This window comes from Phalacrocorax carbo, chromosome 3, assembly GCF_963921805.1.
Source record: "Phalacrocorax carbo chromosome 3, bPhaCar2.1, whole genome shotgun sequence".
NCBI classification, from domain to species: domain Eukaryota; kingdom Metazoa; phylum Chordata; class Aves; order Suliformes; family Phalacrocoracidae; genus Phalacrocorax; species Phalacrocorax carbo.
Genome location: NC_087515.1, coordinates 70,003,979 through 70,148,157, shown reverse-complemented (window position 1 = coordinate 70,148,157; position 144,179 = coordinate 70,003,979). Strand labels below are relative to the sequence as shown.

Here is a 144,179-nt window from a genome sequence, read left to right as displayed (position 1 = left end):
CTTGCTTTCCCAAGAGCTTTTCTGTTTTGAATAGTTGTGTCTGCTGAAGTTTGTGAAACCAAGTCAATATTTAAGGAACACCTTAACAGCCTATACATTCAATTTAAAAACTGAGTAAGGAAATCTGACTTATATATCCCATTCAAACTGGTATTTAAACATTTTTTCTGAATGTTGCCAGTCCTTTCAGGTCTAAACTAGGTACAGGGAGGCTTTGTACTAACAGTTTCTTCAAAATTGTTCTGTTACTCCCACCAAGGACTTTCTGGAGGTACTAATGGTGAATGAAGAGACATAAGAACCTAAGAATGGTCATATTAAGTCAAGGCCAAAGGTTAATCCAAACCAGCATCCTGTCACCAAGACTGGTGGTGGAATATAATACACCAAGGCTTTAGAAATACTTCCGCAGGGTATTCTTATGCAATTTGTATATGTAATACGTAATATTCTTTTTTTGTTGCTTAGGTACTTCCCGAGCCAGAAGTGATGTTTTTGCTTTTCATGACACTGCGTCATTGTGGAATTTCTCTTCCATAGGTTTGTCCCTGGCTCCAGGTAAACTGTTACCACTCATAATATCCCGCAGCAAGGAATGCTCACCTGTGCCTCCTGGGAAGGAGCACCCCTTACCATTTTTTTCAAACCTGCCAGCTGGGACCACTTGCACAGAAAAGTCATGAGCAAGAAGCATAAAACAGCACAGTGTGGTGGCTTAAAATGCCATTGGCAGTTATTGGGCTGTCATAAGTTGCTTCTCCAGAGTAGCTGGGAGTTAGTTCTTTAAGTCACTTGTTGTAATTGCATCTGCCTGCACATTCAGCCTCTGGAGACTGTAGCAAGACATCAGTGTACAGACTGTAAATTTATATTCCTCCTGTGAATCACAATTACCTTGAGAACAATGTTTTATCATAAATAGCATTTTATTTCCGAATCTTCAGAGCTCAGAAAATAAAGAAAAGTCAACATTTCCATCTTGTTTCTTGTTCCTAACAGACTTTTTGATGATCTCATGTGAATCCAACTGTAAGGGAAGATCAGGTTCATGACCGCCTGAGGAACCTGGATATACATAAGTCTATGGGATCTGACGAGATGCATCCCAGAGTCCTGAGGGAATTGTCTGATGTAGCTGCCAAGCCACTCTCCATGATATTTGAAAAGTCATGGCAGTCAAATGAAGTTCCTGGGGACTGGAAGAAGGGAAAGATTGTGCCCATCTTTTAAAAGCATAGAAAGGAGGTCCTGGGGAACTACCATCCTGTCAGCCTCACCTCTGTACCTGGGAAGACCATGGAACAGGTCCTCCTACCTAGAGGCTATGCTAAAGCACATGGAGGACAAGGAGGTGATTCAAGGCAGCCAGCGTGGCTTCACCAAGGGCAAGTCCTGCCTGACCAACCTAGTGGCCTTCTATGATGGAGTGACAGCATCAGTGGACAAGGGAAGAGCTATAGATGTCATCTGTCTGGACTTCTGTAAGGCCTTTGACAGGGTCACAACAGCATCCTTCTCTCTAAACTGGAGAGATATGGATTTGACGGGTGGACTGTTTGGTGGATAAGGAATTGGTTGGACAGTCACATCCAGAGGGTAGTGGTCAATGGCTCTATGTCTAGATGGAGACTGGTGATGAGTGATGTCCCTCAGGGGTCTGTACTGGGACCAGTATTATTTAATATTGTCATCAATGACATAGACAGTGGCATCAAGTGCACTCTCAGCAAGTCTGCAGATGACACCAAGCTGAGTGGCGTAGTTGACATGCCAGAAGGACAGGATGTCATCCAATGAGACCTGGACAAGCTGGAGAGCTGGGCCTGTGAGAACCTCATGAAGTTCAACAAGGCCAAGTGCAAGGTCCTGCACCTGAGTTGGGGCAACCTCTGATATCAATACAGGCTCAGGGGTCAAAGGATTGAGAGCAGCCCTGCAGAGAAGGACTTGGGGTGCTGGTGGAAAAAAAGCTGGACATGAGCCAACAACGTGCACTTGCAGCCCAGAAGACCAATCATATCCTGGGCTGCATCAAAAGAAGCATGGCCAGCAGGTCAAGGGAGGTGATTCTGCTCCTCTATGCTCTGGTGAGACCCCACCTGGAGTGCTGCATCCTGATCTTTAGCCCTCAGCGCAGGAAGGACGTGAAAGTGTTGGAGTGACTGCAGAGGAGGCCACAAAACTGATCACAGGGATGGAGCACCTCTCTTATGAGGAAAGGCTGAGAGAGTTGGAGTTGTTCAGCCTCAAGAAGAGAAGGCTCCAGGGAGACCTTATTGCAGCCTTCCAGTACTTAAAGTGGGACTATAGGAAGGATGGGGGCAATCCCTTTAGCAAGGCCTATTGTGACAGGACAAGGGGTAATTGTTTTAAACTAAAGGAGGGTAGATTTATACTGGATATAAGGAAAACATTTTTTACAATGAGGGGGGTGAAACACTGGCACAGGTTGCCCAGAGAGGTTGTGGATGCCCCATCCCTAGAAACATTCAAGGTCAGGTTAGACGGGGCTCTGAGCAACCTGATCTAGTTGAAGATGTCCCTGCTCACTGCAGGGGGGTTGGACTAGATGACCTCTAAATGTCCCTTCCAACCTAAAACATTCTATGATTCTAGAAGGCAGAAAACACATTTTAACAAGAGCCTTGGCCACCTCAGATCTGAATATTTTTTTGCCAGACATAGTTAATAGACTCAGTTTTTACATATATCCTGATTTGAAAAGAGAAATCTCAATTAAATATAATATTAGTTAAAAAAAAAATTAAAATACCAGGGAACAGAACTTCCTCAACCCAGCCTAACATTCCCACTCGCTCTGATACTTGTGAATCACAAGGGAAGTGTCTACACTTATGGGCTGCCCAAGAAAGCAAAGGCAATTGACTGTCATCTCAAAGAAGTAGCCTGAAAGATTATAGGACATTGCCCAGTGCTGAAAGCTGAGGGCACTAAGTGCAGCTAAGAAAGGACTTGTTTCCTTCAATGACAAGGCTTATCTGTTGTTTACACCATGACAATATCTTCTACGGTATGGTAATGCCTCTACATTTTTTACTATTACTATATTTCAATGCCAAAAAATTGTAACATGCAATAGAAAAGAGGAAAATCTGTCTTGTAAAGACATTTAAGACAAAAGGTTTTATTTTATAGGAAAAAAACACCACCTATAGGTGTATACAAATCTCTCTGCAGTCAAAGGGAGTTGTGTAGACATACGTGAAGACAAAAGAAGACCAATACTGTTTATTTAAGATGTTGCCAAGAGCTGCAGGGCTAAAGGTTGAGATCAACTGGCAAGTTTACCACTTCTAAAATGACAGAACAGCAAATCGAGAAAACAGTCATTTTCAAAATGTTTGTTTCAAAAACATTCATTTTTAAAAGTAATATTCACTGGATTAATTTTCAAATGGGATGGCCTAGAGATGTGCAAAGCTTGAAAGGCAGCTATCTGCCTTAATGGTTGATAATGGCAATTAGGCTTTCAATCCTTTACAAATTTTATTAATTCAAAATATGCACATACTTTTTTTAAAGAAAATTAAAACAGCCAGCAGCTTTCCCTGAAATTAGAGCAACTAAGTGCTACCATAAGAATCACTATATGGACAAGATCTCATTGTTTGTTATCACATACACTTGATAACAAGTCTTTTTTACTATTATTATTATTTGATGCTGACTTTGAAGATTAAATTAATTAATTGATGTTGTCTGCTATTCATTAGAGCATACTTAGGTTTTGGCCTTCACCATCTGATAGAAAGACAACAGATACTTGTATATGCTTCCTATTGTATGTCATATAGCACTGAATACTCCAGATCCAGCATTTTAGTAGCTATTAACACCTACAGGTTCACTCTTTCCATAAAGCTGTGAACCTTAGGGACAATTATCTATGGCTTTTTCAGATCCTGAAAGTTTGCATTGTGGAAGAAAAGCTGAGGTGAGTTCTTGTCCTTGAAGAGTAGGTGATCAGATGATCATTGTTGCAAAGCACTGTCCCAAAGGATGTCTCTGTCAGACAACACTGTCTGTGTTCATTCCAGTTCCATTTTCTGAAATAATTTGTCTTGGGTAACCAAGTGAGCTTTCCTGAAGAGTCACACACAATTACATTTCATACTTCTCAAGTATTTGCACTATTTTCCCACACATACAGCTGGGACAGCCTGGCCTTGTCTTCTTGTACCCCACTCAGTATTTACTTATGCCCGTCAACACTTACTTAGGTCACAAGCAATTGGTGGTCTGGAGTGCTGCAACACCCACGTGCCAGGGCTAAAACATTTCAGTGTACTCTGGATTTTTCAGGGCTAGATCTGAAGCATTTGAAAAATAACCTTTGACAGCCCTAGCTCTTCCAGCACAAGAGGTTAAAGTAGCAAGGGCAACCATTGCTGCAGGGAGGTTATTGTGCTGGAAGGGTGTTTGGGCCTCTAGCTATCTGTTTCATGGGACTGCTGCATGTGGAAGGGGTGACTGGGAGAGAGAGACCCAGGCAAAAATGCTCTGCCTTTTGACCAAAAACATCTCCATCCCACCCCCACCCCAATGTGCCAGAGCAAAGGCTGCCAGGTGGTCTCACTCTAGTCTCCCCAAACAGTAGTTCATACAGTGTAAATAAAAAAAAATGCAAGTGTAATTTACCACAAAATGCCACCTCTGCTCAGGCATGGCCCAGGCCTGATCCAATATGGAGACTGAATTACCTCCCAGCTCTCCAGAGGAAAAGCCCTTCCATCGCTGGCAGCTAGTGGGAGATAGCTTGGCATGCAGCTGCCTGTGCCTTACCCAGTCCAGGCACAGAGAGGCACCCCAAATTCCACTGCTGCCCCTTCCCAGCCCATATGTTAAAAAAAAAGACTTGTTACAATTCCTTGCAGACAATATAAGTGTTTCAAAAGAACCGCGTTCCTTAACCCAACATACTTGTTACTGACTTCATAAGCACCTTGCAACACCAGGAAAGCATGCAATCTCTGAGTAGCTTGAGGCACGGTGAGCTTCCCAGGCAATGGTGCTTGCAGCACTCACAAAGTAAGTGGTGAGTTTGCAAGTGCTTTCCCTCTGTAATTTAAACACATTTTATTTTAAAGATGAATGAACTTAAATAAAAGTTTAGCTAAAGCTAGGAATGTACACATACATATATATGGATAGTCTAAATTATGTACTTTCTACTGTTCTTTTTTTTCCTCACCTTTTTTCCCCAAGTTGTTCCTTGGGGAAATGGACTGAATTGTGCTTACATCTATATATGGAGATCAATACATTTAAGTAAACTAAAATTTCACAATGAGATTGACTTTCCCTGCTTAGACTCAAAGGCAGTTTAGAAATCTGGCATGTTACACATTGCTGTGCCCTAGCCCTGCTTAGCATCAAGCCCAGGGAAAGCCACATTGACTTTGTCTAGGGTTATTCCTCTGTTTAAAACTAAGCAGGGCCTGTGAAGCAAGCTCTGAATCTTTGTGGTTTACTTTCTTTTATAAGGTGAAATAACCATGTAATTATATCATAATTACATGGCAGTAAGCAGAAATTAGAGAAAAAATATTGCTGAATAACTGGATGCAATTATGCAACTTTACACAGCTACTAGAATTTGCTAAGATCATGTGTCAATCTAGGCAATTGCTCCTCCCTGGTAACCGTATAATTTCACTAAACTGAACTCCCAGCTTGGAGGACAGACCAATCATATTTATGTTGTAATGATATAGTAATAATTACCACATCCAGCCACTGTGTGGAAGGTACTGTGCAATCAGTTCTGAAGACTTACCAGACATGATAATTTGAAGATTGCTCACATCATACTGCTGTTCTGTAACTTAAACTTTCTCACAACTTCTAATATCTACTGCATGTTTGGAAAAAGGAAGAACTGGTTCCTTCTACATAAGAACATAACCTTGCTTTGTATTCTGGGTCAGAAAAAGGCTCTATCTTCCAGATTTCATTACAAAATTTCACTGCTTCAGTTGTGTTTTTGTTCAAGATATCTGAAAGGATGGATATAATGGACAGGATTCCCAAGGTTTATGTGTCTTCATACAGATCTGCAGAAGAGTATTACTGGGCCCATCATGACAGGGCACAGTAAATTTCTAATTTAAAAAAAATAAGAATAAGAAATTAAGAATAGAAACCACAGGATGATGACATGATACCCACCTCTTACTTGAGCAGCTGCTCCTCCTCGGTCCTGTATTCCTGGACTCTGTCTCTTCCCTCACCCCTTCTCACTTCCTTTCCATCGTGGTCAGTGCTACTTCTTAGCCCTGTGTGTGAAGCCTGTTTTTCTGGATGGCAGTAGCAGCAGAGGTGGTGCCAGAAGGCTGGTCCCGCTGGAGCTCCCCTTCACAGACCAGCCTGATGGATGCTGCTTTCACCCAGCTTTTCCTGTGGATCTACTTAGATGCCCCCATAACACAAGCCTCTCTGTGCAACAGGAGCATTTTGATGTCTTCCAAAGCATTTAGCTTCATCATGTTTGGCATCTTGCCGTGCGTGCTAGAAATACAGCCAGAATGCATTTCTTCTATGACTCCTGTTCCTTAATTTGGCATAAAATCCCATTTAGCCTCCTCACTTACACAGCCAGCCTGAAATGATAAAGCCTACCTCTGTGACTTGTAAGAAGATAAAGCTACAACAGGACTATAACTTCTCAGTTTGGGCACCACTTCCACCAAAATGGGGACATTGCTGACTTCCAACCAGAGAGGAAATACTTCCAGCCATTCTCAAAGCCTGAGCCATTCTCTGTGTATGTAGGAATTGTATCTAGTCAAACCCTCACCTTCAAGGCTATCATATAGTTTTAAAAATCATGTTTAAAATCTTTCCCTGTTCTCTTCCTCTGTATTACAAAATTGTTACTGGAATTGTTATCACCAACAGAGGAAACCCTACCAGAAACCCCTGCATTTGCAAGGAAGAACATTTCCACAGAAACTTTACATATCAAACACATAAAAGCTAAATTACAGTTTTAGATTATTGTGAATCGTCTCGTATAGGGAGAAAAAAAATAATCTTTGCCCTCCATAAACTATTACTTGTCCCAGAATTTGTTGGGAGTGTGAAAGATCTATGAATTGCAAAACCAGATCAGGTTATTTCAAGGAAAGAGAAGACATCTTATAGTAAGAACAAGAAATGTTAAAGCACTGAGGAGAGATGTAATCTGGAGAACAGGAGGAAAGACACATCAATTTTAGAGAGAAGAGGAGGCTCTGGAAGTTGAATTTAGATGTGGGAAGGAGGTAAAAGACTGTGTGGGGGAAAGGATCTGAAAGATTTTAGGCATGGGTTTTCCTGGCACACAAGTTTCCAAATCATTCAATTTCTTTCTTTTCCTCTGGACCTGCCAAATCCAAAGCAAGACAACCGTAACCGTGTCCTTTCCTGCCATTTTGGCACTGCAGGAGAGGCAGTCCTAGCTACAGGTTGTGAACTGGGAAATCTGGGCTTTCGATGACCTGGGAGGAAAACTAACCTGAATACCCAAACTGAAATATGGATGCAGAGGAAATATATTTTGTGACTGCTTGGTCATTATAGCTCAGGATAATAGCACTTCCACATTCTTCATTTGGGTTCCTGAGTTAGTGCTCTCTGCACAGAACTGAAACCCTCCAAGTTTTACTCCCAGCTGTGATTTTTTTTTCCATTTCATGCCATTAATTTTACTTCTATTTCTCCATACATTAAACTTTACTTAGATTAATTCCCTACCTCCCAATTATGTTTCACTGACAGTTTTCACATTAACATCTCCTGTCAGAAATATTTTCCTTTAACTGCATGAGGATATTTTTGTAAATAACTGACCCCACACTAATTTTCTATTCATTTTTTCTTTAACACATGACAACATATACTACCCAAAATTTAGGCCTGCATTGTTTTAAGTAGTTACCAAAATATATTTTGTTACTGAGTTTTCAATAAGTAAATGAAACTTTCTAATGGAACATTATACAAAAAAAAAAAAACACCCCACCCAACCCATTTCAACTCTTATAACACGGGAACTCCAACATTTGTAGCACATTTTGAAATGTTTCTTCTGCAAACACTATTAACCAGGGTGCAGAGAGATTATACATCTCTAAATATTTTAAAAGTGAAAAAGAATTTTTAGAAGTTGAAACATAGCAGCTACCCATGACTTTTACCATAAATGTCTACCTTTACTTCATGTATAATCATATAAAATAACTTGCAATTGTGTTAACGTGCTGGCATTCCTTTCTTTTAGCAGGACAAATTAGTATGCATTTATTTAACCTGTCATTACATCATACTGTACATCAGTCACTATGCAATTACAAAGGTAATGGTTACCATGTAATACTGACAAAGCCACCGTTTGGCTCTTATAATTGGTAGTCAGTAAAATGCATTTTCCACATGATGAATGAAGTAGCCAGCAAAGCAGTCAATGCTGCATGAGATTTGCCAGAACAAAGATTAGTTTTAGAGTCCTGTATGAGCTTGAACATACAATAGTGTGTCTGTTTCTTGTTTTTTCAGTGCTGTTACAAAACTCTATAGAGTGAGTTCAGCAGGGGAGAGCAATGAAGGGAAAAGGAGCATATTTTGGGGCAGGCAGGGGAGTAAAGAAACTCAAAGGATAAAATTTGCCATGTGTAAAGGTCAGTCCAAGACCCACATCAGTCTTAAATCATGTTATTTTAATTTAAACCCCTTCTCTTTCTGCAGCAACTCTGTTATTGGCTGTGGTTCCTTGACAGAGCCAGAGGTGCTAGGACCAAAGTGAGCCATTTAGTAGCTGGGGCTGATGCAACAGGATATCTTCCTGCAGGTACATTTATCTCTCTTCCAGACAGATGAGGACAGGTTACCTTTAACTAACAGTTAAACTTGGCTGTCCTCCTCCCGTCACCTTGTATGTATTTGCACTTGCAAACAGACAAACCCTCTTGGAATCAGTTCCTTTAAGCATTTGTGAGGGCCATATTCACACCGTTCACACACAGAGGTTGATTCATTGGGGAAATATTGTCATGCTGTAAAATCTGTTGAAGAATAAACTGCAGGGAGGGATTTGTGCTTTTGTCTTGAATTACGTTAACTTAATGAGTAAAAGTTATTGAAGATGCAGTGACTTCCATGTTTTGAACAGTAACCTGTGTCAAAGTTTAGAAGTATTTAGGAATCTGATTCCTAGTACAAAGAATGCGTTGCAAGCCTACATACCTGGATGTCTGGTTTTTTTGATTTTCACTTAAAATCCATGGGAGTGAGGCGCTTTGCAAAATACCTTTTGCTGCTCTGTGACCCACTGAGCCCAGCACCTGTATCACCTGGTGTGCTGCACCTAGAGAGGTGCCTGGAGACCTGTGGCATTCCCCTCAGCTGCCCAACAAAGCAGCTTCACCAAGCAATCAGGATGTTGAAGGCTATAAAATAGGTGCATGCTGGAAGCGTGGAAGCTGGCAAATTAACATGAGTGCTCTCTGTTCCTGTGCTGCAGTGCTGTAAAAGGCTTCACACTCACCCCAAAGAGAAAAAAGCTGGGAAATATATTACAGAGTTACCTGACAGCATCAGTCACTTCTCACAGAGACACACCATAAGCCACAGGGGCTACTTTTTAAATCCTCAGACTTTCTACAGTAACTTTCTACAGTATAAAACAGATGACCAGTTCTAGTCCTAAAAGGTCCAAACAGACAGCTCAGCTTCCCCCTTGCAGTAGGTTAAGCCTCCAGAGGCCAAACTGCAACCTGAGCTCTGTCTTTCAGGGCCCGGCCACACATAGCATCAGCCCAATTAGGACAAAACTAAGCAGCTAGGAAAAGAGAAACACCTCTCGTATCTCCCTCCTTCACAGGGCCTGTGGAAGTGCATTTCTTCCAGACAACCTGTGAGTACCCCTGGAATCTCAAGGCCAGCTGAGGTTAATACACAATACCACAAATTTGTTCATGAAGACCTGACATTGTTGTGACTAGAATTTTACCTGGTGCATTGTTCTTAGACATATAAACTAGATTTTTATATATAGCTTTTATAGCTAAGAGATAGTCTACCATGTGTTCTCTGTGTTCCCTAAATCTATCAGTGTACAACTAATTTAATTACTGCATGAAAACCAGCAACACTTCTAGCCTCATTTAGTTGAGTATTGCATCTGTGACATACATCAAAACTCACTGGTGAGAGACAACTTATAAGGAACAACTGCTTATAGAAAAAAACTTTTCTCTCAGCTATTCTGATAATCAATGACTTGGGGAACCGCAGCCATCTGCAGTCACCTCCTGCTTGACATCCAAGGATAACGTACAGAATTCTGGATTTCTAGGAAAAAATAAATCTCAGGGAAATGACTTGTCTATGCAGCAGCTATAAGTTGTATATTTAGCTTTTTGAAATATCTGAAGGCAACTGTGGTACAAAGAAGTATAAAGTAAGAGCAAAAAAGGTATTTTCTAATAAACTGTGTGACAGCTTCCCAAGGTAAAAGGCACATATTTAATTTCATGGGAAGTCTTAGAAGAAGAGCAGTATAAACACTGAAAATGTGCTATGGAGTAATATTGCATTATCAAGGGCATAGCCTGCATGTGCTATTTTGGCTTTTCTGACTAATTTATCAGACTCTACAAATCCTTTTTAACTGGCCTTTGCTTTCATCTCTCACACTTTGCAGAAAAGCATGAACAGATTTGGGGAAAGAGGGAGCTTGGAAGATTAAACTCAGTATTTGGATTTTGTCTAGAACTAGTCCATAAGGACAGGTTTTCTGAATACATATTCAGTGGCGTTTCAGTATTACACATTAAGCATCCATACTTAAATATGCACAGTTTTCTGTGTATTTTAACAACACCAAACCTAAATTGTAAGCTATTGGCAGTACCTCTTCTGAGCTATTTGCCTGAATTATTTCTGCAGTAAATCTCCAGAAATGTCCACTTAAACAGTAAGGGTCATAAATATCTCATGGAAGCCATAAAATACAACAGAATTTTGGAAGTCATAATTTTAATGGATAAAACTGTGCTATAAAAGAAGGGCCTCTGGGACCAAGGCTAAAGTAAAATTTATCTAAGCGAGCTGCGATGCTAATCCATCTGCAAGCGATAAATTATCTTATGTCCCAGGTGTGATGTATTATCCAAAGGGTGCCTAGTGATTAAGGACACAAAGGTATAGATGTGGCTGAGGTCCAAGAAAGCCCCAAGCAATTAGTGGTGACTGGAAATTGTCAACAATTGCTCTGAATGTTTGATAGTTTCCTCTGCACTCAGGTTTGCCAAGGCACACACTCCCAAGTGCCTGTGGTCGGTTTCCAAAGCGTGCACAGGGTGCAGTGGCAGGGCCCGCCTGGGGACCCATGCAGCTCCAGGCAGGATGCTTACATTCTTTTCAGCAAGGTACCAACGCACCCCTACCTGGCTCCTGCTGAAGTCAGAGGGTCAGGCCAACAATTAGGAGAAAAAAAAAAAAAAAAGAAGAAACTGGGAATGCTTTTTTAAAATACATAAATAGAAATACTTTTGTTTGGTCAGAAAGAGAAAAAAAACTTTAAAAAAAAGTCCTTTCTACTCTAAAGAAAACAAAAGTAATTCTTGGAAATGCTGAATTGCATTGTGGTATCATTATGAACTGCTGTGATTCTGAAAGGTCTTTCGAAGAGGCCAGCACAGTCCCCATAAATTAACGTCAATAAAATGTTTAGCCAGCAGGCAGGGTGTGTTGGACTGGAAACCCAAATCCATCCATATCGTTATACAAAGTGATTATGTTTCAAACTGTAAAAATGGCAAGATGTTAACGGCAGCAAGCATGTTTACATAACTTGGTGTCACTGGTAAAATCAGAGACAAACTCCTCAGAATCCCTTATTTCCAGGGAAGATGAATGGTTCCCACAGAAAAACCCTGAGCCCATGTGCTGGAGGAGCCACGCTGCTCCCAAAGCAGGCTGCCACTCTGCCAGAAGGCCTGGGTGAAAGCTTTGTTTGGCTGATAAAACACTCATTTCTGGAAGAGGTCGACTGGATTACCAGCATTATTCAGGGGCTGCAGTGGGAAAGGGACAGCAGAGACATTTGGTGTTGCACTCACCTGCCAAGAGCATCTGGTATGAAGAAGGATGACATGCACTCAGTTGATTAGATGAAGCCTTCAGTTTTGAAACCTGTGCTCTGCTTCACACCCAAACCCATGCTGCCACACATAACCAGGTCACACAACAGCCCTTTGAAACCCTCCTTGTGTGCAAAGTCCAACGTGAGCCTGCTCAGCCGTGGAGAGGGCTGGTGTGGTGCCTGGTGGAAGCAGTGCCTTGGTGCTCATCCCTATTTTCCCCTGGTGCAATCTCCTGGTTCTCCTGCTAACCTGTAGCACACGGGCATGGCAGCTGCAGCACTGCATTGGCCCTTGCAGAGCATATTGCAGAGGGGACTGTCAAAAATTGGTCCTCACCACTTATATTCCAAAATCTCCATCTAACCAGGATCCTTAAGATCTACCGTCTGATTCCAGAACCCATGACAAAAGCAAGCTTCAAAAGCAGCTCACAAGCAAGACATAACATATGATATTATGACCAGATACATATGATATTATGACCAGATAACACTGCTTCACTGTATGACTAGGTTGGGCTAGATGGAGAGCTGGCTCCCAAACAGAACTGAAAGTGCTAGATTCAGCCCCCATGACAAGGTATCTTCCACCCTTTCTGGAGGACTCAGGATACCCAGCAGACCCACGATAACACAGTCACACTGAAAGTCACATTTGACACTCGGGAGTTGTCCTTGAACTGCCCATGAGCCTGTCGTAGCTCACAGTCTGGCCTCTCCTCACCTAAATCCCTGGGTCTCTTCAGACCCTGCCTTAGCCTTGTACAGGCGTGCTGGCAGCTTAGCCAATGCCTTAACTACCAACAACCTGGCTGCTGTTATTCATCATATGCTTCTTTACCTTTTCGCTTTTTACCTGAAATGAGTTGGTCCCTGTTCACAAAGCAGTATGCTATATGTCTGATTGGAAGGGTTTGGGGCTGTTTATCTTACTGCCTTACTGCCTTACTGCAGCTTCCCAAACCCCTGCTAACACCAGGCTTCTCATTTCCATACAATCACACACAAGAGCTGTGCTCCTTCCCCAAGGAAAATGCTACCTATTGCATTGTTCTGCTCTTATACAAACAAAAGGACCATCAGTCTAAAGACCTTCTGGTAATTCTCACAAAATGGACTTAACTGACTGTGCTCTGTCCTCCTGGGCTTTGACATCCTTGTTGCTTCTGATTTCCAGTAACTTAATGTGGATTAGTTCACCCTTAGAAAAATTACCAGCATTTGAATAGATGCCCTCATTAAACACTAATCAATATGAGGCTGTTTCTGGAGTCATTTTCCATTGAACTCCTTTTTTCCCCAATTAGTCTTGTTTGCTCCTTGCCACAAATTCAGAATTTTGATTAAAGGCTTCATTATCTTCTGACCTGTCACAGAGACAAAACCACACCAGAAACTTCTTCCCTATCCACCAAGAGTAATCTAGCAGAGGTCGAGCTCCCTCCTGAGAGCCAGGAGCCTGCTGTATGCCCCAAGGAGCTTAGGCACATGGAGAATGCCAGATATCGTGCAGCCACATGAAGAAGCTGAGGAGGATCTGCCTCAGGGGAGAGCAGGGGTCCATGGCTACAACCTTGCTCTGCATCGCAGAGTAATTCACTCTGTTTTAGTCAGACTGCTTTTGACACTTTGCTGAGCATGGGTGCCTTCTCTCAACTTTAGGTATCAGGGTAAAGAGGAGTCTGCTTGGATTACTTCTGATGCCTATTTTAAATGATGCTTTTTATAAGCCTTTAGAAAATCAGCTTCAATGAAAATTAAAAGGTCAAGACCTAGTAATTTCACCCTCTGGTCACCTTACTAGAATGATTTTTAGAAGTGAGACAGGCTGTAGTGGGAAGGAGAAGGACACAGGGAGGAGAGGAGGGGGCACTCTGTGTGCTGTCAGAGTACACTGGATTGCCACTTACATCCTGCTAGGGTTCAGTTTATGAAATGCAAAGGGATCCTTCAGAGGGCTCCTTCTGAACCCAGTTAATCAGTATCCTTCCCATGTCAAGTTGATGTAACCTAATGAAAACAGGTAGGGATCAGGCTACTGCAGAGGGCTAAGCAATCCTCTGGTGCTGCCAACAACCTGCAGCAGCATCCACTGAGCAGGCGACAGGCAAGGCAAGCAGCTGAAGCCCCCATGTGAGAGCTACACGCAGCCATCGTTGCTAATCAGTGCCTTCGACCAGATAGGGAGACCCTTCTCACTTTGCCTCCGTTTGGTGTAGCTGTGGATGTTGCTTGTTCATGCTCCGATATGGAGCTACAGGGTTGCCAAAAGAAAACTTATCAGGCTGGGAATCAGAACCTCACTGAGAGGAGCAGGGAAGACGGGCTGTAAGATTGTTAGGGAGGTGTCTTTGGGGTCCCTGCGTAGCGACTGGGTTGTACTGGCTATTTCGACTTGCATATACCACACAGTTAAAAAAATTAAACATAATGTTTCATTTAATTTATTACACTCCAGAAACTGGAGGGTTATGTGTAGGCCTGAGTGAACTCATTTTTGGCAAATATAAAATACAAATGTGAAATATATCTGCTTGGTAATGCAACTATGAACTTAAAGACTTGCTTCAGTCAAAAAGATGAGGGGAAGATGTAGCCATTTCTAACATCTAAATGTTTGTTTCAGTGGCAAAAGACAAGAGAGTTTAATTTGTTATTTCAGAATACCAACTTTATTTTGACATTGGGCTACATTTTTAAGCAAAACAGATAGGACTTCAGTTGCCTGAAGGCAAAGTGTTTTATTCTGGATTCCCACAAAATAATTTCTTTGAGTTATTTAGGTTCTCATTGGTTTTGGCTAGTAAAACCTTGCTGTGACTCAAGATCCGGGAAACTGGAATTGCCTTTCCCAGATCCTGGTTCTCCCAGTGACCTGCACAGGGACTTTTCCTGTGTTTCTCCTCCATTTTCTGCTTGCCTGGCTGGTCTGAGAGCCCCCTGGGGACAGGCACTGTTGTCAGACACCTACTTGTGCACCTACTCTGTTTACATAGGTGCTGCTGCAGTGAAAGCACTTTAATAAACGTCTCCCCTCTCATATAAATGTTATTATAACTGCTGAGCATTGTAGAAAGTCCCACACCTGTCCTCTCCCAAGATGTTGAGAAAGAGAGGGGAACACAAACCAGCTGCAACTGGAAACCACAAAAGGTTTGATCAGAGTTCATCTCTGAGGTAGCAATACCAACTGTGCTATTATAACCAACATTTGAACCTACATTCGTAAACAGAGCTGACATTTGTTCCCAGGAGAAGCTGCTGATATGTCATGCACACATGAGCCATATGGGTGTTTCTTCTGATTCTCACATGCTGGTTACAAAAGGCAAGTAGCAAATGCAGACTGATACCACCTCCCTGCTTCTGTCATGTAGATGTAGCAGGTGGCTGGTGTGGTTGGGTACGTAACGCTTAGATGTCTTCAGTCCTCCAGAATTAGCCATGAGGCTTCACTGAAAGACTCCCTGAACTGTAATATAAAAATAAAATGTCAAACATATGCTATACAAAAAAGGAAACAAAAGAAAGGCTGTACTTATAAATGTAATATGATCTTATCGAGGTCCGGGCTGCCACAGACGTCACTGCTCTAAGTTTTAATGTGGTTTGAAATAGAAACCATTAGCATCTAATGTATAACAATTCTAAATATACAGTAATTTAAAATCTTACCCCAGAGTCGATTGCATAAATCATTAATGTATTTTACTACTTTTTGTAGGCAGTGGAAGAAGGAATGTGATGCTCCTGCTCTCTGACACAGTTCCCATCGCTGGCAACCATGACCACCATGAACGCCACGTGGCAGAAAGGGGGATAAATGGGGCAGAGGAATCCAGTCTAAGCAGCTTTCACTTTTTAGGGTTTTTTTATTTTCACAGCCTGTGGCCCTTCTGCTCCTCCCAGAGCACAAGCATTGGCACTGTGGTCACTAAGCAGGGTGCAAGCAGTTGAGAGGGCCCTTTCTCCTTGAGACCTCTGCAACTGCCTTTAGAATGTCAGCAAGCTGGAAAGTATGCAGTCGCAGGGTCTGTGTTTCAGTGCAGACACAGGAGATTGGATCACTGTGGTCCCCTCTGCTAGTTTCGACACAAGAGAGGAACAGAACAATCTGTCAAGCAGATTCAAAAATGTCCCAGGTCTGGTCCAAACCCAGAAACTCACAACTAAGGGTCAGTCTTTAAGTCTGGTCCAGAACTGTGGACTGTGAAAAATGTGGTGTGAAGGGTGGGAGGAATGTCTGTGCAAACCCTGGTAGGAGTCTCCTGAAACTGCAAATCCCACTCAAATCCCGCCTAGATGATAAGGTCTCCAGACCATGGAACATGTCTTTTATTTGACTGCAAGACCCCAGGAAAACTTGCTAAAAAGCATGGAAAAAAATAATCAGCTGTGGGCTCTGCCATACCTATTTATTGAAGCTTGAAATTGGAACCTTTGTGAGGGAAAGCCAGGCTGATGTGTAATATTATATATCCTACCTGCTGAAGAATAGTGAAATGAGGAAACTTCAGTGGCTTAGCAAGGGACAGCTGTCCCGAGAAAGAGGAGAGATACTGTTCTTCCTTGTTTTTCCTGTGCCAGACCTAAGCAACCTTCCTCACAGGGTGGCACAAGACAATGAATTCCTTCTGCAAAAACTCACTGAGTTTTCAGATTCAGCTTTTTCCAGAAACTTTTTCCATTTACTACTTGTAAGATCCTCAACGATTAGTCCACCACTGCCATCACCCTTCCACATGGCTCATCACCATGCTACCATCAGGTAGTCCTCCACCAAATCTCCTTCCCTCTCCCCAGCACAATTACAGACCCCATTTCACGGGCTCCTTTGTCGCCTCCTCCAAACACAGCTGCCAATTCCGTTCTCTTCTGCCCTGTCTGCCCCTCACACCTGCCCTTCTGGTGCTTTGCCTCTCCTGCTCTGCTCTGAATTTGGATTCCTCCCTTCTGCTGCTGTCTGCAATTCCTACGCCCTCTCCATAAAGACTTCAGAGAACCAGGATTACTTTACGCCGCCTTCTGCCTAGATTACGACCTTTGGATACCTGTATCCCTGTCTCTGCCTGTCTGTATCCCTTTCCCCACCTCTCATCAGAACAGCCATAGTGGGCATGTTCTCTCCTATGTGGGATGTGTGCCTGTGCTTTATCCTACACACAACATTGCCTTGGGCTCCTCCCTGGCTGCAGCTTCCCTCCACCTGCCATTCTTCCAGGTACCCACTTCCCTCCTGCCTTCTGGCTTCTGGTTCTCTTCCCTCCTCTCCAGCCATCCCATTAAAGACCCAAACAGGATCCTAGAGGGTCATTTCTTTCTTTATTTTCCTATAGCCCTCTGATGCTGGTTCAAGTTCCTCACTCACCAACAGTGGCTGACCTACAAATTCTGCTGTCTTATGAACCAGGACACAAGTTTGGGTGCCTTCTGAATAGTGCTAGAGTGCTACACTGATGATTTCAAATAGAAATCACTGTTCAGTTCTAAAATTCAGTGCTGTTTGTTTTGGTATGTGATAGCTAAAAACTATTTGGTACTAGTCCATTACAGCTGATTTTTATTTTGTTTTATGAGGATGCAAACAGTATATTCATATAATCACACAGAGAGAAACAGGATGGCACACAGTGAATTTAACATTCACGCAGGTAAGTAGTGGGGCAGGCTGCAATACATTGCATTAACTGTGCTTGCCTGACAACTCTGATTGAGGCGTAAGTCAAAATATACTCTGACTCTTCCTAGATAAATTATTTCTGTAATTCGTTAAAATGCATGTGCATGTAAGTCTGGAGAACCAAAAATTTCTGAATTTAAAGACTTAAAGAGAAGACTGCAAGGCAAAAAAGTAAAGTTGTCACATGTAATGAAGATAAAGTACCTTTGCAATAAATTTAATTATGCAATAAATTGCCAGTGTGGTGTTCAAGGAATTTGCTCAAGGTTCCCAAGGTAGGCTTTCATTCATTTTATCTTGTATTCTTGAACACTAGCAGTCAAACTTCCGAGAGAATATATTAAAGTGTGTATATTACCTCCCTTCATTATTTGTCTTTTAAATATATCAGAGACAACGTGTACAAGTTGGTTAACACAAACTCTTCAGTTTAAGAATTCAGAAGCCAATAAGAATTCATGTAAAGGTAATTATTTATTTACTTGGCTTCTGAACAGCATATTCAAACATAACATCTCAGTTTCTTTGAATAAAAGTATCAGTGGTTTCTGTCACTGTTCACGCACTTTTCCACAGACACATTGCCCCACCACGAGTGAAGTAATACATATGTTAACCTCAGAAATACTTGATCTGCATGACAATTATGATTGTAAACTCAGTGATAATTATTTTGTTTCTTGTGTATTCAGTCAGCTGCTATGAATACAGGACTTGGGGAACGGCCATGCAGCTTTTACAGAAACAAGATCATAACTGAAATGGATGTGATTTTCCCTATTTGTGTAATTTATAACCACAAAGCAACGATAGGCTTTTATACATTTTTTGGTACAATGACCCACATTTTATGCTGATATACCCTGGCAGAGCCTCACTGACTTGAGTAGAGCTCAAATTAATTTGAGATCCCAGGAAATTCAGTCCACTTTTCCCTAGGAGCATTTCTAAATATTCCCCTGAGAAGACAAAAGTAGTCTCAGCATTTCCCTTGAACACAGTCCCATGTGCAGCAGCCTGTCATGCTGGTCATTCCAGAAGGTAATCAGGTGGTATATGGGCATCCCACATTTTGTTCTGTGTTTGGCCTGTGAACTGGTGGTGTTCTGCTGTACAATCTTGTGGCTTGCTATATACGGATTTGGGCTTGGCTTGCACACACTGTGGTCTAAAGTCATGTAGGAAGGATTAGAACCAGAAGCTCAAGTAAGAAGATGGTTTAGAGCCCTATGGAGGTTTTCTCATGGAAGGGGAAAAAACCCTCCCACACAATCATCTCTAACGAAGGGATTACCTGTTTTCATTTACCACTGAAACAAACCCAAGCATCTCTGAGATGTTTTTGTGGCTAATGCACAGCTGGTGTTGTGAGAAATACTGTAAGTTGTGGCTGAATCCTCTTCTCAGTGATGCCCATGTAAGACTGAAATGACTACTTTCTGCTGAAGGAGTAATCCAGTTTTACACTGTCATAACCGAGAGCAGAATTTACCCCAATGGTTGAATGCCTTTGTCCCAGTCAAGAGAATAAACATAGTCAAATCAAAGCAGCGAATGAGTACTCCTCATTTGTACTCCAGTCCATTGTTCTGGAAAGCATTTGGGTGTGTCCTTATCCTACACCAGGTGAAGGCAGTAACGCAGGTAAAACACATGCTGAATTTCAAGCTGATGCCCCAGAGATTGTAATGCTGGTAGTGAAGATTTTTGAAGAGCTTCTACCTGTGCTGCAGAGCAACAGAAATTAGGTAAATGTGTTTGGTCACGGCCTGCCCTCCACTACTGCAAAGCAATCTCTGGACTGAGTACCAGGGTCTAAAGGGACCGCATGCCAGTGGGAGCCAGCCAAGTCTGCAAGCATGGCAGGATCAGCAGAGGCTCTGGGCAGGGTGATTGCATGGGCAAGTTCTGCCCCACATCTGTAACTGGGAGTGATTTGGTTGGGTTCACTGTACGTTCAGCATGTCATTACTCTGCCCCCTTAGATGCTCTGTAGTGTCTTTCTAAGACCCCATTTTTGGGCACCTGGGAAAGTGGTTGCTGCAAAAATGTGGCAAAAGCCATGTCTTTTTGGTTTTCATATAGGACATGGTATTTGGCTGTGTAACATGGAAAACTCTGTTTCACACAGGATATTTGGCAGCTCTTGCTCTGGTGCGTGGGAGTTGGGAGCTGTTTTAAACTGAATGTCCAGGTTCCATGGGGCCATGTTTTTACACACAGCTGGGACAGGATTCTCCTGAGCCCATATGAAAAGGAGCTATTCCTCTACAATTTTAGTTTGGTTGCATGTAGTAAATATCCTTCCCTTGAGGCATCCTGCTGAGTGGGCTCAGAAAGGAGCTGCATCTAGAACTAGCATCAGAGTAGGATTTGGGCAATGTTATATTCCCTGCAGAGCATAACTCACAGCATGAGGATCATTCAGCTTTCAGTATCTAGACTCTGAGGCTCATTGACAAAGATCTGTGAACCATGGATGTCTATATAGTTCGGGAGATGTGGCTTTTTGTAGAGCCATAGCCTGAACTCTTGGAAGGCTCTGTATCAACAGCTGAAAAAGAGTCTGCAATGAATAATTTCATGGTTTCTGTGTTCCCCCACCAGTAAAAACTCTTAGTGGAAGATACAACCCAGGAGTTATATCTTACATGTGGAAGATAACCCAGGTACTATGGAGGGAGGCTAGAGATTGGAGTGGGTGGGTTATACAGCTTTGAAAAGTCCATAAAAATAACTAAAGGCTTACCTATACTTTATATCGGAAAAATAAAACATAATAAAGGTCTCCGTTCCTCTGAGTTAAGTGTTTCCTGTTCCAGATCTCGTATCTCTCTCTCTCTTCGGCTGACAACATAGAGATATATTGAAACAAATTTAATAGTCTTTTCGCATCCCTGCCTCTTTCCCAAAGGTGGACTTGACCCTTGTGTAGATGAGGAGCACAGCACTATACTGCTGTGCAGACATGCTTCATGTGTAAGCAACACATTTACTTGAGACCATGCATGCTTTAAGTTTCATAACAGGACTGCTAGGGCCAGAGATAAACCTTCCACACCATGCTGTTTGCAAAACATCTCAGGGTGACTAGAAATGTCCTGGAATGGACATATTATGCCCTACAGAGCCACAAAGTTTTGCTTCTAGGAAGTTAGTCCTGCTTGGAACAATAACTTACAGTGACCATTGTATAGTAAATTACATGGTTTTTTCCAGCGTCAACCTCATACTTTGGCTTTCCTTTGACACCTCTGATATTTTCACAGGCAATGACCTGTTTGTGTATCTCATGTAGAGGACTAGTTTTATTACAGATGTTAAAATGCCATCATACTGACTAGGAAGTTTAGACACATGCTCTGAAATCAGCCTTTGTAACATATCACCATTCCTTCTTTTTTTGGCACGCATATCACAGAAGCATATGGCCATTCATACCAGGCACACTCCTGGGACAGCACAGCACAACACACAGTGACCAACCCAAGACAGTCCGTGAAAGGGTACGGTGGCTATGTTGAAACCTACCACTTTGCTAGAGCATCCTTTCAAAAACCCTCACAGCCTGACACCAAGTACGCTGGGAATATTTTCAGGGTTTTGCATCAAGACACCTTGGTCTGATTGTGAATTAAATGTGTTTAGGTGAACATGCAATATGGGACCTTTGAGAAAAGTCAAGGTACCACAAAAGAACACCCGTATCTATTAGGCAGTAGGCAGGATCAGTGAACTAACTGAAATTTGAGGAGTTACAATACAGCATGGTTATTTTCACATGCATGTTTCAAGGTAAGAAACTGGCTCTGTGTTTCCATATTAGGTTCAAAGAGGAAAAAATATCATATATGAATCCAGACATTTATAAATCAGAGGTATTTCTTTTCAAAATTCTCTATCAGAAAATTGGCAAAATTCTGCCTGTATGGATTTTTGTATATAGCAAAGTGCAATAAGATGAAATGTTGTCTTAGTAACAGAGACACAGGTTCCATGAAATGTCTGTGCAGAAATACATATATTTGCTTAGAAATCCATGGAATAGATCACTTTGGAGCTTTTCGTTTTTCTTTTTTGTCCTGGTTGGCTTTAGCACATACTCCCAGGAGCTCAGAGAGTGTTACCGTATTGCTTTTGCACTAGGTTGCATAATGAAAAAAGAAAAGGTAGTGTTGATGAATCCAGAACAAATTTTGTGCAAAAAATTCCTCTCCTTCCCCTTCATGGTGAGGGAGCATGTTGAATTTTGAGGGTGTTTGAATGGCTTTAATGGAGCCAGTGTGAAAGCAGTAGAGTTTATATATAGCAACTTAGAGCAGGGAGGGAAAGCAGCACGTGTGCCCTGGAGGAACAAGGACAGAGCTATCCAGAAACATCGTAAATTAACATAGTGTGATGACATATTAGAAAAAGGGACCTTGTTAACGAACCAAATTGTTATTGCAATGAATGTTTATTTTTAGAGTTACAGGAGGTATGTTTTAGAGGCTATTAGTCAAAAAAAAAAAAAAAAAGAAGCAGGGAGGGATTTCGTTCAGCATCTAACCACATGCTTCTGCCTTGCAATGCAGAGAAACAAGGAGAGCATTGGATTTCACAGATAGCACCACAGACAGCTATTAAAGCCTAATCCAGTGTCACATTTCTGCCCAGTGCTGGCTAACTACCAGCCCAATTTGCTGGCTTCTCTCTCCCTGTGTTTCTTCATTGTTTCAAGCCATGCAGCGACTTATCCTAATAATGGGTCAACCCTCAGCCAAATGTGTTCAATTGAAGGCCACCATGGGAGAATGGCAGGATATTGTCTTTCCAACAGCAAGTGAATTTCAGGCAGCTTAAGGCGGTATCCATTTCACTATAATGCTGGTTTATGTTACAGCCCTTTTCAAACTTCTAATTGCCCTGTACTGCTGACATTTATAGACATCCCCGACTTTAAATGAAAACACAACACTGAGGTCAGGAGGAGGTTCTGGGACAGCAGAGATCCCAGGTGAGGCCGAGGGAGGAAATTACTACAAAACTTCCAAATGCCAAACATGTTGGAGTGGGGGGAGGAGAAGAGAGAGAAGAATAAACCCCAGAGGTGAGGGAGACCCTATTCACAGCCTCAGAGGTATGGATGCTTAACAGTGACTCTTATTTATCCATGCCTTCGAAACCTGGAGCACAGCTAGTCCTCTCTTTCCTAGGTTTCTCCCCCTTAGGTATAAGCATTTAAAAATATTTATTCATCTGGATGGGTAACTCTATTTTGGCCCAGCTCTTCAGCTGTGTTACACTGGTGGAACCCCAGCGAAGTCAGTGACTTTATGCCATCCAGGAACCTGGTCTCATTGGAGTGAAAAAGTGCTCTGCATATTGCCGAGGACAAAATTCCTGGATTTTCTTTCTTCTGTCCAGGCACCCTCATCTGACGGAAACTGATTTAGCTGCTGCTGATGGTAGGAGATATCATGATGTAGGCTGGCCCTTGCTTTCCAACACACTGCACAACCCGTCAGCCACAATGTGAAGTGAAATCTGAGTTAAAGGGTCAAAGTGAAGAAACAAGACAAGTCTCATTCACTCAGGGATCTGTTAGAGTGGTAGACTTTGTCTGCTCACTTCACCTTACTGCTGTGCTATAAATGGCTCCATTATTCCAGGGGAAAAATATCTTGCAAAGACAAAGGTGAAGGGGTGCTACCATGGTTTTGTGGAGTGATATTTGTTCCTTTGTATCTACTGTTCTTACACAATTCCAGAGGGACTGAATCCTGGCCTGTGCCCCCGAACTGTCTGGCACCTCTGGGGCTGAGCCAGGCAGGGCAGGGCAGGGCAGCAGAAAGAGGGGGCTGTACAGAGGAATGCACTTTCTTTATTCAGCCTGTTCAAAAGATGTTTATACCTTCAATGCAGCATACCACCCTATGCAAGGGAAACTTGCATCAATGAGAAATGGTGGGGAGGAAACTCTGCAGAGCCATAGCCTCAGTACCCTGTGAGAAAGGCAGCTCCTCCATGGGGCACAGAAGCAGTGCATGATACCAGGAAAGCTCACAGATCTGTGGAGCACATGCAAGGGGAGAAGACATGGCAGCTGGAGGGACCCCTTGGCTCTCTGTCATGAGTGCCACAGCTTCTCAAGCAGTCTTAAGAGGTCATCATTTTGTTCCTGCTGAAGGATTTCCCACTGCATCAACAGGGGATGATCTCTTCCTGCCACTGAATGGAGAGAAATTCCAGGGGGAAAGGGAGAGGGAAGATCCTGCAGAGATGATGGCCTCACTAACACTACTAAGTGATGGTACCCTGGGAATTTATTCTTCCTCTGTCTTTAACAAACACAGACAGGCAAGGAATAAGACTGCAACCCACAGTTAAGACTCAGAGGGAAGATCATGCCAGGTTGGATGGGGCTTTGAGCAATCTGATCTAGTGGAAAGTCTTCCCACCCATGGCAAGGTGGTTGGAACCAGATGGTCTTTAAGGTCCCCTCCAACCCAAACCATCCTATGATTCTATGATTCTAAGACTGAGATGTGAAAAATTCCTATGCTGTTTGATCTGCTGCTTGGTGCTGTGCTCTATTTTTTTCCTTGTGTCACTATCACATTTTGAAAGACAGGAATATCAACTATGAGACTGTAATGGAGGATAGATGATATTGGACTAGAACTTGGACAATAAACCCAGATTACTATTCTAGAACTAGACAAAATTAAGATAATTGTGTATCGATAATGTGCATATTTGCTAAACAGCAATTCAGACAGATAAAAAATGGACAAAATATGCCTTGTTTCAAATACACTGTTAAAAATATGTACAAAACTTTCAAGTACATAATATTTTTACTTGAAATAGTCAAGTATATTTATAATTCTATATTTCTGATTACAGCTTGATATTACTAATGAATATTTATAATGCTTTTACATAGCAATAAAAAAAATCTTCTAAACATAGTCAACTGTGCGCTGATTTTAAAGTCCTGTGTTTTATCCTGCCCATAGATACACTTCTACACCTCTCCTGGTGTCTTGCAAACTATCTAGTAGACATGTACCAGCTATTATGCAAGGTATTTAGTAGCTGCAGAGTGAAAGGTTAAGTACTTCAGGCCAGTGATTTAGGTTGCTAACGATGACACTGATTCAAATGCACCTCCAGTGACTTTCAGTTGGAGACAAGTGACAAAATATTTTTTAAAATCCTGTGACAAATGTCTTAATGGGTTGAGACATTGAGTTGTCGTGGGTGGGGGGGATACTCTTCCATGTTTAGGAGAACTGAACCCTGGGTGTCTGACAATGCTTACAGATCTGACCTCTCCTGGTCATAGCAAGTTTAAATTCGAAGTTCTCAACCCCAAAGGCAACTTCTGATAAAGAAATGAGGCTTTCATTGTGCAGCAAGAGGTTCACTTACTTTTCTTCCTTGTGGAAAAGAAGCGTGGGTACCACATAACCAGCCAGTAAAATTCAGAGGAGATTCACTCACTTTAGTGGGGAGATGTTAATCTGCCACAGTTAAGGAAATGGCCTGGCAAGATTCCTCTTCCTGTGATTTTTGCAATTATATAGAATCATAGAATGGAATATCACTCGACCTATCACAGGGATAGACAATGAGGAAAAACTTGCATTCCTTTGACTTGGTGTTTGCCTCAATTTTAAAAATACAGTTCAAGTTTTAAATAACATCCTATTAATACAGTGAAGTTTAAGACCTCCCTGAAGTTTAGGACCCTTTAAATCAAACCTGGACCTAAAGTAGCTGTTTCTCCCTATGTCTTTTTTGTATCTGTTCCTGTCTCCAGGCATCAGCAGAAGATATTGAAGATATTGAAGTCCCATGGGACGGGTGTAGTGCTTTGCAAGCTGGGACATAGGTGTGAAAGTGACTACTGAGCAGAAGGCACCGGACAATCCTCCATCTCCTTCACTCCTGCAACTGCTCGTCATGCTTCTCCTCCTCACTTACAGAATCAAGACTTAAAAACCTTGTCTTCCTTTCAGCATCCCACTGTTGTGTCAGGGTTGTTCGAGTAACGTTTGCGCCGTGTTAAGGTTCCAGTGGCTTTTCTGCTGATACCTTGGAAGGCCACAGCAATCTTGTTTAGCTTCATCTGCCTGATTCGTCCTCGTCCCACATTGTGCAGGAGGCTCCAGAGCTGGAGAGAAGGAAAGGAGAGGGAGGTCTCTTGCAAGTGCATTCATGCAATATCCCATCTTTGGCTTTTCTTTCCAAAGTGGTGACAGCCTGAGTCTGCGTTATTAATAGATCCAGTGACTGCAGACAAACTCACCTGTTATTTTATTTTATTTTTGTGAGAGCCAATATTTCCGTTGAAAATTCCCCAACTCAAATTTATTGCTGGAATATAAATTACATTTTCTATTTCCTCTCTCTCCTCTTAATTTCTGCCAAATGACAATAATGTCTCAGGAGAAAAAATGTCATTCTCCTAATGAGATATGTCAGTTCCCTTAAGCGCTGGTAGATTTTTATTTGGTGCTTTTGTTCCTTTCTGATTCTAGCTGTTCATTAAAAAAAGGTCTATTCAAAGCAATGTTTAACATAAAGATATTTATGAATGGGAAACCCATTTCTAATGCAGCTACTTGTTCTTACACTATCATTTCTGAGCAGAAACTCTGACTTATGTTTCCACTGTTTTCAGATTTCAGTTTGTTAAAGGGAGTATTTGGTATGCAACACAACCTTCAGCCAACATTTCATTACATTTTGGGATCCGATTACTCATGCAGAGGGGGTTTTTTTTGTAACTTGGTGTAGGTTTCCTTTTCCTGGGGAGGTTTTATTTTAATTCCCTTCAGTCTGCAATCTCCTACAAGTATTTAGTAATATTTTTTAAATCATGGCAGAGCTACAAAATAAGTATCTTTTTTTTCTTCTTCTTTTTTTTTAACAAATCTGGAAAAGAACCAAATCCAGATGAAATGCATCTCCAAGGTTTTTGAGTGAAAGCAACATTAAAGGATATCTAATTAGACCTACAGTAATAACATCACCATCCTTGTTATGGGACATATATATATCTAAAAGCTTGTGATCTGCTGAGTTAGGAAGTTAGCAAGCTGGAGGGTCTACCACAATTTCTGAGTGCCCAATCAGCTACACCACATATTACACACAGCATGGAAATTATAACCTACTATATAGCTTTTGTGTAATCAATTTGGAATGACCAGATTTACTCTCAAAACAAGACTTCCAGGATGCAAAAACCACGGATCTGAACAAAACCACAACTCCCTATATGCAAACTATCACATTTTTATATAGTACGGTGAATCTAAAGAATTTAGAACAAGATACAGAAAATCTGAAATGCCAGCAAAGTAGTTGTGCTGTTTGCCTATGACCACAGAAAATTACTCTGGATGTTCTATACATCCTGTAACTTTTTAAAGAACATTTAATGAGTACATAGGAATTGCCATCTATGAATCCAGGCATATAGCCTCAACAAATCCTAATATAGCATCTCTTCTGCTTGCAGTTGCTTGGCTCCTGAATTCCAACACAATCTTTAAATAATAAACTTCCTTACTCTCTGAAATGTTGGTCTGTGCTTGTGATTTTTAAGTAACATCTGTTCTTAAGAATTTCAATTACTTTGCTCAGCATTGATGTAAATTGTTGGGTTTTTTTTTTTCAGTTTTCCCCCTCTATGGCATCTATATGCCATTTTATGCAACATTGAGTTTTGATTCTCTTATTAATCTTGTCAAAAGCCAGGAAAATTCATATCATAAATAAGTAAGTCTGGTCAATTTGGAATAGCCCATGACTGCCATGCACTGAAGGCGGCATTATAGACCAGTTCTGTTCAAACAAAGGTACAAGGCAGCATCTCACCTTGGAAAAGCCCCAACTATTTTGCCACATTTCTGTCGCCTTATCCCATATGTCATGAATATGGTGAAGTTAGTGAAGTGAAAAAGAACACTAGGGGATAAACTTATCTCAGGCATTGCAGAGTCTCAGTTCAACCTATATTCCAGACTAAATTTTTTTCTGTTTAATACTTTTTCTTTGCTGAGGTTTTAATAGGGAACATTACCTGTTTTTACATCCAGCAAAGCATTTTTACTCATTAATTACTCCAGAAAACATCTTTCTTTTCCTTTATTTTTGCTTGAGGGATATAGATTTGAAGCCACCAACCTAAAGCTCAAAAGACCTGGACCTAACTCCCAGACTCTTAAATAGCCCACTTGTATAGCCTGGGAAAACATTGTGGTTCTATACTACAAGAATAAGGACCATAATAATTTCTGAAAAGGTACATTTCTTCAGAGCTGCTGAGCCCCACATTTTTGAGGCCAAATTTTCAGTATTGTAAATTCAACCAATTCACATCATACTCTCATTTTCAGGCCATTTTATGCTGTCATAAATGTTAGAAGTTCCTTAAGGTCATGAAACTCTAGTCATTTGACTATAAATATCTACATAGTAGATATCAATCACTGAGCTGCCTATTCTTGCTTCCCTTTATAGTCATTTGGGACAAAAAATTATGTCTACAAAGGAATATTTTTATTACACATTTTAAAATTGCTCAAATCCCTTCTGTAAGGAGGGATAAAAGAATGTACAGAAACTAGTTGGCAGTTGTCTTTATTATTTGAATCTTACCCACAGAGGCAGCTTGGGTGAGGCTTTTGGAGGGGTAATGCTTGTAAGACGGAGGTAGCTGAAGTGCTGATTTGAATGGAGGGGCTGCACAGCCATGTGGTCACAACTGCCTCACATAGTACAGAAGCACATATTGCCCTGGCTGATGGCTCAGGGAACAAAGCTCTCTCCTCTCACCTCTGTGATAAATCCATGCTTGAAAGTAATGGCTGGTTTAGATCAGAGAGAGAAAAAAAAAAAAAGATAGGGAGAAAAAATTGTCTGGTTACAGAAATAGCCAAGTAACCTTAATCAACTTGCAACACAGAGGTGTCTATTTTGACACATAATAGCACAGTATAAATCTTTTCTGGGTTCCAGGAAAATGTTCTGCTTTCTGTTGTGCTCAGTGAAATAGAACTGGATGCTCTATACCCCCCAGTTATCACTGAAGTGTTTAAACACCTAACCCCTTATCTCCATCATGCTATGAATCAAAAAGACTGAGTGAATATTCTGGAACTTTAAGCCGTTAGTCTGGAGGTATTCCAAAACGTATTTGCAGATAGAGCTAACAAGGAAACAGATTTACCACTTTTTAGGAAAATATGATAGGGGGAAGGGAGCAAGATTTCCTTTAGTGTTTGGTCCATACTGCACCAAATAATGGTTAAGCCCAAATCACCTCTTCGTCCATCCTGCAGGCCTTCAGAGAAATCAGCTCTTTTCCTGAGCACTAACAGGAGGTTCTGATGGTTTACTGTTCTCAGACAAAACCAGTTGCCCAAGGCTGGGGACCCAGTGGTCCTGTCCTTGGGGCAGAGCTGTCAAGAATTAAGAGAATTTGCAGAACACTTCTTTGTTTTGCTGAAAGTGTCTCACTGTGTTTTTCAAGAAAACAAGTGCACACATTACATAGAGAGTGGTTCTGCCATCAGGAAAATAATGACCGGATGTGTTCACAGTAAAGAACACAGCCATAAAGATAAACAAGACCCTGACAAAGAAGAGTATTTAAACATTTTAAGTATGCGTTCAGAGTTAAACATAAGTGCATCCAAAATACAAAACTAACCTACTTATTTTTCTAGAAGTGTAGCTGGACAATGTGGTCCCAGTTTTCTTGCATGTCCTGTTGTATCAACCACATAGCCCAAGAGAGTACAAAACCTCTGTCAGATAAGAACAGTTGCATTTAACATGCAGATTCAACCTGCAGAAATATGTCAAGCCCAGCAAACAGTTTTTGCATACATATATATACAAACTCATCTACAAATATACAGTCTAAATGTGTTTGCATTACTTCCTAAACTGTTGCAAGGCATAAGAACACAACAGAGTCAAGAAACCTACCAAAGGACACCCCCCTATCAATCAGAATGTGACATAAGTAAAAACTGCAGTGTAGCTTCACACAGCTTAAGCAAATACATTATTTAAAAGGTCCTAAAATTCTTCTTGCACCAACACCCTGAGTGGTGTTTCCCAGGGTAGCAGCCATGCTACTGAACAATTTACTTGCTTCCTGCATAGCTGCACCCAGCACTGTCATGTCTCTTCTCTATGTCCAGACACTTCTTTTTACCATGTTGTAATGTATGAAGAACACACTAGTGTGATGTTCAGCCTACAAAGGCAAATACTTTAAGGAGATGGTCCTTGTGTAACCCAGAAACTCTGAAGTTTTCCTACCACAAATACTATCTGCTCATTGTGGGCGGGGGGGGAGTCTGAATCACAGCAGCCACAACTCAGTTACACCTTAAGTAAGCTACCCTTCTATAGGAATATATGTGGAAAGATGTGAAGGTAATATGTGGCATCTTCCTTACATTCAAAACAGGTGTGCTTTCATTCATCCTCCCTAACTTTAGACATTTGCTTCTAGCAATGTTCCTCTCTCTCCACTGACAGGAAAAGAAATTTAATAAGCCTCTGCCTATAACTTAAGCATTATTGTCAAGGACCTGAAATTACGTGGAGTGATTCCAGGTTTCTGTGATGAACTGCCATGGTCCACCTCCGCTTAAATACCTCGGTGCAGCTTCAGTAGTGAGACGTTTTAATCATTGAAACTGTCCTTGCCCTGCCCAAGATTGCACACAGCTACATACCTATTTGTTCATGATGGTCAACGCCACAAATGAGCCTAGCAGGTACTCTTGCATGGCACTTCATGGTCGTGTACCTAGGGCACGTATCCTAGGACTTTTTCCTAGCTTTCGCACTGACACAGTAGCTAATTATAAAAGCAAACTGTAAGCCTATCTGTTTGCCCTTGCCTGTTGCCAAGTAATGTTTGGTTTGACGTGTGACAATAGTATCAAGATGCTTGAACCAAGGTTGATATATAATAAGAGAATGATGTTAAGAGGAAACAATTGCAATAAGTAACTTTCCTCATAAGGAAAAGAATCAGAAAACTATACACAGTCTTAATATTTTAAATGCTCTTTCACTTTAGCAATAGCTTGTATGTTAGGGGATAAATGTAACTTTGTGTATTAAAATTACTACTATCATTTCACTTTCTTTGATATTTATAACAATGAAATATGTAGATCTCTTTATAGACTCAGAAAAAATGAATAATTTCTTTAGGGCTAGACATCCAGCCCTGAAAGATCAGGTGAACCTTTTTTTTTTTTTAATATAAAAGAGAAGAAAAAGGAAATAATATAAACTATCCAAGTAAAGTTTTGGATCCATGACTCCCAAACTGTCTGCTTGCTTCATCTGTGACTTTGACCCAGCCTATGTCTACAGCTATGCATAATTTTATATGCTCTGACCTTCATGCAGCCAATGACAAAGATATAGCTAATGCATAACCAATTGCAGAATCACATCCTAATTAGTATCTCAGCACAGATCATGCTTTTCACTTTTGTACATCTTTTCAAGTTGTGATAACCTGACTAAAATTAACATACTTTCTAAGGCATCAGAAAGCCTTGCTCAGAATATATATTAACTTTTTGTCTTCAGGATTTCTGGAGAAAAGTTGAATCCATCAATTCCAAAATTCCTGAAACCTTTTCCTAGTTTAGCCATTTATTTTTATACGTGTTATAAACAGTTTTATATCCTAAATGCACAAGTTTTTAAACTGAGCAACTTAGAAGCATACGGGAGAGTTGAGCTGGCATTCCTATTAATGCTACTCCAGTACTGACAAGTTCCTAACATGCAATCTTTTGGTTTTTAAATTCTCCTTGATTGTCAAACCCAGGCAGAGATTGGAATAGTCCGTCCATACATAAATGCCCTAAATTCCCATTCAGTTGATAACACCATAATCTTTTGGAAGTCTTAAGAATTGAGAATAATTATTCTTTTCCTTGCTTAGCAGTCAAAGGAAATCCCTGTAGCTTCTACTTAAGTCACTGAAACACAGAGGAGAAAAAGAAGTGCCACTGTCCTATATTCATGTACCTTTAATGTTAGGTGATACACATGGATCTGGTTTGATGAAAGAGTGATACCAATATGAAGATGCTGAGTGCCTATTAATTTCTAACAGGGATGCACTGTGGCTTCAAAAAAAAAAACAACAGGAAAGCAGATCTCTCCTTCATTCTCTCCAATTCGTAACTGTTCCAGCTATTTATGGCATGCTTTTTCCACGCAACCTTCTGGAGACACTTTTGTTGCTCATAACCCTTCAGCATTTTCTCTAGACGTCACCATCTGTAAAGAAAGGTAGGATTGGCTTCTGATTTATCAGCAAAGTCCCTGATGAGAATGTAAATACTTTTCCTGTTGTGGGTGGAAAAGGAGTGCTTGCAATGGCTTGTCCTGCCCTGACAGCTCTCTGCATTTTGTAATTTGTCCAAAACATTTGTTTTGAGATTTCAGCCATTTATCTCAATCAGTGTTGACACTTTTAATAGGAGACTACTGGAAAACAACTTTCTGTTAGAACTGTTGTGTCTTTACATGACAAGCAACAAGATACTTAACATTCATATGGAAAAATCTGAAGCAGAATGGATGATACATTTTAATATTTTACTGACATTATATATTATTGGGCCTTGTTTAATGACGCTTCTCATTTAAATGAAAATTGGGGCCCTCAGTGCACCCAGAAGAAGAAATACTTTCACCTTCACCATGTTGTGTATGAAGACACAATAGCAGGTTCAAGAGACAGTACAGTCTATTTCTGGATGGCAGATGCTCTGCAGTGTAATCATTATTCATTGGCTGCAGGATTTTCAGGCAGGCTGCCAAACAGCCCATGTGCCTGTGCTTATTGCCACATTACTTGAAGGCAGGCTTTTTAATTGGAAAACGAAGAGATCATGTGTGATTTGCTATGCAGTTCTTGACAAGTAATTTTTAAAATTTAATATGAAGCTATTTTTTTACATGTAGGATGCTTTGGAGGATGTGATAAATCTCTCTAACAATCATACATTAAACTATAAAGGTCATAGAAAACAACTGTTGGTAAGAAGAGAGAACTGGGAAATTATTTACTCTGGGCTACATTTTAGGCCCTTAGATAAGTGCATGCAAAATGTAATGCACGTATCCACCATAAAGAGAAAGCCGTATATTCACTAATGCATTCCTTCTCCTGTGCAAGGTGCTCTTACCAGGTACTCTTCATCTACCTAGACCTGTATCTACATCTATACTTTAACCATTATATCCCTCCCATATAGCAGCGGACGAAACACAGATCTACAGATGAGCCTAATTCCAGGATTTGATGGGCATGGCAAATATATGGTTTGCATCTTCTAGACCCTATCTAAGATTTTACAGCTGTCCAGATCACCAGGTCCTTCGGTCTTGATCTGCAGGTATAGGATGTAGCCCTATAGGGATAAAACCACAGGATTTTGTCTTAGAGGAACTAGAATATGGTGAAAAGTTGAATAGATTTCTCCACTGCAAACCTGAAAGGCCCAATTTTCACATTTGAACGACTAGAACCCATAAATCCATTTCTAGCTTTTAGCTTATTTCAGGTTTGTAAGACTGATTTCAGCACCTCCAAATGAAAATGTCATCCAGATATATACATGTCTTAATAGGTTCTAGTTGAGCTTCCTCTTACTTTGTGTGTGTTAGCAGTATAAATGTGTACATCTGAGCTGGTCATCTAAGCTCTTCTTTTAGACAGAGGAAAAGGCTCCTGTAAGGCACTGCCCATCTCTTCCTGAAGTAGATTTCTAAAGTAAATCTGTTAACCACACCCTAAAAGTGCCCTTTTTTTTTTTAACATTGACAATAAAGACAAGCGAGGGAACTAGCCCCCATGTAGACATCTGCATTGTAGACATTGCACACACCTTGCATGCTAACCCACAGGGCTGACGAAACACAGCAAAGCTCAAAAACTGGAAACAAAAGGGACTACCTGTGAGGAAAGACTAGAAGTGCTAACACATTAACACAGCCTGGGTAAACTGTGACACAGGCCCTCCTTCATGTTATTCAGCATCATGGGTACCGAGAAAGAAAAAGAAATTTTTCTGATGTGCTGTGGTTGCCAGCTTTGTCTACACCAGCTGACTGGCAATAAGACTGAGCTTGCCAGCAGACTATCTCTGAATGTGGGAGGAAGGAGACCAGAAGGTACCAGCATCCCACCTGCACTGTAATGCAGCCATGGGGCCCTGTAGGAGCCACTGCCACCTCCTGTGCTTGCACTCACTCCTGGAAGCGCTCTTTCACCATCCCTCCTGCACCTATCTTGTGTTTCAGCACCTTATGAAGATTTTGTGACACATCATCAGGGGTCAAGAAGACTGTGCTAAGACATATAGCTAGAAATAATGAAATTGAAATAAGAACAAACAGAATAAGGAAAAAAAAAAAAGCTTCCTAACAGTGAACACTCAATAGGCATAAAAAAGAAGCTCATTACTTACAGACATTTTCTTCAGTGCCTTCAAGCCTGACCATCAAAGATGTTATGCGGCAGACAGACACACAGTGCACCCACAGATTACCAGACCTGGCCGTGATCAAAAGGTGGGAAGTCCTCTGACATTTCTGAAAATATCCCCGCAGGTAATCTGCTGCTTTAGCTACTTTAATAATTTTAGATATCTGGCACTTTGCTGCACCTTTTTTAACCATATTTGTGCACCTGCTCAACTCTCTTCACAAGATCTCGTGTGAAGTTCCATTAGATTACTGCTTTCCACAAAGTTACCAAGATACAAACAAAGATGTCCTGACTCTCATGCTTACTCCCTCTCTGGCTTTTAGGAAAGTCCTCTTCCCCTTTTAGGAAAGATGCCTGACTGAAGCTATTGGTTTAAATTATGTACACCAAATCTGCTAAGCTTTCAAACAATATCTTATGAGTAAGTAAGTGTTGTCTTCCTCCCACTTGGAGAACACCACCTTGGTTTTCCCTTTGCTTTTGCACCCTGATTGTTAAGATTAGGGTATGCCTCAACAGAGATGTTTTTTAAACCATGTAAAACAATAAGTGTATAAAGCCTACAAAGGATAGAGAAGCTCCATTGTAGGGTATGATGCTGAACTGGCACGGGGTAGACTAAGGTCATAGTGACCAAAGCTGGGCTTCTGGGGGCTGCTGTGAGTTATCTGTTGGCAGGGATTTTTATGTGTACATTATGGCAGGAAAGCATCCAACAGGCGAAATGGTGGGACAAAAGCTCTTTCCCATCTTTCTGGGAGCACAAGGGAGTAATGAGACTGGCAAGGTATGGAAGGGAGAAGGGGGATGGACCCCATCATTCAGGAACATCAGGAGTGCCAAGCTACTGGCTCTGCTCCTCAGCTCCACAGCTAAATAAGGGGTCTGAGATGTTTAGGAAGGAAGGAAAGGAACATCTCAGAACAAAAGCCTGTGAAATGTTCTCAGATGCCAAATAAGTCCTTATGGAAAAAAAAAAAAAAAAAAAGGGGGGGGTGTTGGGTCTGGTCTGAATGATTAAGCAGCTTTTTCCATCTCTAATTTCTATGACTTCATACTTGTGTGTTGAAATCCAGACTCCACTGAAACTGATGATGAAACTCCCACTGAATTCCAGGAGCCAGGCTTTTATCTGCAGTGTCTAAGGATAACTTCTGCTAATTCTAAATGTCCTAAGTGCTATTTGAAGAATTTCCAGCTGCCATAAAAGCTATTGTTGTCTTTCTAGTAGTGCAAGCACTATTCCATTTGAAAAGAAATCTACACAAATATAAATATTTGTGTAACTATAAGGCTCCCTTTCTGTTTCTCATTGTCTTTAACAGGAGATGTTTCCACTGATCAGGCTGAGAGTTAAAAACTAGTTATCTTACAGATGGGTAACTAAGCCTTAATGAGATAAAAGATTGGTTCTCCAAGTCTGTTTGGTCTGTATGCTGCCTATCAGCTTTTTTTATGTTGACAGCCTGAAGTGAGGCTCCCAGTCTCCCCCAGTCTACAGCCACAAAGGGAATAAGGGAGATCTGCAGGGAATTTGGATAAGCCAGTTCCACACAGATGTGCCCATTGCAACTACTATGAAATGTGGAAAGCAAGAGAAAACTTTAAATGCTCCATCTCTGTCCATGCTAGACTCTCTCCTCAGCACCACTGCAGCACAGATGTCCTTCTGGGTTTGGTTTCTTTCCCTAGATGAAAAAAGGTCACACCACATCTTCCATGTTCCTTCAATTCTTCCATTTTTGGGAACTAATGAGGGGAATACAACATATCATTTCCCTTTAGCTGCAGCAGTTTAACTTTTCATTTTAGGAATGAAATATTCATGAACATGGTAAGAAGGAACCAGTGTGAGTGCATCTGTGCGGTTTAGTGCCTCTCCCTTGATGATGCAAAGGAGGGTGAGAACATTCTCTGGGGCAGGAGTGTATCCAGTAATGGTCTCACTTCTTGAAAGCTGTCAGTCACAGCATGTTCTCTGAAAAGGCTGAGGACTGTTATCTCTTCCAGTTGTCATGAGGGGGAATGGCTAATGACACTGCCTTCCACAGACGTGGTTTGTGCAGGTATTTTCTCACCTTTGGGTGAGGAAGGTAAAGCAATGTCCAGCCTGTGGATCCCAGCATCACTCAGGGCATTAGTCACTTGGGCTTTCTGGGTTTTTTGATTTCCTTCGGACACATATCCTTCTCATAATGTTTCCCTTTTCACAGTGGCAGCAGGCGCTGGAGTATTTCTAGTCCATCCTCTGACACTGGAAATGCTCAAGCTTCCAGTTCTGGAAGGACCTAGCTGTTGTGTGGACCATCATCTGTCTCAAAAGGGAGGTCAGGCCCAATTTTCCTCGTCTGTGCCCAGGTTTCTGCTTCCTTCCATGCCACCTACATAGCCTTGGACAAATGGTGAATTTCAGCCCCCAGGAAGCAGCAAATTCCTAAAGCAGATCAAAAAAAGGTAGATGTTCTGAGTAACCCTAGTTTGTAATTAAAAAGAACAAAGAAAATATGCATAACAAGGGTGACAGATTTCCACAGCTCAGCCCAGCATCACATGGTTCTGCTTGCTGTTGGCTTTATCTGGGAATCGTCATTTGGTGGTACTCCTTTCCACATCATCTATATGGCAGAGTCAACGTCTCTTACTTTCCTTTTTCACTGTGATGGTTTGGATAATAGCCACATAGTTTCATTCCTACAAAATACTATTGGCTTTTGACATTGATTATTTGCAAGACAGTTTTTCAGGCTCTTTCATTTCTAATTCATTCTCTTCCTTGACTGCCTTGAAACTTCCCATGTGGTTATAACTGCTTTTCATGAATCCATGCTCCTTAAAAGAAGCATACAAGTCAGCCCACTGTCACAGCCCACAACAGACAGATTGCAAAGTTGTGTTCAAGTTTGTTGAGGTTTCTTTCTTTACTGACAAAACTGGAAAAGGATATATGAAAAGATCAAAGCTAACTTCAGAAAATCCTTGTGACAATTGTTCCATCCTGTAAATGCCAATTTAATCTGTCATTTTGTTCATCTGACGTGTACAATGGTGAGAAAAAATTGATTTGATCAGAACCACATGCATAGCAATATGAATAAGAGATTATATGAATATCATTAATTATCAAAAGGTTGGGGCTTTTTTTTTTAGTTTTCCATTTTATATGAATTGCCATTATTGCCTCTTTTTTCAGACATCAAGGCCCCTAAAAATCCTTAGATAAGGATTGAATTTAGCAGCAATAAAGCAAAGCAGATACCTGCTGATGGTGATGTAGAAGAAACACTGTTGTGCAGTAAAGACTCTTGTATGGCAACCAGCCTTCCATCCATTTCCCAAGATAAATAACAGTAAGACTAGAGTTTCTGACATCTCAATTTATTCTTGGATCTCTCTTCCTTAGGTATTTAACATGAGACATATGAATTGATCAAAATCATACTTACACCAACTTTCCACGTGTTGTAAAATAATTAAATTAAATTGCCTTAGATAATCACCATATAAATTAGTAATATGTCATTGTGTCAAATGAGTCTATATCTATTTGGATGTGCTGCAAGTCTGGCCAAGCAAGAAAAACTTCCCTGCTCTGGGGAAATTCTTTGGCATCAGCTCTATCTGTATTCTAAGAATAAGCAATTAGTTGCATGTGTTTAAAACAGAAAAAAAAAAAATTATGGAAGCAAATAGCTCTTCCCCACAAATACTTACAGACTGAATATTCTGAGAGAGGATCTTTGAGATGCTAACAGTGAAATAGAATGAGACAGAAGAAATATTTTTGACCAGAAAAGTCATCAAGAAAACAACCAAAATGATCTCTTGCATGTAACAGAAAGCAGAAGTGCCAGGGAAGCTTTTTACCATATAACAGACTCGTTTCCAGCAAGAAGGAAGAGCTGAAGAATGATTGCTCATGTAAATAAATCAAGAAAATAGACAGAAATAAATTGAATTGCATTAACACAAAGTATAAATAAATCCCATATTTATATTTGGATACTGAAAAAATTACTGACACTTAAATGAAAAAGAGTTTTCCCACTGCTGTCAGTGCTACAATACCTTAGCAGATTGCCTAGAAAATCATCCAAACAAGGCAGCAAAGACTGCTTGTGCTTACTGGTATCATATTTGCTGGAGACAACTAGGGTCACACTATGAAACAGAATCAAAGCTGCTATGGTGGGTTTAGTAGCCAAACAGCAGAGAATACGTTAGAAACGTATAGTATGTTTGTCAGCTAGACTGTGGCTTTCTGAATACTTCCAAACTATAGACGTGGAAAAAAGCTTCCAGGAAATAAGATCTCAGTATACGTCCCAAAAACCCCAGACAAAATATGGAAAGATATTTATGAAAGGCTTAGATCTCCCTCTTCTATATATTATTGTTTGGACTCCATATCCCTGTGAAGCTCCAAAGAATGTATAGCTTACAAGCTAATATGCCATCTTCATATGCAACAAATTATGATATGGGTAAGTTTGCAAATCTCTGTACAAGAAAGTGTGCTGTGATGGAATCGAGGTTGTCTGGGAGAGCACTTGGCTTCCTTTCCTGTGAGACTGTCCCTTCCCTGTGATTCTGTGCCTTGTCCACTACGAACTTGTATATTCTGCAGCAAAGGAGCCGGGAGCCTCAATGGATAAAAACTGTGTTCTTACTCCATGATTCTGTTTCAATCTCAACATATGTATGAGGGCCTGCTTAACCTCATGATCTGGTTTAGCAAAAAGAGGAGGAAAGGAAAGAGGAAAAATGAAACAATGAAATAATAAAATGAAGTGAAATTAAATGAAATTAAATCAAACTCAAATTAAAGAGAAAGGGAAAAAAATGGAATTTTGAGTAGGTTTCCCACCTTCTTCTTTAACAAACATCTTATGGAAGAAAGCAGACATGTCTGTGAGCATTTTGGGTTTTTCTTTCCTTCTTAAGCAGTTTTATTATTTTTTTGTAATTGGGATAACTTCACAGTAGCTTGGTTTACAGTGTGGACCCACAAGCACCTTTCTCTGTCCTACCTGAAAGAGTCATGAGCTGCAGCGCAGGATGAGGTAATGAGTGTGGGTAAAGGAAGTAGAGAGTATGCATACACTGACTTTGCTATCAATGTTGTTGTTCGTGTAAGTCTCCTGAGGAAATACAATATTCTGACCGTACATTTCAGAGATCCTTAAAAATTTTATGAAGACGCTGTTGTTTGTGTTGTTATTTTCAGTTCCATTCTCTTGGGAATATCCAGAGCTACATGTAAATCCACACACAACCTTCTGGAAAACTTGGAATCACCTGTTCTAAAATACTCCCGTTCTTGCTCTAATTAATAAAGTTGAGGGGGAAAAATGGTATTTCTGCTTTATAAGAAATATAGTAGTTCGTTATTAGCTTTAATTTAGAATCGTAATAAATGTATTTTTCAATTTCCTATGAAATGTCATTTTTAAAAAACTTTGTGGTACTTATTTTGTCAGCATGGCAAAAAGTCACATCAGAAGGGCAAGATTTTTTGCACTAAAAGAAGCCACACTGTGATGCAACTGATATCATCACTCAGTTTTCACTCATGCAGAACATAAGAATACTGCCCACAATCTGCAAGTCATTTCTAAAAAAATCCATCCTATACACAAGTGGGAAAGATTTTTAAGGCTTGCATTTTATCATTTTGCTCTCTGAATTGTGAAGTTTTCCTGCATTGTATCATGGCCCAGCTTTGCATACCAAGATATATTAGTAATGGCCATTAAAGTATCCTGTCATTTAAAAAAAACCCAACATTACAAAATTGTCACGACATCTGACAGAATTGCCATTTGCAGGAAGAGTATTCCACAAATTCAAGAAGCTGAAAGGGTGATAACTTATTTTATTTCTTCATATTAACTTCATTGGATATTAATCTTCCTACGGTGTTTCCAACACAGGGAATTATGTGGCGAAGACTGTCAAAAGTGTCTTTGGTCTGCTATTAATTGGCTTCTGTTAATGCCCATGAATTAGACATTCACTTTAATAGCAGACTTTGTCCAACATTAAGTATAACTGAAAATTGCTTCTGCAAGTTACTAGTGACTGGGAAAAAAATGTTTTCTTCAGCCTGAGCTCTTCTTTGGTTAAATATTGTCTCAAAATAGATCCCACAGTGGGACAAATGTGTTTGTTGCTTAGATATGGTCTGCCAGATTTTCATGTGGAATATTTCAAGCCGAGGAGGGAGAATGACCTGTACCGTGCAAGTTCTTCATGGGCGTTTAACACCCACAGTTTGAAACTCTAGCTCTGTTTATTTTCTCAAATAAAAACCAAGTGCCTGTTTCTGGGTCCTAGGTTTGGACCAGACCTCCCTGCCAGTGAGGCCTGGCAGGAATGACTGAATAAGCAACCGCTTTGGGTCATGCTAAAGTAACCTCTGGTTACTGGCTGGAGAGAGCAGCCAGAACTTGCAGTTGCTCCTGGGCTGGCTGAACAACTGAAGCCTGTTGTTGCTAGCCCTTCCCCTGACCTTCATCTTGGCTTTTTGGCTACTGACTTTGTTTTGGTCCCTGAATCCAGATCTTCATCCTAAACACTGACTTGGACAATGTGCTTCCTATTGCTTAAACAAAGGTCATGTGATAGGTTTTTCAAGTGTGGACAGTAAATCTTAAGAGTCTCATGTCTTCATGGAGTGCTTCAGAATATGCCACCCCTGGTGGATTTAATTCAGGTGCTCCCTGGCATCTGGGTTAGCTGAGTGTGGATGTGAACAGCTACAGTAGAAAGCCATCCTCTCATTACTGCATCCAGATGTGCACACCTCTCGTATGAGGTGCTAGGACTCATAAGGACATATCCTGTGACTCACAGTGCTGTATGAAGTGGCACTACTCTGAACTGTTTTCATTATGTGTTAGGAGAGACCCTGTTCCTTTCCAGATGCCTACGCTGAAGTGCTCACAGCCTACCAACTCAGTAACATTTCCTTCCTATTTGTTATGCTCCATATTTCTGTCCAGGAATTTTTATTCTAACACACGGCAAGACACAGACTCTACAGACCTGTTCTAGCTGTTGACATTAATCCAGCTTTCATTTTGTAGCCCCAGAGCAGATTTTGTGATGTGAGGTTTACAGTGAAGCAACCTGGCATCCAAGGAAGGCAGGCTGGCTTCGTTAAGAAGATCACACAGATTACAAGTGGATACAGCAGGTTTTAATAACTGCGGTATTTCCTCATGCTGATTGTAAATATTGGAACAGAGTGCCAGGACTGTGTCACCATGCATTCTGGGGTAGCCTTTAAGAAGTTACATGAGGGACATGCTCCAGCCACACAAGGGTGCACAAATCAAAAAGACCCTATCGAGTCAGAAATGGGTTGTTATTAAGCATGTCACTAGAAATTTGCCTTTAAATGGCCAAAGGTTTGTGGTTTACGACAGTTTAATGCTGACAGTTGCAGGGTTTGTAATGAAAGATGAGGTGTTGCTGTGGTATTGGTACTGTTGAAGACATCTAAAATTCCTGAAATCTTCAAACAAATCAAATATCGGGGCATCCATCTTGTTTGTTGAGCTGAACTCTGTGAGGGAAGAGACAAGGACTCTCTTACTAGCCTACAGTACTAACATTTTGAGGCTGAGGGGGCACTGGAAGAGCTGAATTTAGCCAAGGAACGGGACCTTGGTAGGAGTATAGCTACCTGTGTTTGTACCTCTTTTGATATTTGATGACAGAGTACATTGAAGACTGAGGAAATTGTGTGTTACAAGAAAACACTGGATGTTCATTCTCCAACACACTGCCTTGACATTTTCTGCTGCAAAGGAAATTGCCCTGCACACTGTGCAGGCAGGGATTGAAATTTGGGCTAATAGGAACAGGATGCTAAGTGAGGTTGCAGGAGCCCTGTTCACGGCAAGCTGCTGTGGAATCCGTGCACTTTGCAAGGGCTTGAGGCTTAAAATGATCTCAGGTCAGCCAGTAGATTGAAGTTACACACTGGGCTTCCAACCCAAATTTCCTCTGAAAACTCAAGTGAGGTAAAAAAACGCCATGTGGGTTGATATACCTATGCTTGTGCATCCTGCATTTTCATCTGCAAGAACTGCTGGATTTCTATTACTAATGCTTGCATCGTGCTCCGTTTGATACTGTAAACCACTTTTCACATGTTTGAAACTGTGGTTTCTCTACTTAGAGGCAGTCCTGAGTCACATCTGCTAGGGACCAAATGTGAAATAAAGAAAATGGAGGTCATGCCTTCAACTAAAGCTTTATAAGAAAAATCTCACGTTAGCTCAGGGAATATTTTACACTCGAAAAAGTTATTTCTCAGTACTAGGCCAAAGCTGGACCAGTTAATGGCCCCACAGTAAGAGTAAAGACAGTGGTCTCTGGGTTGCTGTGTGGCTGGCTTTTCTCTGTTGTTCTCTCCAGTCTGGTCGTCCTTCTTGCCCTTACATAGGTTAAAGAATCCCACTTTGGGGTTGTCTTGACTGAAAGCTGCTTACTCCCATCTGGTCCCAAAGCTGTTAGTGACTGTTCCAGCTCTTCTTGTCTTTCTGCCTCTAGATGAGTTTTAGCAGCTCCCATTTTTCAGAATGAAAATGGGTGTTATTCTTGGGGAAATGGTAAGCAATAGGTCTAGTTCATCATAATATAGAGGGGATCTTAGTGAAGTACCAGAAAAAAATCACCAGTCAGCCTTATGGACACCAAGAATGTCAGGTGCAACAGATTTGCAGGGACATACTGGGGCAACTCAAAGTGAAGACAGTGCAGGCAGATTATTGGGAACAGTTCTGAGAAAGTCTTGGATGAAGTTCAAATCACTGAAATGACTAATGCATTTCAGATTTGGCCAAGAAGCAGCGTTAAGCCTTAATTTTCAACAGAAGGACACCTACCATTAAAAGTGTTCTCTCTGACACATCACTTTTTACCAGCTTCACTGTTGCAGCAATTTAGTCACTAGTTACTTCTACTACCAAGGCAAACTGCTATGTGAGTTTTGTGTGCAGATAGGATGATTCATTTCTTATGTCCCAAGTATGTTTGCTGCAGGCTGGGTTTGCTGCTAAGTAGATAAACCACATCTGAAGCACTAATGCTCTCATAAACTGGCTTGTGCTTTCTGATCATTTCTTTTAAACACAGCTTCTACTCAGCATCAAAAAACATTAGCACTTTTCAGAGAAACCAGATCCCTCAGCTTTGACACATGATTTAGCACTCTGATCATTACCCAACACATGGTTTCAAAGTGTCTGTTGCAATTTTAAACATGTGTGATGCTACTTGAACTACACTGTCTTTTTCACAAACTGCTCTGGGGAGTTTATTGAACATATTTTCAGTCAGGTTTCCTGGCACTTTAAGTATAGTTTTCTCAAATAGTAGGGAACATTGAAGCACTACATGAAACAAAATAATGCAGTGTGGACTAAGCAGGTGCAACTTTCATGGCCTGAACGCAGAGGTGTTGTGAATTGACAAGTGTTTTGAGTTATTCCAAGTTAGTTTTGATCTGTCTTATCCCATTTTGGTATCTGGAGAGAGTCTAAAAACAAGTATAACACAAATGCCATGACTGCAGGAAAGCAACAAGAAGTTGTTTTCTGCTGCTTTAATTTCCTCCTGTGGTATCCAGAGCCATTTATGGGAAGGAAACTCCTAGCAGAGGCAGATCGAACACTTCTGAGGTAGCTCTTGCTTATACCACTATGGAGTTTTTCATGGTCAAAGGAGTGGGTGAGAGAGTTTAGTTTGCAGTGGGATGCCCTCTTTGATCCAGTTCACCACAGGCCCACATAAGTGCTAGTGACAGCACTAGGGAGGGATGTGGGAGTGAAAGACTGAGCCCACAGGACAGGATGAGACCACCACTTTCAGCACTAGATTAGATTTATACCAGATTCAAATGACCCTGGAGGTGCAGCATGAGTAATTCCCATTGCTCCCAGCCACTGAAAAACCAAATCAACCCAGGCTATGCTTACTGCTGAATCAACTCCTTTCTTACAGCTTCAGAAACACAAAGCTGTGCTGCCTTCCAGCAACAGGAAAGTGCAAAACATGGATCAGAAACTCCAGCCTGTGAGAGGATGAAGGAACTGAAGCTCTCTGCTCTCCCCCGAGCATCACTGCAGCACACCAGGAAGAGGAGACAGGATATTAGGGCTGATGGGAGCAGAGCAGGGCAAGTGCTGGCAATAATTTCTCCTTGCCAGCAGTTTTCTATGCTGGCATCTTGACTGTTCATCCCTCCCAGTGACAGGTTTTGTGGATCCATAACACCGTGCAACAACTCCCATTCTGCAGGCAACTGAGGCGACAGCCTCGCATCCCTGCTTCAGCCAGGGAGGCTGAGTGGGCACAAGGGATCCTGGCACTGCCTCATGACACACACCTACCCCATGGCAATTGCCTGTCTGGGGCTATCTGAAAGCCAACTTGGTACTTCACAACTGTGAAGTGGGCTTCTCCAGCAAAAGCTGTGTTCTGTGAAGCCCCTTGGTCATGTCAGCCTTTCTCTCTTCAGCTAGACAAAAGAAACAATGGCCCTTCTGCATAAAAACCTTTTCCTGAGAGCACATTCAGTTCCCACCAACTTCAGTACCAAAGTCTGCACTAAATAAGAGGCAGAATTTAGTCCTACCTATGCTAATTTGGTCAGGTACTATTTCCAGGGCTATTCCAAAGTAAATGGGGTACCTGCCAAAATATCAACCCTCTTAATCTTATGATTACTCCCCGGTGTGCCCCTGTTTCAGGAGGAGTAGGTTAATAAGGAGAGAGCCCACTGCATTACCTCAGCCAGATGAAGGGGGATATGGTGCCCTGGGGGCTAGCTCCAGTTTTCCAAGGTTTCCCACAGACACTGACACTAATTGGCCATGAAACCGAAAGACATAAGTATTCTGAAATGTAGCTTAGTGAGATGAGCAAATTGCCATGCACTGCTTCAAACCCACCATTCCAGATCTACACACTGATGAAGAAAAACCTCTCCCCCGGCGAACAAAAACAAATCTCACCTCGTGGGTGGACGGACGTAACAGTATCATTGCCATTGGTATTTTACTAGACTGAGAGTTCTGTGTTGTGAAGGCTTAGCTGGAAAACATACACTTGCTTTTCTGCAGACTAAAAAGATCTGGTTTAAAATCACATAATAAACAAAAGTTGCAGAAAGCTGCACAATTCATTTCTCAAATATAGAAAAGAGAGTTGTTAGTTTACATACACAACTATAGTATGAGCATCTAACCTCAACCGCTTTTACCTTTTCTTAGGAAAGATATGTAGACTAGGGATCTGTTACTGTGAAACATTGACAAAAATTGTATTTTGAGTCATTACTGTAAAGGCTGCTGATGGAGATAAGCTCTGGCACTCCTGAAACCTAGTTGCCTGACCCTTGGAAACACTTCTTGTCACTCTAAAACTTGTTATCCCACTCACCCTCTTTTATTTTTTTCTGCTATTTGCCAATAAGGCACTTATCGCTACCACCAATATGCATACAAGTTGACCTGGTGCCTTGTTTCTTAGTGGGAGAGCTGATTCATTGTAGGCAGTCATGGTGACATAAGATGGTATGGGATTCATAAGATAGCAATCAAATCAATGGAATCATCATCTGGTTAAAGCAGAAAGCAAAACATATGTGAAATAAATTTTAAGCCAGCAGAAAGAAAATCTAGTGCTGTCATCACCCCAGTACTCTATCACCTATGCAGAAAGAGTGCATATGCACTGGGTGTTCTTGCCACCCACCTCCTAAAATCATGTGCATGTTGGTCAGTTCATCGTGCTATCATAAAGTAGGATTTATGCATGCTACAGCAACTGTGGCAAGAGTGTAAATCATCCTTGCCCAACGTGCTTTCAGAGAATGTGCAGAGAAAACAATCAAAGGCTTTGAAAGGTTTTGTGTAGGATTTCTGAGCGAGAAGCCTTCGTTCATGAGGTAAGTGTTCTTTGATCCAAATAGCTTTATACCTCTGGAGTCTTCTTCCTACCTTCATAACCACTCCTCTGCTGTTGAGGACTGTTATTGTTCTATGGGCAATCCAACATCTGGGCAGTGGGTTTTAATTATGAGAGAACTACCAAGTAATACAGAAGCAGCTACTTTTATTAAGCTTTGGTGTAATTTTATTTCACAAGGGCTGTTGTAGGATTATTGCGGGGCTAATGTAAAAGCCCTGAGTGAGGTGGAGGGCCAGCTGAGCACACAGCACGGAGACCCTGACCACGGTGTCTGCCTGGAACCGGATCCAGCTCCTGCTGAGGCATTTAACACCTCCACTCCCTTCCAAGCTCCTGCTGTGCCTGGCCATGGGTCCACAATGATAATACCAGATCTGAGCCCTCCCAGCTGATCCACAAGCAAACATCTCATCTGGATAAAACGTGGAGATGAAACCCTTTTTCCAACGTGTGGAGTCCATTATGTAAAATTTGTTAGTTCTATGCTTCCGAGGGAGCAACCATAGGACTGATAATGCCTGAGCCACATAAACCTAACTGATGGAAAGATAAGCCAGTGCAATTGACTCAACAAATTGGTACTAGCAAAATTAGTTTATTCACCAGCAAAATTGATCAGTACTTTGCATCATGTTTTTGTCGTACCTCTTGATCTGGGAGGAAGAGCCCTTAAGACGAGGTTGCTATATTGGTGAACGCCAGCCTCAGGCAAAGTATTGCAGTGCCCAAACCATAATAAGCCCTCTGGACCCCAGTACGTCAGGAGCACAGAGCAGACACTTTTATTTTGCCTCTGCATGGAATCAGAATAAGCTTGTCAGAGTTTATTACCTGGATCAACATTGGAAAGTGACTGAGTGACCTTGGAAGTAGCATAGTTGACTTACTTATTATGAAACCTGACTTAATAAATCCTGCTGGACTGGAATTAGTGATGCATGGGTCTGCTCTGAGTTTTCTGCACCCATGGCATGGCTAACAAATAGCCTAGATAAACCCTCCATAGATAAAGACTGACAAGGTCAGAAGTACCCATTTCAAATACCTGCTACCTCTACCTTCCTAACAATCAGTTTCTTGATATTTCCTCCCCCTTCCCCCCCCAGTCTCCTGCATTACTGGCGCAGGCATGTGCATCATGCAGTGCAGTGCCTACTGGCATACTGGAGGAAGGGGTTGAGTGGGAAAAGACAGCCAGGCAGCACATGCTTCCTTTTCCGCCAAACATCTTCCCTGACAAAAAGGAAAGGATTACTTTGGGACAGGCTGTGTTGGCTCAGTCCACGCTCTTCTGGGAGGCAAGATCAAACCTACAGGCCAGATTCCACCTGCAAGCCTCCAGCTGAGCATTCGGGCTCTACATGTTAGAGCAGTGCTAAAAAGCAAAAGCTTACTAAATAAAGGTTTGGGGGTTGTCTAACGAAAGGGAATACAAGAAAAGAAAGGAAACAAATCCTTCTGCATCCTACTGCAAAGATTGTTTGAAGTCCCCCATTGAGTTTGCACTGGCAGCAATGAGGGCTGTTTCCTCTACAGTTCTGGGAACGGCAACTTCCAGACAGACCTTAATCCTTACGTTACCACAGAGCACACTCACGTTGCTATGTGGTACCATGCAGTACCACGCAAAGAGATGGGCGACAATGCCAGAAAGAAGATAACCAGTGCAAGTGCAGCACTGGACTGAGCAGCTTCTCTGAGCACAGCGCATTCGCTTGGGTCCCATGCCATACCGATGTGGTGATGCTGTTTCTGTTCCTGGAGCAACATCATCCAGTGCCAATCCAGACATCTGGCACCAAATCTCATCATACAGGCTTGTGTTAACTGTGAAATTTATGAATGGTAGTTACCAGTCCACATTTCTAATTCACTTTACTACTTATGTGTCTGCTAAAAGCTAGGGAGGCTTAACCATGGGCCCCCATGGAAGCGTTGTAGTTGGACTTATGTCTCTGAACCTGGAAGTTGATCCACACAGTGAAGGTTCATGTTCACGCCTGTTAATGCCTCTCATATTTCTTCTTCAACACTTCTTCCTTCTCCCATAGGCACAATCTTCTCACATAGGCACAAAATCACCTGCAAAAGGCACCGATGTCATTTGTTCATGGAGTTTGCAAGGCTGGCTGTTTGGTTTGCTTCTAGACACAGCAGCACCATCAACCAATAAAGTCACTGAAAACCTGTACCAGCCTAGTCTGTCTCAGCAGCTCCTATTTCTTATCTCGGGGGTTTTAGTAGCACACATTCATTTTACCAAGCAGGTTCTTTTCTCCAGGACACCCGCTGAAAATGTGTCTGTGCCCAGTGGGATGCTCAGCATCGTTATGCCACAAAATACATCCCTAGGGGGTTTTGGCAGCAGTAAAGGCTTGAAGGAATACACTTACAACATCACCTGTGTGAGAGCCTCACTGATTCACTACATCTCTGAGGAACCCAGTGACTGCACAACAAGCCCAAAAGAAGCAGCAGTCTTGAGGTGGACTCTGTCACCAGAGCTTTCTTTCCTCTGTTGATGATAACATGACTCGTGTCCTTGAACCTGAGGGCAGACAAGCTGTGAAAACCTCTGAGAAATTCAGAAGCAGTGCTAGTGTTTTGAAGCATTGAATGCTAGCGCAGCAAACTCATGTCTCTAAAATGTTCCAACTTCACAATATTTCAGCTACACTCTACTAGAAAGCATGTAATATTAAGCCATACATCACCAGGGGCAGAGGCTTCTCATTCCTTTGCTGCAAAGGCAAAAGTAGGTAACTTGCATGTGATTTATAGGGAAAACTCTAACTAGATGAGTGCAACACATATCCCATGCCAGCAGTAGTAAATCCAAGCCCTCTGTGCTCTCAAGGGAGTTTCATGCAGTAGCCTGAAAAATATGTGCAATGCCTTTGAAAATCCTGCAGTTGAGGGTTGGTAGAAAATTTCTGATCACTGTCCTATGTAGCTATCTAGCTGTGCATAGACCACTACAACAGCAGCAACTGCAAAAATCAGGCCTTATATCAGACATGCCAAATCACTTTTTCATATAGTCAGGTTAAAAAGTTTATCTAAGTTTATAAAGTATGTCTTACCAGGAGAAAAAAGAGACAATATCTAGCCTTGAAAAGAGGACACTTTAATTGCAGGACTAAAATATTAAAAACTGTTACTCCAGGACTTTGGAAAAGCCCTGTTCAAATTACTAAGAGGAGAGCAAAATGAGCTCTGAGGCTAGTATAGGACTAGCTTGAAACCAGTATCAGTAAAACAACTTTTTCTCTAGCAGGGTCCTGAGAATGTGGGGCTGATGAGCAGGCAAAGTGGTGGGAACAAGCAGCAAAATGTACTGAGGAAGAGGAAGAATTCAATTGTTGTAAGCTTTTTTCCATTTTTGTTTATGGAAATGGGTAACATTTTTTTTTAAACTCTGCTCAGCCTTGAGGTCATCTCTTGCCATCTAAACACCCACAAAGAGTGGAGGGAAACACGGGAGGTGAATTACTTGCCCAAAGTAAAGCTGCAGAAGAGCAGAACAGCTAAGGGGAAAGCAGATCCTCATGGAACAGCGCTGAACATCCTGACATAGGATGTGTCTCCACCACCTCCAGCAAGCTGGCTGCAGCAGGGCAGGTCATCCTCTGGACAGAGAGGCAGCAGGGCAGCTGCCTCTCACCCTCCCCACCGGGAAAGTCTGCCCCTGCTGGGTTCAGAGGCTGCTGCCTCCGCTTCTGCTCCTGCAGTGAGGGTTTATTTCTCCCTCTGCTCAGAACAGACTGCTCCAGGTAGAGTTTCCTGGGAAGATAAAGTAGACACCAATCTTTAAAGTAATGGCATTTGCCCACCTGGAGCAATATAACCACCACTGCAAAGGGGAAAGAAAAATTAAACCACTTTCAGAAATCTGGGAGATGGCAGGTGTTAGATGCTTTAATAGGAGTAATAAAAATAACGACTTCTATTAATATTAGGTATCTGATTTCCAGTGTTGAACAAGAAAAGTGCAATAGCTGCCATTTTAAATTACTCTGTCAAGCTTTCATTCCTTCCCTTCCCCCTGGGATTTCAAAAATCTTGATGAAATGTGTGTACACTCTTCAAATATTTCCTGAGGCCATTGGGGTCCATATGTTCTTAGGAACAAGTTTTTCACTCTGTGGGTCATTCCTGATGACATTTAGGTTTTCTGATTGGTATATATTGGCAGCACAGAACTAGAAGATGATGGGGTTTTCCCCTTGCAAATATAATGTTGTATTTTATATAGTTTAAGGGCAGCGCAAAAGTATAGCATTTTACAAAGATTAAGCAGAAGTTTGCATTTTGATTACAGCTATGGCTCCTAAATCAGAGTGTCACTGTCAAGGTAAGAATGATATTTTATTTAAACTGCTGCTGAACATATGGTGTTATTTATGCCTCAGACATCCACAGCAGAAAGAATTTTCTAAGTCTAATTTATGCTGTTAGCAAGTAGCCAGCAAAAAGATGAGACCTCACTGTTTTTACTAGCTAACAGAGTGCTGGTTTAGATTAAAAATGTTAAGGCATGTATTTTTTGAAGGAAAATACTTCTACATGGATTTGTACAGAAACCATTACTAATGTGAGTGTAGAACTATATCCTTCCTCTGCTGTCAGATCTTGCCCATGACACCATCTCTGGTTGCCCTCAGCTACCCATTGTACCTCATATCCCTTGGCCTTCCCCTCTATCAGTAGTTTTTGGTAAAAGTATTATTTGAACAGGTTGGGGTGGGTTATGTGTGTCAGGGAATGGGCATGTCTGTATTCATCTGGCATGTGCTCAGAATAATTTGCTCTTTTGCTTATATAGAGGATGAAACTGAGCTGAAGTCAAATTTCAGGTCAACTTTACTCTGAAGTAGTGGCAAATGGTGTAGTAGGTTTTGTGAGTTGATGTACTATGCGGAATTTTTTTTTTTTTTATAAAAACAGAGGATGAGAGAGTACTTTAGAAAGAAGCTTATTTTTTATAAACAATTTAAGTATATTTCAGTTCTAAGTCCTCTCTGCCTTCGTCACCTTCCAGTACTGAGGGGGAACGTGAGCCCGTATATTTCACCTTAATGCACTTCTTAACTCAGCTTTGTAGTTTGCCTTTAAAGCTACAAAAGGTCACTTCATTCAAAGCTTGATCCACCTAATCACTTCCACCAGAAAATAAATTAATTTTGTTTAATTGTTAGCACTTGCCCATATTAAAGAGCTAGACAGGGATCTGCAATACAACAGACTCTGCTAAAGAAAAGCTTGATGCAAAGTTGTGATATTAATCATTCAAAGGGAGCTGCTAAGGGTACAAACAGGTGGCAATAGACATAAGAATTTTACTTTTCAGCCAGAACTTCTAAGTATTATCTGATTTACTTTTTTTTTTTTAATTTCAGTTCTATAAAGAACATGTATTTTATATATGTATACATTGAAAAAAAGTTTTAATTTAGGTTGTCCACTATATCATTCATTTGCATTATGCAGTGGCCACCCCCTGTAGCAGGTACAGGCACTGTGCTGAGGGGTCTCCCAGAATGCCCCACCGGTACAGCCCAGTGGACTGGAGAAGAGAGATGGGCAGGAGTGGCAGCAAGACAGAGCTCCTTGAGTTGGCCCTGCCATGAAAGGCGCCCATGGAACTACACCTCCTGGTACATGGGGCACGTAACAGGTCAAAGGCTGGATTTGGTGCTGCCCTCATGCTCCCAGAGCCCCAGATAAGGCCCTAACTTGTAGAGCTAGGGCTTCTCACCCTTTTCCACTTGCAGGCTCACTGGCAGCCATTGCCCTGCCCATGCACGGCCCCACCGTGGGTGCAGGGCAGCGCCAGGCTTGCAGCAGGGCACTACCACCTCCATCCTTGGCCAGCACGGAGAAAAGTCAGTGGGAACTAGCCAAAATGGCCAGCAGGACAGGGTAGCTCAAGGTTTCTAAGGTATGTCTCTTTTGTCAAGAAAGCCTGTTCATGAAAAACAGGCAGAGTGTTTCTGCCTGTTGTTTAAAAGAGAGCGCACATGTTATTGCCACTTATTTCAGCTAATCTTTGCAAAGTGCTTAAGTTTCATGTTTAAAGACATTAAGCACATGTTTATATCCAATTCAGCACCGTTATTAAGAATTTTCAACAGGATGCGATCAAAGTCAATAAATCTGGAAAGCAGCCGTTTGACAAGTCCTATGACTTACAGTAAGGGCATCCAGTAACAACACAAAAAGGGGCTGTAATACTTTCAAAGGCAGTGTACGGTAACACCAGACTGTGTCAGTAGGTAGTGTTATTACTCCAACACCCACGTGGGCAAGGACTCTGTCTCTTTCTCACAGCATCCAGAGATAAGGACTTTTATTTCTCAAATTACACTGTTGAATGAAGTGACTTTGGGCTAAATACTCCACTCCTTTTCTTAGCAGTCTCCCAGCTCCATCAAAGGTGGTTTTGCTCAGGTACCAGAACCAAGAGAAGAGGAATCAGACATCCCATCAGCTCTAAGAATGAATCCAGACCTCACCTTCGTGCTGCTTTTTTACATTCATTTTTTCTCCTGTTTTTTTCCCCTATCCTCATAATTCTTCTTCAAAGCCTTTTAAAGGGTCTTTTTATTTTTTTAGAAATCGGTTGTTCAAAATTCTAATGTACAGGATATGTTTTTAAAGTCATTTATCCTCAATTTCTGTGTGTACTGGACAAGTGTGAGACACAGATGTCTCCCTGTGCATGAAGCAGATATACACGTGCGTACTTGGGCAGGGAGGGTCTCTCAAACTGGTATTTCGCACACCATGGTCTCTGTGAAATGGTGACTTTTTATCAGACTCTGCAGTTTTATTTATGCCAAGGCCACTATCTTTTAAAATACTTGATTATTTTAAAGTCTAGTATGTGATTTTATTTTTTGCTCTCATTTAGACTGATGTAAGCCCCAACTAACTTCATCAAGTGAGACATCGGAGTAAATCTGGAATAGGTCAGATCTGGCTCTGACAAACCTCCTTGGCTCTAGAGGTGAATAATTGTTTAATTCTGTCATGGGATGATGGTTTCTCTGTTTGTTTCCCCTGCTTTGATGAGTGGGGGTGAATCCCAGGCTTTGCTCTGTCAGGGAAAGCCTGATAGTGCTAACGCTGTTTGCAAGCAGCCCTGGACTTCAGGTCTACAAAACCTGAGCTATTCCCATCCTAAACTTCTCCCTGGCAGATTCTGCCAATCATGACAAATTGTGTGAAATTCATGGTGAATTTGTGATGTGGAGAAAAGTCCACTAGGGACTCATTTGACACCATCAGATGCAATTTTCTTTTATTACCCTAAGGCAAGATTTAAACTAGTTTCCAGGGGTGAGAGGTTACTCCATTAACCCGTGGCGCTCGCTGTAGCAGGCTGCCACCTAGACAGACTGGTGCATTGTTAAGTGGATGTATTTCTTCTGTTTCCTCAGTCGTTTCTGGGGTTTTAATTTTAGGATGGCACTTTTATTGTTAGTTTTCAGAGGGACACTTTGTTTCATAGTTGGACAAATCTCTACCAAAGCCTCTTCTGCAGCCTTTTTTTGCAGGAGAAAACTAAGATTTATGCTCAATCATTCCAACAGATCCAGTTAACCCTGTGTTGTCTAGAGAGGGGAGTGGGGAGTGAGGATGGCAGATATGAGAGGCCTCAGGTGAAGCTCAGAATATAGAATCACAGAATCATAGAATCATCAAGGTTGGAAAAGACCTCTAGGATCATCAAGTCCAACCACCAACCCAACACCACCTTGCCTCCTAAACCATGCCCTGAAGTGCCACGTCTACACCTCTTTTGAATCCCTCCAGGTATGGTGACTCCACCACCTCTCTGGGCAGCCTGTTCCAATGCCTGACCACTCTTTCAGTAAAGAAACTTTCCCTAATATCCAATCTAAACCTCCCCTGGTGCAGCTTGAAGCCATTTCCTTTCATCTTATCACTCATTACTTGGGAGAAGAGACCAACCCCCGCCTCACTACAACCTCCTTTCAGGTAGTTGTAGAGAGCGATAAGGTCTCCCCACAGCCTCCTCTTCTCCACACTAAACAACCCCAGCTCCCTCAACCTCTCCTCATAAGACTTGTTCTCCAGACCCTTCACCAGCTTTGTTGCCCTTCTCTGGACATGCTCCAGCACCTCAATGTCCTTCTTGTACTGAGGGGCCCGAAACTGAACACGGTACTCGAGGTGCGGCCTCACCAGTGCCCAGTACAGGGGCACGATCACCTCCCTGCTCCTGCTGGCCACGCAATTCCTGATACAAGCCAGGATGCCATTGGCCGCCTTGGCCACCTGGGCACACTGCTGGCTCATGTTTGGCCGGCTGTCAACCTGCACCCCCGAGTCCTTCTCTGCTGGGCAGCTCTCCAGCCACTCCTCCCCAAGCCTGTAGCATTGCACTGGGTTGTTGTGACCCAAGTGCAGGACCCAGCACTTGGCCTTGCTAAACCTCATACAATTGACCTCGGCCCATCGATCCAGCCTGTGCAGGTCCCTCTGCAGAGCCTTCCTACCCTCGAGCAGATCAACACTCCCACCCAACTTGGTGTTGTCTGCAATATAAGGAGACAGAGATGGGCAGGGTGTTTAGAGACATGGAGGACAGTCAGCTGCGGTCCCAGGGGGCACTGCCAGCCATCCCAAACTGGAGCCACCTCTGCATGCACCTACCTCATGAATACATGGGCACCTAGCAGTAGACAAGAGCTTTTGCACCAGGTCAGGCTTCAGCTGAGCATCTGTCTTGGTGTGACCCTGTGCCTGAGGCACTACATCTTGGCATCTTGGGTCAGCTCAAGGCTCTCCAAGCAGGGTCCCCCCAGCACCAACCCAGGCCCGGATGGGCTTCCTAGCTTGGGGGTCATCCTCAACCAAAGTAGCTGCTTTGCTTCTGGATCCCAGCAGGCACTGGAACTGGTACAGCCATATTGTCTTGAAATCACCACTGCGTTATAGATCGTTAGCTTGGTGTTTGCTCATGTCTGTTTATCCATGGCACAGTTACCCTGCTATCCACATAAACTGTACACCAGTAACTGTGCAGATGTTAATATTGACCAACACTAGGTAAGACTGCAGAATGATGTGTTATACCCGTCTTACAATCATTAACAACCGAGTTCCACCAAAGTCCACCATGAAAAGCCAATACTACAAGTAAGAATGGCATTTGCAAAAGATCTCAGATTGCATATGCTCTTTTTTCCTCCTGTTTCTTCAGCATTTTTTCCTTCTTCCTCTAATTTCAAAAAAAAGTTGAGTTGAGTTCTGTATCCTTGTGCTTCTCCCTTTCACACAGGTGTTGACTGCCAGGAGACATGTTGCTTATGTGAGATTTTACAAAGGACAGTTATTTCAGTGATGATTCAGAAAAGCAAAGACAAAAAATGAGAACTTTCCTCTTTAAGCCTGGGCATGAAACAGGCTGTTCTTAGGATGCTGTGTGTAAGTGGTTTAGCTGAACCAGGGACTTCTGGTGCATCAGAAGCATAACCACCCTGAATGTGCAAATATTGCAGTGTTTGTCTTTGGCAATAATTTGGAAAAGGCACTGCAGAGGCAGGAACAAGAATCCCCAAGAGGGCAGATGCAACATTCTCCATGGTTTTAATAGCTGGCATAAATCCCGGGTGGTGAGGTAGTTCTGCTTCTTTTAAAATGTCTTTTTAGTTGTCAAGAAGAGCTGTTATGTGAATTAAAATGAGCTAATTTTAAGAAATGAAATAAAAATATTTATATAGGGTCTTGGATGGGCTTGACTTCACCTCTTTAAATAAATGAGGTGAAGGCAAAATGTTGGGGACTGATGTTTATTGCAAAATAATCTGGATGAAGACTGGTTATAAATTTGAACTTAATTAGATACCCCTAAATGGTTTTATATACATATGGACATTCTTGTCCTGAGGCAGACAACTGGAAAGACTCTGCAGGCTGGATCACCTGAGAGTAGAAATCTGGGCCACGGTACTTCTGATGACAGCATTGCATTTCTATCATTAACTAGAACCTCATGGGTCTAATGCTATTCACTGTCATTTGAGAGCTGCCCAACATCCCCAGTTTTTGCCACATGCCCTCTGCCTTTTTCCCCCTCTGAGGCCCTGTGGGAGGCAGGCCCCATTGCCATGTAAGAGTGTTTGCAACACATTTCTCCAGGAAGGAGAACACAGGCTGGGAGGCATCTGCTTTCAAGATCAACAATTGCTTTGGGAGAAAAAGGAAAAAAAAACCAAACAGGAAAAGACATTTAAACTGAATTACTGGCACTACTATTTTCACCTCTCCACAACCTAGACATGACTTACAGAGCATCCTGAGTTAAGAGTTCATAATTCCAGCTGAACTTAATGGGAGTATTTACACAAGACTTATGTTGCAACAGCTAATAGGCTTGGTGTGGGCAAGTCTGCTTTGCTGTGTCTGTACTGATTTCAGTCCAAAGAACATTCCCACTGCTGCAGTTCCACCAATAGGTAGGAATAATTGTAACACTGATCACTGCTAATTCAACAACCATATCGTCTAACCATGTCCCAGGGCAGACTGCAGTGTTTGCAATCCATGCTGGTGGCTTGTCCGCACCGGATCTCCCATCATCAGTACCACAACAGAAGTTCTGCTGGTGGGCAACTTGTAAGGAAAATGTTATTTTCATCAGGTCCTCTCTGTCTCCCCTTTCTTCATGGACAAGCTAGCAGTAATGATATTTCTCAAGGTTACTATAAACACTAATGAGTAAATGCTTATAAAGTGCTTTGAAGATTAAAAGTGTGAAATATTCTACTTAGTTATAAAAGCATAGGTGAGACAAAGGCAGCAGGCAACAATCTAATTTAAATAAAATATCCTTTTATAATATTCTAGTGATGATAGTTTTTGAATGTGACAGAGGACAGTCAATCTCCGTACATAAACAATGACACCAGGAGATGCACTTCCTCTTCATGAACCTTAGAAAACCTGATCTATCTCATTTAATAATGAAAAGAAAAAAAAAAGGAAAACAGAGAAAGAAAGAGAGAGACAGAGAAGGAAAATATATTCTTTGAGCCAATGCGAGGTGTAGGGCAATGTTTCATATTAACCCCGGTTTCCTCTTCATCCAGCTGATTTCTTTGAAAAACACAGCCATAGTTCATCCACTGGTCCTATAGCCTGTGCAGTTCCTCAGGGACACTCAATGTTATGGTTAGAAAGAGCTAAATAAAAAGATTGCTGAGGGATTTAACTAGATTTTTCAACCTAGCAGCTTTGTAACAAAAGGGGATGTATTGAACCTAAAGTTTCTAATGGAAATCACATTTTTCTTATTGATCCTATCAAGAAAATTTGGAAAATTTCCAGCCAGGATGGAACAGTTGGATTGCACTGGTTTGGGTTCAGTTGGATTGTGTTAGGTAGGGTAGGGTAGATTAGGAAACCTTCTGAGGTTATGGAGAGCTGGAAATCAAAGTCCTGTCCCTCCTGGCTCCAAACTGAAATACCAAGGTGGCTCTTCCCTGCTGTAACCAGTGATTTCTGATCAATTGCTTCCTTTTTCCCAAATCAGTTATGACTTTTCCAGCAGGGAGACTGTCACAAAGGAAGGGAGATCCTCCAGCCTGCAGCGACAGGGATGCTCAGCTGCTGTGCAGAGGCCCGGTCACCCACCTGGTGCTGTTCAGATGGGCAGTGAGAGCAACCCGAGCAGTGTGCTGCACTGGGGCTCAAATGCTAGGAAAAGCATTGACAGTAAGTTGCAGATGATGGGCTGGAAAAGCCTGTGTCCACATGATGATCACTGTTAGGTAAGATGTGCCATTCAATCTCTTGTTGCAGGGTCCATAGCAAATGTAATGGCAAAAGGGGTACGAACATGTTTTTCCCACAAAACACAAAAGCACCCTTGTTACCCTAAAAGGCAAGGCATATGAGGCAAAGGGAGCAGTGCTTTCCAGGGGTTTCTTCAAAATGCCTCAGGCCTCTGTGAAACAAAGGTGACAAGAATAGTTTTGGAAATCAGAAATATCAGTGAGCTAAGATTTAACTTCCCGTACTCTACCAGTTGCCTGACCTTCTTCTACGTGTTCCTTTGTCTATACACAACAGTGCAGAAGGGAAGTTATTTCATTTAACTTCAGGCATTTACACATTTTGACACAATTCAGCTCAGCTTTTAGACATCTATGACAAGACAAAAAATAAACAGTTATAAAATACCTGTGTCTTTCCACTGACTACAAAAGCAGTCTAGAGGACAAGTTCATACGCAGGTATGTGGTCAGATCAATTCTAACCCCATGACTATTCTCTCCACATCCTTCCCATTTCCCCCATGAAAAAATATGGATCCCCCTCACAGCACAAGGCTCAGCACAAGCAGGGCTCTGCTTGCAGGGTCACACCAGGATGTGTCCATTGATGAGTGAAACCAGGTTGAAATTCAACTGCTAGCTCTGGCCTCCCACTCATTATCTCTGCTGGGTGTTTAGATCTCAAGGAATTTGTGGAGTTTCTGGGTTTCCAGATACCAGAGAGTCTTTTCTGTGAGGCAGTGGGCGTAATTCCGTCAATGATTGTGGAGGAATCTCTAGAAGGCAACCTCACGAGTATTGCTCGCTCTCTCCTCTAAGGGAAGAAATCAAATTCATGGTTTTCTGACAAATGCTTGTTTTCTGCTGTTGTCAGAAAGCCAGGAGACATTTAACAGCTGTAACAGTGGAAGCTAAATAAAAGCAGAAAAGTTTCCAGTCTGCTGCTACACTGGATATGTGTGCAAAGTAAGGTTAAAGAGAGGTAGCTCAGCTCCGGGAGAGGCTCACCCAGAATAATTTTTGAAGTGGCACAGCCCTCCTCCCTCTCCCACCTCGACACTGGTTTAATTCTTAAAAACAAAGTCCAAAGACCACTGCAAAACAAGGATGGTAGCATATTGAAACCATAAATCAATGTTCAAACTGGACTCACTTTTTAAAGGAGTGTATGACCATAGCCTTCATCCAAGATACTAGTGTGTAATGGATCAGATGTTATATGTGATTCAGAGATATGTTTTTAATATGAGGTTATCATGTAACAGGCTTAGTGTGTCACCAGATACTGAAGTCATACAAAGCACTGTAGAAAACAATCTTCAATACAAGCAATAACTCCATCTCTTTGGGATGTGAACCTCTTTCACTTTCTTTTCTGCTTTTGTTTTCAAGGGCCCTGTTTCCTTCAAAGCTAAAACTGGTATCTGCTGGTTTCAGGGGCTATTTATTGCTGTGACAGTGACACATCACTCCAAGTAATGCCTCTTAAGTACTATTAGCACATATCTGATCTGAAAATGTACAAACACATTCAAACAAAAATTTTGTATTAATAGACAGGCCTAAAATAAATAAACAGGAAACAAAGAGAACTTTTAAAAAGAAGGATCTGCAGTTGAAGTAATTCAAAGATAAATAAACTTTTAGATTTGACTCCCTCTAGAGTATTTTTAAGGAAAAGCTTGACACAGGAGATTCCTTTTTTGTTGCAAAAACTCTCGTTTGGCAGTGCCACTGAAATGTACTTCTCTCCAAACGCAATAATCTCTCTGTGCCCAGCAGCCTCTCTTCAGCAGAGCTCTCTGCCTAGTGCCAGTCACAGCCAGGCCCCAGCAGGGCTCAGGCAAGAACACCTCACTGAGACCAGAAAACAAAAGAAGATCTTCTTTTTTACTAAGAGGTGAAAGAGCCACAATAGTGCATGCCTACATTTTCCAGAAAGGCAACCAAATCCTGCCTGTCTTTGTCAGCTAAAGGCAGTAGGAGGGCTTTCATTTGGTCTGTAGTGATGAGTCAGAATAAAGTGGACCCATGTCTGTGGGGACCTGTTGTATGGGACCTTCATTCATTTCGACCTTTGGGGAGACAGAAAACCCCAACACAGTGTTGCAACAACTGCAGATCCCAAATGCCTGGTTTTTTTCTAAAAGGAGGATCAGTTACCTATTACAAAACGAGCAGGACCAATGTAGATACCGAGGACTTCACAAGCCTTTCTGTTAAACTCCCTCAGCCCTGTTGTGCACAACACAACAAGAAACACCAACATTCAGCCATGGTCTGTATCCACTGATGCTCCCACTACTTCTCACTGGGGGGGACCCACAAAGGATTACGAGTAGTAGTGAGATATTGAACAGAAAAAGCAACTGAATTTTCATTAAAGAGTCTAGTGGAAACAAGACACAGAGTTTTCCAAAAGGACATGTACAATTTTTCTTCTCTTGTTGCCAGGCAGCAAGATGGAAAGATACCTGGAGGAAAAAAAAAAAAAAAAAAAAAAAAAAAAGTGTAAATATACTGTAGCTGCCTGGACCTGAAAACAGAGAAACTGGATTTCTTACTCTCTAGCTCCATACTTCCCAGCACGTGATAATTTTCTAAGATACAAAAGAAAGGGAAAAAACCCCAAACCCTAGCATCATTTAGCTGCAGAAATGTGTAGATAAATTCAATCTGACTACAACTCATGTACTGCACTGCAGTCCCTCTAGAAATAAATTTGGATAACTATGCCATAGACTCCAAAGGGTCAACGTGACATATTGCATCATATCCCCCTACACGAAAAAGAATTCACTAACAAACATGACTTCCAAAAGTGCTCCTTTATTCCCCTTTCACATTATAGTTTCTTATGAAATATTTTAGTGGATGACTTTGGTGCTTTGCCACATTTCTCTCAATCTATTTATAAATGTTTGGTTGGAAAGAAAGTAAACATTACAGGGCAAACACTTTATAAGCTTTTGCTATTTTCATATAATACTCGAACTGGAATTGGCTTTGCTTAAAAAAAAATCATAATCCTGGAGTGCTGTGCAGAATGACTTAAAATCTGCCATGCTTGTTAAAATGCAAAAAGGAAAAAAATTAAAAAGCATAAACTAAATTATTTATATCTTATCTCAGATAAATATATCAGATAAAAATATACACATATTTTTAATATATATAAAAATATCTCATCTGAGAACGCAGAAATTATATCTTTTATGAGAAATAATAATAATTTTTAAAAAGGGCCTGCCAGGTAGACTCCATCCTGCATAGTATGTAGCTGGTAACAGCCTCCAGGTCAATGGCTGTTGTTTGATTAGAAGTAGAATTGACTAACACACCGCTAGAAAAGCGGCAGCAAGGATGAGCGTGTGATACCCCCCCACCCCAATAATGGATTAAACAAATGTTTCACACTTTAAAGCTCCGGCTGCATTTGGAAAAGCACAAGCGGTTTCTCAGAGGCAGAAAAGCGCTGGCTAACGTGCATGCTGCTGCAGCGATGGCTGCTAATGCACCCTTCCCACCCCGCACACCCAGTGACTTGCTGCTTGTTTATTTAAATGACACTGTTGTTTGAAATGATGGGGGCTTCTTCTTATCCTCCTGAGTCATGCATTCTCTGTCTGGGATCCTCTGTTTAGGCACTTTTAGCACCTCATTAATTACTAACTGCAACAAAGTCATGCTGTTTTGCAACTCTATTGCCTTTGTTAAGAAATCTCAATCCTGTGTTAGAATGTGAAAGGGGACTGTTATCTACCATATGCCCAGCTTGACTCCATATTACAAAATTAGCTTTCTAGTTCCTGAAATACATATACATGTGCTCTTTATAGCCATATCCCATGGTTAAACAGCCTGGCTTCTGTTAAATAGCCTGCCAGTAACAACTGTAGAAGCTACTGTTGCAGATAAAAAACACTCTTAAGTCCACAGGTTATAAATAAATGTTTTATCCAGGAAGATACAATTTCTTAACGATGATCGTTACAAAATGCTACTTTAGATGCCTTTTTATGAATCTGTGGGTACCTAAAACCCTCTGAAACAGTTAACTATTAAAGATAAGTAACTAACAGATTAAGCAGTTGGAGATTTTATTCGCTTTTAAGTTGGTGGGACAGAATCACAGAAGGAACCGTGAAACTCTTCCTTGCAACGGCCTGAACGTTATTACTGTATGTCACTCTGTAGACACATTAAAGCAGGTTGGTGCAAGAGGCTTGATCCAAACAGGGACTTGGATGGCAGTGTAGAAAGCTGTGATCTAAGAATCATCCTCAGCAGCAGCTTAGCCTGGAAGCACCTAATTAAATTTACAGTGTCCTTCCTTGTTTGGGGTGAATGCTCCTCAGAGTTCAGCTGCTGCAGAGACCCAGAGCCAGCCCAGGCAGGACTTCTGGGTCCAGCTTGTGGGCCAAAGCTGAGAGTAGCAGAGTGAAATTCACTGAGGAGCTAAACCCAGCTACCAGCGGGACTGGACCCCTCTCAGCAAGCAGTGTGCAACAGCTTCTTTATAAAACAGAGACAGGGAAAAAAAAAACCAAAACCCAAAGGAAATGATAATGCCTTTGCTTAGTGGTTAGGATATATGCAGCCAGGAGATACCAGTTTCTGTTAACAAATTTCAGTTTAATGTGAAATGTGCGAGCAATCTTAAAAAAAAAATAAAATAAAAAAAAAAAAGACAGAAATTAAGAGTTCCCTTCATGTGCCTTAAAATCAGTTCCTTCTTATGGTCTGACACCAAGAATCTGGCCTCCTTTGCTACACAGTGGCATGGCTGCAGCAAGCAGCCTGTGGAGTGATCCCAATTGAAGAATGCCCTAGCCAGGAGCCTAGGGTGTGGGGTGCAACTGCACTCTAAATCACACTCACACTGAAGGTACACGTGGAGTGTAGCCCACACTCAGGCCAAGTTTTATTGCTGTTGGCCTTTTGTACTAAAGGGGACTCTGAAAGAAAAGAGAAAACTGACTCAGTTCTTTGAAAGAAAGGATCTGAGTTTCTTCCCTGATGGAGGAGGATGGCTGGCTGAGGCATGGGATATATTCAGCTAGGCAGAAAACCCCAGGAGGGCTGCGTGTTTCCCTATTGCCAGCTCCTGCTGGCTTTCAGTTCAGGTTGAATGTTGGTTCTCATAGCCCTCTGGAGGGGCGCACCTATTCCCACAGTTTATTGGGGGGGGTTAGGCACCTAACTGTTGCGTGTTGGATGTCACTTGCAAAGTTGTATGCCCAAAATATAAGAATTGTTACTCCTAGCTTGAAAATGCCACCATTTATTTCATTCAGTCTTGGCTTTCAAGTAACAGCTGTCCGATGCCTGGTTTGTAGTTTGTTTGGTGCAGTAAGCATTGATACTAGCTTAGCAGAAGCTCCACTTCCCTAAATCGTTGTTCCACTATCAACCATCAGCCCCATATGACAAAGAACTAAGTCCTGAATTAAAACACAGAATGGCTTTTTCCAGTCATGAACAGTGATGATCAGAAATATGCTGGAAGGTACACAGAAATGGTACGGCTCTGACTGAGGAAGATGTGTCTCTTTGGACAAGTGCCAGGGCTTATTTCAGTTCTGATTACGTCAGTGCAACATATGTATCTGCTTGGTGCTCTCCAGGCATAGGGACTGACATCAGCGTGTGCTTAAAAGTTCTTCTCAACAGAGGACCTTGTATCTGGTACACCAAAGTTAAGCAGAGAACATCCTTCTTCAGGACTACCATTTTGCAGTCTTTCAGGATCTTCAATTTACACCTTGAAGGAAGCAACGAGAGCATTTGAGTACAGAAGTACTTCTTGATTGCTCAGCATTACCTGCCTAATGTGGTCATTTGTTACTGAAATACCTCATAGAATAAGTATCAGTGACACATTTACCAATGTTTAGTGAAGGACCATCTCTTGTAACATTTTAAATCGCATAACTGTTGTCTTCACCTGATAGAACTCTAATTAAGTGCCACAAAGTACTGCCAGTGGAACAACTTTTCCTCCTGGCCAACCCTGATGGCTTGTTCAAGAGGGGCAGTGCTGCTGTTTCACTATATTTATCAACATGGGACCCAAGACCCATTTTGTGTAGCTCAGCCAGATTTCTGCTGCCCTTCCCTGCTGGCACAGGGCAGGGCACCCCATGCTTGCACGCTCCGTGCCTCATGTTGTGACAGTGGCTGCCCAGTCCTTCATCAGAGCACAGCTACTACCAGACCTGTAGCACCCCTTATGCCTTCAGGTCACCCAGACTGAACTGCTTCAGGACCTCCTGGGCAATGGGAGGGGGCTGTTGAGGACAGCTGGAACTGCAGCTCATGAACTCCACCCACACTGTGCACCACTGCCCTTCTTCATGCCCGCCTCTTTCTCTATATCCACACTAGACGGCATGCCCGTCACCCATGCTGGGGTGTGAACAACAGTTAAGAAACAGGCTTCTTCTCTACTCCATGCCTTTCCAAAGGACCCTACACCTGTAATTTCACCTTCAGTAGTGAGATTGCTTCACCGACCCCTTTCAGACACTCCCTATCCTTACCGTTTTATATGTCAGGCTTTTCATTCCTGTTTCCTCATGGTGAAGTAGATCAGGGAACTGAATCTGCTAGAAAGAAACATGGGGTTTGGGGGGGTTTGGTGGTTTTTTTTCAGGATTTCTGGGGTTTTTTTTAGCCTGATATTTCCCTAATCCAGTGTATGATTGCTAATGCTGGGACCAGCACAGCCCAGGAAGTGGGAATGAGCAAGTCGCTTGGGCAAGTGTGGGATCTACTTAGGCTGACGTTACCACCAAAGAAATTCACAGGAAGCACTGCCAAAGTGAGAAAAGAGCTCCTAACTTAGGTGTTGTGAATCACCCTCCCAAATACTCAAGTCATAGAGAAGTCAGTGCCTAGACAAACGGATGTGTCAGAGTCCCATGAAACCTTTGTTGTTGGTTATTTACATCCTCCAGCTTCACCCAGTTATAGTTAGTTCTACCTTATGGGCTGTCACCTCAGGGTAAGTATACTTGGGCAAACTGATGCATGAATTTAAACCAGTGCAGTTATGCTGGTACTGCCTTCTAGGTGTGTAAAGTTAGTCTAGACCAAAAGCATTTTGTTTTTCAACTTAGCATACATTACAAAAATATTTATGTTAATCACTTCTGTTCTGTCTTGAGTATTTACACCCAAAATACACAGTTACTTCCATGGCAGTGCTAAGATTTTTTTCTTGTAGATACAGTTGCTCTAGGCACAGATTACAGATTCTGCAAACACAGAACAAAAAGTTGGTCTGTATCCCAAAGGTTTTACAATCTGATCTCAAGTCCAAGAGACAACCAACTGATAGATGAATAGAGGGAAACGATGACTTAGCGAGGTTTGATCATCCTTGTATTAACTGCTAAAACTTCCTCTGTGCCAAAAAGTTCTCAGTTTCATTTTGAGGCCTTCCTGTTGGCCTTTCTTAACTGAACTGCATCTGGAAGGTTTGTACTGCAGAATCTGCCCATGTGTTTTTCCCACAAACATGCTTTCTTCTCCTACGTACAATAAAGCAACAATTCAGCTCTCTTCCAGTGTGATCCAGAAGTCCAGATCCAAACTTCTCTTGGACTGATGAAGGGTCAAGCTGACAGCATCAGGCTTTGGACCTGGCCCAGACTGAGGGATAGTCCAGACCGACATGCTAATTTAGGGCCTGATCCTGCAGACTTTGATTACACTGGGATTTTATTGCAATGACAGAATTGCACAAGTCGGAGATGGGAAAAATCAATTAGGTCATCTAGTCTGTTGCCAGAGTAGGATTGTTCCATACTGCACATTTTGTTAATGTTCTCCCGTTACATCTTTTAAATATCTGAGCATAAAGACATTACTGAAGATGTTGGGACTGGATCTTTAGGAACCAGTTTATTTTCTGAAAAGTACACATATTGTCATAGGTTCAACTCATTGTGAGTAAAGCATTTCTCATCACTGGCTTCTTTTGATTTAGACTATGCAGTTATTATCTTCTGTTTGGATATTAACAGCTTTTGAGAATGCTCATGATGTTGCAGAAGATTAACCTCCTAAACTGAATATGACTAAAGCACAAATGGGTTATGGGAGGAAACACAGAGAAATGCAACAACCGTCAGATTTGGAAATATGGAAAAGAGTAGTAACACAGACACACACACATATTTACATATATATGTTTGTGTGTGTGTATGTGTTTTGGGTAATTTCTTATATATTTCTGCCACTCTGCATGCCTTGCCTGCTCCGTGCCTGCTTCTTAGTTTGTACAGAAGAAAACAAATCTGGGGCAAAGACTGTCATGGTTTGGGGTCCTGTGCAGTGCCAAGAATATTGTTGGTGTTAACAAATAGTAGATGTGTTGGGTTGTGCAACCTTTACTCAGGATGACTGCTCCAGCCCTCTAAACCTTCTCCCTTCAGCAGACAATATTGACCCAGTTCTGTGGGGATGCTACCGGGGATACCTCCGTGGTGGTGAAGTCTGACCTACGCCACCTATACCCTGAGCAGCATCTGAAAAATAAGGATATTGTATTGGACACGGTATGCTTCATTTTCAAGTTATGTATCAGAGGTAATCCAAGGCCTTTATTTCTTTACTGTGTTTCCCAAGTTGAAAAGGCAGATCAGTGACCCTTTTGTTCACTTACACAAACTATTTCCAGTCTAGAGAAGAATGACAAAGGGTGTCATTCAGCTGTCCTGTTCACATGGCTAGTTTTTATGACTACAGTGCCATTATAAGCAAGCATAATATCAGCTATTAATTGAATATTATTATCTTATTTTGGATCTAATCTGAGGATCTTGAGCCCACCTCCCTTTTCCCCCAATTTATTGGGTATTATGAAAACTAAAATTAATAATGTCTAGCTATGGAAAGTTGCACAGAGAAACCACTGGGCAGGAATTGCAATAGCGAAACCACCACACACTACTCCTCTTCGATTCATTTCTTTTAAAAAGACAAGACAAAACAAAACAAAACAAAACACCACCACCTCTCTGATTTTACAGTCTCCTGCCGCTGGTTTTAATGTAGTTCAGTAAAACAGAGGGCTCAGACATCTTTGACTTTCCGGCAACAATCCGGACCATCAGCCGTTCTCCCCTTGCCCACCCTCCTTAATAAACCCCAAAATAGAGAGGTGCACAAAACTACCCCGGGAGCTGTTTGTAATTCATCCATTCCAGTTGCAAGGAAATACTACATCCTGCTCCCTCCACCATGTGCGCTGCTGCTGGCCCCTCACCTCCCAAGGCCTGGTGAAAGAAGGCTTTTTTGCAAGCCTGATCCCCCCCGATGCTGGCAGTCCACCGGCTGCAGGCCCACACGCAGCTGTGTGGCCCCGCGCAGCCCAGCCCGGCCCGCTGGCTCTGCCTCCCGAGGGCTGATGTCAGCCTGAACTTTGCCACCGATATCTCATCAGGATGAGCGACATAAACAGAGAATTGCACGCCAGAGTTTTGCTCTGGAACAAGCTCCTTCCACACATTTCAGCAGCATAAATCTTCTCCTTTTATCGCAGAACGGCAGTAACTGTTTATGGGTTCGGTTTGTTGTTGTTGGGTGGGTATTTTCCCCCTAACGGAGCTGGTTTGTGAGGGAATGGGGGGGGGGGGGTATAACCTGGTTTTCCAGCATCCTCTTGCCCTGCTTCTTTTCAGATCCCACTCAAGTCAAGGCGCAGCTTTTGTTTTCTCCCCGGTCTATGCCTCTGCCCCTCTTCCACAGCAAATAAGCGACCTCTCCCCCCCGCCGCTGGTCACTCATGCATACCCTGCCCTTCTGCTTGGCCCTTGGTCGACACACACCGCACAAGTGTGTTTTGCTGAGGCTCTTGGGTGACCTGCATGGTCCCCGGGACTGTCTCCCAACACATCTGCCCCACGTGTCCCCGCTGTAGCAGGGACACATGGAAGGGAAGAGGCTGGAGAGGCAGCGAGCAGAGCTTCTCAGCCGTGCTTTGTCAGGGCAAGGAGAGGGAGTGCACTCCCCGTTTATTTAATGTTTTCCTTATGTTTCTCGTGGAGCGTTTATTTTTTGACATGCTTTCTCTGCCCACTGGTGCTAATGCTGCTCGAGTGAGCTGGCTGTCTGGCTGCAGGTTGGCTCACACACGTGTCCCGTCCTTTCTCCACAGCCTTGTTTATTTATGCCACTCGCCTGACTTGCTCAGAAATTTCCAGACAGGCACTAGCACATGAGAAGTCTCGATCTCCAACAAAACAAAACACAACACCGAGGTGAATGCGCTTTCTTCATGTCAGCATAGCCCCTCGGCTTGTCTGCCGAATGACTTTTATTTTATGCCTTTCTGGCAATCCCACCCCATCCGGCTCAAGTATCCTGGATTAGAAAGACTTTCCCCAGAGTCCTTTTCAAAGGGAGCCTCCCACAGACCTTTAAATCCCCCACATTTTATGGTACAGATATTTAACAGCTCTGAGAGGGGCAGCGGGGGGGAGAGACTGAGGAAAACAGTTACAAATAGAGTGGCTGCTCCTCACACCACTGAGGTTTCTGAGGCAATCAGCGTCTTTTTGTCCGGCTTTCTCTCGCATCCCAGCGATAGCCACTGAGATAAGAAAGGAAGCAAGAAAGGGTTCAGTGAAGTCGCCGGCTTTCCCCTGAATCAGCTTCATCTCCCGCTTTCTAGCCCTCTCATTCTCCCAAAAAAGAAACCCTTGCCGGAGAGGGGAAACGCGATACCCTTCTGTCAAACGGGCGGCTGCGCCTCGCCTAGGTGCTGCTGAGCTGCGCCCTTGCTGCCGGGGCTCTGGTGAGGGTCCGGCCGGCGGGGGGGGCGGCTGCCGGCACCCCCGGGCGCTGCGGCCCGGCTCGGCTCGGCCCGGCTCAGCCCCGCTCGGCGCGGCTCAGCTCGGCCCGGCCCGGCTCTGCACGGCCCCCGCCCGCGGCCCAGCCCCGCCGCCCCGCTGCTGCCAGCCGGCCGTGGGGACAGCCCCCGGCCCCGACGGGACACGGGGCTTTGCTCTACCCCGTCCCGCCGGAGAAGTCACCCCGGGAAATGCCTGTCCCACGGGCAAAAGGCAGCAACGGAGAAAATCCCGAGGAGAAGGAGGGGCTGGAGGCCCCCCACCCCCCGCTCATCTCCCCATCTCCATTGTGACCAGGGATGTGGGGGGCAAATTCAGACAGGAGAGGGGTGCTGCGCCGTGTCCCCCTCAGCGGGGAAGGGGCCGACGGCACACCGCCCCGTCCCCCCGGCAGGCGGGGGGGCTCCTCCCCACGGCGGGTCCGGGGCGCGGGGCGAAGCGGCGCCTCCGCGAGGGCCCCGGGAAGGCCGAGGGGAGGCGAGCGGAGCCCTCCGGGCAGGGGCTGCCAGCGAGGCTACGGAGCCCCGCCGCCCGACCCGGCCCCGGCCCCGGTCCCGCCCCGCCCCGCTGCGGGGGACAGCGCAGCCGCGGGGCCGGGCGCGGAGCGGCGTCCCCCGCCCGGCCCCGCCGCTGGAGGATGCTCGGGCGCTGATGCCCCGAGGGGGCTCGGCCGGGCGCGGGGAGCCTCCCCCCGCCGTGCCGGGGCGCTGGGGCTCGCCTCCTCCCGCCCCGCCCCGCCCCGGGGCCTCTCCCCCGGGGCCCCGCTCCGGAGCAGCTCCCGCATGAAGCCCGGGGGCTCCTGGTCGGCGGGCGGGAGAGCCGGGGGGGCCCGGCCCACCTGCGCCCGGCGGCTGGCGGTGCCCACGGCGCAGAGCTCCGGAGCAGCGGCGGCGGCGGCGGGGCTGGGTCCTCCTCCTGCCCCCCCGCCGCTCCCGCCCTCGCACACTCCTCTCCCACCGCCATCCATCTATCCGTCCTGTCGGCACCTCGCCCGCCCGGCGCACACACGGGCGCGCACAGCCGCACGCACCCCGGCACCCCCACAACATGCTGCCGGCCACCGGCCCGGCATGGACCCCGGCGGCGGCTGCTCGGCTCCCCTCCGCGGCTGACTCCCCTCTGAGGTTTGCGGCAGGTAGCGGGGTGGACGGTTCGAAAGTGCAATAGGAAAAGCCGAAGGGAAAAGACACAAAAAAAAAAAAAAAAAAAAAAGACAAAAAAAAACCAAAAGAGAAAAATAAACCGGCAAAAGCCATCAAGCCGGCCAAGCCCAGTTTTGGATCTCAGTGCAGGTATTTCTGCTGCTGTGTTCATCCCTTGCCGCCTACCACCCCGGTTTATTTTTTATTTTTTCAAGGAAAGAAAAAAAGAACGAAAAGGAGAAGTCGAACTCTCAAAGGGTTACTATGCAATTGCGACTGATTTCTTGGTTTTTTATCACTTTGAACTTTATGGAATACATTGGCAGCCAGCACGCCTCCAGGGTACGGCGACAGGGAAGAAGTAAGTGCGAAGAGATTTATACTTTGATAACTTCTGCTTCCTCTCGTTGTGCTGTTCACCTGTCCGGGGGGTGCTTCTGCCCCCCCGGTGCCTTTGCGAGCGTGCGGGGAATCAAGTCCCGCGCCCGCGGCGCGGCCGAGCGGATCCGCCGGCGGTTTCATGGAGTTGGAGGGATGAAGGCGATTTCTCACCTCTTTCTGCTTTTCCCTCTCACCTCACCGGGATGAGCAGAGCTGGCTCCGGGGAAGACCTGCGTCTGCTCCTTTATATTCTGGTGTCTGGTAAAGGGGAATGTCCTTTCTTAGCTCTTTCCATTTCCTAACGGGAAAGCGCGAGGCCACGACAGGTAACTTTCTGCCGCGATGCCCTAAGCGCCTTTCTCCGCCCCAGTCACCGTTTAAGCGACCTGAGGGAGTACGGAGGGAGAAGCCCCCTCCCCGGGAGCCAGCAGTACAGGTCATGGTTATAGGTGAAGCCTGGCGCCCGGCGATGCGGAGCGGGGCGCTGGGGTGTCGCGGCAGTGCCCAGCCCGCTGACTTCCAGCCTTCACTCGCCACCAGCCACCTCGGCGGCCCCGTCCGGGAAGCCCCTGGGTTACCCAGCGGCACTGCCCCGGGGCTGTGGACCCTCATAGTTTATGGGTTTTTTTAAAACTCCCATGGGATGGAGGGAGTTCGTCCCTTCTGGCTTAGCCAGCTCCTGACCAATGTCGCCTGGGTGCAGGGTGGCGGCAGAAGGGAGCCGGGAGGGCCGGGGCATCCCCGCAGGCCGGGGGGCGAGGGTCAGTAACCGGGGGTGCTGGCAGCAGCTCCTTGGGCGCTGCCGTCCAGAGAGACGGAGGAGACCAGAGGCGAGGAGACCCCCCCGGCATCGGGGCGGGAAGGAAAGCGAGGCAGAAGAGAGTCGCCCCCTCGGGAAGGCGCTGTCCAGGTCGCGGGCGGGCGAGCTCCGGCTCCCGCGTGGGGCTGCGGCGTGGCCGGCAGTAGTGGGCAGCTCCGAGGACCCGGGTCCGCCGTGACCCCCCGGTCAGAGCCCCGCCGGGGCGCCGCACGGAGCCGCGGGCGGCGGCGGGCTGCGGCAGCGGGGAGCGCCGGGACGTGCCCCCGGTCCCGCCTCGCCAGCCCGCCTGCATCGGACCCGTCAGCGTTTTTGGGGAGGCATTTTCTGCGCACCTACCGCGAAGGGGCAGCTCATGCCTGTCCTCTTTCCCTGACAGCTGCAGATACGGGGGAAATGCCATAAAACACGGCAGCCCGCATTTAATCAGCAAGAAGTAACCGAGTTACTTCCTCAGGGAGGGGACGGGGGGGGGGTTTACTGTTCTTTTAATTTTTATTTTGTTCAGCGTTCGCTCCTTTCTGCTGCTTGGCATGTCTATCCCTTGAAAGCCTCCTTTGTATGGCTTGCCTCCTGCACACAAGGTTTGATTCACCTAAAGTGCCCCTAAAGCGGAGCCGAAGACGAGAGAGACCGGGGGCTGCAGCCCTCCCATCCCCGCGGCCGCGCAGCGAGGGAGCACTAAGGGCTAAGTAAAACATGTCAGGGCATCCGATTTATTATCCTTGGCAAGGGAGGGCTCCGCAGCCTCCCATCACTTCCCACCCACTCCTTTAACCCCTGGCAGCCGCGGGCCCACAAGCTGCGGCGGCCCCCCCAACCCGCCATGGGGCACCCCGACGGGCGCGGTGGAGGGGTTCAGCCCCGGGTCGGGGGCACAGCGGGGGTAGGGGGGCAGGCCCCCGCCGTGAGGCGAGGGCCGGCGAGCGGGTTCCCTCCGCCCGTCCGCCCTCCGGCACCTGGTGCGCACCGCGCCGGGCCAGAGCCGGGCCGCCGGCGACCTCTGCTGTCCTGTGCCGCGGCGGGCAGCCCGCGGCGGCAGGTGCGGCTCTGCTGGGCTCGGCTCGGCTCGGCTCGGCTCGGCCCAGTTTGGCCCGGCACGGCTCGGCTCGGCACGGCTCGGCTCGGCTTGGTTCTGTTTGGCACGGTTCGGCTCGGTTCGGCACGGCACGGCTCGGCTCGGTTCGGCACGGCACGGCTCGGCTTGGCCCGGCACGGCACGGCTCGGCTTGGCCCAGCACGGCTCGGCTTGGCCCGGCTCAGCTTGGCTCGGTTTGGCCCGGCTCGGATCGGTTCGGCTTGGCCGGCTCGGCTCGGCCCGGCTCGGCCGGGCTCGGCTCGGCCGCTGCCCCCTCCCGGGGCCGCCCTTTTGGCGGGGGGAAGGCAGGTCGCCCTCCTGCCCCCGGCCGGACTCGGTGGCTGCTGCGTGTGCCTGCGGTGCGGTGCGGTGCGCTCCTCCAGGCGCACGCCGTCCCCCTCCTTTCCTTTCGACGGCCCCCGTTCAGCGGCGTAGTTTTCGGGAAGTAGAGGTGGAAGTGCTGGCTGCAAATAATGAAATGGTTGGTGCAACGCGGAGAAGGTACTTGCTCAAAGTTTTCTGGTTAAAGTACAAGAGTTAAGGTAAATTCACAGCAGAACAAGTGGCTGAAAACCCACAGCTAGAAAGAGCCAGAATGGAAGTCTGGCTCATCAGTTTGGCAGGGAAGTCAAATAACTGTCAGAACACCTCACCTGGGCACAGTGTACACTGTCCACTGGTGGAGGTGTTCAGATCGGGATGGTGGTAAAATGTGCTTTGGTTTAGCTAGTCGTTATTTGGTGTGAAGTAAAAATTAGAGCGAGAGCGTTTATGGAAGTTGCTATAAAAGAGGTTACGGTCACCACTTGCACTTTGGCTTTAAAAATTTATGAATCGCTATTAGTGAATACTGGAACTTGAAAAAAGTGATAGTGTGCGGATAAAGGAGACACCTGTCAAAGTCATCTATTACATGGAAGGCTTTCTCTGGACTTCTGTTTCTTCTGCCCAGAGAGTCTCCTCGAAGCATAGGTCCTAAACCATTGCTAGGGAAGTGTCCTCAAATTTCCATTTAACCTATGCATTTTTAAATACAGTACAAACCAAAGCTGTCAGTGAGCCCATGTTAATTCAATTTGTTTAATACCCGAGTCCCCCATTCTATGTATTATATTGTAGGCTCCCACATTTTAAGATAAAAGAGTAATGAAACCTGAACTGACTACTTCAGAATATGCCAGGCCAGACTCTCAGCTGGTATAAATTGAAGTTTCTTTGTTAATTTGCCCCCTCAGAATGTCTTGAAACATTACTTATTTTGTACCTACTGCCAAAATAATCTTTAGCAGGAGAAAAGTTTGGTCTGTGGTCCTTTCACTCCCCAAACTCCTACTGAAGTTTCCAGTTTGAGCATCCTAAATTTCTGTCTCACGACCAGTAGTAAATGCGCAGTTGCCTGTACAGAGGCAAAACCCCTCTGAAGTCCACTACGGAGTGCAGAGGATTGAGTCCATAATTAGACATAGCAGACAAGATCAATAAAAGTTCAAAAGCAAACATGTCATTAGCGAAGAGACTTGTTTTTATTCTGATAAGAGCAATTAAGATTAACAAATTAAGTTGCTTGTTTGGGTCCTACAAGAGAGATTAATATGCAGCTAAGTATAGACTAGCATACCCGTAAATAAGAAATTCTATGTATCTCCCAGTGATTATAGTTTGCTGAGAAAAAAAGTAGGATTAAGTCAATAGTTCTGAAATATTTTAGCTCTGCAGGCCACCCCCAACCCTCAAAACTTTGTACTGACAGTTGTGCACCTTTCTCATTGACCTTTTAACTGACAGAAATGAAGTATTATTTGCTACGGGTCTGTGAATGACCGGCAGACCATTTGCCATGACCCTGTGGACTACCAGTGAGCCACAGACTAAATTTGGAAGTCACTAGAATAAGCAAAGTGATAGAAAATTCTGCATTTGTACCACAACGCCTACATCTGGGAGTAAAACTATCAGCATGACTTAGCGGGCTGCAGTTTGGCTGTAGAGCTACCATGATGTATATTATCTGCAGCCCATCCGTATCTGATGTTGGCAATTGCCTCCTGCCTTTTGCTGTAATGGCACGTTCGCGATACCCGGCGGTCAGTCGTTCCTTTGGTCGCTCCTCCGTTGGTTCCTCTGTTGACGCAGGACTGCAGGTCATCCAGCATCTGCTTCTGGTCACGGTCACAAGTGGAGGGCTCCACCCTGCAAACCCTCTGCAGGCTTGGTTTGCCTGCAACTACTTACAAATTCAAAATTAAGCACATCTGTAACAGCCCGTTTGAAAACATAGCTGCATAAAATGGAACAAAACAGGAGAGAACTGAGTAAGCACAAACTGGTAAAATTATTTCTTCGGGTTTCTTATGCCCTCATGGAGGGTGTCATTCACGTGGAGGTAAAATGTCAACAAGAAAAGAGGAATTACATTATTAGTTAAAATAACACTACATTTTGGAAGCAATTTTTTAAATAGTTCATTGATATATATATATTACTGATATCTACATGTACATTTAGGGTTGGCATGGCACAGGTGGTAACGGTACATATTGTCTATATAATATAAGTGTTGTTAGCAATTTTTTTAAAAAAGAAGTAATTTAATATCTGAGTGCAATAATTTAAAGCAGAAGTTAGCCAAGCAAGCAGCCATCAAGTTAAGTTGAATCTGTCCTTGGGCAGGATTAAATGATTCAGTGTTAGTTCTCTTTCAAAGTATTTGTATGCCGCAGATATATTTTTTTTTCTGTGACGGTTTCATATTAGTATTGTCAGGGTAAATACTTTGTTAGTGACAAGTGCATCTTTTTTGCAATGAAGCTATATTTCTCATTTTTGGATGAGATCCTGTTTGTTTCGAAATAGACTGCAAAATTCCTATTGCAGTCATTAGAAACAAAAGCAGATGGAGAACTCTTTCATCGTATTTTCATAAACTGTGAATGTATCTCATTGTAGCGATATCTTAAATAATTACATATTAGAAAATCACTACGCATTGCTGAAATCATTAGAAGTATTGTAGGGATAGCATGCTTGCGTTGGGTTTTTTTATAACGCTATGTGCACGTAGTTCTGTGCTTGAAGTATACCAGCTGCATGTGGAACAATACGTGTTACCATCCCAAGAGACTAAAGGATGTTACAGACCAGTTCCCATTTCATACCTGACATGTGAAAGGGTGATAGTTTCCAATTTTGTTTCTTTCGGCTGCTGAAGACATTTCTTATACAAGTTAAAATTTATGTTAAACTGTAAATATGTCTATTACCACAACTTCTCAAAGCCATTGATTTGCATATCAGCAAATACAGAAAAAGCCCTGTTTCTCTTTGCAGACAGAATAAAATGTTGCTATTATTAATGAGATGGTTTTAGAGCTTGAACCTGCCTCCTTTGCTTTCAGTGGAGGAAGTCCCATGGGCTTCACTGGAACTGGAGAGGGCTCTTTTTCTGCAGGACCTCAGGAAACATTCCGAGTTTGGAAGAATTCCTGTGCTAGAGTACTTGCAAAATTGCATGATCCGGACACGTTCGATACTTATATAGGAGAAAACAATGCTCTGAGCCTTTCAAAACTGTGATATATAGCCTACTTGGGAGGCAACCTCTTTCTTAAGCATACGAGAAGAACAGCTATTTTACTACTTTCACCTATTGAGCCAACTGAAGTCAATAAAGTTAACTCTGAGATTAATTTCTTCTTTTAAGCTTTGTTATTAGGGTATAAAGCCTTTGCAAATCCCCGGTCTGCTGCTGCTTCTTGCTGTAGATTTTTCACTGAAGATAATGGAAGTTATGCCTAATAAAATCTGAGCTGGGACGTAAAAATCAGACTTAGTCATTATCTCTTGCGTTAGCGTCCTTATTTTGCTTTCCTGTTAATAAAGCTAGTGTGCTGGCTTGACCACTGCTGTTTATCGCTAACATTAATAAGCTGTCTACCATTTCATATTCAATCATTTATAGACAGTGACTAGTAGGAAAACTCATCCGTTAAAACCATAGAGGTTCCTAAGAAGTTTTTCTCCAACAGTAAATTGTCCCTTTTGCTCTTGAAATTAAATGAAAAATTGCGAAAGCCTGGTGGAGGAGATATGAAAGCTAATAAGAAAAGAACATTTTTGACTCATTTCTAATTTTGGAGTCTGAACTACTCAAAATCACTTTGCCAATTTTTTACCAAAAGACTGCAGAACAAAGCAATCTTATCAGATGACAAAAGGCAGCTGAAACCATGTACGTTTTTATACAAAAGTCTGTCTGTCTGCTATTACCACAAACAATGCCGCAGATAAAAATATTCAGAGAATATTTATCCATGCAAAACATGTTATGGCTCTCACAAAAAAAAAAAAAAAAAAAGAGAAGAGCTACAACTTTTTTATAAATAACTGAATAACCAAGCTTCTGGCGATGGTAGGATGATTACTTATTAGACGCTTTGTCATAATAAAATCCAACAGATTTTATTAATGATTATTCGAACCCTATTTTTGTTGTTAGCAGTGAGCAGTGCGATAAGCAACGTTACTTAAAAAGAAGGAATGATTGTACTACAGCTATATGCTAGCTGACTAATAAATATCTTTCTGTGTTTCGATTTCTAGATTATGAGGTATAGACCATGCTTTTTAAAACGTTAGCATTATTTACTTGTGTGATCAAAAATAGCATCCGCTGAAGCAAAAAAAAGTTACATCCCTCCAGTGCTGTTAGGGAGGAACTCAGCTATGGGGACCAGAGCTGAACTGGGAGAGACATGAACTGTGACGGCACCGAGCTCCCTCCTGCTCCGAGCAGCACCCCGGCATTGCACCCATACTTCAGCTCCGTACAACAGAGTAATTAGGAGGAAGACCCTAATGAAATGCATATAGCAATACTTTTAAATGAAAGCAAAACCCCGAACCACAGGTCTACACCGAGTTCTGGTAGCGCGCTGCTATAAACATTATCCTTTCAAGCTTCTTATTGAGTGTCAGCTTTACGTCCTGACATGTTTCATGTTTAAACTTGAAAGGTCCTAGATGGGATTTCAGACGTTTGATATTTCCTGCAGGGTAAAGCAGATTTTGGGGCACTGTGAAATAAAACAGGAGCTCATTGATGGGTGTTGGAATAGCAACGATGTGTGATTCCTGCGGCTTCCTGTAAAGTGCGAGGGCAGACACAGCAAGGCTCAGATCCAAGAACAGGACTTAGGTGCCTAAGGTGTGTCTGGGGCAGGATTTAAACACCTGAGTCTCTCACCTTCAAAGCCCTGCCTACTTGCCACCTCACCCTTGATGCACGGGCATTTCTTAGGTGTTTTGTTGTTTCAAACATGAGACTTCATCTTACTGACATAGAGCGTCCACCTGGCAAGGAAGACTTCTGAGCTCAGGTCCCTTCTGCAGAGGCTTTGAGGTTGTTCTCTTAAAGAAACGCTGGGTAAAAAAGGCAATCAGTAAATCATAACAAATAATAAAAATAACAATACAAAGTTCTTCCACAGGGAGCACAGGACTCTGCAGGGGATCACTTACTGACACTGCAATATAGTCACACGCATCCCTGCTCCCACACATGTGCCCCCTGGGCCCCTTCCTCTTCTGTGCTAACTAAAATGGGTGCAAGCAAATGGCCTGAGATTACATGCAAGTCCAGATGATAAAAAGTCAGTTTATTAGAGCAGATCAAGACAGGCTAGAGTAACGCTAGGCAAAGGAATTAATAGAACTCAGATTTTCAACTCCTGGCCGAGTATTTTAGCTGCTAAAGTTTTAGGTACATTAAGGGTAGCAAGGCTGCTCCTCCCTTCTTGGTGTGTTTCAGAAGAAAAGAGTGAGGTCTCCTTTCTTTTGTTAATGAATATATTGGCTTGCAGGGCTGGGTGGCAGTGCCAGGGCACCGAAGTTCCCTGGACAGCCAGGATTTGAGACAGTTTCTGACCCCAGCATTTGCCTGTGACTAGGCTGAGAATCCCTTGTTCAGCATCCTGGTTTTTGTTAATCCCTTTTGGAGGCGCCCAACTCTTCCCACCTACTGAAAGGCAAATCAAATGCCTCACTCAGGGCTGCCAACTGTACTTTGATGGAGGTGTCAATGGACGGCATCACTACACAAAGCACGGATGTTCAGAATAGCATTAAATCCTTTATCAAGCACCAGATCATCCACCCCACTTCTCTCCAAATAGCTCACCAGGTGTGCAGCTTCTCTGGTGATAGCATTTTGGTGGAAAGTTAGAGCAGAGGTAGGGCTTAAGCCCTTTTTCCTCATCTCTCCTACAAGGTGAGGTTCTTTCTTCAAGGGGAAGGAAGAGAAGGCTCTCGGCTGAACCAGAAATGTAGGAGCAACCCACTGGTGGAACAAGAGTTCCATTTCTCAGCTAACATTTAACATTTAGAAACATCCACATGAACCAGAGCGACTAAAACGTGACACTTTAATATGTTTATAAAGTTTATGTATGTTATCAGCACATGTAATACTCCCAACAGGATTTATTATAGGTTTCTTTAGCAACAACATTTTTTATTCATAACAGCTCAACTGGTCAGAGAGAGGAAAACAGCCAGTTTCTTCAGAGCGCACCTCCCACGCACACTTGCCCTGCATTATTGCATTGCTTATTCATGAAGATTACAAACACCAGCATCGGCAAGTGTTTCATAACCTTGTTTCCTTTTCCTAGAATGTTCATAATTAATTTCACTTCTTTTCTATGCCACTGAATAAGGAGTTGCTGGTTTTATTTTACTTTATGTTACACTGCCGAGTGAAGAATTACCCCTCCAAAATAGAACTAAGTGGGACCAAGGGATATTTATTTAACATGGGAGTCAGAGATGTTAAGTGCATGTATTTAGCAAATACAGGGAGATGGATGAAGATTCCAGAAAGTTTTAGTAAAACACAGAACTGAAAATAATCAACTAAGATGAGACCTCCTTGTGCTGGGCACAATGGCCACAGATGTCATAAAATCTAATAGACAAGATCTTGAAGGCAGGAGAGGTAAATAAATTACACAATTTTGGTATTTTGCAAAAAAAACAGCTTCTGTTTTGCTGTCCAAAATGAAGTCACATATTTGTCTTTTGTGTTTATGCTTTATGAAGAGTTGAGCAATTAATGAGTTTTAGACTTGAGGGTGTATTAATATTGAAAGTAGAATTCTGTACCAGAGTGTACGATTTATAACTTGTGCTATGCCCAGGACAAGCATTTTTAAGTCCAAGGCCCTGGTTTTAGTAATGAAACAACTTAAATGTGCTATTTAAGCTAGCCGTTGAGGGGAAGCTTCAGTGGCGTAAGGATTTATCAGTAGGATTCACTTGTGAGTGAATGTCAGCAAGAGGACATCCACATGGCTGCTTTGGTCATATATTGTCTCCTAAGAAAAGACTAAAGTTATTCTGAGGAAGAAGTCAATATAAAAAGAAATTCCCCTGGACAGACTGTGGACAAAAATATTTCCCTTTCTCTGTTGGCATAATTTATTTCTGTTAACAACCTATAAAAGTTGCATGATTAGAGAATGCTTCTTCTCTTCCATTACTGGGTACCATGTTCTTTCATCTGAGAAATTCACCGAGATAATAATCATGTTCGAAACCCCCAGCTTCTTTCAAATGTATGTCTCAGAACAAGCAAGCTGTTAGATTACTAATTCTGAGTTCAGCATATTTCAGGAAATAATGTAACAAGTGGTGACATATATCATGGTTGTGTGGTCTCTTAGAGGCCAAAGTGGGCTTGATCACTCCATGGATGTCAGAATTACGGAGGAGGTTTCAAATAGGCTTTTTCAATTTTTCTATGTACTGTGGCTGGGTATTCTGATGAACACAAGTCTTCCCAAGCTTTATGGAGGTTAGAAGCAGTGAGTGGGGAATGACTGGTGCGAGGGGGTCTTATTCCTATTTGCCAGGATCTGGCTGGCCACAAAGGAAACTGTGAACTGTACCCTTTCAAGATGAGGACAGGCTTCTATTCACCTCTTTCTGAAATCACATAATTTCCCAGTGAGTGGAGAAGTTCACTTCTTCCTCAGTATAAATCACACCTGAGTCCAGATAAAATACTTTAATTAAAAGAGTAGTCTTTTCTTGTACTTCCATGCTTCATTGATTATGTAAAAAAGGAGGATTCTAACCATAGCTACCACTAAAAGACCACCAAGCATTATGAAAGTCAATCCATAATCCTTTCTGAAGCCTTGCATAACTTGTTGAAAAATAAGTTATTCATCTATGGAACTTACTGGTTGAGCCTTCCACCCTGGTTCCCTGACTGACTGTGGTTACTGCTGTGTGCACCAAAAAGGCCCTGTGTTTTTCATCTGCAAGTCCACAGGACGCATCTTGTCCAAAAGATCTCAGCCACAGAAATTGCAGTACTGCATACAAGAGAGCTTATTGAAAAGAAGAATCTTCCATCTCATACTCCCTGACTCGTACATAAGCCTTCTCTGCCTTATGTACTTCATCCCCTGGAACCCCCTAAGCCTACAGCTGTAGTCCTAGAACTGGAAAAACTCCTTTACATAGCCCATGCCCAGGATCTCCTAAAAGACCTTTTCGACCATCAGCCTATATAACAATTGTCAAAGGTGTCAGGAAACCGTAAACCTACCAAAAGTGCAGGGAGGTGTTTAACACCATTAATAAAATATTGACAAAATTCATAATTTTGATAGAAAATTTAGTAACATTTTGTAAACTATAAAAATATAATTTTCAAATTAAAAATATAAATTTTAAATAAAAATAATATAAATGCTCATACATTTAGTCATCTCTCCCTTCTCCCCTACACACCCATACCTATATCTGTATATACACATTCACATACATACTTAGAAAGTCACACAGACACAAGCAAGAATTAAAGGTCTGTACTTGTTCTTAAATTATTTTCCCTTTGAAATTGTCCTAAAATATAGGTTAAAAGGATACCGACAACCCTAGACAGAAGAATCACAGAATCACAGAATCCCAGGTTGGAAGGGACCTCAGGGATCATCTAGTCCAACCTTTCTAGGAAGAGCTCAGTCTAGACAAGATGGCCCAGCACCCTGTCCAGACGACTCTTGAAGGTGTCCAACGTGGCCGAGTCAACCACTTCCCTGGGGAGGTTATTGCAATGGGTGACTGTCCTCAGTGTGAAAAATTTCCCTCTGGTGTCCAATCGGAATCTCCCCAAGAGCAACTCGTGTCCATTCCCCCTTGTCCTCTCCATGTGACTCCTTGCAAAAAGGGAGTCTCCATCTTCTTTGTAGCTGCCCCTTAAGTACTGGTACAAGGTGATGAGATCCCCTCCGAGCCTCCTTTTCTCAAGGCTGAACAAAACCAGTTCTCCCAGCCTATCCTCGTATGGCAGGCTTCCCAGTCCTCTGATCATCTTGGTGGCCCTTCTCTGGACCCCCTCCAGCCTGTCCACATCCTTTTTGTATAGCAGGGACCAGAACTGCACACAGTGCTCTAGGTGTGGCCTGACCAGCGCTGAGTAGAGCGGGATAATGACTTCTTTCTATCTGCTGGCAATGCCCTTTTTGATGCAACCCAGCATCCTGTTGGCCTTCTTGGCCGCAGAAGTTTTGTTTCAAGCTACACAAGGCCCTTTGGTTTATCTGAAAACTCCATCTCTTCTCCCACTTCTTATGGCCTGTTTGGTCATGGAAAACAAACTCATTAATTTTATATAGGTTAAACCAAACATTAAATTAAAAAAAAAATTGCACAGGAAGTTTGCTGGGGGACCCTCTCTTTTTCTGTTGAGCCTGGCATGCCTAAAACTACACCAGACAGTTATATGGACCCTTCGCTTTTTGGTTGTGTATAGGTGAAACCTTTATGGCTTTTCATATGGCATATCACTAGGCTGGAAATTTTATTCAGCCAATGAGAAAGAAAATAATGTTCCTTAGGCCGGCCTCCCGGCAGGGGAGACCAGTGGTGTTAGAGAAGAAGCATCTTTCCCTGCCCCATGACAAATGAGCAGCACTACTGCTGATGTTCCTTGGGGGGGACGTCTGTGCGTATAGGTATACGTGTGTACCTGCATCTGTGCATCTGCTGAGGGAACAGCAAGGAGAGCTAATATTCCTCCCTTTTATCAGAGAATGGAGATGTCATGATCATAAGGCACATGCCAGACGATCATGAGGTTTCAAATTAGAGCCTCTGCATTGTTTTTAATGGGAGTTGGTTTAGGCAGAATAAACATCTCATAAAGATTAAGGGATTGATTTTGCTTCTAGTTACAACTCGTGTCAGGAAGCAAATAACTCACAGAGCTCTGCCAGCATAAAATTAGCATGTGCTCAGAATCCAGCCTAAATGTTTATACAGGCTATTAAAAAAAAACCATGATAGTTCGTGGGGGATTTTGTTCTCACTCACCTACAAAAGGAGCAGCAATGCAATCTGCATTTCTCTTCCCGAGGTGCTGGTAAAGGTTGTGAGGGTATTCCACAGTCTTTTGTAAGAGAACAGCTGTAATTTGTCACTTAAAACTGTGGGAGGGATACTTTTCCTGCTTCCCCCGTGTTGTACTTATTCACCCTGCCCAGCACTGTGTACTCATGAGTGTTCTCCTATTTTGCCATCTGCTCAGTTACAGTTGTCAAGCTTCCCTCTCCTCTCTCTTCCTACAGATATTGAACTCGGGCACTGTTTCTCAACCTAGTGACTGAAGTAATTTGTAGAGTGAGAACATACACCAAACCAGACTAGCTAAATAAGTAAGCACAGGGATAGACCCAAATTGCTGCATTTTCTGAAGTGACGAGTGGTAGAGGAACTCTAGATCAGCTCCATTAGCCTGCCGGATTTAATACAGGTGTGGTCCATGTCCTCCTCGCTATCCGTAGTGTGCCTGGATCCAACCCAAGCCCACTGAAAACAGCTAGCAGGTGAATGTAGTGGACCTGAGCAGACACACCAGAATTCACATGCGACAATGCTGTGTAGGGTATATGATAATGTGCCCTTTGTCAAATGAATTTTTTAAATAACCTTTTTTCTCATCGTCCTAACAATTTTTGTTCTTCCCTAGTGTCACCCCTAAGGAACGCTCCCTTAGTATTCCCTCTCCCTCACTCCCCTACTTGTACCTATAAGCAAATTTTCTCCTCGACATACTTCTCCCTTTTGATGCCAAGCCACAAGTTATTGCAACTTACAGTTCTGAGCCCAGGGTTTTGAGGAGAAATGGTGGAAAGAGAACGGATGCCTTTGAGCTGCGGGGTGATGACTTGATACTAGTGGGTTTCTTGGTGAGAGAAAAGCAGCAGTGAACAGCTTCTTTGATTTACAAAGACAGATTGTAAAAACAAGCTATGAATCTTTGCATACACAAAAAGATATGAATCCTTGGAGCCTTTGTCAGACATGGCCTGGTAGAAGTAAGGAAGGAGCTGGAAAAGTTTGCATACTGTAATAGAGTACGTAGCCCTGAGGTCTGTCAAACACAGGAATATGAAGGGTGGAGTTTGGAAAGTGGTGAACTATTCTGAATGTGTGAGTTCACATCAAAGATGGCTATAGCTGTTTGACCAAGCACAGAAACCAAAATATTCACCCAGCTGGTCTACTGCTCTCCAAGCAGCAGTGTAGGACCCTTCAGGGACCAGTGGAAAAAGTTCAGTTTGCAAAAATATTGGGGGGGAGGAAAGTCCTCTCCATAATGGTTTGCATTTCCCCACAACTTTGTCAGGGAGTGCCATGATAGATGGTAGGGCAACTGGCCTCAATTCAGTACAACTTACAAAATTCTCCTCCTCAGCTGCAGCACGATGTGGTGTCACAGAAGGGATGGGCAGCAGAGTTCATCAGCTGAACTGCAACACGCAGCACTGCTTGCTGCACTCTATTAGCAACTCCCAGCTTTCATAATGCCTAATGGTCCTAACTTCCCCTATGCCAAGCCCTTTCTCCAGCACATTTAATTCCTCACAGCTCTGCACATCTCTATTCTCTCTTGTGACAGCAGTTGAATAATGTCTGCAAATGGAAATATCTACTCCTCCTCTTGGCTTACTGAGGAGCCTTAACCCCCTCCCCCAATATATTCAGTCTAAGTGGATTTACAGTTAGTCTGACAGTTTCTGAAATAGAAAACTTCTGGTTAACAGCAGATCCCAAGCACTGCTCTCTCTTTAGGCAGGCAAGCACTTCTTGCTCTTTTTAAGATGGACTCCCTCCGATGACGTGGGAACGGAGGAGATACCACACCCCGTCCGGCCGTCGGCCTCTTGCTGAGACAACTATCAAGACTGCCAGTTCTTCTTGAAGGTTTTACAATGCGTACAGTTTCAAACAAACATCAGATGAAAGCAATTTTGAGTCTAAACCAAGCACAGTCAGGTTTGCATTGGTGATTTATTGGTGAAAGTCATCAGCTCCTATTACCTATTTCTTGAGCTATCCAGTTCTTTGGCTTCCAGCCATTTCTAGGGCCTGATCCTGTTCCTATTGAAGTTAATGGGAGGTTTTGTCACTGATTTCAATAGGAGGCCTTTAACTTTCCAACTTTCTGTCTATAGAGGCTTGAAGTGCTTCCAGGTTTCCATCATAGTCTGCGGTTCCCCTCTTTAAGTCAGTTGGACATTAACAGATTGCCTGGGCCCACACCTTTGGATATAGAAAAGCTCTAGATCTGATTCAGCTCTCACTCACACACCAGCTTTATACCTCAGTGGAGTCCCTCCTGATTTATACTGGCAGGAGAGCGAGGTCCAACGTTACTTATGCCTGGGTCATTGCCAGCACAACACAGAGAGAATTCAAGTCACTTGTTATCCCCTTCCCTGCACCTCTCAATCACAGCATATGCGTATGTATATATATGCGGATATATTGGAATCATCTGGACTCTTTTAAGTTGTTCACCATTGAAACTGACTTCAAATTCAAGTTTTAAAGTTGAAATAACAAAGAGTAAAAAAGAGCCAGAAGGGAGCCAGCTGCTAGGGTACTCACAATTTTCATCAGTCTATGGGACACTCCTAATAACATATTTTACTACTTTGTAGTGAACTTTCTTTGCTTCTGCCATAAATATATTCCCTACGCTATAAATGAATAGCTTGCAAGCTCAGTAAAGTTAATATAGAAGAATAAATCTTAACTACCTAATGTCAGGTCAGAAATATAAATCTTATCTAATATGCCAGGTCAGAAGGAAAGAATACTTCTAGCTGAAAATAGCAAATACTTTCCAGTGCAGAGTAGGAACTTATTTTTCGCTTTAAGAAAATATGCTGCCCCTAATAAGATGAGTTGAACAGTCTCCTTTTAGAATCTCCAAAAGAAAAATAAACACATAGAGCAGAGTTAATTTATAAAATGCTCCAGGGTTTATCTTGGCAGAACAGTCTTAGGCAGTGAGATTTCTCTCCCTCTCACACATGCATTCAACACATACACACTCACACACACACCCCCACACACACCCCCACACCCCTCAAATTTAGGGCAGGCCCTTACAACAGCAAATACTACAGAAAACTTCTATATCTGGATAAATTCACAGGTCAGGCAAAGCTTTCATTTTCAAATCAATGGAAATTTTTCCAAAGCAAGACAACAATCCTTCAAGCGTTTTTGTGTACATACAGACCTGCTGTGTCACAGTGGGAGACAGCGAGCCACACAAGTGCCTCCTGTTTCAGGTCCCTCTCGCATGTACCAGCACTTCTGCCAGCTGTAAAGCAGCAATGCAGCTGCTGTCCCCTACTCCTGTCTGCCTGGGGCCCCACTTGTTGGGCACATCTGGGTGGCCTGGTGGGTGATATCTGCCAGACAGCTGCTGCTGGCACACGGGTCCCTCCCAGAAGCCACAGGTTCCCACTGCTGCCCATCCGCTTGTTCCTCCTCCACACCTCCTTCACACAGATCTTGCACATCAGAGCCAAGGCAACTTCAGAAGCTGTGGAGGTGAAGCCCAGCAAAGGCTTTCTTTCAGCCTCATTGGCTTAGATTCATTTTTTTCTTATAGTCTGTATGCCTGCAATCAGCTTGTGTCAGGGAGCCACAACAACAGGGGAATACTGCAGGATCCAGATCTAACAGCCAGGAGATTGCCTAAGTGCACGGTGCAATGTGACCAACAGCAAACAGCACTGTGCTCTACGCTGACACCCCCAAACAGTTTGGAGGTCCTCCATCTCTTGCAGCAGCCACTGGCCTTTCAGACAATTTATTTACTTCAGGGTCTGCAAAGCAAACAGCCACTTCCCTCAAGATTAGCAAGAATAGAGGCAGTTTTATGTGGCTGAAGCACAACTTGAGGCTGGTGCCGCCAACCTACAGAATGCAGACCCTGACTTACTAAAACCCCACAGAAGAATGCAACAATGAGCAGGTTCCCCTCTCCTCTCCTCTCCTCTCCTCTCCTCTCCTCTCCTCTCCTCTCCTCTCCTCTCCTCTCCTCTCCTCTCCTCTCCTCTCCTCTCCTCTCCTCTCCTCTCCTCTCCTTTTGGGCAGATGGAAAGTTGCCAGTAATTTCCAGCATTTGGTCTGACAACTCTTCTACTGTAAATATTTAGAAGAATCCATTAGAGATTAAACAAAGTGTAAGTAACTGCTCCTAAGTGATAGCTCTTATTAATGTTTGCAGCAATAGGCGCTTTACAAACGCATATGAAAGTCCTACCTCTAGACTGCTTGTAGGAAAGGGCAAGATAGAAGGCAGGAGCCAGAACATAGTGTAATTTGACCGTCAGTGTGTTATCATTATAAATAATCGGTGCAGAGACAGCATTCTGTAATGACTACACCATGCTTGCAGATCTTCTAGACAGCAACGGGTAGAGCGAGCTATCCTGACCAATGTATTTTAAATTATCTGTATCAGGCTGCAAAAGTACTCAGAGCACCAGTTTGGACTTCTTTGCCTTTCTCTGGTCTGCCCCAAAAATATAACAAAAAAAAACCAAATTAAAAAGCCCAAGCCCTCTCCCAGCCCAAAATGTACTAAGACTCATCATGTGTTACAGGGGAAAAGACAAGCACAGCTCTGGTGGAATTTGTTACTTTTATTGTATTCTAAAATTATCCTGCCTCTACAGTGTCTTAAATGTTCACCATGCAGTGTGATATTAGTAGCAGAGATGGGATGAACACTAACAGTGTTCTGGGGCTGATGATGAGATCCTTAAGAAGTGCTGCTAACAGAAGTCACTTTCCAGTGGACTCAGTTTTGAGGATAAAAAGGCCACAACTGAGAGGAATGAAGACATATAAATGCATCTACACTCTAGCCAATGTCTTTGCTGAAAAAAATACATTGTATTCTAGGAACACAGTGAACAGCAGGTATATGTCTATGCATGTGCATACCATAGCAGAATTTTGTATCCCAACAAAGGTTGGTGATACCGATCTTTTTTTGCATTTAAATTACATTATATATTGTCAGTTTGTGGTGAGTAGAGAGTGCTGGTTCCAATACAGAAGAGGAGACAAATGGATCACAAGACTTGGCTCCAGTGTCCACCTTGCATTGGTTAGGTCCTGCAAGCAAAAAGGCTTATCCAGGCCACTCATGATGCTTTCCTAGGGTGGTATGTCTGATACTCAGAAATAATGCATGTAAGGCATTGTTTCTAATTTTCTTAAGCTGGCAGCCCCCATCCACTTTCCTGTCCCCTACCTTAAAGAAAATGTCTAGATAGTCTCTGGGAGTTACTGTGCTGTTCATCGTTTCATTTTAGTTTTATAGCCACATCTGACTTTTCAAACTTAGAGCCACCATTTTCTGTATGTGAGCTTAGACCTTTACTGAAGAAATAAATAAACGCAAGCTGGGTAGCTGGGAGAGCTGGGTGCGAGCTGCTGAGCAGGAACATGCTGACATGTTGGGAACTCCCATCAGTGATCATGGTGGCTTATGGAGTTGCTGGGTTCAGTGTCATAGCAGGGAAGAAGGACGAAACTTGTTAAGGTAAAGTTTGGTGCTGCATGTTTCCCGGAGGAAAAAAAGAGGAAGATACAATGCTTGTGATCACCTGAAGCAGGCCTCAGCAAGTTAAACAGAAAGGGTATTAACAGCCTCTTCACTAGTTCAGATGTTGTGCTGGTGTCAAGAATCAAGAGGAGGGTAACATCTAGTCCAGCTTCCCCTCTGAACACTCAACTAGTACCCAGCACAAATGAAGTAAACGTGTTGTTATCACCGGTTCTCAGGCATGAGGTGGACCCAAAGCATAGGCACAATGTGCCTGACTCCAGTGGGTGCAGTACATTTTTCAAGCTGCTGATATGGCAGGGCCATCTTTGATGTTTGGCTGAAGTCAGTAGCCATCTACCAGAGAATGACTGCTACAGGCTGGGTCTGGCCTTGCACCACACATTGTTCATGTCCAAAATCAGAAGACAGAACGCCATGAAGTCTTCTTTAGGCCTTGGTCTTTCTGAACTTTTTTATAGGCTTCCAGGTGCCGACACTCTTCCACCTCTAGAGCCAGTAGGCAGCAGGAGGAGAGGGTGAGGGAGCTATCCTGAGATTCTTGACAGTGGCAAGGATGAACATCAGGTAGGATGTAAGGCAAGTTATATTCTTCTGTACCTCCATGGATGCATATATGGGAGCTTCAGGAAGTCAGGCAGAAGAGATGCTCATGCTCTAGAAAAGCTGCAGAGGGGCAGACTAGGTGGTCTCTTCAAGGAAGAGGTCCATCAGTAAGGAGTGTTTCTAAGATAGTGGGCTTGGATAGCTGAGAGCAACTGGAGTTGTTCTGGTCAAAACTCCCCTAAGTGACTGTATACACCTTAAAATAATAACAATAAGAAGCAGCAGCAAGAATGCACCTTTCAAAACCCGTGCAAATATCAGTTCATTTTTCATATTAATCCCCTTGACAGGTTTGCAAGAGAGCCTTGTCATAATTTTTCAAAAAGTGAAAAGGAAGTGGGTAAGTTATCTTCTAAGACCAGCCAACAGCAGTGATCTCCTTTTAAGACATACAGATCAATTACTTGCAAATCTTGCTGAATTTCAGGTGGGCAGACCTCTTGTGTACCTCAAGGAACAAATCTTCCACTGGATAATTTGGCAGGGCTCTGTTGATTTTTACAGGACAGTGACATTTGACCCAAATAAATAACTCTACCATCTCCCTTGACTGCAGGAATTGAAAGCATAAGCAACAACAACCAGGCTAGTCATTGGACATTACATGGCAATTCCCAGGCCATCTCATCCTTAGGCAGAGGTTTAAGGTAGTTCAGATGGAATGAGCTCTAGAAGCACATGTTTGCCTCCAATGACTACAAAGTCTGGTGTCCCCAAGGCCAGAGGATCTCCCCCTCTCTGTCCATGGAAGAGTTAAACCCAACAAGACCTATGTTGACGCTTGAGGAGCCTGGACAGCTGGGTCAGTTGTGGATGTCCAAATCTTCAGTGCCTACAACCACGGGAGATGAATCCCAACATGGTTCCCTAAGTGCAGGCACCTTCATTTTTTAAATTAGATAAAAATCTTTCAGAGATGCTAAAATGTAGTTGAAAGGGAACTGAACCTCCAGAGCTCTTAATTCCTACTCTGGAGCCATGTTTGAATGTTCAAGGGTAGCAGACATTTTAATTATACATCATTTCAGGGGGTTTGCTGGGATATCATTTCCCCTCAAGTTTGTGATGCTGTGGGCCATTTCCACTTATCTTACAATGTAATGATCACAATGAAGACAAGTTGTTTCTCAAAATTTGCTATTCCATTGCTGTAGGATCTGTTACAGCATAAGCACATGCAATTTGAGTGTGAAACTGCTGATTGAGAATAGAAGCACTTTACAGCCACTTAGCCCAGGTGTGAATGCATACACTTTCAGAGCAGGAGCCACAGTGCAATGGGGATTAAAGAAAAGTGTAAAAAGAGAGGCTACAATAATAAAGGTAATTTTTCTTCTTTTGCTCACAGCCATGCTGGTTGAGGGAACATGCTGTTTAAGATAATGGTGTCTGCAAGTTCCATATAAGACAGCACCTTAAACACTCCTCCCAGATGCTAGTTCGAAGAAACAAAGTAAAATGTACGCTGTAATTCAGAAAAGACAGGATGAGTGAATAACTTGGCTTGTTATTCCTTGTGCTTTTTGAAAGAGGAGAAGAATTCCATCATTTCACCCCATTTTTTACATGAAACAACATTCCATCTTTACATCCCCTGTAAAACACTAATTTACTAATGCTTTCTTAATTTTCTCTGATATAAAGAATAAACAAACTGAGGAAGAGACCATATTGCTGAAGAATTTGAGATACATCTTTTGGTTTTAATTCTTTTGTTTTACCAGTAATTTCATATGAATGTTAAACTGGATTAGACAAGCTGTTAAGGCACAGCAAGAGCAAATCAAAAGGATACTTTCTTGAGATTCTCCCCTTCTCTATCCTGCACAAATATATCATGGTAAAATCAACAAGTGTCCTACCATCTGTTTGCTTACACTGAAGCCTCATCCAGCAGATATGCTACATTGAAACCTTATGAGACATAAAAATCCAATTTTGTTCATAAGGCAACAATGTGGAGTTTGTTTTAAGGAAACTGAAGTTTATTTTATTTTTGAAAACTCCTGTGAAGCAAGTCGTTCTCAAGTCACAAAGAAAATATTGGATCATCACCCTATATTAAAAATATGGCATTTTTATTTGCTTTTATCCACAATTATTTCATTCTCGTTTTTTTTTTATGTCATCAGAATCAGATTGGTAAGCATAATGCAACTCACTGCGAGTAAGAAAATGATGATACTGCTGATGCTATCTTAACGCAAAATGCTAACAAACGGCTGGCTCACCAGCACGTGCAGCCCCTATCCTGGGGTGCAGCAGCAAGGGAGGTCTGAAGGTGCCTAGCAAAACCTGTAGGACCCACTCAGTGATTGCTTCCTCGGACACAATAATTTATGGTTAAACTACAGCATGCTTTTAGAAAGCTGTCTGGCCTCTTACTTGAAGCATACCTGTGACTGAGATTATACTGCCTCCCTGAGACTGTTGCAATAATTTAACTACCAAGGCTTTCTGAAATTTGTCTTGGATAATGCAGTTGAGACTCACTGATGCCCACTTCCAACCACTGAACCGTTGTATCTTTACTTCCAGTAGCAGATAGATTTATAGCATCCAATATTTTAGGGGGAACACTTAATTACAGACTGACTTTTTTTCCCACCTAGAAAAAGGGGTGCTGTTGTAGAGTGTGCCTCAGGCAAGGCCGGTTTTGGAGAAAACACTCCACAAAGCTAGATGCAGTTTTTACTGTGCTTTTGTATCTTTAAGACCAGGCATGACTGAGGCTTTAATATATCTGATCTCAGGCCTTTTCTATGCCAGTGTAACTCTTCTGGTTTTAAACTTTCATGGAGCTCTTCTTTGCTTATGAAGTCATAAGAGAAGAACCGGAGCAGGGTCTACCACAGTGCTGTTCATATGTTGTGACCAAACAACCGTGTTCCTGATGGAAGTGAAGACCATGGAGAAATCCCAGTGCTGCTTCCCCTCATGGCTGTGCCCCACCTGTCACCAGCAGCTCCCAGGCATTATATAGTGCTAAGACGCTTCAAAGCTTAGAGATCTTCAGAGGAAGAAAACAGCAGTGAGGTGATGCACTGACCCTTCTGAATCTTTAGTTCTGAACTACTGCTTCAGCATGGGCATTGCGATTGCTACACCTCCTTCTTGCAATATAAAGCAGAATAAGGCCAATAGCAATCATGCTGGCTTTGCTGGTAAAAGCAAATTTCACCATTTCAGCCCTAGATGTTCCCCAAACATCTCAGTTCAGACTGGTTATAGCAGCTATCAAACAGGCGGTGCATTCTCTTCCTTCTCCAAACACGTGTTATTAAATAGCTGCTGCAGTCACCTAAGAGAAAGGTAATGTGACCCCTAAAGCATTTTACTTACATCATGGATCTGTATCTTACTTGATTGCTATAAAGTGCCTTGAGGACCACAGGGTGAAAGGTCCTACAGAACTGCACATATATTTGGAATCTTACTGTTACGGCTGCTGTTGCTATTTGATTATATGGTGTTCTCGGGGAGGTTTAAGGATGGTCGAAATCACAATACAGTTTGCAATAAGTATATTTATTCTTTTTTTTCACATGTCTCTGAAAAACTTGGTAATAATTTTCCCTGGTCATTTGGCCGCCTTTTCACTTGGCTTCTCTTTGAACACCTCTTTCTAATTTTCTGTGAGAACACCTCTGTTGTATTGGCTTTTTGCCACATGCAGTGTTATCCATGATGTTGGTATGGAAAGTATTACACAGTAAACAGCAGATTTAAGCTCAAAAATATACTTTAGAGTATCTTTATCTTTATTTTAGAGATTAATGAGTGGGCTTTGAGTCTCTCCTTTTATGGGACACCAGTTTGACTCTTACTGAAATCAAAGCAATCTGTTTTCCTTCCTATCAGGATATAGTTTAGTAGCCCCTTATAAAATTATTTCATAATCTCAGAGTTGAAAAATTTTATATTAAAAAAGCAATGAAATTATCATCTGTGTTGGATTTCCTGCTGAGACACAAAGAAACAGGGCTGCTAACTCCAAGCACTGTAGGAATCTTACTCCCAGATGTAATGGCAATGATTTAAAATGCATGAACATTAATTTTAAAAAGTTAATAAATTAAAGTAGTACCAGAAGCCTTTCATAAACCTTTTGAATTCACATAGTTATGCTTTTCTCTGTAGAATTAGGCAAGAGAATTTATTTTTTTAATCTTTTAAAAAGGAGAAAAGAATATTTAATTTGCTCTATGGAACATCATGAAAACATAGTCATTATGTTGAAAATATTTGATATTTTGTTTTCTCTACTACAAAATTGCATAAAAATATTGAAAAGTTAGAAAATGAAAAATAGTTTAAACTTTGAATTAGTTAAGAGCAGAGAAGTTTAAGGCCTTATTTCCAAAGTTAGTATGTTAAGAGTTAGGTTTTTGCCTACTTCAGGAAGATACCTGTCTGCTCCAAGCACAAGAGCCTCTATTCAAGAATGTGTCCTTAATTTTAATCAGGTATTTAAGTCTAATTGAAGTCAAGGGATCTGTAACACATGTGTGAAGGCAACCATATGCTGATGTGCTTTTTCAGATGGGGAGGAATTTAAGCATGGGTTTACATGGTAATTGTTCAGGGTTTTTTTTTTTCAATTGGGTCTGGGTATGCAGAAAGTAGCATAAAAGGGATCAACAAACATTAAAGCTTGTTAACTTGGTGTTCAGTATAGAGGAGAAAAAGGGCCTTTTATTTCCCTGAAAATTCTGACCTTTTTTGTTATTTTTCTTCTCCCTGTTGCTCTTTGCGCACCAACCACAGCTCTCGTTCGCTGTGGACAATTCCCAAAGGGAACATTGCTCACTGGAGTAACTTTCCCAGCTCTTTTCCTTAATTTACAGCAAGTACAGCACCCCTTGCAGAATGCATAGCAGACCCTTTGGCTGCAAGCCAGTGCTAATAGCATGTTTTCCAATAATCTAATCTCTTCAGTCACAGAGCAGAAATCAGAAAGTTGAAACAACTGGCTTCTCAGCTTGTCTCAGTCTGCCTTTGAAATCTGTGCATGGAAAGGTTGCGCGAGTGACTACAATAAATTGTTACCACACTTGCACCCATGACTCAGTAGTTGTGTTCGTAACAATCTGATGCATATGAGAGAATCCCATATAAAGCAAGGTTTAATGTGGTGCCAGGAACAGAATCGCACATGAATGCTTGCATGTGCAAAGAAGCCAGGAATTTCAGCCAAAGCTGAGGCCATATTGTAAACATCCATGAATTAAACACCTCAACACTCCTAAGAGACAGGTATCATTTCTCCTTTGCAGATGAAGAAAGTGAAGCCCAAAGATGACAAGGCCAAAACTTTTAAGTTTGGTTCTATAAATGATGCAGCAATCCTTTGATTGGACTCCTAAATGAATAGCTGCATTTTTAGACTTCTGACTGCATCTTCCACAGGCACTCTGAAATCAGGTTATATATGTAGGAGTGAAGCAGGAGATTAGTTGTCTCACTGGAGGCCCTGGGTGTGAAAATGTGGATGCTAATACTTTTAACTTTCCAATGTCAGAAGGGGACCATAAGAAGGCAACTTCATCAACCTTCCAATCCAAGAACCCCTGGCTTTCTCCAAAAGCACATAACTCAGTGATGCTGTTACAGGGGGTTTCAAATAATGGGAAAGACAAAGTAACTAGATGTTGAAAGTTCACGTATTGCTTTTATTTTCTTCCACGCTGTTTGCTTCTTTTTCATCTGTACTGGTCTGTGTATATGTTTGCTTTGGGGAACTGATACCATCTCAATAATTTTTCCTCATTTCTAACATTAGGCAGACCTCTTGTGGTCTGCAAATTACAGGTTGATAACTGGGTCCATCACTCTACCCCAGGACAGAATCCCATATACGTACAATTTTGCTTGCTGTCACTGGGGGCACATGACTGTGGGGAACTGCTACCTCTCTGTGAGAGCAAATTCCTTGACTCACTTCATGCAACTCTATGAGGTCAAGGAGTCAGTTAAGAAGGATGTTTTTATACTAGGGCACTATTCAACCTTTCCTTTTACTTATCCCGTTTTGGCATCTGCTTGTGTCATTTTTTATCACAATTTTTGCTGCAGCAGCCCGGCATTTGGAGTGGTGTTGTTGCGGTCAAGTCATATCCAAGCCCTGTCTCATGGCAGCCCAACGTGGTGCCGCAAGCCACTAGCCACCAGTCAAGCTGCCAAATATTCGTCATATTGGATGCTTTAAAAATAACTGCTGTGATTTCATGTTTTTCTAATATCTAGGGGATGTTTGGTTTTCACCGAAGCCTAACTAATTGTTGGTATAACTTATATTAGACAGTTCTATTTGCAGTAATGGGTTCTATTTCTATCATTTATTCTGCATCATCTTAATTATTTTACTGCGTGACAAACCAGAACTGAACAGTCCTCTCTTCCTCATTACTGTAGTTAGAAAAATAGTCTTCAATAGAGCACTGTTGCAAAGTGCCAAGGATATTTTGCAAGCTGGCTAAGGCATCTGACACCTGAAAAAGCAGCTCTCTCAGGCCACAAAACAGCAAATGGATCATTTCATTGCGTAGCAGGTTGCATAGGAAGAACTGTCTCACAAATTTGTACTTGCACATGCAGTGTGACGTTAAATATGCGCCCTCAGGATGCTGCTGTGATCCAGCCTAAATTATGTGACTCCTACCATTGTTATTGGTGAAATACTTTAGCAAAAGTATATTTTTAAGACCACTTGCTCAATTTTGCATAAAAAAGTGTCAGATATCATTTTGGATATGCATCAGCAATATTAAATAATATATTAGGCAAATAAAAATGAGTAATCCCTAAAAGTTACAATTCATACATTAACCATTAATCTTTCAAAATCTTTTTGCCTTCAGTTTAGGTTAAACTGGTTTTAAAGACACATAAAGCTTTTTTTTCATATTTCTTTGCTGTTCTGGAAAAACATTAAAGTGGCTTCAAAACCTTTGACTTTACAGTTCTTACTATAAAATGCTTAATAGCACTCATAACACTAACCCTAAATTTCCTGGTTAATTTAATTCTTGGTTTTATATATAATTATATAACTTTGGTTGTTGTTTTTTTTTCTTTACCTAGTATTGTCAATAGGTGGCCTCAGTTTATTTTTTTTTTTTTACTTCAGAATTTCCTTTTTCTTTTAAGTTGAAATTCTGTATCTTACCATTCCTTATTACCTTTACATTGTTACTATTATTATTTCAAATTAAAAAGACTCACAGAATGTGACAGAACAACATTCCATTAGGACACATCACTCTTTAAAAATAGAGATATTCTTAAAAAAGCTTTGACATAATTTTGTCAAAACTTTTTTCAAATAACTGAAACCAAGTATTCCCAACAGTGTGAAACAGATTATCTTCTAATCTTTTGTAGAAGATTTCATAAATTTTTGCATTTTATGGCAATTTTGCATGAATCCCTCTTTTGAAAACCCTTGTGAAATAGCATTCCTGTTATACCCTATAGCTGTGACCCTTACAGGCAGACATCGGAGCAGAGCAAAATATTCATGAAGACCTTTAATTAATTAAACTAATTTCCCAATTTCTGCACATCCTCTCCAGGGCATGCTCAGGAGGCTGGAGCAGCCTGGCAGCTTTCAGCCTTAGGTTGCAAGGGAGGTGGTGGCCAAGGGGCTCCTCTTAGTGGGAAGAATGCGGGTGAAGGTGGGTATGGGGGACCTGGCTTCATTCTGTGTTGACCCAGCAGCTGCAGGGGGGTGTCTTCTACGTTGGAGGTGGCAGCAAGGGGACAACAGGGCATTTTGGTTACTACCTGGACCTCTTTGTGCCACTAATGCACACAGTAGGATTGATGCAGACAAACTAGGTTTAGAGGGAAAGCTGTGATCGACTGGCTTACTGACTGCTGAGGTCATAATGGTGCTGCCCGCCATTTACCTGTGCAGCTGCACGGAGCTCACCCGGTCTGTGCAACCACTGCCTACAACAGTCACCAACAACCCTGCACAGTATGCAGCTTCTATTTTCAAATACAGCCTGTGCATAAGCTTTCAATTAATTTAACTATCTGGCAAGTTTGATGTGTCAGCCTTATACTGTTAACTGGTTTAGGGATAAAGAACATACTTTTACAGATGTTACATTTAAAAAAAGCAGTTTTAACTCATATTAATTAATTATCTCTTGCAATCAACTCTGCTGATTGGCATGCAAATCCTTAGAGAAGTGTTGGTATACCATCACATAAAAAATTAACTGTATCCGTGCTTCAGCACAAAATGGACGATAACCTTGATTTCATCACCAGCACCCCAATAATTCAGCTCAAATACTTCCTAGCATGGCTTTAGCTCAACTGTAAACTGCCTGCTGCATATCACTGCAGTCATGTTCGATGTATTACGGTTTTGGAGAAGTGAATGATGCTTGGTGTAAGCACTAAATTTCTTTCATGTGGGTCAGCATGTGAGGCAGCGAAACTGGTTGGGAGGGTAAGGCTCAGACTTCAAAGGGAGGGCAGCGCGCAGAAGGGGTGATGAAACAAGCCCTAACTACGTGCCATTCATAGTTATTTCACAAGAAGAGCCAGGCACGCAGACCTGTTGAACTGAGTACGTTTCTCAGGAATTAGATACCGACTTAAATCTTGCCTGTCCCATTACTTAATCCCAATCTAAACAGGGCTTCCAATCACACTGCCCTCTAAAAATCAGATAACTGTACTCCGAACCATGGACTGCCCTAACATCAATTAACAAATTAGTGAAATCCTCACCCCCGCCTCTTTGCAGGAGTTTTGCTGTTGACTTTGGTGGGCCGGGACTTCTGTCAGTGAATCTGAGCTGACTAGCGGTGAAGTCTCTGTTTTCCATCAGAGCTGAATTTAATTTCATATCATGCTGTTCATGCTTTGCACTCAAAAACCTTTGACTTCTTTTTTTCAGACTGGCAGGGGTCCCAGTGGCATGAGGGAAAGGTGAAAATAGTTGGGTCATCACTTGCTGAGTGTTGATAGTGTACGCATTGCTACACAGCACTACATCAGAGAAGCAGTCACTAGAGCTAGTATTTCAATTACTAACTTGGAATTTTGGACAGTACTTTGTGTCACTGACAGATGGATGGTCCAGTCAGCCTGGAGAATTTACTCTTTTTCTTTTATGAAAATTTGAGATCAGAGCTTCCCCTTGTTACAACCCATAGAAACCAATTTTTAGAGACCTTCCAGCGCTCTGATACTCCTCATAGCTATACCCTGGGTTCTTCATGTAAGACTTGAATTTAAAGAGACAGGTTCCACTTCAATGTTTGCAGTCATCAGTCCTGAACAGTTCCACTGCAGACAACATATTTTGGGGCTTTTAGTTAGCTTTGGTATGGTATGAATTTAATAGTTACACAGAAAAAATTATTTCATTCAGTACAAACCTTTGATCAGTTCCACTTAGGAAAATATACAAAATTGAGAGGATATTAAGTAATTGACCAAAGGCACATCTGAGCAACGCCAAGGCAGTGGGCTGGCTTGCTGTCTGGCTTATTAATTTTTTAACGCTGTAAACATGGTAGTAGAAAATCATAGCTTCGACATGGGATTACAGGCTTTTGCTGTCTAAACCCTTCTCCCTAGTCCCCAGCACGGAAAGTAAAATCTGTTACATCCTGCTGTTCTTTCTGTGGTTTCTGAAACAAAACTTTGAGAGAAAAACTCTGGTCTCAAAAGACCCTGTGGGAAACGAGAAACTTGCAAATGCTACTGTAGTTGTGTAATGTTGACGGTATGAGCTGAGTGATCCTTATACAGCTTGGAAGTACACGAGCATCTCTGTAATACGCAACAATAAAAGTCTCCAGTATGTTCAAGTAACAAAGCAGGAGAAACAAACTGGGGGGGGCTGGCTCTGCTGCCACCAGGACAACCTGAGCACCAGTGAGGTTTGTTAGACACACATAGGCGATAGATGGGATGCTAGCATCAAGCAGAAAATCAAGCAGAAAGACTGCATATTTCAGAGAATGAGCACGTGCAACATACAGCTGTGCTTTTTTACCAGACAGAAATATGCATCTCTTGCAGGGAAGAGGTTGGGGAGCCATGTGAGACATAGTGACGCTGACAATTTTGGTTTTAGAGTTCTATCTGCATACGAACAGTGTAAAATCAGCTGGTGATCTTCATGATGGCACCATGCAGGATTAGAGTATTAATATCTGAATGTCTGAATATATTTGCATCAAATATAATCTCTTTCCAAAACTCACGCCTCCTTTTTTCATCTCAGCACAGATGCTTTATTTGCAAGAGGCTGAGTCTGATAAGAGTCATGACACGTTGGTTATACAACTATGAGGTTATACAACTATTAGGTTACTACTCTTCATAGATCCCATACTTCCCTTTCTATAACGGGTCATCTTATCTAGACAATAAGGTGGAGATAATGTGAGTTTTCCATTTTTAGAGAAAATCCATAATGTATAGTCTTGAAGGCTGGGTATTTGGAAACAACTACAGCTGATCGTAAAGTAAGATCTGTAGTTGCCACAGGTTTTACAGCTTGATGTGAGAAGATATTGTGTGAGCTGGTCCTACCCTTACCATCACTACCAGGGTGCTTAAGACAACTTGCCTCAGGGATCCTCTTTGGTTCCTACACTAGTTAAACTTCCTGGATCCAAAATTTTGGTGGTGCTCCATAGTATGTGGGAAAAAAAAGTCAATTTCCCTTCTCTCTCCATGAAAAGAATTTTTCAGTTTATTTACAAAACTCTCTGGAATGAGAAGGAGCCATTTGTGGTTGCTGTGGCTGATTTCTGTTGTGCTGAAGATGCTAGGAGACTGCATAAAACTCTGCACCCCTGGTGAGATTTTTCAGTCTGTTGATGCTCTTTCTAACCAAATTCAGGAGTAATATATTCTGGCAGCCAGTATACATAATTTTCAGGATCACTTTGCCAGATGTGTTTAATAATGATGAGGCATTCTCCAGCGAGATATTGGCCATTTGGGCTGAGGGCCTCCTTGCTCGTAGACACCACTACAAAATGGTTACAGATACTCACTGAGACTGTGGGACAGTCCCATACTCATGTTTCTGTTGGTCTTTAGAACTGTTGACACTTGGTGAACAAAATAGGTTGGTTTCTTTTGCCTCAGAGGGGAAGTGCCTCTTGAGGGGGAAAATATTCTGTCAAGCAAGGCAGATGTTTGATGAAATTTTTTTCAGTCCTTATGGGATCTTTTTCCTTCAAAACCCAGGAGAACACTTCAGGATCTTCTTTGTTATGTGTTTTGTACCATAGAAGGCTGCAATGCTCTGAAGTAGAATTGAAATCAGGGAAATCTCTGGAGGAGTTGCCGTACTCTTAGAAAGAAACCTTAAAGTATTTGTGAAGCACAAATCACGAAGAGAAACAGAAGAGGTTAAGCCTTTAACAGTTGACTTCTAGACTGATTTTTCCCCTTTGTTCCTTTTGCGGCTGCCTCTCCTTTCAAGGCCACCTCAGACTCTTGTAGATCCAGGGGAGGCTGGATGGACAGTCCACATTTCTCAGCTATCACCACTGGTTTGGTTGCATCCCAGAAAACTTATGACCAATCCAATGTAGCAACTGCCGTGTATGGGTCCATCTTCCCCGCAGAGCCCAGCTGCTGCCCCATCATGACACATCAAGTCCCTTGCCTCCTGTGGGTGATTTAAGGCCAAGTGATGAAGCAGAGTTTAGCCTGCAAGACTGAGCTCAGATTTCATCTTGGCCCAGGTTGCAATCTATTTAGCAGTGATAATACAAACTTATCAAACTCGTGTCTACTTGCTCTCCCTGTGTTGTCCCACCATTCCTGGGCTTTCTCCCTGCTCCACACTGCACATTGCCTACATGTTGGTTCAGTAGTTTTGCCCCACCATTGCCCATTCCACTTTTAATGCATTTTCACGCAGAGAAATGCTGTCCAAGAAAGTCTGAGGAAATACGCTGTGGTTTGCAAACTGAATTCCTTAATGACTTTCTCACTAGAAGAGCTCACTGCCAAATGCTGTTTGCATTTGCCTAAAGGGCAGTCTGTATGATTAGGAGTAGCTCTGCTTTACATGAAGTATTGTTTTCAGGCCACTGCCACAGGCAGCTGGTTCGCACTAGGTGAGACAGAGAAAGAAATTAATCCCAGTGAATGCACTGAGCAGTCAAGCAACACAAGAACCTATGGGATATCCTGTCCCAAATTCCCACCACCATAAGGGCTAGTGCCTGCGTGGGTGCTGCGTGGTGGGTAAAGCTGAGGCAGGGCCTGGGTCTCGCAGTGAGGGTCACCCCAACTGGGGAAGCTGAATTCTAGAGCAGCTCTGCTGTGAACTACATCCCGTGAGAATGCGCAAGCCCAGGAAACCGGGAGTAGCAGCAGCTCTCTAGCAGGGATGGATTTCATTTGTCTAGCGCATCCATTTCAAAAGCGAGCCTCTAAATGGACACCTTTGAAGATTGGTGAAGAGACAGTGCGCCTCAGATGGGCAAAGAATATTCTTCTACCCTGAGCTTTTCCCCTGGCTGTCAGAACATAGGCCCACCTGGATTTCTCCTGCATTTTCTTATTTTCTCATTTTGATCCCATACATTTTAATCTATATATAAAGTAAAACTGATAGAAAAAATTTAATTGCAAAGGTTTGAGAATTAATTTTGTGCATGCCACGAAAATCTTCTATTGTCTTGTAATTGAAAGTTCAGATTCAAATTCAGCTCCTTGTCCCTAACTTTCTGTTTTTAACAGAAAGACCACAACTCATTGTTTCCAAAGCAGGGCTTTGGAAAATATTCTAAGAAAGGAAAATCCCCAGTGATTTTGTTTGCTAATGAGGCTTAAAACTAGTATCTGGACAAACAGCTTGCACAAAAAAAAAGGCCTCTAAGCCAAAGAGGGTTTAAAGCCAGACAAGGGAAGAGAATAGCTCAAGATTAACTTAGAATTTTCTCTGATCTCCAAGACTTAGGTTTTATAAAAAGAAAAATGGAGGGATGGATTCTGGACCTAAAGCCAGTCACAAGCCTGCACATACATACTTTGTACCTGATGAGTCAGCAGGCCTGGCTGACACTTGTGTAAGAGATGGGGAAGAACTTGTCTGTGGGTCTCTGTGCCCCCACCACTTGCTTTGCCCATTGCTGTGCTGTATTTTCCATCCTTGAGAGTCTAGGATTTCGCTGTGCTCAAACGGTGTTTGAATACAAGAGGGCTTGATGACTGATAGTGTCGTCTCTAATGGCAGACACTCCTGCCCGTACGTCATCCTCATCGAAGTCAGTTCTGAGGGTTATGAAGAATTTTTTATATTTCATTTTATTGTTTTTATAATGGAGCAGGTTGCACCAAAGAGCAAGTGGTTACAAGCGAGAGCATTTCTTGGACCTATGTGCAATGTTAAAGTCCAGATCTTCTGGTTCTGCAGCAAGTGCCTAACTCACGAGGCCACAGCTCCTGCCCCTCTGCCAAGAGACTGGACCTCTCTCTGCTCCTTTTACTTGTGGCTGAAAGGATGGTCTGCACTCTCCTAGTGCTTTTTCACCTGTAGACTTCAAAGTGTTTCTTAATGCGAATATACATTACTTACCCATTTCTACTGTTGACCTAAGTATAGAAATTTGAAGCAACGCTTACACCAGGTGTACCCTGGTCACATTTAACCAGACGGCATTCATGTTCCCAGCTGGTTGTGGCACATTACTTGAACTCTGAGCTCACAGTGTCTGGTATAGGGAAAAAAAGGTGTAAAACTTCTATTTGCTTCCTTGAGGTTATGGTGTGCAGTTGCTGAAGTGCTTGAGACCTGCAGACACTAACACCTTGCTGCAATCAGGGAGGAATAGTTAGGGCCAGTTCTGTACCCAGCAGTGGTAAATTCCCTCCCTGTGGCAGAAAGATGTTTTAGTGCCTGAGTTTGTCCCATTTCCTTCTGGAATCCCATCAACCCCACTTGGCCTCTGCAGGAGGGGAGGACTGGCTCCTACATTGCAGGGATCAGGCAAGTGCCTGGATCTGAACCGGAGAGACAGGAGGCTGAGAGGTAACAAGAATGAGATCTTCAGCTGGAGCTTGGAGATGTCTTATTTCAAACATGCTAACTCATTTTTAGACACAAATATTTTTCCTCCACCATTTCTTTTCTCCCAGGTTCAATGACAAAGCCCAATGCTGTGCATTCAAACTATACCAATTTCTGGAGCACTCTGCTGTCCCTGCTTTGCTTCTTGCCTGAGCCAGAATAAGGGTCTACCTAGCATTCAGAGCAAGCACATTGAGAGACAGTTTCATTACACAGATACAGGGCTCAAGGAAATACCAGGCACAATAGGAGACAATCAAAAAAGGATCCCTTTAATGGCGCTTAAGTGAAAAAATGTATTTCTTAATTTAAAATGTCAGTTTTGACTTTTCAACAAGGCTTTTGCTTTATGCGTTTCCAAGAACAGGAGCTTGTTTTGCTTCACACATTGAGTTATAACATGGCATGAAATCAGCCTTTAAATGGAGCTTGACTTACATATTTTAACTTATTCCTTGCTCTACAATACTAACAACATGATTCTCCATTTGGAACTACAGGCTTTCATTTTTTTGCCGTGTTATTTGTATGAGATATATCTGGGATGCATGAAAGGAGGCAGAAATTGTGAAAATGGCTAGCAGTACATTTTCTTTTACGCTTAATACTTCTGGAGTTAAAGGGGAGATGGAAATTGGCCATGTAATGGATCTTAGCTATAGAGAATTATCATCTTTCGGTAATAAAGTATTGCCTGTCTCAAGGGCTCAAACACACAGCTTGACCTCAGAGCAGCCACATATAATGTTTTCTCTGTCAAGAGAATCTATTTCATAATGACGTGTCACAGGTGCTCACACATAATATGTTTCCATTCAAAAGTGATCATCCATATTTTATATAGCAGCTTTGATGACAAATATTTTGTACTTCAGCTGCTTTTTCTTCCCTCTGTCAGACTTTATAAAGGAAAGCCATGGATAGCTTTTAAGCAATGTCAGCTTCTTAGATCACGTTACTGTGTCTGCCTTTGAAAGTAGCTTCATACGGGAGCCACGAGACGGGAGAGAGACACAAAGACATTTTCATTTACATAACTTTAAAAAGAAAGCAATTTTTTCAGGCTCTTAAGTTCAAAATCAATATACTCTGTATCTTTAGAATCTTCTCAGAAAAAAATATGCTATACTTATTGAGCACTCAGCATTTTGAGAGCCTAGTGAAAGCAAGCCTGATGATAACTGAATTGGGGTTGCAGCTTTGCACTAGACAGAATGCCGTTCATTCTTATAGTAGTGGTGTGTCCTGGTGGTAAAAACACTTTCCTCCAGGTTGTTCTACAAAGCGAGTGCCTCAAGGGCACAGAGAATTCTGTTCTTATATTTTCACTGAAATTGTTTGTCCGCAGCAGAGTTGTCCACAGCAGGGCCAAAGTTTGCTCTTCTCCTACATGTTCAGCCCCACTGAGAGAAATAACCCTCATTCCTCATTCTATTAATGAAAGAGGAAAAGTGAACTTGAACTCTGCAGGAGGTTTCTCAGACTGCAGGACTGGTCATCGAAACCCCAGAACATAACGGAGTGCTCTTCCCATTCGTGGGCCATGTCTGTTCTGCCAAAACTATAAGTAAACAAAGTACAGAGGTATTCCTGAACTTCCATGCCACCAGGCAACTCCTCCAAGCTTGCAGAGAGGGGTGGCTTTCAACCTTTAAGCCATGTATTCGTATGGGCTTCTGGTCTGCCTTCAAGGGTTCCACAGAAGGGAGCTGACAGAAGAAAGTTCATTGTGTATGCAGGCTATTTAGCAGTGTCTGCAGATAAAAATAAAATCAAGACACTAAAATAGGCAATCAAAGTATGGCACGTGCATATTTATAAAATTATCACTGGCCTGAGGAGAAGGCAGAACAGGAAGCCAATAATATTTACAAATAAGATTTACAAATGTAAATGAGGACTGGATTTCTCTTATGTATGAAATATAACTGGATGTCTCAGGTTAGACATGAAAGCTTACACTTAGAAAAATGCCTGGGTTTTTCACTCAAAGCGAGGCCAAAATAAGACGGGACACAGTGTCCGGAGCTATTTGTATTAGATGCTTAACTATTTTTCAGATCTAACTGCTATTTAAGAATGCAACCAAGAAGAAATTAAAAGTAGGTAATAACTCCTAAAGTACAGGAAGATAGAAAACATTATTCTGTCCCACTGAGAAGTAATACACGGATTAATGTCTGCTACTGAAAACAGTCTGCAATAGCATCCTCTTTTCTTCTACCTCGAGGTCCCTAAAGAAGAACTGAATAGTCTTAAGCAGTGAGGGTAATAAGTTTTCCTTTCCTTGTCTGAAGAATTAGAACAATTCAATTGAAAAACAAATATAATCCTACCTATGCTCCATGCTGGGACTGGAGCAGGGTAAATGCCACAGTTAAGTCTGAACATCAGGTTGTAATTGTTAGAGATTAAAAACATGCCAGAGAGAACATTCCAGGGAAAGAAGGAGGGTGAGAAGGATGGCTCTCCTGTGTCTTTTTATTAAGGTAAATTAGCATCAGATCTTACAAGGGCATATTCCTGCACAGCAGAACTCAATCAAATGGCATTTAGTCAATGAAGGAAATTATTCACTAGGTTGATTTTTAACCATCCAGCTACAAAAAGCAAAGATAAGTGAACATGTATTTATCTGCTGAGCGAAGTGCATACAAGGCAGAAAAGCCACTGAAAATAACTAAAAGAAAAATAACTTTTCCCTAGGATGCTGCTGCTCCATAAAATCTATTTCAAATATAATTTGCTGATAGTTATTTCTGCAAGATGTGAGCACATCAGCTGAGCTTCTCATTTTTATGCAGATGAAATAATTGCTGAAATGAAATGTCAGGTCACAAGAGACACAAGAAAGAATGAAGCTATCTTTAAGAGCTGTCAAAGAGATGGATGGTCCACCCTTCCAAGTACAGAGGAATCATTATTTCCTGGTCTTGTCTAATACCTTGTTCTCTCACTGTTTTTTTTTTTTTTTTTCTTTTTGTTTTTTTTAATGCTTGTCTTCTCAGTGCATCCTAACGTGAGCCAGGGTTGCCAAGGAGGGTGTGCTACGTGTTCTGACTACAACGGATGCCTGTCGTGTAAGCCCAGGCTCTTTTTTGTTCTGGAGAGGATTGGCATGAAACAGATCGGAGTATGTCTTTCCTCGTGTCCGAGTGGATATTATGGGACACGGTATCCTGACATTAATAAGTGTGCAAGTAAGTGCTGGGGAAAGGGGAAGCGCATGGATTTGTTTGCTCTCTTGAATGTTGTGTCCCCTTAGAAGTCAAGTCAACAGAGAAGCAGACGGAGAGGCCGTGTCTTTATTTGTTCACTTCTTTTATAGTAGTGCAGTAAATATTAACCCAAGCAAGAAGCTAAGGTGAAAGATCACAAAACGTCCTAAAGCTCAGGGATCCTGGCTCTACATGAATGACCTGCCTAGGACCCAGGTGATGGTGTTCTTCTCTACACCCCCATGCAAAAGGGAAGTGCCAGTGGGCACCAGGCACTACCCACCAGCAGCAAGAGGGAGCAGCGGCAGCTCCGAAGAGCCGGGGCCAAAGGACACTGAATCTCAGTGGCTGGAGCCATTTGACCCACTGCCCTTACACACCTGACCCCTGTGACAACACGAGAAGATGGCAGGTGGCATTCTTTGGAGATGTGGTTTGCCCTGGTCTCTTTATAGCTTGTCTCACACTCAGTGTAGTCCTCTAAATGCCTGTAGCAGCTGGCCAGGTTTCAGCCTGCCAGGTTTCAGCCTGATTTGGGGGAAGTTGCAAATTCATGTTGCCTCCGGGATGGGAGACAGAGAACCCAACTCTATTCTTTACTCCTCGGGCAGCATTTTGACTCCACTATGTATTTTGAATGGTAAATGAACTGGAAAAGATCGCAATGTCCTCCCCACTCCTCTTTTTGTTGTTGAATTCACTGTTTTTAATCCCGCAGGTGATATAAAAACATAAGAGCAGCGGCCAAGCAACTCTCCCAGTTTTTACCTGGTAATAAAAGTTATTTAATGAACGGACCCCAGGGTAAAGTCTTACAGAGTAACTTGACACTGTAAAGTATTTGCTCACTTTTTAGCAGTGTGTGGCTTTGCATATCAGACATGAGCTGTGCCATACAACATTTTTAATGTATTTCTTTTAAAAATATCTGAGAACTGGGAAATATACCACTACTGGCAATTTGAGTAGTCATATAGAGAATACAGGAAATACTACAGGACATCTGATTGAACATGAGACATCATTTAAAAGAAGAAAAGTATGTTGATGCAAACCAGTCTTAAGCAGATTCTAAATTCTGGCATATTTTTATTTCTCCTGGATGAATGGAGATAGTGTGGAACTGGCCCAGTACCTGTGCCCTGTGGGGTTAATTAGTACCTCTGCTGTGTCAGTGTAGGGCAGAAGCAGTATATTATTATTCTGATGTGCTGTGCTCTGTCTTCCATTTGCATAGGTCTGCAAGAAGACAAGCAGTGTGAGGCCGCTCAGCATCAGGCCATCCTTTTTAAATCCTCACTCATGCCAAGGTCACTTGTGGCTGGCCTTACTGTGTGTACAGGCCACAAAGAAGATCTAAATATAACCTGCTTCCTTTGAATACTGTTTAACATTGCTAGAATTGTGTGATCCTCATATATGTGAGAACCCACGTTGTTTCGTGGCAAAGAGCAACAACATTGTTGTTTACTTTTTGCATTTCAGAATGTAAAGCTGACTGTGATACCTGCTTCACCAGAAACTTCTGCACAAAGTGTAAAAGTGGGTTTTACTTATACAGTGGAAAGTGCCTTGAAAAGTGCCCTGATGGGCTGGAAGCCAACAATCACACAATGGAGTGCACTAGCATCGGTAAGTCCAGTCCCCCCGTGTCCTGCCTGGTTTTCTCACAGGGGTTGGGGGATCTGAGGAGGGCATGTGTTGCAAGATCAGTTACACCACCAGGGAAGTGCAACTTGAAATGGAAAGATTCTGCATCACAAGTTGTATTCCCCAGCACAACAAACTCAAAGTTGTTCCCAAGTCTGCCATTTCTCAAGAGGCACAAGCTCGGTTGTGCCCCACAAACACAGCCTTAACGCTAAGGGCCATCCAGCCTTAGGAAATACGGCCTGTTTGGTCTGCCCTGAGTTAGAATGCCATCCATCTCTTACTTGCTCTGTTATGGTATTATGCAGCACTGCTAACATCAAAGGTTCAAAAATCCTGAGCCAGACCCCACAGGTAGTTGAAAGATTAAAATACGAATGCTTTGCTTTAGCTCCCTTGTACTACCTGAGCCTTTCAAAGCACGTGTGCGTCAACATTTTGAAGCTTACCTTCACAAAGGTGAAGGTTAGCAACTCAAACATTAAGGACATCCCCCTCCACAAAACACCATATGGTATATGTGCATAATCACCTGGCTCCAGAAACTGAGGATTAAAAAAGCCCACCAAATAGTGTGACAGTGTCACTGAAGGAATGAGATTGGCGACACTGGTCCTGTGACTCACTGGCTGTGGAGAAGAGACCTGCTTTTGTATCTCTCCAGCCTCTGACTCACAAACTCCGATTATTCACGCCAGGGCAATTTTGGAGGTCACCACACCTATCTGTCTGCTCCATCCCTCTGCCACCCCTCCGGCTGAAAGCAGAACGAGCGATATATTTGCCTCTGGGCTGCTGCAGCTGACATCCCCTGCCATAGGCATGCCGAAGCTGTGGCAAGGTTCAGCCTATTTTAGTATGCCGGCTGTGAATTGTGGTGGCTGAGGGCTGCGAACTGCGGTGGAAGCGGTAACCTCTTCAGCCACCAGCAACCAGGGAGCACTTAGGCGCCGTCTGGTCATGATGGAAATCTCCTCCCCCACAGTATTATGCACATAGCTCTCCCTGGCATTGCGTGTTTTGGAGGGGAAGTAATGCAGGAATAAAAATAATGTACAGTAGTTTGGCATTTTCCTGCTCAAATATATATTAGTTCAGGTGGTAGTGATGGTTTTTACAGTTTTATTTTCAAGCAAAGGCTTTCATCTTTGAAAGAAATTCAAGGGATCATTTTTGTTTCTTGATGGCTGTTTCCAAGTGCTGTAGACTTAGCTGCTTTAACAATGAGTCAGTCTTAACTAGGAAAAGCCATTTAAAGCTACGGAGGAAAAACAGAACCTTTTTGTGCACGTGAAGGCCAATTATTTTAACAGGAGAGCTCCAGTGTAATGTGAAAAACAAAATGACCCACATGACAATTCACTGGAGGAAGGCCCAGAGATTGCCTGAGGTCAGTTATATTTTTAGGTTTTGAAAAATTTGGAAGTAAATTCTGGAGCTGGAAAAATGTTGACTTACAAATTCCTCCTTGTAGAGGGGCTGGAAGTCGTTCCTTCTTCAGTGGTGGTTTATAGTCTTAAGCACGCAATTGAACAAAAAGTAAATATAAATGTTTACTATCTTTATCAAGAGAAGGATACTGAGGAGATGGCACAAAAGGACAGTTATTAAGAGCATACTGTTAAGCTTCCAAGGTTACTCCCATTTTTGTCCACACTGTCTGGACAAGTGTCCAGCTGTACACCTTTTGCGTTCCTAATAGTATGGGATGCACTTTCAGATCACTGTGGTTTATAAACTGTAACCTGCACTTTTCTGAAAAGCTTGCACTCCCCTGATCCAAATTCTCCTCTGCTTTGCCTACTTAGAGCTTGTATATGCTACAGATGATGGCTCTTTCACTACTTAAGCTGAATACCAAGCAGCAGATCACCAAAGATACTTGATTCTTAATGTAATGCCTTTTGATATCTGTTGGTCCTTTATAACTCTATTTCCAAATTCGATATCTTTGAGACCCAGCTGCCGCAGCTTGACCCAATGACTTCAATCCCCTTTCACATAGGCATGACTAAAGTTTAATTCCACTGAAGCTACAAAGATTTATACCTCCACAAAACCAAAGCAATCTCAGAACAAGCCCCATTAACTACTATCATTGAGACCAACTATGGTGGTGTTGCCCCATTTCAGGAATGGAATTACAGAACAGCGAGTACAAAACAGTAACTGATGTAATTATTTGACATTATTTTGTGCAGTATATCCTCATCAGTCCAATTTCTGTCACTTCACTACTGGAAATCCTGATTAATTCCATTAATTTTTGCCACCTTTTGGCTGATGCAGAATAAAATTTAATGTAACATATGCATTGTGTATACAAAAAAGATATTGGCCAGGCTCAGCTTGTCCTATGTTTATTGCAGTGCACTGCGAAGCTAGTGAGTGGAGTCCATGGAGCCCTTGCACAAAGAAAGGAAAAACATGTGGTTTCAAAAGAGGAAATGAAGTAAGGGTCAGAGAGATCGTACAGCATCCATCAGCAAGGGGCAATCCTTGCCCAGCTACAAGCGAGAGCAGAAAATGTATTGTACAAAGAAAGAGATGTCAGAAGGAAGGAAAAGGTACCACGCTATCATCGTCATAATATGAGATTGGTATTGTGCTTGTTTAATAACTCACATCTGAATTACCAGGCCTTGATTGCAGGCTTCACCAAAGCTCTCACTGATGTGGTGTTGTTTGGGCTGGAGAGAGCTGTGCCTTTGCCTGGAGTAAATAAAGTCCTAACGCTGCTCAAAAAATGCGCTTTGTGTGATCTAGAGAGGACAAGGTGGGCTGGATGAGAAGGCACATTCTCTCTCAGTTCTGCTGAAAGAGCTGCCAAGATGAGGCCTTGCATGTGGAGCTCAGAAAAAAAAGATCTATCATAAAACATGTCATGGTGGGAGTTGTTTGTTGGGTATCAGGCAGCCAAGTTTCACACTTCAACCACGGGATTCCTCCAGATTCTCATCTCATGCTTCCCTACAGGTAAGACCATAACTCTCGCTATTGCAGTGCTGTGGCCTCCCTCCCACCCTGAATTCTTTCTACTAGCTCTGGCTGAACAATGTGGCCTGATCCTGCCATCTGCACCTGGCTCATGGAGTCCCAGCATGGGAGAAAGACCACAGCACTGCGTGGCAGCCAAGGGAAACTCCACTTGGTTTCACCCAACAAGCATGAGTGCCAGCAGAACCGCTCCTCCATGTGAACCAGCTTGTTGGATTTATTCCCCATCATGGCACCTAGCAAATGGCATCCCACATGCTAAGAATGGGAGATGCTTAAGAAGTCTGTGAAATAATAATTCATACAAATTCCACCCAGCAGAGGTTGTTGTTCCATTGCTCCCTTTTCTGTCCTTTTTGCAGCAGGGAAGTGACTTGCTCTGTCCCCCAGTGCAGTTACTCTGGTTGGCACAGGAGTGTCGATGGAGTATTTCCTTTTCCCCATGCCTCCAATTTTCCCCAACCTTCCCATTTCCCTATCCCTTCTATTTCACCCTGTCCTCCCAGCTCAAAAGCAAGGTTTCACTCCTTTTGAGGCTGACTGGAACAGATGAAGTAGCTGCCCCTTGTGTGAACATCTGTGAGCCAGCATGAGCTGCTGGGTACCAAGTACTAACTTACTGTTTCATTGTTAAATGGTGGCTAGGGTTGCTGTAGATTACTTAGAGAAAGGTTAAAGGGGTTTGGAGTTTGCAGTCCTTTTGAAGGTTGACTTGTTCCCTACGGTTATACCTCATGAGAAGGGAAATAATGTGAGAAAGAAGATCTTATGAACCAGTTAGCTACAGGTGCCTCCCCCTCACCCAAGAACTGGCTAGATCTACTGATTTATGGGAACCTAAGGGGTAGATGTCACCTCCTCCTCCTTGTGTCAGGCAGTGCCTTGAAGAGGTAGAGAGGTGTATCTGTCCCAAGGGAGTAGCCAAGGCAAGCTATTTACAGATTCCTTTATGCTTAGAGTCTATGTCCAAAATGTCCATGCTTGCTTCTGCTCCTGCCCAGTGGCACAACTTGAAACACAGCCTCTCATTAGCCCACTGTAAATAGGGGAAGAATCCCTTTTTTCCTACCAAAGCTAATTTTGCTAGAGCTGAAAATATAGGACTGAACTGTAATTTTGGAACTGTGAAACTGGTTTTTTGAGGTGATAACAATGTTGTGTATTTGCTTATGGCAATTTGGCAGTCTCTTCAGATTGGACAAGACATTTCTCTTTGAGAAATGCCTGCTGTTCCTGTGTAGTAAGTACTTCAGAATAAACTACTCACGTATTTTACTGTCAATTCTTATTTTATGGGATCTGAGCCAAACCATACTTGAAAAATACTGCACACCACAAGGATTTGTTCACAATCATGAATCTTTTTTTCTTTTTTTTTTCAATGTGCATAAAGGTGGAGTCTTTTTCTTCCTTTCGAGCAAGTCGCAGACTATATTCTAGCCTGTTTTACACTCAGTAGACAATTCCTTCAAAACCAATGCAGACGAAGGAACATATGTTCCAACGCTACCTGCGCCCTTGGGATTTGTATGTCTATGTCTGAGAGCCATTATTTTTAATGTTCTGAAATCCACCACTACCTACTCCTCAGTATCCACAAAAGTCTGTCCCATTCACTTTCATACACCTTCACAGGGAGATGAGTTAAAAATGTTTTTTAAAAAAGATAATTCTTAATAAAACTGAGGAAATTCACACATAAAACATTAGGTTAAAATAGCTTTAAGGGATGGATTATGGTGACAAGCCAGGAAACTGAGAATTAAGCTAAAAGTTTTCCTTCTGTTCCTACTGGTATGGGGGAATGAAGCTTTCCAACTTAATCTCCAGGCAACTTGCCTTCCCTACTGCCACTGTCCCTTATTATACAGAGAGAGACTTCAGTTTCCCTTTGAACACGAGAACAGTTGCATGAGAAAGCAAACCAGGCTCTGTTCTTATGGCTAGTTGCATCCAGTCAGTGAGCGCAGAAGGAGATAACAACAAAACCACTTTGGGAAAGGGAAAGTAAGTAAGTCTGTATTTACTGTTAAAATATATCAGAAATGCTCTTTTGTATTGTACAAGTCCCTGTTGCTGCTCAGGCATTGCTTTGGAGTTTAGCTTTCATGTCATTGGCTTTTGAAGCCTAGCAGCAGACCCAGCATTTACTAACAGTCCTGCTAATCTTTTCTCTGCGGCCATGAAGACAGAGTTAGATCGGTCAGCCTCTGCCATTTCCATGTTGAATAGATGTCTGTGGCCAAGGGATTTAGGGCAAAGACCACATGATGATGGGGTATGCTCGTCACAGATGCCTCAATGACTTTGCTCAAGAAGTTGAGGTCAGAGGCAGGATGTTAGTCAGTTAAGTCGCTGCTATCGCACAGAAGCAAGGACATGTTTCTGGAACGGCTACGCAATACAAGATAAAACGGATGAAGAGGGAGGTTCTTGTGTTTCCATCTGCTGGTGTGTCATTAAAGCTGGTGAGATCTATTACAACTCTTTTTTTCCCCTCACTGGCTATAAAATGAAGTTTCACTGGAAGAAGGTGCTAGTATTTTCAGAATGAATGCAAACAAAAGGGAATAATGAGGATACAAATAGCCCGACTAGCCTAAAAAATCTTCTTTTTACTCATTTTAGCACTAAATTAGTTGATCCCAGTGTGTTCTGACACAGTAATTCCCATGTGTTTCACATACAGGCTCCTTTTATAGTTCAGTCCCATCCAAACCTCACTGTAATTGATTTCATAATCCTCCTCTTTTAATCCCATGATAGTGAGTTCTTTTTAGTCTGCATGACTATATGGTTTTAAGTTCCAGTTACTTCTTCTTTTCTTTCTCTCACACTTTTTATTTTGTTCCCCCAGTGCAGTGCACTGTTACTTTTACCTTCCCACACTTAACGTCATCTTGACTCCTACCTTTCACTGATGTGTTTCCTGTAGCCATGTCCATTAATGGCAAATGACAAATAGATGTACCAGAAAAGCATAACTTGCAGAACTCTTCAAACACTGCAAATTATCCATCAATATTATTTCTTTGCCTTAAGCAATGTGCTCTGGCCAAACACAAGTCCCTTCGGACTGCTGTCTGCAAATGTGTGAAAATGACTTTTACTGGCCAAAAGACAACTAACAGAATTGCATACAAAGGGATTTGTGGGCAAGGAATTGCATGTTTTCATGCATGATTAATTCTGCCAAGAAGAGAACATTTTGGACTTGATGATCCTTGTGGGTCCCTTCCAACTCAGGACATTCTATGATTCACCATATGACTTTCTGTTGAGTCCCAACTAATCCCCCCAGATTTTAGTGCTTTCAGATAACATGTTCTGATCAGTTTGGAGAGATCAAAAACACTCACCAAAAAACTAAGCGTGTAGTTATGAACAAGGAAGGTATCTTAGAAAGCTTGGTATTATGCAAGCCTGTAGATAGGCTACATTGGTTACGTTGCAAACAAATAAATAATACATTTCAATTGTTGCTTGTTCATATATTGATTCATTTGCATGGTGGTGGCATTTACATATTCAAAGGAGAAAACCAGGGTTAACTGCATCCAGTTCTGTGTAAACACAGACTGAAGAAATTTCCTGTTCCTGACAGGCAAACATTCAAGCATTAGACCTGAGGACATGATGGGATGAATGTAGAATAGCATATTTCCTTTTCACTGTGGAGTGTAGGAATTGTCACCTTGTAGAGTCTGAAAGCAGGATATTGTTATGAAAGGAAGAGGGGCGATTTTAGTCAAAATTCACAAGACTGCAACCCCCTGGAGGAAAGGTAGCTTGCCAGTTAATGGTTGGTGCTATGAGGAGAATACAGATATTACGCTGTGATTTTTTTTTTTTTTGCTGTACAGCAAGAATCAGAGAGAAAGCAGTGTTTTTGAGATGAGGATCTGAATTCTAGAGGCAGGCTAGCTAACAGATGGGAACCAAGGGAACAGGATTTGTTGTTAAGCAGTTTTAATGAGGAAGTGTATGTATTTTGGGGAAATAAAGTAAAATTAAAGTGCTTCTACCCTGCACTGCGTACATGTGAATATAAAAATCCAGGCTTGATTTGAACAGCTTAGAGAACTGAGACTCAGGTAATCTCTGTTGTTTCTTTGAATTAGTTCCTCCACCCCTTATTGCTATATGTCCACATAATGCTTCAAACATTAATCAGATCATGTCTGAAAATGTCTTCTTCAGTTGGCTATGGTGTGAGGAAGGAATCCTATCAGGCATCCATCAGATTTCCAAAACCACCACTCAGCTAAAAATCCCAAGCCATTCATCAAGAATTTACTTTAGCTAAAAATAATGTAACTTAATACTAACAAACTTAAAATATTAGGCAATAAACTAATTTCACTCACTTCACTTAAACTCATTGAGTTATCCACCCTAAAGTACACGCTCCGACGCCATATGGATTCATATAACAACGGAGCACAGAGGATTCTTGAGTCTAAACTAAGTTGCCCCTTTAGTATTTGTCACAACGAAAAGTTTCTGCAGTGGATCTCTGGTTGAGGTGCACTAATTTCTTTAACAGTGAGTTAAGCTGTCCCAGGCAAAACAGAGAACAAAAAAAGAGAGCCCCTACTAAACTAAAAAATGCCTAAGTTGCATTACATTTTAAAATGTACATGGAAGCACAGTAGTGAATGAAGCCATTTGTGGTCAGTGGGAGTTTTGCCACTTCTTTGTTCAGGTTTTGAATCATGGCACGTAAAATCATCATGATTTTATGTGCCATGATCTTCACAACCCTTAGAAACTCCTATGCAGCCACTTAAGACTTACACAAGTGTGTGCCACATCAACGTGTTTATTCATGCAGTAATACCCATTTTCCCAAAAAAATTCTGGACTGCCAGGCCTCTTGTGAAGTTGCTTGTGCATTGTGTTGAGCTTTCTTGTTGCACTGGACAATCTGAATTTGACATGGATGCGATTTTCACGTAGAGGGTTTTGCTATCTGAGAATTCAGACAAGGAATGACAAGCTGGACTCCACTGAGCCTCCATAGGCTTGGCAAGAGCATGATGGGATTCACTGCACTTAAGCTGGACAGCCAAAAATTAGTTGTTTTTGTCAAAGCAAGGGTCATGTTAATGGTGGAGTTAATACTGCACCTGGGAAGCAAGATCCATGATACTGTAACATGGATTCTAAGACGGGCAAAATAATGTACCTCCTGAAGGTGCCTGTTTCTTTCCAATGACTGTTAAGGACAGCCTAGTGTGAGTGATCTGGACTTTTACCTGCTACCTTTTAAATTAAAGGGCACATTTTCTCCATCTGCATAGTAATGACTTCACAACACTACAAAATCCAGACCAAGGTCCACTCAGGCTGACTCTGTAAGCAAGACAAACGTGTTTCAGGGGATCCATGGATCATCACAGTGAAACAAAAAGTAGAGTTGAAAAATATTCATCCCCAATGCTAATTTAATTCAGTGTTGGCAAAATCAAGGTTAGAACAGTGTTTTGTTGTGTTTCCTGATAAACATCTAGTAATGGCTGTACACCTGCTTATTCAAAGGTGAATTGCCCTTTACAGAACAAGCTATGAACAGTCTGTCCCTATACATTCCACACACCAAAGATAGAAGTCTTCTCCCAAGGCAATGGAGGCCCACACCAGTCCAATAACTCCTCAGCGTACTAATTTTAAACAAACTTTTCTGATAAAAGAAAAAAAGGAATTGGGGAAAATTCTGGATATTTTTGGTACTAAGTATTTTTACTTAATCACATTTAAGTCCTAAGTATTGTTATGTGGGAAAGTAAGATATTCCAATCACAGCTCATCCCAGAAGTCACATCCTCTCCCTCATGTATAGCTCAGTGGCATTTAAAACAAGAGTGCTGGAGCATGTGAGCTGGGGAGACATCACAGTGCACAGTTCGCTCGTATAACTGTGAGAGACGGGGTGTCCTGTGTGAAGGTCACTAGTATGGTTATGGTTAATGACCTTACTCCATGGCAGGTCAAAGGACTTCTGAAGCCTCAAAATGAACACAAAGCTAATTACTGCATCCCTGTGTTTACATACTGCATACGCCAATGGGTCATAACTCTGGCCTTTGGAGCCTGAGTTACTATAATTGAGGACTCTGCCTTATGAAGAGTCTGGTTGTTTATTTTCTGTTTGTTGCTGCCAAGAGGACCTCTCATTTCCTTTCCTTGCAGGGGTTTTGACTCTTTAACTTTAACACATTTCCAGCCTCCAAGAGTTAGGCTGTTGAGACTGGGAATCCGCTAGTTGCAACATGAAGCGAAATGGCGTCCTCAGGATACCTTGAGCAAGGCAGGGCACAGACAGCACAGGGCTGCCCACCACTGTGGGCTGGCAGACAGGGGCACAGTCTGGAAAAGAGATTCAGGTGAGAAGGGTTAAGAGGGGAAAAATAGGACTGATACGAGTCAGAGCAATTTGTGAATCCAAAATAGCTAATAATAGAGGATGTACTGGCTCTACAGCTCAAGGGTTGAAAAGATTGGAAAAATCCATATTTATTGTTTAATCCTAGCATTTTCAAAATTTACTCACAGGCAGTTTTGAAAGTTTACTTGCAGGTTACTACCTGTAAACTGAGACCTTAAAAATCTGAACTAATTAATAGTAATACTGCATTTTGCTACAAGTATGTTTATTTTGTTTGTGTTAGTGTGAACATTAAATTCTCATCATACTTCCCAGTTCTAACAGACGTGTATCAACCACACAAGCAGGTAATACATACACGCTGTGTGCCTCTGCACATACAGTACTATACAAGTATGCGTGCACTGTGTATGTGTACCATGCCAAGGTTCTATTCTCTGAACAATATGCATCTCGATTAACAGTCAGGCTGAAGATGGCTGCGGCTATACACCAACCTGTCAGGCTCTCAGGTACCAAAATTGGTTTTAGCCTCGCAGGGTGCTGGGTTGATGCTGTCTCTGCTCCTTGGGAGGTGTTCTCCTCTCCTGCTGCTAGCTCCTCTGTTGCCACCTTCCATCTGCTCCCTGTCCTGGGGGGGCATGGGAGCAGAGGGGGTCACTTAGATACCCTGACATCCTCTGGAGCATGCTATTAAAAATGTGCTGGGGATACTGCTGGTAAATAGCATCAACCTTTTATTAACAGGAACGGTGTCAAAGCTGAGAAAGAAGTGTGTGGTCAATTGCTCCCATAATGGAATTGAATCAGAAACAAGCTGATTGCATTCTTTTACTAAAATGTGAACGATATGAGAGCTGTTCTCCTCAGATCACTAAACCAAATAAGGGATAGAAATCATCTCTCTTTCTCTTTCTGATCTTCCCTTCTGGTGCCTCCTTGTGTTCCAGAATTGGCTGGCTGGCTATCTTTTAGATGACTGAGCTCTGTAGGAATACCATGAAGGAATATAAACCTCTCACAAACTCTCTCTTCCTCCCCCTTCCAAAGTGCCCATCAGGTATTCATTCAGCACCAAATTTCCAGCACCTGCCTAAAATCTTCCCTCTTGAATAAGAATGTTTGGGATTCAGAGGAAGAGCTCCAGCTTTAGAAGGTGAAATCCGCGGTTATGCCTATACTGCTAAAGAAAAGCAGGCAAAGGTCCCCTCCTTGGCCACAGGGCCAAGGGCCACCTTCTGGCTTGCATCCAAACCACCTGGGGCTATTCCCTCTTTAGCAGATTTGATTGGGGAAGAGGGGGACGACTGTTGCAGGTCAGAGTCCTAAAGCAAACTACCAGTTATGCTGTGCAGACACGCAGGGGTCTGCCTGGTCTCTGGCCTTCTTGCCTGGTACAGCTGTATTTTACTTATTCATGCCACCTTCACCTTCAGCAACTTCACATTGTTAAGTTTCAGGGAAAGACAAATAGGAAACTGTGGCTACTCTCCCCTCTCAGTGCAGGGCAGAGACCATATGCGAAAGAGCAGAGTATTGTTCTCTCTCACCCCACATCACTTCCTTGCTCTGCCTGCACATCCTCACGTATCCGCCTTTCTCTCCACACTGGTCTTTCTATCACTTTTCACAGTCGATGCTTCCAAAGTCCTTGCCCTAACTTCTAGTGCTTTAAGGAGCTCTTTCTGAGGGAGGGACACGTTTGTCACGGCTGGAAGAGGAAATGAGGCTCCTCCAGGCAGTGTGCCACAGCAAGATATCTCGACAGCTTCTTTCTCTTGACTCTCCAGAGGACCACAGCAAACTGTTTTCTCACCTTTGGGTAATATTACCACAATGTAAAGGTGAAGGGAAGTAGCTGCTGACAGCAGGGGCCACCCAGCCCTCGCCACCTGGAGATATAAATCCCTCAGTGTTTTGGCCTGCGTATCCTAGAAAGAAGAACAAATGCATGAGAGGAGTTTGCTAGCACATCTATCAAGTTTAGTCCAAGAATGCAAAACATTCGGGGTATGTGAGCTACAGAGTAAATCAGGCAGTGGATGTTTCAAGTCTAATGGTGACACGTGCAGCACTGTTTAATCAGCTAAATCCTGGGCTGTGGAACACTTCCATGTATAGCAATGCTGTTATAACACTGCTGGTCATGGACAGCAAAGGCAGTCATTCACTATTGTATTATAGCAGCCTTCCTTTTAAAGGGCCTGATCCAAGACCCACTGAAATCCCATTGACTTCAGTGTGTTTTGGATCTAGCCATAAAGAAGGGATTTTCAGCATCCCTTTGTAACAAAGCTAAATCAAGGAGAACTTTTTGGCTGCTGTTTCTCCTCATCTTACTGGATATTTGTCTGTTCTTCCCCACCCAGGCAGCTCTGTTTGCTTTTCCCCACCCATGTCTCTGCATCACGAGTCTTGTTGCCTCTTCTCAGCCCACTCTCCCTGCCAGCTCTGACACCTGATGTAGCCTTTGGTCTGCTCAGGCTGCCACCTCTCAGCTCTGTTCCCGCCTCATAACTTTGAAAAAGAAAACATTCATTGCCGTAACTTTCCCTCATAAAGGTCCAAAGGAGCTTCAGAGCATTCCCAATGAGATGATATCAACCAACGTTATTATCAGAAATTGTAAAGATCAGGAGAGAGGTTGTGGGAATTTCCATCATGGAAGATTTTTAAGGAGGTTAGACAAACATCCATCAGAGACAGTTTAAGTATAGTAGTTCAGCTTTGTAGCCTAGTAAGGGACTAGATAACACTTTGATAAGCATTTCTAAAATTGCTACAGAATTTCCACAAAATTTTTTCTTGCCTGTTGCCTTCTGTAAGGCTTCCACAGAGACACAGTGTAAGGCACATTTTCAGAGCACAAATCCAAGTATCTCTGTCCATTGACATCAATATAGGGCCTCCTGCTGTCTTTACCAAGCTCAGACTTTTATTTGGGCCTGAGTCAAGTAACTTAAACCAACTTTCCTTTCATTTTGTCCAGTTTAGTCACTTGCATTGCTGAGACATCTTTTCATGTTCCTCTTTGCATTCATCAGCTTTGAATCATTGTTATAGGAAGAGTACAGGGCTGGATTTTCTTCCAGGAAATTTCAGATAACTTGTTACACTAATTCACCAGAGATATAAGCTAGCACCTCTCTGCCAATGAAGCTACGTATATTTTAAGAGCAGATGAAGATGTGGCCCGTGAGGGTAAAATTTCTGTATGCTTAGTCCTGAAAAAAATGAGCTAATTTTAAGGACTGATGCAAAACCCCCCCTATTTTTCAGTCATTTTTGTTGAAGCAATTTTGGAGTGGCAAGAAATTAAAGATTAAAGATAATAAATAAATAAAGATTAAAAATGTCATTTAAAGAGGCAGTGGCCATCCAAAATGCAGAAAAAGCATTTCCTATATTTTCTATTTTCAGTTTCTTGAAATCCAAAATGGCAGCAAAAGAGTTAACCAGCGGTCCATAAGTGAAACACATACAGGTGATATGACGGCTAGAATTTAACAATTAACTGTCGGGCTTTTTCTATTGGTTTTTTTGGTTTATAAGCAAAATGACCCAGTAATGAAATTTCTTGGTTCTAAGCTAACCCTCCCCAATATCTATGGCAAACAGTAGCCCCAGTATAAAGATTTACAGCTACAGTTATGGCTCTGCTTTGTTCTTAAGCATGTATTTACTTCTGCCCATTTGCTTTCTGAAATTCTCTCTCTCATTTGTCATCTGAAGAACTCCGTTTAAAAGGAAAACAGGCTTCAGACATGAAACACAGCTACATTCCTGAAACATGAGATGAACAACCTTTAATTCATGCAACCTTTCATTTACAGTAATGTTTAATGGATGGGCCAGTTTCATTATGGACAATGCCTCTCCCTGTCATTAGCCTGCAGAAAGGTCTAAAACTCTTAAGCATTTAAAGGAACACTGTTTCAGGGTCTGTACTCTCTCCTTCCCTCTCTCCCCCCTGTCCCCATCACCCTTTCTGACTGCCCTTGTTCTAAGTGCATAATCTAAATGCTGTACTCTGCAAATTGCACTTATTGTTGGCTTCGAGCTTCGAAGGACCCTTCTGAACACTTTTTATACAAATACTAACAAGGTCAGAGTTGGAAAAATCTCAGCTGGTGGACTTGGATCCCATGAGCTAGTGACCATTTATAATTAATATTAATGAATGGCAGACAACAGATGTTTATTGCTTAAGTAGAAATGTGCATTGCTAAACCAGAAGGATTTAGTTTAAATCCAGAAGAACTGACTTTATTTCTTGTACAGATGTGGGTGGTGGGAGGGAATGCCAGTGGGTGATCCAGCCCTTGCTATCTTTAAGCATAAGCAAGGAAACAATCCTCTGTAAAGAAGGATCCTGAGCCTCTATTTGATTAAAGCATGATGTTTGGTCCTTCAAAACATTAACTGATGTAAGGAGTCATCTCTCTGTCCACTACAGCGGCTTTGATTTGCACCAGTAGTGGTTTTCATCCACAGATCCTAAAGCACTTACCAAAATTAAGGAACTGTCATCTCCATTTTACAGTTGTGGAACCTGAGGCAGTCATATGAAGACTGTATTACAAAGAAAAAAAAGGGTTCATCACTGAGACAAAAGACCATGTGCCCAGCCACAGTCTATTTAATGTTGCTGGATTTTTAACGCCAGTGGCCTTAAATCAAACTAAAGCTATGATGGATAACTCTTAAGTTTAAATGTGACACAGTGGAAGATGCAATATGGAGATGGAAGAGTCTCTGTGAATTACTCCAAATACTACAGGGCATATTCAGGCTGATGGAACCTCTGTTTTCTAACTGAAAGCAACTTACTCTTTCAGGGCACATAAATTAACTTTCTGGACAGAGACATCTCAGGTAACATTTTCAAAAGCACATGAACAATTTTAAGTACCTTCTTAGAGTTTATGGTTGAGGTTGGGGTAAGGGTCTATTTGCTCTGGATTCTTTGTACAAAGCATCCTGCTCCTTTTAGTATCTTACTAGAGTATGTATGCACCAACTGTTTGCTGTTTTCTTGCCACAGAAATGTCTACACTTCTGTATGACAGTCTATAGTGTTTCTAAGCACTTTGTAACAGACCCTTGCAAATTTTTTTTAAAATTATGTTTCTATTATGTTATTTTTATTATGTATTTATGTTAATTTACGGGGTTGGTCTCAGATATTATAGAATAGTGCCTACAGAGTTGCTAGAAAGAGCAGGTGACAGATTTGTAGAAATAGTGAGTAGTTTCTCTTTTTGACTAACATGAAAGTTCTTGGAGCAGGCAGGAAAGTGATTAGTTACCTGGTTTTAAAGAGAAGCATGAACATATTAGTTGACTAGTGTACAGCAGGCTTCTTCATCTGGGGGCAGGAGGCAGCTGGAAAGAGAGACTCCTGGTCCCCACAGTCCCAGTTTTCACAGGCTAGAGAAGGTCTTGACTTCTTGCAATACATTGCAGTAGAGAAAATATCATTCACTGAACTTTTGCTTCGGGTTCCCTAGAACCGTTTTGCAGCCCTATAATTCGGCTCCTGTAACCAGCCCCGCCATACGGGCTGTGCACACCCCACAACCACACCTGGAAGTGTAAAGCCCAGGATCGCTAGCAATTTACCAGCACTGCTGTGGCACTCTTAAGACACCAAGCAGAAAAATAAAACATGCCTACAGCAAGTTCTGCTGAACTGCCATTGTATACTGCTGGTAGGAACGGTGCTAGACAGGACACAGGGCTGATTTCCTGGTGGGGTGGCTAAGGGGTTACAGGCTTTCCTTAGCACTTGGTGGTGCCCTCCTCTAACCTTTGGGCCACCCAACCTCATTCATGTCCAATCTAAATTGCATGGTGGTCAGTTTGTAAAGTATATTAAGTGAAGCGGACTCCAGTGATGCACCGTCACATGGCATAGTCATTCCTCACATTCCACTTCAAGCTACTCATAAAGCCAGCTGCTCATTTCAGTGTGCAGAGCCTGTGTTACTACAAACAGCTCTAAACGCACAGTTCATTCCCAGAGGGATTTAAAAAGAATAAACTTATCACATTCTTGGAAAAAAAAAAAAGAAGACAAGACAGCCTGGATAAAATTTACACGGACAATTTCTATCTGTGATTCATTTTAAATTGAAGACTTACGGGCAATGTTAAAATATTTGCATTCAAGTCTTTTTATGCATGTCCTCCATGACCCCTACTTCGAAATCTTTTTTTAATATTTTATAGGGCTGAATTTTCCAAGGGAATGTAAAATACCAGATTACCAAAGTCATCACATTTCCCAGAAACTTGCTGATTTCAATGAAGCCCCAGAGGAAAGTAGGCAGCTTTTGAAACAACTTTGCCTTTGTGTTAGGTTTCTGCCTAATAACCTGTCGGCTTGGTGACTGGGTTGGCCCTTGGAAACCCACCTGGCAGGCTGACAAGGAGTCGAGAGCCTGAAAACCTGAGATCCCTTTGACAGCATCTTGGTCACCTGAGCTTCCCGAGCTTCCTAGGGCTAAGCCCTGAATCACTTTGGCATAAAAATTCCCTGAGCCTTTTTCAGAGGCAGCCCAAGAGTCTTGGTCATCCCAATCCCCTTCTCCACAGGCTGCCCTTTACCTGGTGAACTGCCAGGTATCCTCTGAGTAGGTGAGAAAAACTCTTGAGAAACATATGGAGATGGCCAAAGTGATATGTCATGTCACCCTTTCTGAAAGGGCACTTTTGGATTCCCTGACCTGTATGAAATTTAGAAACCTGACCTGTCATTTTAATCAAGATGAAAAAGTATTTGGAAACATTGGCACTACCTAGAGAGGGGAAGATCAGTGCTTTGGCCAGCTGAAATAGTACATGCAAATTGGAGACATGAAACAGAAAGAAACAGTTGTTTTTCAACACTTTGTTTTGAAAAGAATCCTTGAAAGCAAATATTCCCTTCGTTTGCACCAGAGACCAACCTTGGTGACCTCTGTGTGTTTAAGCATGTACAAGAGAGGGAAGAACCAGGCCTCCGGTGAATTTAAGTAATAGCACCCTGGCTCTGGGCTGATGGATTTGCTGAGTAGATCCGTCAGGGGCTGCTGTCCCCCTTCGTGTTAGTTACGGACAACTGGTTGATCCATCCGTCAGGCTGGCCTGGGTTACCTATGGGACATGCACGGGCTCCCGTCCACCTGTCAGCACAGGTGTCACCCCAGGCAGGAACACAAACAAACCAAGCTTAGAGCAGTGGCAACAAGTGAACCGTGCAGAGCAGGGACAGAGGTGTATCCTGTTGACTCCTCATCTTCCCTCACCTTCCTGGCACAATGGGAAACTTCAGGAGATGTGAGGAGGGGGCTCCAGGGGGAGTGTATAGTTGCACCTCTACCATCAAATGAAGTGGTGGAAGATGCTCAAGTTTCCTGGCCCTGGCCTCTAGTACCAAGAGAGAACTCCTGGCCCAAGTGTTAGAGTCAGCACTCACAAATCCCCTCCAGGATCCGTACTCAATCATCGGTATAGCCCAGTCCAAGCTGTGGTCATTTAGGGAAAAAGGCATTCTTATGGATGCATCCAAACATTGGGGTCATTTGAGTATCTTCTGAATTGGCAGGTTACACTGATGAAATTGGCTTAAGCAAAGCCAAGGAAAATGGCTGCTCTCATTTATCCCTCCCTTCAGAGCACTCTGAGTACAAATTTGAGTACTAAGGAAAGAAGTTTCTATGTGTATTTTCTCCTTCTTACTATTGTACTAGAAAGAGCTCAAATGTCTGCTGAGGCACTAGCATCTGTCTCTTATCATGTGTAGCTTTTCTTGATTATTTCTAGAGAGGCAGACTAAACATGCAGCTCTGACATAATGCAGCATCACATTTTTATTTCTGGTTTGCTCAAAAGCCTGAACCAGCTGAACTAAGTCTCTAAAAAGGACTATATTTATGACCTCAATCCAGGCTAATGGGAGGGCTTGGATTATTGATGCCTGAAAGGAAACAAACTATTATAGATTTCTGCCAATATCCTGACACTCTAACGACAGGGTAAGTTTTTTTGGTACCAACCACTGCTATCACCAATCTATGTATTGGCATCTGATTCCGTTAGTCTTATAAAAGGCTTTTATGGTGGATTTGGACACTCACCTACGTTTTTGCAACTCTTGGGGGAGCTGTAAAAATCAAATCCCATTCAGAGACCATTGTTAAAAATTCTCAAAGCAAGCTTGGTGAGAAAACACCACTTTCCTATTTACCAGCATGATGTATGTCACTTCCCATCCTAAGCAATGTGGAATGGTTTTCTGCTCTGCTCAATAGCCACTACTTTCCTGTCTTTTGAAGCTGTGTTCAAAGTTTATAAGCTATGGAATCTTATAAGATGAAGACTGTCATGTAATAATAAAATTGCTGTTGTTAGCACATTAGTCCCAACAGACAAGTGCAAAGGAAATAAAGGCTCTGGTTTGACAAGACAACAGTAAATGTCTCCACAAACAGCAAACAGAGCTCATAGAAATCCTCCTCCTCTGGCTGCTTCTTTGACTGGAGGATATTTGGGCCCCCTAGTTTAAGTAGTATGTGGAACTGCTGGAGCAAGTCCAGCGGAGAGCTACCAAGATGATGAAGGGACTGGAATATCTCCCTTATGAAGAAAGGCTGAGAGACCCGGCTTTTTCAGCCTGGAGAAGACTGAGGGGGGATTTCATAAATACCTATAAATATCTGAAAGGAGGGTGTCAGGATGATGGGACTAGGCTATTTTCAATAGTGCCCAATGACAGGACAAGGGGCAATGGGCACAAGCTGGCACACAGGAAGTTCCACCTCAATATGAGAAAAAAACTTCTTTCCTGTGAGGGTGCCAGAGCAGGGGCACAGGCTGCCCAGGGAGGCTGTGGAGTCTCCTTCCCTGGAGAAAATCAAAACCCGCCTGGATGGGGTCCTGTGCCCCCTGCTCTGGGTGTGCCTGCTCAAGCAGGGGGGTTGGACGAGATGATCTCCAGAGGTCCCTTCCAACCCCTCCCTACCACTCTGTGATTCTGTGATATTCTTGTATTTTCAGGCACTGGCAATGTCTTTTCTGTGGCACAGGAATGGCAGACCCAACCCATTTCTATTGCAAAGAGATCATCACACGACAGCTAAGCCAGGGACTTTCCATAAGCCTTGCTTAGGAGCTCATGAGTGTAGCAGTGTCATTTCCCAAGGGGCCCATGGAAGAAATGATCCTTTCCTATTTCCCATACCCCTAATGGGATACAACCTGCTCTTTACGTGCTAAAGCAGCAAAACCTGATGCCTCCTGTCTCAGCACAGCTGATCTGCTTAGCCTCCTCTCTTTCCTCTCTGCCTGCTTTATGGAAAGGGCTGTTGTTCAGGCCTCATCTATTCCTGTACTTAGACACAATGTTCTTATTCCCCCAAACATGTCTGCCGCAGCACTACCCTTTTCTTGCAAGGACAGGCTAGCATACATGACACAAATAAGCACATTTTTCAAGTGAATGCAATTTAGTATTCCAGATCCTCTTTTCAGGGCAAATGAAGATCAAGGACCCCAAAGCTCATGGAAACACCGCTTAGGTTTTAAGTCTTTAGGTCTTAAGCTCCAACATCACCTAGAGTCTGCATCTAGAGAAGTATTTCCATTTGCAAAAGGAGATAGGCACATAAGTTATCCACTAAGTCCTCTAGCGCAGTTGCTCAACCATAGGTATCAGTGTCTTTTGAGGTGTCTTGGGTTATCTAAGATCACCACATAGGACTGTGGATATGACACATCTTAAGGCCTGTATCCCTCTGGACTGGTATGCGGAAGTCAGGAAGGCTGTTCTCATGCATCTCAACAGCAGAATCTATGTTTGGCCAAATTATTTGTTCCTTGAATACCTTTGGACCTCAGTTCCTTTAGAATTTTTACCTAGATTCACTTCAGCGGTTGGTGCATTTTCAAGAGTGAGGCCAGAAATGCACCGAGCCATGTAGCACCTAATTCTGAAGTTGTTGACCCTAACCATTCTGGTCACCTGAAAATCTAGTGTTGATAAAATAGGGTGACTAAAACAAGGAAAATAATGATTGCTGATGAGAAAGTTATGCTGTTTAAACTTCAAAAGCATGTACCAGATGAATCAGCCACTAACAGCTTGTGAATGAAAGGACAATGTCCTTTGCATCACTGGGCAGTTGGGGTTTTGGAGGCTTGTTATCTTGGCAAGTAGCATGAGCAAAATGCTACAGCCTGTGTTCCAGAAAAAAAAAGTGTCACTTTTATTGAAAATGAGAGTGATCTACTCATTTGCATAATATGACATGACTGTATTGTAGACAGAGCTGTCATAAGTGGTTTTAGAGCCTGGGGTGTGCTCTTCTTACTGGTATCTGCTCGGCAGAGCCCCTGCTGTTGTTGTCCAGGTCACATTATAAGGAAAGGGTGACGGACTTTTAGTCTAAGAGGATGGAAGAAAGCCTCTGAGAAGGGTGTGGATAGGTGGGAAGGAGGGTGACATGGAGTGGTAGCACTTAGCCCCCAAGTTTTGTTCCTAAACCTCATGGCGTATGGAGGTGTTGGAGCACTGGTACTGGAGCACCAGTGCTGACAGTGCTCCAGTAGCCGGAAGAGTGCCGAGAGGTCAGCTGAGGCTGTGAGGGGTGTGAAAGAACACTGTGGCACGTTACAGCTGTGGCTTGCGGTCTTTTATTATAGCTCTTCAGCTTATTACATTGTAGTGGGGAGGATTTTGTGGTCCGTGGTGACATGCACAGTAGAAGTGCCAGGACCCTTCCAGATAGAGGCCTATTACATCGGTGCCTGCAACCCCGCCAGGCGCGGTTCTGTGACTTCTCTTGCTCCTTCTGCTCTCCCAGGGTAAATTTATTTGCGAGAGTGATCTCTCCAAAAGAAATACGATTACCCCAAATACCCGATGCCAGATTCTCATCCCTCTAGGGTTTCCACAAGACCTATTCTGTGACACCCCCCTCCCAAAAGTGAAGGAGTTCGCACAATTAGATTTTATGCCTTCCTATGGTGGTTTTGGGTTTCAGTGCCCACAGAAGGGAGAAGTGAACAAATGTGCTGCTCTGAGCTCCCTGTAGTAATTATAGCTGAATATAACAGGGTGGGACTAAATGACAATGCCTAAAGTAGATTAAATCTGGAACCTGCAGTAGTTAATCCATGTCAGCTGTGATTTCTTCACTAAGTAACTCTCTTTCACATGGTACTCTTAAGGGCCAAGTTCTCCTAAGTCATCACCAATCCTTCCTGCATTTACTCCATAAAATACAGATATTGGTCTAGTGGAAACACCACATCTGATGCAATAATGCAAAGACTTCTCTGAAATACTCTGGCTTGCATACTTAAAGATGTATTCAGACATGTGTTGCATAAATACAGACACAGGGGTTTCTTCAACCAGGGGCTATAAATTAGATTAACAAGAACTCAGCACCTTTAAGCTGATTTGAAATGTCATTATATTGTTCTCTGAATTAATTTCATGTCCGCATTTAAGTTGAACTGCTACACTTCTCAAAATTATAGCATGTCTGTAGATTTTCTTCAGTATACAAAGTTGTTGTTGTTAGAAGTAGTAAAGTATCCCCTACGTACAAGAAATTTCACCGGACAGTGCCTACAGACTAATTCTTCCAGCACAGCTGGCCATACAAAGTTTTGGTTCTGGAATAAAGGCTGTTTTAATGCCAGATATGTCACAGAACTCTTAGAATCTCATGAATCCACATCTTCATGAGCAAAACATTCTCTTGGAAAATGTTTTACTACCTCCTGTTTAAAGAGACTTACACTCTTTTTTTTTTTTTTTTTAATTTATTTTGAAAGGCTTTATCGAATCCATAGGAAGACATAAGCTTTAGTAGCATTAGTGCATCACTGTAAAAGAATTCTGTAACCCACTAGGAAAGCACAATATTCCCGTGTCGTGGCACAACGCGCTGCCTTTTTTATATCCTCTTCCTGGCATACTAAAAACAGCTCACCACGCGCGCAACGTAAAGCAACGTCAGAAGAGAGAAGAGTGGGCAAAACGCGGAGGCAGGGAGCCGGGCGGGAAGCGCTCGTTCCTGAATCCTCGGAAAGTACCTCGAGGGCAGACAGAAGGAAACCTCCCGCCCTGCGGGGCCGCTCATCGCAGAGGGCGGCCCGGGGCCTCCGGCCTCCCCCGGCCCGGCCTCCGGCCTCCCCCTGGCCGGCCTCCCCCGCCCGAGCCCCCGCCCCCGCCCCCGCCCCCGCCCCCGCCCGCCGAGCGGAGCGGCCGGCGCGGCACCGCGGCGCCCCCTGGCGGCCGGCACCGGCGCCGCGCCCCCGGGGAGGGGGGGCCGGAACCTTCCGGCAAAGGCGGTACCGCCCTGGGGGACGGCGCTGGTGCGTACGCGTAGGTACGTGAATAAATACGTGCGCTGATAGATACGTTGCGCTCTCAGTAAATTCGCAGACGACACCAAACTGGGCGGGAGTGTCGATCTGCTCGAGGGTAGGAAGGCTCTGCAGAGGGACCTGGACAGGCTGGATCGATGGGCCGAGGTCCATTGTGTGAGGTTTAGCAAGGCCAAGTGCCGGGTCCTGCGCTTGGGTCACAACAACCCCATGCAACCCTACAGGCTTGGGGAGGAGTGGCTGGAGAGCTGCCCAGCAGAGAAGGACTCGGGGGTGCTGGTTGACAGCCAGCCAAACATGAGCCAGCAGTGTGCTCACGTGGCCAAGGCGGCCAACGGCATCCTGGCTTGTATTAGGAAGAGTGTGGCCAGCAGGAGCAGGGAAGTGATCGTGCCCCTGTACTGGGCACTGGTGAGGCCGCACCTTGAATAATGTGTTCAGTTTTGGGCCCCTCACTACAAGAAGGACATTGAGGTGCTGGAGCATGTCCAGAGAAGGGCAACAAAGCTGGTGAAGGGTCTGGAGAACAAGTCTTAAGAGAGTGGCTGAGGGAGCTGGGGTTGTTTAGTGTGGAGAAGAGGAGGCTGTGGGGAGACCTTATCGCTCTCTACAACTACCTGAAAGGAGGTTGTTGTGAGGCGGGGGTTGGTCTCTTCTCCCAAGTAATGAGCGATAAGATGAAAGGAAATGGCTTCAAGCTGCACCAGGGGAGGTTTAGATTGGATATTAGGGAAAGTTTCTTTACTGAAAGAGTGGTCAGGCCCTGGAACAGGCTGCCCAGAGAGGTGGTGGAGTCACCATCCCTGGAGGTGTTCAAAAACTGTGTAGACGTGGCACTTCAGGGCGTGGTTTAGGAGGCAAGGTGGTGTTGGGTTGGTGGTTGGACTTGATGATCCTAGAGGTCTTTTCCAACCTTTATGATTCTATATATGCGTACAATGTTATGTCCTTAAACACAGAAGCATTTTCTAACAACAACATTCTTCACAGGGGAAATTGAAAATCTGGGAGACGATTTTCTTCAAAGTTCTATTACTACATTGTTTACTTCTTCAACAAGCTTCAGTTTTAATGCTGTTCTTGCCTTTTCTTCTTCTTCAAATGGAAAGTATTTCAGAGATGAACTTGTAAACATAACAGCCCATGTCATTCTTGCACTTTCTATTTCACAGCTACCCAAATGCTCAAATTTCCAATGCATTGCCACAACTTTTGGTGTCCAGTTCAATGTGCTGTTATGAAGTAGGCTTCAGCAAGTAGTACTAAGAAGGAAAAATATTCAAGAATGAGCCTCTGGGAAGAAGAGAGCAGGGATATGAACAGGAAGAGAGATGCACACAAGAATGCGGCTCCAGCTACACCCCAATGTTAGCAGATAACTGTGGGTAGAATCTTCCCTTGGGTCTAAACTGAACCAAGGACTGACTGGAAGTAACATTACAACATTTTATATGTTATATAAAAACTCCCACTTTTTAAAACTGTGGTGAAAGGAGCTAAAGAACCAGCAAAGATAACCCTTCTATGGTTTATTGCATCATCAGAACAGCACAGGTCTAGAGGGCAGATATTTTCACAAATGGCAACAGCACGGAGGTGATGGCATTAAACCTTGTATAACATTGCACAGAGGACTACAAACTAGTTATCCTCAGAGTAGAAGAGAATTAGGACTGAGTTTTAAGTACTTTCCAGAGGTGAGTTTTGCTTGTCCTTTATGACACCAGCCTGATTAAAACAGTGAAGCCATGCCTAGGTAAGTCTCTAGCTAGACAGAGGTAGGGTGTTCTTAGTATATTCACACACATACATATAAATACATACAGTCTGATCCATGACTGAAAGGGAAACCATTAAATGTCATTCCAGCATCCTTAAAGAATTGTGGTGAGGAAGTCACAGCTGAAGGATTTTGGCTAATCACCAAGTGAACCATGTCAAACACTGAATGTCTGGACAGTTTCCATTCCAATAACACTTCATCTTGGGCCAACTGTATTTACAAACCACTGGAATGAAATTCCATACAGTCGTTAACCATTAGGAAGAGACAGCAGTACAGCTGGGTAAGATGCACACTCACTTCTGCATGGACATCTCCCAGCTCTCCCAGTGGTGGTAGCTCTCACTGAGCCTCACACACCCATTCTGCAGGTCTCCCCTGCTCACCTCTGTGCATCCTAGATGGCATTGACAAATTCAGAGAGGGCACCTGCAGGTATGTGGGCGTATAGTGGGGTAATCTCTGACTGATTACCTAAAATTTGAGGAGCCATTTTACATTTCAAGCTGTACTGCATGTTTCAGAAACAACAGATGAGAAAGGCAGATGTTTGTCCCTGCTTGACTTACGTATCTAGACCTTCCCTTGCTCTCTAATCTCAGGCAGTGATGGTAAGGAATGGAAAAGCTGTAGAATAAGCCCATAGAGCTACACAACAAGAAGAGGATACAGCATATCCTCACATCTTAGTCTTAGTCCCTGCTTTCTGCCTTCTCTTCACCTGCTCTGAATCTCTCTGCCTTTATCTGTCCTACTCCTCCTTGGATGGTCATCTGTTCTCAGAACAAAGTTACTGCCTCTGCGCCTATTCCCCCACTGTGACCTAATCCCACAGAGCCCATCGAGGCACCAAAACCACTGAGATCTGGTTTTAAGTCTGGAATGGGCACAATTCCCTGCATTCAGCACCCTCAACAGCAACAGCTGTTGCCAGGTTTGTCTAACTCCCCCAGTACTGGTGCAAGAAAGCCTGGATTACCTCTGCTGATATGTAAAAGTAAAAAGCATTTTTGCTGTAACAAAGAGGAGTAGATTATTTTCAGTACTGTCACTACCAGGACATCATAAAACAGAGTCTGGCCAGATGCTTTTCAATACTTGTCCAGAAATTTCTCCATGTAAGCAGGCATACAGGTCAGTATGACATTGTACCATGAAAGTCTCCAGCAAGGTTGCTTTTGAAGACATTATTGGGATTCATCTAACCACAGGAGAATTTTGGCTGCATAGCTCAGTAGATGAACCTGTTCCACACAGAAAAAAATGTAATCTGTTTTAGGCTTGTGTGTACATGCAAGTTTGATTCCATGTCATACCTGCATTGGTTTGTAAAGCAAATAGAAGGAATAGAATAATAGAATCACAGAATGGTTTGGGTGTGAAAGGACCTTTGAAGATCACCTACTCCAACCCCCACCCCTGCCATGGGCAGGGACATCTTCCACTAGACCAAGTTGCTCAAAACCCCATCCAACCTGGCCTTGAACACTCCCAATGATGAGGCACCCACAACTTCTCTGGGCAACCTCTTCCAGTGCCTCACCACACTCAGTATAAAGAATTTCTTCCTTATGTCCAAGCATAAATGCATTATGCAATATCGTCTCCACAGCCAATACACAAAGTTTTAATGTTCCTAAGTGGATGGGAAGATTTATTGGAGAGGTCTGTAACAGTAACAAAATCCTCAACGTCTTACCTTCCTAAGTGTTTAAAGCAATAAAGTACTTGCATACCTGATTTTGTACCAATGGTCTAAAGCTTGACTTGAGACTTGGAACACCACTTTTTAGTCTGAAGAGGGTCACATACCTGTGCTGCAGCTGGCATTTTGTCGTGGGATTCATGTTGCAATACATGAATCCCCTGCTTGTGGGTGTGGTTGGAGTTAAGGGAGGGCAGAGGGATTTTTAAAAGTCGTAGATGCTGAACGTTGGCAGTAAAGGGGAGTAACATGATGGCTAATTTCCTCTCACCATATGCTCTGGGTCCCAGCCCAAGATAAATTTAGATCAGTCAATAGTTAATGCTACCTGGCTTCAGCCATAGATGTCCCCAAACCAGCTGTGTTTTGGTGGAGTCCATGGAGCTGCACCCCTGGCTGTGGGAGACAGGCTATGAGTGTGTGAGATATGTATACCAGTTCTAAAGCAGCGGGACTCCTCCAGGGAGTTCTCAGCTCTTTGCTTAGAGTCAGACTGATGGGAGGTGTTCGTCCAGTGGCTGAATTTAGAAGTTTGGTGGAGAGTTGGGCATTTCCAAACAGTAGTACTAGTGTCCAGCTTCTAACAGGAGGTGCTAATCCAGGGCTGATTTTACAGGCTATGGCAGAGGGAGTCAGAAATTGCAACAGCCTGAGCAAATCTTCTAATGTGCCATCATTTTTATTTCAGGGAAAAAAAATAGGGAGGAGAAAAGAAAAAAGTCCAACAAAGACGAAAGCAAGGAGACAAGACAAGAAAGCAAAGGGCGAGCAGCCCGAAGACAAAACCGAGAGCAGAGGGAAAACAACAGCAAAACGCAGCCGAAGAAAAGAAAAGTCCCAAATAAAGAACAGAACCTGGCACCCGTTGACACTGCACATTAACAGCTCACCGTGATTGTTTAAGTCTTATGATGCTGCTATCTCTACCAGATCGCCCTGACAGGTACTTCAACCGTTCAGGCCGCAAATGGACAATGCTACCAGTTATTATTAAACTTTAAACAACATTCCAAATACTTCCTATATTCTCCAAGCAACCATAGTTTATTAAAGAGATTGACATGAGCCAAGAAAAAAAAGTCTAAAAATGGAATACTTTAAAACTGTTATATTATATGCTTCCATGCATCTGTAAAAGGCAATTAAGAAATTTTGTATATATAAATAATAGGGTATAAAAATATAGCGATATAATAATGAATGACATTCAGATGAACAATGTTCTTTTTCTTTGTAAAATATTTTTCAAGTTATTGTTTAAGTATGAGGCAAGAGATATGTCTAAATCTAAGACGCAAATCGTATCCCTTCATATATTGTACATAAATATTAAGAGAAGGAGGAAAACGTTTCTGAAGAGCCAGTAGGAACCCAAGGTTTTATAACCTCTGGTGGAGGAGGATGGGATTGCCCTGTGGTTCCCTGGTCCGTGCTCCAGTCGCAGGTGAGAAACACTAGGGGTGAGGCAGCAGGGCTTCACAAGCCGAGAGGGAAGAAGCAGAAGCATCTGCAGCTTTGAAGACTGAATCCCTGAGGCAGAAGGCGATGGAGTGAGCTTGAATAGCGCTCTTATCTGTGGGACAACACAATGTTTTCTGGTCTAAACAGTGGTACAGTGTGTGCTGTTTTATGCTTTTTATACCTATGTGTAACTTAAGTCTACATTTCAAATCTTCTGGTGAATGACAAATCGTATTTGTAGGAGACAATGTTGAGTTAATAAAAGACAGAAATATAGAACATGTAAGTATGTGTTTTTCACAGTGATGGTGTCACCTTTTCTAGTGGGGGAGATGATAATTTCATAGCTTCGCAGACAGAAAAGGACACAACTTATATTCACAATGTGCATCTAGTGAAAGAGATGATAAATCTACTGAAGGATAGAAATTACAGACTAATGTCCACTTTTACTGATGTCCAATTCCTGTTCCAGTCCTTCTCTCTGACACAGCAGAGGTGAAAGTCTCCGCTGCTCAGGGGATGAACCAAACCCCTTGGTACCATTCTGGCTATATTAGTGGCTGGAGTGACCCATGACTGAAGCATGGGCGATGCTACACACTGACTCTCTACTCAGAAATGGATTTACCCTTTGCAGAAACACATTGAGGAACCAACATGATTCACAGTATGGGTTTCATTGCCGTGCTTCCCCCAAGGGCAGTTGTCACAGGGACAACAGCCTGCCCAGTGTGGTGCGTGGACCAGAAAACATGGCAGGCGAGCCTTCCCAGTCAGTTCCTGTCCCTATTTGTTACTGTTATGACTTTTGGAGGAATATCCTAATCATCCAGACAGTGATGCAGAATAGTTTCCTATATTTTGCTTTGTAAGAACTTTGTTTCTTGATTCGTATATAGATGCAGTAGTCTAGTAACATCAGTGCTTAAGGCTCCCACGGCTTGCCTCCAACTTTCATGAGAATTAGTCAAAATTTTCTGTAACCAGGCCCTGAATATATGCATATATTATAGTTTTGCTGGTGAGAAGACCTAAGCGGTGAATTTTACAGAGATGAGTATCGTACACATGTAACACTCATCACATACAACGAAGTCTGAATGGCTGACAGAGAAAAGCAGGGTCTGCTGAATGCCTGTGAGAGGCACTTAACAGTCGGCAACTGGATTGGGGGTGGCTATCTGAGGGCTCCCAGCTCCATCACATACACCTTCCTCCAGAGTGAGCTGGTGTCAGTCTCCCACTACCGATCCTGGCAGCAGCAGTGATCTTCTTCCACCAGCATCTTCCCACCTTCTTGGCAGTAGCCACTGTGGAGAAGCTGGTCTCAGAGAAGTGGAGGGTGCAGGAACTGTGCTCAGCACTGAGGCTCTGGATGATGCTGAAGGGAGGCAGAGAGAGGAAAGGAGAAATCCTGCTGCTGCCAGACTCAGAGGTTGGCACCAAAAGTTGAGGTGCAAGCAGCAGTTCTGAGCTGAGGGGTTGGTATCACCACAGAAAGCAGCATTCGATGCTTCAGACCCTCTCCTGCAGCTGCAGTCACCCATCTGTCTGGGGTGCTGGTGGGCAGATGGTGACATTCAACCGCTCGGGAAGAATTTGCTGCTTCATTTACTTCCTCCAGGGACAGGTTGTTGGCCAGAGGAAGTATCCCCAGTTGAATTCAGCAAACTAGACCACCAGCTGGACCACATGGATAACTGAACCCAGGAGAGCTTTGTCTACAACTCTCAAAACTAACCAGTAGGACTGTGTCTTTTCCTTGCCTTAATTAAATATAGGAGTTAAATGGCAAGGGGTTTTCAGATGGGAGACAGCTCTTGAAAAATGCACAAGCAAAAACTAAAAAACTGAAACAGAGCTTTCAGAGGTGAATTAAAAAGAGGAAAAAGCAAAACAACGAGCTAAACTCAGAATGTCCCTGATCTCGGCTATTCTCTACTACAACACTTTGAGGAGTCAAAGGAATGCCATTTATCTGGCAAAGATAGACAGAGGACTGGAAAAGCAGTATCAAGTAATTCAAGAGCTACAGATTGAAGGAAAAACAAGAGGGTGAAAGGAAAAGAAGATAATTTAGGATACAAATGTGAGCTTTGTTATACACTGCCACATAAACCTTTATTACAAACTCCAATGTGCCTCTCCCTGCTTACGCAAATGGCAGTGACAAGGGAGACTAAGAGCAGGACTTGGAATACTATCACCTTTCAGCAAGGGATAAAAAAGTAAAAGGAATTTGGCTTGTGGCAGTAATAATTCATAGCAATAGTACCTGAAAAACCATGATACAACTTTTCCTGGAAATGATCAAGGAAGCTGCCGTCATGTTGTTCCCTCCCACACAGGATAATGTTTGATAATATTTCCTGTAGCCATGGTGAAGCACTAAAAAGTACATCCAACTCATCTGGGCAACTAAAATTTTCTCCAGTCCTGGCACTGAATGTGGACTACCCTAATGGTAAGTGAACTACTCCACTGGGACTCCCAAGAAACTGAAGAAGAATATGGACCTTTGTATGTCAAATACCTACACTGTTTTCCCACACAATAATAAATATGTAAAACCGGGAGTCAATGATCTTACATGCTAACTGAATAAGAGCTAGCAGGGACTCATATGACATTACTGGAGAAGATCTGATTAAGTACTGCAAGTAGCTGTGACTAAATTTGTGTGAAACTTCTTCCCTGACAATTGCTTCCCAGTTACAAAATACCTCAAAACCTTAACAGTCAATTTTAAGTAATTTCCAGAGGATCATGAACAGAGTAGGATTATGGATAACTTTTCCTAAAATAGGAGCTAAACCGAATGAGTGTTAATTGTCAGCCAAATTCACAGTGTATTAATTACTAAAGGTCTGGAATAAAATACTAAATATCAGTTACAGTCAGTTGATAAACCCAAATGAGGTGCTATTTCTGACAGTTAAGCTGCTCAGGGAATTATAGTCAATAACAAAAAAGCAGAAAAAAGCAACTGCTGTGATCCAGGCTTCAGATCTGTCTGACCAAGCTGTAGTTTGTTCTCTCCCCTGGCTTCATGTTAGTGAAGACCTGAATAAGAGAATCCAGTGTTAAGGTATGATAAACAGTTTATGCTGAACCATTCATTGAAATTGTCCCAGCAGCTTTATTCTGAGCCACCAGAGCAAAGTTGTCAGGCTGATCAATGCACTAAATAAATGACAGGTTTTCTGTATCCTGTAGCAAAGTGGCAGCAGAATGGGACCACCACCATCACCAGTCATACCCCACAATGAAGGTCTTGTGCCATACCCTCTACCAACTGCCTCTGGATACTTGTGGTTGATATGCTGATGGGAAAGCAGCACACAAATATTGTTACTAATTCAGAAGTATTCCTCTACAGTCCTCATGAGTCACTGTCATTTATTTATTGTTTCTGTGGTTTTAGGCTCTGAAACTTATTCAAGGCTTAACCTTATGATGCAGCATGAATGTACTGCGACTCTTGTACTTAATTGCTATGCATTGTTATTTTCAGAGACAGCACTGGGTTTCGCATGGTTTACATGAAGTTGCAAGAATTAAAACAAAAAAGTCTGCACAGCATGACATAACAGCTGATCACGGGAGCCACTCTTCACAGTGACATTCTGCAAGCATCAGCTGAAGCTGCAGTTTCAGGCTTGCCTAAGTCCAGCAGGGAGAGTGTGGGCAGTACTGTCACATTTTCAGGCTCAGATCTGCTATTTCATTGCAATTACTTAGCACTAAGCTTGCACGGTAAAGATCTTGCACTCCTATGCCTCAAGTGTACTCTGCAGTTACACATCCTGAGGTAACTCTCCCATTTGGCCTCTTGTTAACAGGGCATTAGATTTTTCTTATTATTTTGTAATAAATTGGCATAATTTAAAGAGACGTTAAGTCGGCCTGTTTGTTCACCATTATAATAACCCTTCTGTCCCTTACATCTTTCCCTCCAAACTTAGCATTGATAATTCCTAGTGGATTTAGGCCTGCTCTTTCAGACCCAGAATGCCAATTGCATCTGCCTTTGAGAAGCAAGAGTACCCATTGATTGGTTTGGCACAGAAATTTCAGGTTTATCATGGGTGGATGAAATTTTTGTTGATACTGTTCTCTAGACCATTTCAGAGTACTAATAATGTCCATATCAGTCCCTCATACATGACAGTCATTCAATTTCTTAAAAATCAACTCTCTGCACTCCTGCAGAAGGTTGGCTGGAACTGCATCTTGCCTGAAGAACATTGGCTAAACATCTTTTTAGTTGTAAAGCTGTCTGAGAATGGTCGTGCATATGTCAGCAAGAAAACAGACCTTGAAGGATCTTTGAAATTGGCCATATGGTGCTGCTTGTTAGAATTTACTAATAATTTCCTAGGAGTAGTCTTAAGAGGTATTCCAGCACCTTGTGGCTCTGTTTCCATCTCAGCCCTACCTCATCCAACCCAGGCTGTTCACGGAAAAGTGAATAACAGGTACAGTACTCTCCACCTTCCTCTCTCAGTGCACATGAAGGTCTTCACTTACACTGTGCATACATCTAAATTACTCTGTCCTGCTTAGCACACATAGATGCTGTAAATGGATTTGCTTTTGAGTCATTAACCATTCTCCTTTCTGACTGGCTTTTCTTCAGTTAGGTACACATATCTTCTGAATTTCCTGTCTCCAGCTGAGCCTTTGAAGCTCTGGTCATTGTGGTCACACACAGATGGAAAGAGCGGTCTCACATTCACCTCTATTCTTGCTTCTTCCTCCTGTCCTCTCCACTTTCCATCTAAGTGCCCTTTCCTCCCCCTTTCTTCTTCACCACCTCTGTTCCTCTCCTTCTAATCCACCTTGGGTATTCTCACTGATAAATCTAACTGCTACCTGAGTGGCAAACTGAGTGCATTTGACTTGAGTCTCCTCTTTCTCCTTCTCTTCACATCTCTCCCTTGCTTATCTTACTTCAGCTGTTTCTTCTTATGAAGGCTATGAAGTAAAGTGAAACCAAACTGTCTCACTACCAGACATGCTTGTAATCACAGAGCCTCAGCCTGAGGAAAGGAGGGTAGGGTAAGCAGCCTCTCTTGGATAAAATTGCCAGCACAACTTTTTTTGTCATCAGTGCTGTGGAGGCAGAAGAAAATATGCAGGTACCACAAAAATAGGATGCAATATAACAGGTACAGGAGGGAAAAGAGTGGCCAGCTGGTCCGCCACCTTTAAAATGGTGATGTGAACAAAATTAAACTAGCAACAGCAACTGCTTTGTCTTCTATAAAGGGAATAAAGCACTAGGATAGATGATCCCAGAATGAAGCCAATATGTTTCAATTTATTTAGTTCCTGACATGCCTATAGGAGGAAACCAGAGATGAGACAAATTAATGCAGAGATGGGAACAGAGGGATGGATGGCTGCAGATAAGCAAGAAAGCTGAAAACCATGCTGTGACTATTATTTAATCTATGCATGAAATAATGTCTACTTATTCATAGTCTACTCCAGTGCACCTATGGCTAAACAGGTTAATAAAGTTCTACAGATGTTCATACAGCCATTATACAGGGGGAGCTGGTACAGCAACCAATACCTTGCACAGTGAAACAGGTATTTTCCCAAAGCATGAGATTAAGGAACTGCTTTTGTCATTTTGGGGGCTCTTTTGTGACTGAAAAACAGGAGGACGGTTCCCTTTTCTACTTTATGCTATAGCACAAAATACCTGGTTTCACAAATGGTTTGATTCTCACTAGATTATCAATGCACTGTATAAATATACATCAGTCCATAAAATAGAATCGGAATCATAGAATGTCCTGAGTTGGAAGGGACCCTCAAGGGTCATTGAGTCCATCTCCCGTCCCTGCACAGGACAACCCCAAATTCACACCACGTGTCTGAGGGCATTGTCCAAGTGCTTCCTGAATATCATCAGGATTGGTGCTGTGACTGCCTCCCCAGGGAGCCTGTTCCAGTGCTCCACCACCCTCTGGGTGAAGAACCTTTTCCTAATATCCAACCTAACCCTCCCCTGGCACATCTTCCTGCCATTCCCTTGGGTCCTGTCGTTGGTCACCACAGAGAAGAGATCAGCATCTGCCCCTCATCCTCCCCTTGTGAGGAAGCTGCAGACCATGATGAGGTCTGCCCTCAGTCTCCTCCAGGCTCCTCATACAGCTTCCCCTCTAAACCCTTCACCAACTTCGTGGCCCTCCTCTGGACACTCTCTAGTAGCTTTGTAGCATTAATGTACTGTGGTGCCCAAAACTGCACACAGCACTCGAGGTGAGGCCGCACCAGCGCAGAGCAGAGCAGGACAATACCCTCCCTCGACTGGCTGCAATGCAGGGCTTGATGCACCCCAGGTCACGGTTGGTCCTCTTGGCTGCCAGGGCACACTGTCAGCTCATGTTCAACTTGCCATCGCCCAGAGCCCCCAGGTCCCTCCCTGCACAGCTGCTCTCCAGCCCCTCGTTCCCCAGTCTGTATGCACATCCAGGGCTGCCGTGCCCCAGGTGCAAAATCCGGCACTTGGCCTTGTTAAACTTCATACGGTTGGTGATTGCCCAGCTCTCTAATTTGTCTAGATCTCTCTGCAGGGCCTCTCTGCCCTCAAGAGTGTCAACAGCTCCTCCCAATTTTGTGTTACCAGCAAACTTAATCAGTATTCCTTCCAGCCCTGCATCCAAGTCATTTATGAAGACATTAAAGGGTAATGGCCCTACCATGGATCTCTGCGGAACCCCACTAGTGACTGGACACCAGCCTGATGTGACACCATCTACTATGACCCTTTAAGCCTGACCCATCAGCCGATTGCTCACCCACGGCATTACGTGTTTATCCAGCTGCATGCTGGGCATTTTGTCCAGGAGGATACTGTGAGAGGCAGCATCAAAAGATTTACTGAAATCCAAAAAGATTACATTGACTGGCTTCCCTTGGTCAGCTAGCTGGGTAACCTTGCCACAGAAAGAAACTTTCACCTCATGAACCCGTGCTGGGTGGGACTGATGACTGCATTGTGTTTCAGGTGTTTTTCAATAACTGCCAGAATAATCTTCACCATAATTTTGCCAGGCACAGAAGTAAGACTGAAGTTACTGGTGTCACCACTGTTGTCTTTCTTGAAGATTGGGACGTTTGCCAGCTTTCAGTCAACTGGGACCTCTCCAGATTTCCAAGAGCATTGAAAAATCATTGAGGGAGGTCTTGCTAGGACAACAGCCAGCTCTTTAACTACTCTCAGATGAATCTCATCAGGCCCCATCGACTTATAGGGATCTAGCTGGAGCAGCAAGTCCTGCACAAGTTCAGGGTTGATTGGGAGTCCATCATTCCCACAGTCATGGTTCTCTAGCCCAGGGCTCTGGGACCGCCAGAGCCCATCACTGGTGTTGAAGACTGAGGTGAAGAAAGCATTAAACATCTCTGCTTTGTCTATGTCCCTGTTTGTGAGGTGAACATGCTCATCAAGTAATGGGCCAGTGTTATTTCTGGCCTGCCTTTTGCCATTAACATATTTTAAAAAGCCCTTTTTATTGTCCCTCACAGCACTGGCCAGCTTCAACACCAACTGATCTTTGGCTGCATGTATTTCCTCCCTATAGTGGTGAACAGCATCTCTGTAGTCCTCCCATGTCACCTCACCTTGCTTCCACTGGCCATATACTTTATTTTTTCACCTTATTTCTAGAAGAATATCCCTGCTCAGCCAAGCTGGCCTTCTGCCTCACCTGCTTGACTTCCTACATTTTGGAACTTCCTGCTCCAGTGCTCTTACGAGGTGGTACCAACACTGATGGACCCCAGCAGCTTCAAAAGCTTTTCCCCAGGAGACCTTACTAAGTAGCTCCCTGAGCATCCTCAAGTCTGTTCTCCTCATATCCAGAGTTGAGGTCTTGCTTGCAGTTTTCCTCCTGTTACCATAGATTTTAAACTTGACTGCTTTATGGTTGTTGTGGCCCAGGCAGCCACTAATCGCCACTTCACCCATGAGACCCTGTCTGTTAGTAAGCAACAAATCGAGGAAGGCACCTTTCCTGGTCGGTTCCCTTAGTACCTGCACCAAGAAGTTATCATCCACATGGCTTAAGAATCTTCTGGACCTGTTTGTACCAGCTATGTGGTATTCCCAGTTGACAATAGGCTTCTATGAAAAACGAAAATGCGGATAAAATTTCTTAGGCAAATCAACATAACCTGCTCAAGGGTATGTTCCTTTTTTATAAGAAATGACATATTGTTTTATTCTGCTGTCGAAGTTGAACAATGGTAGAAACTTTAAAAAACATCTTACAGCAAAAGCAAAATTCAAAATTATAAAGGAAGTTATTCTTCACAGTGATGTGATTGTTCATAAAAGAAACTTCCAGTGAGTAAACAACAATGAAATCTGTCATATAGCTACCTAATTCTGTTCTCTGGAAACAGGACTTACAGTTTCAGACAGCAGGAGGGGACTAAAAATGGGTAAATTATTTCCACATGACACTGACGATATCAGTGTACTCCCACTAGTTATTGGAAAAGTAATGTCCAAAATAATAAATAAACCCAAGGTCATCCTTTTACCACACCTTTCTCCCCACTGTTAATCCTCAGCTAGCTGGTAGAAGAGCATCTGGTTTTGCAAGCCAGAGACCCAATAGCTGGGCAAGTAGCTGTCACTCACTCTGTTTTTAAACCAGGAGATTTCTTGAACAGTGGCCAAAGGGCACAAGTCTGTCACTTTCGGTGATGATGCCTCCATGTCAGATGCTTATGTCTTGCTGTCATGCTGTTCACTAACAGTACCTGAGATATTGCTGCTCTTCCAGTATCTCCCTTCCATTGAAGAGTGACTTTGACTATTGCCAGAGTGTGGTGAGCTGCTTCTTTTTCCAGATTCTAGTCACTTCTTTCTGAAACACATTTCTACCCGCCAGCCCCTGCCTTCTGTTAAGTAGATGGGCCATATGTAGGACAACTTGCCCAGTTCTGCTGAGAACAAGATCGTGTGATTTGGACATCCCATGTGCATGTCTACTTGCATTGGGGTCAGGGATGGAAGGACTGGTGGGAACTGGATTTTGGATCAAACCCCTCTAAAAGAGGGAGGACATTAGATGAGCCACCTTTATAGGTTTAAAAACCTTGAAAGCCTCGGAGGGAGAATTCACACATCCTAGTCTCTTGTGGTCATCCATGAAATGGATCCTGAGAGCACAGCCTGACCTCTCGGTCTACAGGTTTGGCACGTTTCTACATGTTCACAATATACCATGTTACTTCTGTATCATTCTCCTCACCACAGATGCTCAGCTCACTTCCTAATGGGATTTGTAATAAACGAACACTCTTCTTTGATATTAATTAAGCTGTTTATGTTATTGTTAATGAATAGTGAGGGCTGAGCCACTTGCTGTTCTCCATCCTGACAAATCCTCCTTGGAGTATCTTTTGGTGATAGCTCTCCACATCATCGTAAGTACAAGTATATATTCTACTCTCTGTGAGCCCTTTTACCTTACCAGTGTTATCTGAGCTCCAGTAGCACA

General features: G+C 43.0%; 1 protein-coding gene across 1 annotated transcript; it reads left to right on the top strand.

Annotated features, from left to right (window-relative positions):
• Window positions 1-69,496: 69,496 nt before the first annotated feature.
• On the top strand, window positions 69,497-134,925 carry RSPO3 (R-spondin 3). The gene is made up of 5 exons (XM_064447344.1): window positions 69,497-70,522; window positions 106,072-106,263; window positions 107,767-107,913; window positions 110,301-110,498; window positions 133,874-134,925. Exons 1-5 carry the CDS (start codon window positions 70,426-70,428, stop codon window positions 134,065-134,067), a joined length of 828 nt encoding a protein of 275 aa, XP_064303414.1. The 5' UTR covers window positions 69,497-70,425; the 3' UTR covers window positions 134,068-134,925.
• Window positions 134,926-144,179: the final 9,254 nt, after the last annotated feature.

Bases quoted from the DNA above. Each gene is read 5' to 3' on its own strand.
- RSPO3 (XM_064447344.1), top strand. From the start codon at position 70,426: ATGCAATTGCGACTGATTTCTTGGTTTTTTATCACTTTGAACTTTATG. The intron at 70,523-106,071 runs GTAAGTGCGAAG...TTGTCTTCTCAG, and splicing joins GGTACGGCGACAGGGAAGAA to TGCATCCTAACGTGAGCCAG. The intron at 106,264-107,766 runs GTAAGTGCTGGG...TTTGCATTTCAG, and splicing joins TGACATTAATAAGTGTGCAA to AATGTAAAGCTGACTGTGAT.